At 39.1% G+C, this 144179-nt stretch overlaps 2 protein-coding genes and 1 long non-coding RNA gene across 3 annotated transcripts; 1 reads left to right on the forward strand and 2 right to left on the reverse strand.

Annotated features, from left to right (window-relative positions):
• Positions 1 to 27412: 27412 nt before the first annotated feature.
• On the reverse strand, positions 27413 to 81203 carry SLC35D2 (solute carrier family 35 member D2). Its single transcript, XM_082657280.1, has 12 exons — positions 81042 to 81203; positions 64531 to 64564; positions 62552 to 62638; positions 55875 to 55942; positions 49694 to 49765; positions 48664 to 48732; positions 44198 to 44300; positions 42757 to 42849; positions 37379 to 37446; positions 29797 to 29875; positions 28732 to 28814; positions 27413 to 28000 (listed from the first exon to the last, which is right to left on the reverse strand). The coding sequence occupies exons 1-12, from the start codon at positions 81191 to 81193 to the stop codon at positions 27898 to 27900; spliced, it is 1011 nt and encodes a 336-aa protein (XP_082513406.1). The 5' UTR covers positions 81194 to 81203; the 3' UTR covers positions 27413 to 27897.
• Positions 81204 to 83497: 2294 nt separating this feature from the next.
• Positions 83498 to 111749, reverse strand: ZNF367 (zinc finger protein 367; the record flags this gene model as incomplete). Its single annotated transcript, XM_082656843.1, has 5 exons — positions 83498 to 85998; positions 88522 to 88660; positions 89994 to 90113; positions 92690 to 92840; positions 111339 to 111749. 5 exons carry the CDS (start codon positions 111747 to 111749, stop codon positions 85776 to 85778), a joined length of 1044 nt encoding a protein of 347 aa, XP_082512969.1. The 3' UTR covers positions 83498 to 85775.
• A 719-nt stretch (positions 111750 to 112468) lies between these two features.
• Positions 112469 to 117122, forward strand: LOC309824566. The gene is made up of 3 exons (XR_014296940.1): positions 112469 to 112706; positions 115224 to 115345; positions 117006 to 117122. It is a non-coding gene; the product is annotated as an uncharacterized lncRNA (long non-coding RNA).
• Positions 117123 to 144179: the final 27057 nt, after the last annotated feature.

Consider the following 144179-nt stretch of genomic DNA (forward strand, 5'->3'; position numbering starts at 1 on the left):
GTCAGATAGTAAATATTTTACTTTGGGTTTAGTGGGACATACGGTCTCTGTTGCAAAACAGACCCTGGCCATTGTAGTACAAAAGCAGTCATAAGTACTTAAATGACAACTCTATGGATAGGATGAACCTCAAGGGCATTATGCTAAGTGAAGTAAGTCAGAGAAGAAAGATAAATACTATATGATCTCTCTTATATGTGGAGTCCTTTAACGATGTGTGTGTGTGTGTATATATGTGTGTGTATATATATATATATATATATATATGATATGTATATATAAATAAGCTCATAGTTAGAGAGCACAGATTTGTGTTTGCCAGAGGCAAGGGGTGGGGGTGGGAGAAATGGTGCACTTTTTGTGTTTGTCTTTTTGTTTTGGGTTTAAATAGATTGAATTTTTTAAAAGGGAGGGGGTTAGGGAGAAATATGTACAGGAGTATTGGGAACCATGGGTAATTAAGATGTTCCCATCTTCTCCAGTCTTCAGAGATTATTAATACCCAAATGACAATAGTCTACGTCTCTATTCTACTGCCATCAAAGAGTTCAGTATTTTATTAGGTTTTCCTCCTCATGTAATTTTAGGGAACCGTTAAGGAACCTGTTGCCCCAATCCTCCCATTCTAGCCAAGCAAATCTGGTCTCTGGCTCTGGGACAGTGCTTTGCTCTGCTGGTCACTCCTTGCCGTCTTTCTCCTTTTCCAGGCTGCTATCCTTCTTCTTCTTTCTAAGGGAAAATAAAAACATTTAGTTATAAGACAACTTAATCTAGATTTAGGGGGAAAAATCTAATATTGCAGGTCAATAATTCTGCTAGTTATACTCAATCTATATGCCCAAACAGAATAGGTAATGTCTCAGCCTAAAGCATTTTCATATACATGATGGGGAGGGGTAATGGTAGGTGTATTAGCATCACTAAAAGAGTCATCAAAGTGTTGCCTCCAAAATTAAAGGACAGCCTGCTCCCTAAAATACGGAAGTTCATTGCAATCCTCCAAATGATAGTTTTTCAACTTGGAAAAATTTAAGATCTTGTCTCCACCAGCTATAGAGGAGGCAATGTAAACTCTGTGGATCAAAGAGAATTTCTGTAACAAGTGATGTGATTCCTGGGTTTTGTTTGCATATACAGAAACAGTAATGATCAACTTAACCGAATATATACTGAAAGAACAACCTGAGAGATCTTTGGTAGGGAAACTGTGGAGTTCCCTGATGACTGAAACTTCCTAACTTGAAAGAGCTATGAAAAAGAGAAGAGACTATAGATAATTTCATATATATGTGGAATATATAATATTGGGAGATAGAATCTAAAAGGAAAGACCAAAGCACAGATAGTGTGACTGTCTTAGCCGGGGTTCTTTCTGATATGAGGACCTTGTGAAGACAGTTATTTTGGGAAGTAATTCCAATGAGCAGGAGTTGGGTTGGGACCAGGAGATTGAACAGGAAAAGACAGAAAGACATGAATATGTCATTGAGCTGGTCACTGCTGTGAGTGACTGAGGCTCCATCTGCTGGAAAAGCCTCTGAGAAAATGTAGAATGCACCTCAGATTCTTCTGCCTTAAGTAAAAAAGTACAGTAGTTTATCTATTGGCTCCCGGCTCCGTGATCAAGGTTGCCCTGTGGGGTATCACCTCCCTCAGTTCCAGGTTTGCCTGTATGTCAGGTGATGAGCGAGTTCCTGTGGGCTAAGAGGAGCCCCAGCTCCCTGAGAGATAGCAGCTACTGTCAAGTTCTGCCTGCATTCCTCTCTAAACCATGCCATTTTATTAAGCGTTTTACAAGGATTACCTGTCTTGTTTAATTATTACTCTTCCCATTGAGGGTTGGTTGGCAAAGCAGATATTGTAGATCAGCCTTCTCAGCACAACCACATCTGTCCCCAAAGGAGTGAGAGGCTGAGGTGTTTGATAGATACGAAAACAACAATTACCGTTTTCACTAAGGCCCGGAAAAGGCCAGGCCGATGCCCATCCTGCAGTCCTATGCCTCTGCTTTATTTTTCTTCTGAGCGTATTATTTATTGGCTTATCTTATTTGCTTGTGGTTGGGTCTCCTGCCACTACAATGTAAACTCCTTTGGATTGGGACTTTGTTTTGTTAGAGCAAAAGGAAGTAGTCAATAAATATTCACTCTTTAATGAAAAAGGAAAACGAACGTTTATCGGTGTGGAAGCAATGAAGTTAAGTTCCCGTTAAAGAAGTTTTGGTAAAGAGGTGATAGACACTGGTACAGGTAAGGGGCAAGTTGCAGGGTCTCAGGGAGCAGGGATAGATCTCAACTGGAAGCCTATAGCATATGGAGTTAATGAAGAGGAAATTTTTAAAAAACTGAAAAAGGCAAAGATGGGAAGGGGTTCCTTCACAATTGCCCCATTTATCAAATGTTTGTGTGTTTATTATCAAATGTTTGTGTGTTTATCTGTCCCAGCACTCAATAGAGGACAGAATGGTTGGACACAATATGGTAAGATGCAGAAGTGGGAGCAAAGGGGGTGGCAAACTGGAGAAATTCAGAGGAAGAAAGAGGCCTGAAGAAGGCTCTCTAAGATGTTCATAAGGGCCTGGCCTTCTCCCTAAAGCATCTGTGTAAGTGAGCCGTGGTATGTGTTAGGGGAAAGGATTACAGGAAGTTTCACACTAGAGAGACCTGAAGAGAATTTGACTTTGTCACCAAGTTTTCAGTAAAAGAGGACAAAACTAACTTTTCTACTGACGCAGGTCATCAAATGTCATCCAAAAATGGAGAGTGGCTTTCACAAAGGAAAAGCAGAGCTAATAATTATGTAAAAATTAGCTCCCTGAGAGTAGATTTCTTGAAAGTGGCAAGGTTTAGAAAACCTGAGAGAAAAGTAGAAACAAAACAACTTATCCTGGGCTTGGGGGCTGTGGATGGTGGAGCTGGGTGCTGTGTATTCAGCCAGTGTCAAACCAGAACTCTTTGTCCGGTGAATCAGTATTTCCTGTCAAAGCTGAACTTGTCAGACAGACCTTCAAAGAGTTCGAGGATCCCAAGAGTCCCAGGAAACATGTGCCCACTCTTCCTTCTTTGTTTCAAAGCCCCTCTTCCACTGTTGTCTGTGGCTACATTTTCTTGTCTGTGGGGCACGATGCAGCTTGGGAGGCTCAGGCAGCTGAAGGCTGGAATCAGAAGAGACATTCCTGACTCCACACACCCACTGTTCCTTCCCCTTCTTTAGATGTCAGAACTCTGGGGGACCAAATCCTGGGCTAGCGTTTCTGGCCCTGCCTAAAACCCTCTGTGTCGTTCAAACAAACAATAACCGTTGTTGTGTAAGTGACATAAGTCAAGCCAGAAACATGCAACCCAGAGAAGTATATTTTACGTTTTGATTTCTTCTTTCCTTGTGGCAAAAACTTGTTGTTCCCATCCCTGCCGGGGCAGATATAAAGTGCTCTTAGTGTGGAGTGGAGAGGGGCCATTCTGCTTTAGCCTGGTGCCTGTCCTGGATGCCCCCTGGTTACAAAGACACCTCCCCGTGGGAAAGCAGCGTGGGTCGGCCCAGGCTTGCACAAACGAGGTGCTCCAGCTCCCACGCTGGCTCCCAGATCAGCCAGAAGATTTTCAGCCAGGGCCAGATCTCCTTAGCACAGAGTGACTGGACTGCAGATTTGATAAGACCTCACTGCATCGCACAGTGCATAGAGCCCTGTGTCTGAGGTTGAGGTAAGGCTGAATTGAAGGAATACTTTTTGACTAGTAGAAATCACATGTACTATTGAACAGATTATGAAATTGGTATCATTTGTGACATCATCTTTTCCCAGGCTGGGAAAATTCGTTATTTTAAATTTCTCCCTTTCCTTTATGTTGTAGATAGAAGTGGTCACCAAATCCAACATTACAAACAACCCCTCTGAGTGATTCCTTTCCTTTTCATGCCCTGCCATCTCCAAACACTACCCATCGTCTGGGATGCAGCTGGGAGGGAGGTGAGCATGGGCTCTGGAGAAAGACATTCCAGATGTACATGTTGGCTTTGTCGTGTAACTTGGACAAACTAAACTTTCTGTCCCTCAAGTTATTATTATAAAATGGGATTGAAAATACTTCTTACTTTGCAGGGTTATTGTGAAGATTAAATGAAATAACATTTATAAAAATGTTAAGGGGAGACCTTCAAGATGGCAGAGGAGTAAGACGTGGAGCTTACCTTCCTCTTCACAAATACATCAAAAATATATCTACATGTGGAACAACTCCTACAAACACCTACTGAACACTGGCAGAAAACCTGAGGCTTCCCAAAAGGCAAGAAAATCCCCACGTACCTGGGTAGGGCAAAAGAAAAAAGAAAAAACAGAGACAAAAGAATAGGGACAGGACCTGCACCTCTGGGAGGGAGCTGTGAAGGAGGAAAAGTTTCCACACACTAGGAAGCCCCTTCACTGGTAGAGACAGGGGTGGGCTGGGGGGAAGCTTCGGAGCCGCGGAGGACAGCACAGCAACAGGGGTGCAGAGGGCAAAGCAGAGAGATTCCCACACAGAGGATCAGTGCCGACCAGCACTCACCATCCCAAGAGGCTTGTCTGCTCACCCGCAGGGGCGGGTGGGAGCTGGGAGCTGAGGCTCGGGCTTCAGAGATTAGATCCCAGGGAGAGGACTGGGGTTGGCTGAGTGAACACAGCCTGAAGGGGGCTAGTGCACCACAGCTAGCTGGGAGGGAGTCTGGGAAAAATTCTGGACCTGCCGGAGAGGCAAGAGACCATTGTCTTGGGGTGTACGAAGAGAGGGGATTCCTACTCCGTGTGCCCACAGATGGCAGAGCACCGCTTAAGCGAGCTCCAGAGACAGGCGCAAGCCGCGGCTACCATCTCGGACCACAGAGAAGGACATGGACCGCTAACACTGCTGTTGCTGCCACCAAGAATGCTGTGTGCAAGCGCAGGTCACTACCCACACCTCCCTGGGAAACTGTGCAGCCCGCCGCTGCCAGGATCCCATGATCCAGGGACAGCTTCCCCAGGAGAAGTTGCACCTCAGGCTGTTGCAATGTCACGCTGGCCTCTGCCGCCACAGGTTCCCGCCGCATTCCAATTGTGACTACCGTACCCCTCCCTCTCCCCGGCCTGAGTGAGCAAAAGAGCCATAATCAGCCATTGTTTTAACCCCGTCCTGTCTGGGTGGGGAAGAGATGCCTGGGGGTGGCCTACATGCAGAGGTGAGGCCCAAACCAAAGCGGGACCCTAGGAGCTGTGCGAACAAAGAAGAGAAAGGGAAAATTCTCTGTGCAGCCTCAGGGGCAGTGGGTTAAATCCTCGCAATCAGCTTGATAAACGTTGCATCTATGGAACACCTGAAGAGACAACAGATGTTCCCAAAATTGAGGCAGTGGACTTTGGGAGCAACTGCAGACTTGCGATTTGCTTTCTGCGCCTCATATGTTTTTGGTTTTATGTTTATCTTAGTTTAGTTTTTAGTGTTTGTTATCATTGGTGGATTTGTTTATTGGTATGGTTGCTATCTTCCCATTAAAAAAAACTTTTTAATTATTATTATTCCTTTTTTCTCTTTTTGTGAGTGTGTGTGTGTGAGTTTCTTAGTGTGATTTTGTCTGTTTAGGTTTGCTTTTACCATTTGTCCTAGGGTTCTGTCTGTTTGGGTTTCTTTTCTTTGTTTATTTTTTGTTATTGAGGTTTTGTTTGATTTTCTTTTTTTTTTTTTTTTTGAGGAACGCAGGCCTCTCACTGTTGTGGCCTCTCCCATTGGCTCCGGATGCGCAGGCTCAGTGGCCATGGCTCACGGGCCCAGCCGCTCCGCGGCATGTGGGATCTTCCCAGACTGGGGCACGAACCCATGTCCCCTGCATCAGCAGGGGGATTCTCAACCACTGTGCCACCAGGGAAGCCCTGATTTTCTTTTTATGAGCGTGTGTGTATTTTTCTTTGTGTGATTTTGTGTGTTTAGTTTTGCTTTTACTATTTGTTTTGGGCTTCTATCTGTTCCTCTTTTTTTCTTTCTTTTCTTCCTTTTCTTCTGAGCTGTGTGGCCGGCAAGGCCTTGGTGCTCCAGCCACATGTCGGGCCTGCGCCTCTGAGGTGGGAGAGCCGAGTCAAGGACATTGGACCACCAGAAACCTCAGAGCCCCACGTAATATCACTCGGCGAGAGCTCTCCCAGAGATCTCCGTCTCAACACTAACACCCAGCTCCACACAATGGCCAGCAAGCTCCTGTGCTGGATGCCCTATGCCAAACAACTAGCAAGACAGGAACACAACCCCACCCATTAGCAGAGAGGCTGCCTAAAGCCATACTAAGTTCACAGATACCCCAAAACACACCACCGGATGCAGCCCTGCCCACCAGAAAGACAAGATCCAGCCCCACCCACCAGACCACAGGCACCAGTCCCCTCCACCAGAAAGACTACACAAGCCACTGAACCAACTTCACCCACTGCGAGCAGACACCATAAATAACAGGAACTACAAAGATGCAGCCTGTGTAAAGGGGACCCCAAGCACAATAAGTTAAGCAAAATGAGAAGACAGAGAAATATGCAGCAGATAAAGGAGCAAGGTACAAACCCACCAGAGCAAACAAATGAAGAGGAAAGAGGCAGTCTACCTGAAAAAGATTTCAGAGTAATGATAGTAAAGATGATCCAAGTCTCAGAAACAGAATGGAGAAAATACAAGAAATTTTTAACAAGGACCTAGAAGACCTAAAGAGCAAACAAACAATGATGAACAACACCATAAATGAAATTAAAAACACAATAGAAGGAATCAATAGCAGAATAACTGAGGCAGAAGAACAGATAAGTGACCTGGAAGATAAAATAGTGTAAACAACTACCACAGAGCAGAATAAAGAAAAAAGAAAGAAAAGAATTGAGGACAGTCTCAGAGACCTCTGGGACAACATTAAATGCACCAACATTCGAATTATAGGGGTCCCAGAAGATGAAGAGAAAGAGAAAGGGTCTGAGAAAATATTTGAATAGATTATAGTCAAAAACTTCTCTAACATGGGAAAGGAAACAACCACCCGAGTCCAGGAAGGACAAAGAGTCCCATACAGGATAAATCCAAGCAGAAACATGCCAGGACACATATTACTCAAACTATCAAAAATTTTAAAAAAAGAAAAAATATTAAAAGCAACAAATAACATACAAGGGAATCCCCATAAAGTTAACAGCTGATCTTTCAGCAGAAACTCTGCAAGTCTCCTCTATTTACAATAGCCAGGATATGGAAGCAACCTAAGTGTTCATTGCAGATGAATGGATAAAGAAGATGTGACACATATATACAATGGAATATTACTCAGCCATAAAAAAGAACGAAATTGAGTTATTTGTAGTGAGGTGGATGGACCTAGTCTGTCACACAGAGTGAAGTAAGTCAGAAAGAGAAAAACATATACCATATGCTAACACATATATATGGAATCTAAAAAAAAAAAAGGTTCTGAAGAACCTAGGGGCAGGACAAATAAATAAAGACATAGAATTAGAGAATGGACATGAGGACATGGGGAGGGGGAATGATAAGCTGGGATGAAGTGAGAAAGTGGCATAGACTTATATATACTACCAAGTGTGAAATAGATAGCTAGTGGGAAGCAGTCGCATAGCACAGGGAGATCAGCTCGGTGCTTTGTGACCACCTAGAGGGATGGGATAGGGAGGGGAGGAGGGAGATGCAAGAGGGAGGAGATATGTGGATATATGTATATGTACAGCTGATTCGATTTGTTATAAAGCAGAAACTAACACACCATTGTAAAGCAATTATACTCCAATAAAGATGTTAACAACAACAACAAAAAAGAAATTCTGCAAGCCAAAAGGGAGTGGCAGGACATATTTAAAGTGATGAAAGGGAATAAACTACAACCAAGATTACTCTACCAAGCAAGGATCTCAGTCAGATTTCACGGAGAAATTAAAACCTTTACAGACAAGCAAAAGCTGAGAGAGTTCAGCACCACAAAACCAGCTTTACAACAAATGCTAAAGGACCTTCTCTATGCAGGAAAGACAAGAGAAAGAAAAGACCTACAAAAACAAACCCAAAGTAATTAAGAAAATGGTAATGGGAAAACACACATTGATAAGTGATAAATGTAAATGGATTAAATGCTCCAACCAAAAGATACAGACTGGCTGAATGGATACAAAAACAAGACCCATATATATGCTGTCTACAAGAGACCCACTTTAGACCTAGGGATACATACAGACTGAAAGTGAGGAGATGGAAAAAGATACTCCATGCAAATGGAAATCAAAAGAAACCTGGAGTAGCAATAGTCATATCAGACAAAATAGACTTGAAAATAAAGACTAAAACAAGAGACTAAGAAGGACAATACATAATGATCAAGGGATCAATCCAAGAAGAAAATATAACAATTGTAAATATTTATGCACCCAACATAGGAGCACCTCAATACATAAGGCAAAGGCTAACAGCCATAAACGGGGAAATTGACAGTAACACAATAATAGTAGGGTACTTGCACCAATGGACAGATCAACCAAAATGAAAATAAATAAGGAAACACAAGCTTTAAGTGACACATTAGACCAGATGGACTTAATTGATATTTATAGGACATTCCATCCAAAAACAACAGAATACACTTTCTTCTCAAGTGTACATGGAACATTCTCCAGGATAGATCATATCTTGGGTCACATATCAAGCCTCGGTAAATTTTAAAAAATTGAAATCGTATCAAGTATCTTATCCAACCACAATGCTAGGAGACCACATATCAATTACAGGAAAAAACCTGTACAAAACAGAAACACATGGAGGCTAAACAAAACGCTACTAAATAACCAAGAGATTACTGAGGAAATCAAAGAGAAAATCAAAAAATACCTAGAAAAAATGACAATGAAAACCCAACGACCCAAAACCTATGGGATGCAGCAAAAGCAGTTCTATGAAGGAAGGTTATAAAAATACAATCCTACCTCAAGAAACAAGAAAAATCTCAAATAATCAACCTAACTTACACCTAAAGCAATTAGAGAAAGAAGAACAAAACAAACCCAAAGATAGCAGAACAAATCATACAGGTCAGATGAGAAATAAATGAAAAAGAAGTGAAGGAAACAATAGCAAAGATCAATAAAACTAAAAGATGGTTCTTTGAGAAGATAAACAAAATTGATAAACCATTAGTCAGACTCATCAAGAAAAAAAGGGAAAAGACTCAAATCAACAGAATTAGAAATGAAAAAGGAGAAGTAACAACTGACAATGCAGAAATACAAAGGATCATGAGAGATTACTACAAGCAACTATATGGCAACAAAATAGACAACCTGGAAGAAATGGACAAATTCTTAGGAAAGTACAACCTTCCAAGACTGAAGCAGGAAGAAATAGAAAATATAAACAGACCAATCACAAGCATTGAAATTGAAACTGTGATTAAAAATCTTCCAACAACAAAAGCCCAGGACTGGATGGCTTCACAGGTGAATTCTATCAAACGTTTAGAGGAGAGCTAACACCTCTTCTTCTCAAACTCTTCCAAAATATAGCAGAGGGAGGAACACTCCCAAACTCATTCTATGAGGCCACCATCACCCAATACCAAAACCACACAAAGATGTCACAAAAAAAGAAAAGTACAGGCCAATATCACTGATGAACATAGATGTAAAAATCCTCAACAAAATACTAGCAAACAGAATCCAACAGGACATTAAAAGGATCATACACGACGATCAATTTGGGTTTATCCCAGGAATGCAAGGATTCTTCAATATATGCAAAACAATCAATGGGATACATCACCTTAACAAACTGAAGGATAAAAACCATATGATCATCTCAACAGATGCAGAAAAAGCTTTCAACAAACTTCAACACCCATTTATGATAAGAACTCTCCAGGAAATGTGCATAGAGGGAACTTACCTCAGCATAATAAAAGTCATATATGACAAACCCACAGCCAACATCATTCTCAATGGTGAAAAACCGAAAGCATTTCCTCTAAGACCAGGAACAAGAAAAGGTTACCCACTCTCACCACTATTATTCAACATAGTTTTGGCAGTTTTAGCCATGGCAATCAGAGAAGAAAAAGAAATAAAAGGAATCCAAATCAGAAAAGAAGAAGTACAGCTGTCCCTGTTTGCAGATGATATGATACTACACATAGAGAATCCTAAAGATGCTACCAGAAAACTACTAGAGCTAATCAATGAATTTGGTAAAGTAGCAGGATACAAAATTAATGTACAGAAATCTCTTGCATTCCTACACACTAACAGTAAAAAATCTGAAAGGGAAATTAAGGAAACACTCCCATTTACCATTGCAACAAAAAGAATAAAATACGTAGGAGTAAACCTACCTAAGGAGACAAAAGACCTGTATGCAGAAAACTATAAGACCCTGGTAAAAGAAATTAAAAAATGATACAAACAGATGGAGACATATACCATGTTCTTGGACTGGAAGAATCAACATTGACTATACTACCCAAAGCAATCTACAGATTCAATGCAATCCTTATAAAACTACCAATGGGATTTTTCACAGAACTAGAACAAAAAATTTCACAATTTGTATGGAAACACAAAAGACCCCAAATAGCCAACGCAATCTTGAGAAAGAAAAACGGAGCTGGAGGCATCAGGCTCCCTGAGTTCAGACTATACTACAAAGCTACAGTAATCAAGATGGTATGGTACTGGCACAAAAACAGAAATACAGATCAATGCAATAGGATAGAAATCCCAGAGATAAACCCACACACATATGGTCACCTTATTTTTGATAAAGGAGGCAAGAATATACAATGCAGAAAAGACAGCCTCTTCAATAAGTGGTGCTGGGAAAACTGGACAGCTACATGTAAAACAATGAAATTAGAACACTTCCTAACACCATACACAAAAATAAACTCAAAATGGTAAAAGACCTAAATGTAAGGCTATCAAACTCTTAGAGGAAAACAAAGGAAGAACACTCGATGACGTAATTCACAGTAAGATCCTTTTAGACCCACCTCCTAGAGAAATGGAAATAAAAACAAAAATAAACCAGTGGGATCTAATGAAACTTAAAAGCTTTTGCACAGCAAAGGAAACCATAAACAAGACGAAAAGACAACCTTCAGAATGGGAGAAAATATTTGCAAATGAAGCAACTGACAAAGGATTAATCTCCAAAATTTACAAGCAGCTCATGCAGCTCAATATCAAAAAACAAACAACCCAATCCAAAAATGGACAGAAGACCTAAATAGACATTTCTCCAAAGAAGATATACAGATTGTCAACAAACACATGAAAGGATGCTCAACATCACTAATCATTAGAGAGATGCAAATCAAAACTACAATGAGGTATCACCTCACACCGGTCAGAATGGCCATCATCAAAAAATCTACCAATAAATGTTGGATAGGGTATGGAGAAAAAGGAACCCTCCTGCACTGTTGGTGGGAATGTAAATTGATACAGTCACTATGGAGAACAGTATGGAGGTTCGTTAAAAAACTAAAAATAGAACTACCATATGACCCAGCAATCCCACTACTGGGCATATACCCTGAGAAAACCATAATTCAAAAAGAGACATATATCACAATGTTCATTGCAGCACTATTTACAATAGCCAGGACATGGAAGCAACCTAAGTGTCCATCAACAGATGAGTGGATGAAGAAGATGTGGCACATATATACAATGGCATATTACTCAGCCATAAAAAGAAACGAAACTGAGTTATTTGTAGTGAGGTGGATGGACCTAGAGTCTGTCCTACAGAGTGAAGTAAGTCAGAAAGAGAAAAACAAATACCATATGCTAACACATATATATGGAATCTAAAAAAAAAAAAAATGGTTCTGATGAACCTAGGGTCAGGACAGGAATAAAGACTCAGACGTACAGAATGGACTTGAGGATGGGGAGGGGGAAGGGTACGCTGGGATGAAGTGAGAGAGTAGCACTGACATATATACACTACCAAATGTAAAATAGCTAGCTAGTGGGAAGCAGCCACATAGCACAAGGAGATCATCTCTGTGCTTTGTGACCACCTAGAGGGGTGGGATGGGGGGGTAGGATAGGGAGGGTGGGAGGGAGGAGCAAGAGGGAGGGGATATGGGGATATATGTATATGTATAGCTGATTCACTTTGTTATACAGCAGCAACTAACACAACATTGTAAAGCAATTATACTCCAATAAAGGTGTTAAATAAATAAATATTAATTAATTAAAAAAATGCAGATGACTAAACAGCATGGTCCCAATTGTTCTTTTAGATGTGATGATTAGAAGAAAAATGTTTATAAGAATGTGCACCAAAATGTTAATAATGTTTTTATACTGAGGTGGTGGGATTTATGAGCTCGTTTTTTTTTAAACTTGCATCTTTGTGCTTTTCTATATTTTTAAAATTTCCACAATGAACATGTATTACTTTTGTAACTAAAAATCATTAATATGAATTAAAGTCCACCAAAACTTGAAGAACCGGTTAGATGATAGCACTTTTATTAAAACTTTCCCAATCTTCCCAGTGGCTGGATCAAGGCTCAGCTAGGAAAGATGCATTCCAAGCTCACTCACATGTTTGTTGCCAGATTAATTCCATCCCCGCCACACACACACACACACACACACACACACACACACACACACACACACACACACACACACACAGAGCTGTTCCTTGACATGTGGGCCTCTTAATAAAACAGCTCAGAAAATGGCAGCTTGCTTCATCAGATCAAGCAAATGAGAAGAGTCAGAGAGAGAAAGAGAGAAGCCACACTCTCTTGTAACCTAATCTTAGAAGGAACCACCCATTACTTTTGCTGTATTCTATACATGAGAAGCTAGCTCACATTCTAGGTGCAGCTCACATTCAAAGGGAGGAGATTATACAAGGAAGTGAATATAAGAGGCAGGCATTGTGATCCATTTCAGAAGTTACCCACCACATGTACATACTATATGATGCCATTTAGAGGCAAACCTAATCTTCAGTAAAATAAATCAGAACACTGGTTTCTTGGTAGAGGTCACACGGAACTTTTCCATGGTGATGAGGATGTTCTATATTTTGATATGTGTGTTCATGGGAGTACAACTTTATCAAAACTCATGTACAGTACACTTAAGGTCTGTGTAATTTATTGAATGTAAATTGTACCTCAGTTTAAACAAATTTTATCTTACATTTTTTTTTAAAGGGTGGATAACTTAGCCTTCCATATTACCAGAAATGGAAGTATGCAGTAGTTCACTTGTGTGCTTGATTTTAAACCAAAGTTTCCACCTTTACTCTTTTTTTTTCTTTTTTTTTCTGTGCTGGGCCAGATCTTAGTTCCCCAACTAGGAATGGAACCCGTGCCCCTTGCAGTGGAAGCACAGAGTCCTAACCACTGGACCGCCAGGGAATTCCCCTACCTTTACTTTTCAACATCAAAAAATGTATTCAACTCCACTTAATAGATTGAGAAATTACCTGTCAATATCTGTCTATGAATTCAGAAAAGACTTAAAATAAATTCGTATTTCACTATTCACAAGAGTACCTCAATGTATTTGAAAATTAAATTCTTCAATGTGGAGACCGTTATTTTTTCCAGTCTGTTAGCTGTTTTCTTCCCACTGAAGAAATGCAACTGAATGTGTTATGTTATTATAGCAATAAACATTAACTTCAATGTAAAGCTTTTAAATACTTTTTTTTATCTTTTAAAATTTTTTATTACACTTTTTGTATTTTAAAAACGACTGTATAAGCTGGAAAGCCACCATAAGTATACTTACATCAGCAAATTTTTTTAATGTTTGATTTTTTAAATTGAGGTATAATTGACATATAACATTATATTAGTTTCAGGTATACAACATAATGATTCAGTATTGGTACACATTGCAAAATAATCTACCACCATACATAAGTTACAAAATTTTCAAAAATTTTTTTCTTATGGTGAGATCTAGTCTCTTAGCAACTTTCAAATATGCAGTGCAGTATAATTAACTATAATCACCATGTTGTGCATTACATCTCCATAACTTATTTATTTTATAACTGGATGTTTTTATACCTTTTGACCCCATTTCACCCACCCCCACCCCACCACCTTGACAACCACCAACATGTTGGCTGTAAACACATTATTTTTAGAGTTCAATAAATGGTAACCAAAAATTTTCCTTACCATACATGTCTAGCAACTCTACATAGTATGGAGATAAAACAGTTCGAGAACTAGGCCTCTACAGTCAAGGCAGAGAAGTAACATAAATTAAGGAAGTAGGCCAGACACCTTAATTCTTAATTCTTTCAACACAGGCACAGAGTAGGTATAATTTCTATTTCCACAAACAAATAACAAACCTTGGCTCTTTTGATTCAGCTATCATTTTCCTCCTATCCTCTCAACTCTGTTTGAAGGAAACAACACTACAAGCACACTGGTGGAAGGCCAACATAGCCACACCACTGGCGACACAGAGAATGGTGGAGAACATGGCAAAATTAAAAGTGCCCCCTCGACCTCAGTGCCAGCTGAGTGTTGTCCTGTGGAAATTCTGGCCCAGCTGACAAGTTGTGATTTCTTTCAACTGATGCTAGAAATCCAGTTTCTAATGTGAAATTTCTCAATTTTTATAAAAAATTTTATTTAAATGACAGAGCAATATAAAGCAACAAACTCAGAAAACATTTTAACACTGCATAGACCTAAATAAAACATATCTCTAATCTCTAATTGCCCTTAGGACAATTTCCAGAGACATTAAACGGTTTTTATAGTTTTTTCTACTTTCTCTCATCTCACCAGAGAGTGGGCCCACAGAGCATCTCATGCTGCCGTCCCACCTTTCCATAGACTTAACATCACGCTTCAGGTAAGCAGAATTTGAAGAACAAGGTTGGGTACTGTGACACAATTGACGAGACACATCTCTGTTCTGATCTTTGAGTGAAGAGGATGTGGCAGTGAAGCCTAGGTATCCTGTCCCATTGTCTCTCCCTTCCCTTCCTTTTCCCTCCCGTTTCCTCCCCTTCCCCTTCTCTCTCCTCCCCTTCCTTTCCCTCTCCCTCTTTCTCCCTCTAGCTTCAGACAGTTGACCACACTGGCTGGAGGATGATACCTTCCCACCAGGTAGCAGATGTAAAAATTTCCCCGGGCTTATCTATACCCATCTAGGAGCAAGCCTCCACTGGTACTAAGGCCAAAAATGGAACAACTTAGGGCTTCCCTGGTGGCGCAGTGGTTGAGAGTCCGCCTGCCGATGCAGGGGACGTGGGTTCGTGCCCCGGTCCGGGAAGATCCCGCGTGCCGCGGAGCGGCTGGGCCCGTGAGCCATGGCCGCTGAGCCTGCGCGTCCGGAGCCTGTGCTCCGCGAGGGGAGAGGCCACAACAGTGAAAGGCCCGCGTACCGCAAAAAAAAAAAAAAAAGGAACAACTTCTTGAGGAAACATATTAATCTGGAATTTTTTCTTTCTAAGGCAGGGGTCCTTACTTTTTTCAGTGCCATGAACTACAACAGAAGTCTAGGGATGGCTACAGTCTCCTTCTCCAAATAATGTTTTTAAATACATGAAATAAAATACATAAAATTATAAAGAAAACCAGTTACCATAAAAAGTTACTGCACTATTTTCTAAATATGATGTACTAAAAATATTCTTCTTTATGAACATATTAAATAACAAGAACTAGTGGAGGCACTAATAACTACCAGAATACTGAGCAGCACATAAATGATTTTCTACAAAAACTATAAAGTGATATGAAAGTATTTCAATTTCAATTGATAACAAAGTCACAAGCGCAGCCAATATTACTGTGGTCTTGCCTACATTCAAATGAAAAGAAATGCTAAATTTTGGTTAGGGAAAATCAAGATGTATTCTTTCCCCATCCAAGTTCACCAGCCCACTAAATTCTGTGAACCCCAGGTATGAACCCTTGGTACTAAAAATATGGTCTGGGCCAAAAGTCTGGGGTAGTGCTTCTCCAATCACCTGGGTTAAAATGCAGATTCCTATTCAGTGTGTGCACCCCGATATTCTGCATTTGTAACAAGCCCCATGTAATGCGATGTTCTGGTCCAGGTCACAATGCAGAGAAAATGTTCTGAGGCTTATCATGGGAGACCTCAACCTGGAGTGGAGGTGAGAGTCAGAGGCACACAGATGGTATTCCCTGACCGTGGGAGTCCCCAGGAATGGCTTGGGGTTTCTGGTTTCATCCTAAAGAGGCATGCTTTGTTTTACCATGTGCTTCAGTATTTAATGACAGAAAGAGAACTTGGACATTCTGAGTGCTGGGTGCCCTCAGTTTCCCAAAGCTACCATGGAATAGCAGCTACTGGTCAGCTAAATCACTGACCCTTGGCAAGTCCCAGCACTCAAAATGTATGCACAGGTACACATATCCATTCACAGAAAACAGAAATTACTCACAAGTCATAAAAATGACTCACCAAGACTGAAAAGTTGACGCGATGATGCAAAAGGAAAAATGTCACTAAAGTCTCTGAAAGTATTGACATATGTACCTTTGCCATTTTCCTGAGAGCACAGAAAATATATATAAATTAAAATAATATGTAATATATAAATATACAATAATAATAATATATAACTCTTCTCTAAATTAGGTTTCATTCTTTAGGCAAACTTAGCTGTCACAAAACTCCAGTGCCCCTGTACTTGTACTTATATATCTAATATATAGAAAAATATTAAAACAGCAAGAAAAAGTCCAGGTTAACAAATGTCACTGTTTTTAGCAGTAAAATAGCCAGACGTAAGCAAAATATCAAGAATATTAAACTAATTTTCCTTGTTCCATGCAGAATAGTTGTTGGTTTTTTTTGCGGTACGCGGGCCTCTCACTGTTGTGGCCTCTCCCGTTGCGGAGCACAGGCTCCGGAAGCACAGGCTCAGCAGCCATGCCTCACGGGCCTAGCCGCTCCACGGCATGTGGGATCTTCCCGGACCGGGGCACGAACCCATGTCCCCTGCATCGGCAGGCGGACTCTCAACCACTGCGCCACCAGGGAAGCCCCAGAATAGTTTTTATGTTTTTTTTTTTTTAAGAAATCCAGAGACCTGGGGCACTGGGCTACATTTCTTCTTTAGCCTCCTTGGAACACATGGATCCCTTTTGCACCACCTCTCTGCATCCAGCATTCTCAGCTAACCTTAATTCAAAAGCCAGATTGGCACTACCATCAACCTCCCACCACGGGAATCTGGTTCTGTAGAGGAAGAGCAGAAACTGCAAGTTTCAACCCAGCTGCAAGGACTGCCGGGCTGTTCTTAGGGTGCCCTCTGCTGGCCACACATAGAAGCAGAAGTCTTTCCACACCGATAAAAAGAAAGGGTCATTTAAGGCCAAGTATTTGAAGTGACTGCAAAAGAAAAACATTTAAGTAAGAACCCCATTCCAAGGCATTCTGGCTATTAAAACAAAAGACTGACCATGTTAAGACTTTAGAAAAACACAAAAGCATCTTCCTTTAAGAATTCTAAAAATGAAAATTAGAAAAAATATTTTTGCAAGAAAGCAAATCCTGTTTTTGTTTGTTTAATATTTATTTATTTTGCTGTGCTGGGTCTTAGCTGCGGCACGTGGGATCTTCGCTGAGGCATGAGGTATCTTTAGTTGGGCATGCAGGTTCTAGTTCCCTGACCAGGGAATGAACCCAGGCTCCCTGCATTTGGAGTGTGACGTCTTAACCACTGGACCACCAGGGAAGTCCCTGTTTTTGTTTTGTCACTGAAAAAAATGAGTTGATGTTTAAATTTCTCAAGTCTTAGCACTTTTGGTCCCTGGGTTTCAGAAATGATGTTGATGATGCAAGAGAAGGTGGTTACACAGTTTGGGAGCCCCAAGGTAATACTCTAGAAGCCTTTTAAAAGTAAACTGAGGGCTTCCCTGGTGGCGCAGTGGTTGAGAGTCCGCCTGCCAATGCAGGGGACACAGGTTCGTGCCCCGGTCCGGGAAGATCCCACATGCTGTGGAGCGGATGGGCCTGTGAGCCATGGCCGCTGAGCCTGCGCGTTCGGAGCCTGTGCTCCGCAACGGGAGAGGCCACAACAGTGAGAGGCCCGCATACCGCAAAAAAAAAAAAAAAAAAGTAAACTGAAACAGGGGGCAGAGTCAAGATGGCAGAGTAGGAGGACATGGAGTTTTTATCTCCTCACAGGCAGCCTTCCAAGCAAGCACCTACTGGGCACTTGTGGGAGACTTCGGACACCTAAAGGGACGGGAGGAATCCCCATGCAACCAGGTAGGACGTGGAAGGGAAGGAGCAGGGGGAAGAAGGGTAGAGGCAGGATTGGACCAGTGCCCCTGATAGAGGGACTGCAGGAGAAGAGATATTCCCCTACTCAGAGGGGCCCACTCACAGTGAGGGGATCAGCAGGAATGGAGAGGGACCTTTGAGGGAATCATGGGATCATACGGGAAAGTGGCCAGGATCTCCCTTGCATGCTTAGGCCCCAGCAAGCCTGCTGGGGTCCCAGGCCTGGGTGTCCCCAAAGCCCACTCCGGCCACATGGGTCCTGGGCCTGAGGCCCCCTCAAAGCACCCTCTGGCAGCACAAGTCCCAGGCCTGAGCCCCACCCCCACCAAGGCCTCCTCTGGCTCTACAGGTCCAGGAGGGCCAAGCGCTGTCCCCCTTCCAAGGCTCCTCCTGCTGTGCTGGCCCCTGCGGGCATGCCTGTGGAGGCCTGCACCCCAGCTGGCCCGTGCAGGCACGTGTGCTCCAGGCCAGCTTCAGGAGCAGACGCTGGTGAAAGGAATGTGCACAGAGATGGGTTGATGTGCCGGGTCCTGAGGCCTAACTAGAGGTCTTTGAGGGCCTACTGGAGTGGTGGGGGTTGGCTGTGTGTCACCATGGGGGCAAGGACACAGAGCAGAGGCACCAGGGAATGTTTTTTTTCTTATTTTTTTTATTCTTATCTTTTAACTTTTTATTTTATTTTTTGCTGTTGTGGTTCTGTTTTGCCTTCTTGTTGTTATTTCATTTTCATTTCTATATTTTCTAATATATTTTTAATTTTTCTAACTTTATTTTTTATTCTTTGTTATCATTCTGCTCTTTTTTGTTTGTTGTTGTTGTCGGGTTTTTTTTGCTGTGCCATGCAGCTTGCAGGGTCTTGGCTCCCAGGCTGGGGGTTGGGCCTGAGCTCCTGTGGTGGGAGTACTGAGTCCAAGCCACTGGACTAACAGCGAACTTAAGGCCCCAGGGAATATTATTCAGTGTGAGGTCTCCCAGAAGTCCTCATCTCAGCACCAAGACCCAGCTCAACCCAACTGCCTCCAAACTCCAGTGCTGGACATCTCAGGCCAAACAACCAGCAAGACAGGAACACAGCCCCACTCATCAAAAAAAACTGAAACGACAAAAAAAATATGTTCTAGATGAAGAAGCAAGGTAAAAACCTATAAGACCAAATAAACGAAGAGGAAATAGGCAATCTACCTGAAAAAGAATTCAGAGTAATGATACTAAAGATGATCCAGAATCTCGGAAATAGAATGGAGGCACAGATCGAGAAGATACAAGAAATGTTTAACAAGAACCTAGAAAAACTAAAGAACAATCAGTGATGAACAACACAATAACTGAAATGAAAAACACAATAGAAGGAATCAATAGCAGAATAACTAAGGCAGAAGAACGAATAACTGAGCTGGAAGATAGAATGGTGGAAATAACTGCCAAGGAGCAGAATAAAGAAAAAAGAATGAAAAGAAATGAGGACAGTCTCAGAGAGCTCTGGGACAATACTGAATGTACCAACATTCGAATTATAGGGGTCCCAGAAAAAGAAGAGAAACAGAAAGGGTCTGAAAAATATTTGAAAAGATTATAGTTGAAAACTTCCCTAACATGGCAAAGGAAATAACCACCCGAGTCCAGGAAGCACAAAGAGTCCCATACACGTCAAACCAAAAGAGAAACACACTGAGACACATATTAACCAAACTAACAAAAATTAAACTCTAAACTCAAAGAAAAAATATTAAAAGCAGCAAGGGAAAAGCAAACATACAAGGGAATCCCCATAAGATAATGAGCTGACTTTTCAGCAGAAACTCTGCAGGCAAGAAGGGAGTGGCAGGATATATTTAGAGTGTTGAAAGGAAAAAACCTATAACCAAGATTACCCAGCAAGGATCTCATTCAGATTCGATGGAGAAATAAAAAGTTATACAGACAAGGAAAAGTTAAGAGAATTCAACACCACCAAACCAGCTTTACAACAAATGCTAAAAGAACTTCTCTAGGTGGAAACACAAGAGAAGGAAAAGATCTACAAGAACAAACACAAAACAATTAAGAAAATGGTAATGGGAAAACACACATTGATAATTACCTTAAATGTGAATGGATTAAACACTCCAACCAAAAGGCACAGACTGGCTGAATGGATACAAAAACAAGACCCACATATATGCTGTCTACAAGAGACCGACTTCAGACCTAGGGACACATACAGACTGAAAGTGAGGGGATGGAAAAAGATATTCCATGCAAATGGAAATCAAAAGAAAGGTGAAGTAGCAATACTCATATCAGATAAAATAGACTTTAAAATAAAGGCTGTTACAAGACACAAGGAAGGACACTACATAATGATCAAGGGATTGATCCAAGAAGATATAACAATTGTAAATATTTATGCAACCAACATAGGAGCACCTCAATACATAAGGCAAATGCTAACAGCCATAAAAGGGGAAATCGACAGTAACACAATAATAGTAGGGGACTTTAACAGCCCACTTTCACCAATGGACAGATTATTCAGACAGGAAATTAATAAGGAAACACAAGCTTTAAATGACACAACAGACCAGACAGACTTAATTGATACTTATAGGACATCCAAAAGCAGGAGAATATACTTTCTTCTAAAGCACACATGGAACATTCTCTAGGATAGATCACATCTTGGGTCAAAACTCAAGCCTTGGTAAATTTAAGAAAATTGAAATCATATCAAGCATCTTTTCCAACCACAACACTATAAGATTAGAAATCAATGACAGGTGTGGACTTCCCTGGTGGCGCAGTGGTTAAGAATCCACCTGCCAATGCAGGAGACACAGGTTCTATCCCTGGTCTGGGAAGATCCCACATGCCGCTGAGCAACTAAGCCCGTGTGCCACAACTACTGAGCCTGCGCTCTAGAGTCTGCGAACCACAACTACTGAGCCTGCAAGCCACAACTACTGAAGTTTGTGTGCCCTAGAGCCCATGCTCCACAACAAGAGAAGCTATCATGATGAGAAGCCCATGCACCACATCAAAGAGTAGCCCCCACTTGCCGCAACTAGAGAAGGCCCGCATGCAGCAGCGAAGATGCAACACACCAAAAATAAAAAATATATAACTAAAAAAAAAAGAAGAAAAAACCAAACACATGGAGGCTAAACAATACACTACTAAATAACCAAGAGATCACTGAAGAAATCAAAAAGGAAATCAAAAATTACCTAGAGAAAAATGACAATGAAAACACAATGACCCAAAACCTATGGCATGCAGCAAAAGCAGTTTTAAGAGGGAAGTTTATAGCAATACAAGCCTACCTCAAGAAACAAGAAAAATCTCAAATAAACAACCTAACCTTACACCCAAAGGAACTAGAGAAAGAAGAACATACAAAACCCAGAGTTAGTAGAAGGAAAGAAATCATAAAGATCAGAGCAGAAATAAATGTAATAGAAACAAAGAAAACAATAGCAAAGATCAATAAAACTAAAAGCTGGTTCTTTGAGAAGATAAAATCGATAAACCATTAGCCAGACTCATCAAGAAAAAGAGTGAGAGGACTCAAATCAATAAAATTAGAAATGAAAAAAGAGAAGTTACAACAGACACCACAGAAATACAAAGCATCCTAAGAGACTACTACAAGCAACTATATGCCACTAAAATGGACAACCTGGAAGAAATGGACAAATTCTTGGAAAGGTATAACCTTCCAAGACTGAACCAGGAAGAAACAGAAAATATGAACAGACCAATCACAAGTAATGAAATTGAAACTGTGATGAAAAATCTTCCAACAAACAAAAGTCCAGGACCAGATGGCTTCACAGGCAAATTCTATCAAACATTTAGAGAAAAGCTAACACCCATTCTTCTCAAACGCTTCCAAAAAAGTGCAGAGGAAGGAACACTCCCAACCTCATTCTACATGGCCACCATCACCCTGATAGCAAAACCAGACAAAGATATCACAAAAAAGAGAAAATTACAGACCAATATCACTGATGAACATATACACAAAAATGCTAGCAAACAGAATCCAACAACACATTAAAAAGATCATAAACCATGATCAACTGGGATTCATCCCTGGGATGCAAGGATTCTTCAATACACACGAATCAATCAGTGTGATACACCATATTAACAGATTGAAGAGTAAAAACCATGTGATCCTCTCAATAGATGCAGAAAAAGCTTTTGACAAAATTCAACACCATTTATGATAAAAACTCTCCAGAAAGTAGGCATAGAGGGAACCTACCTCAACATAATAAAGGCCATATATGACAAACCCACAGCAAACATCATTCTCAATGGTGAAAACCTGAAAGCATTTCCACTAAGATCAGGAACAAGACAAGGATGTCCACTCTCACCAATATTATTCAACATAGTTTTGGAAGTTTTAGCCACAGCAATCAGAGAAGAAAAAGAAATAAAAGGAATCCAAATCGGAAAAGAAGCAAAACTGTCACTGTTTGCAGATGACATGATACTATACATAGAAAATCCTAAAGATGCTACCAGAAAACTACTAGAGCTAATCAATGAATTTGGTAAAGTTGCAGGATACAAAATTAATGCACAGAAATCTCTTGCATTCCTATACACTAACAACAAAAGATCGGAAAGAGAAATTAAGGACACAATTCCATTTACCATTGCAACAAAAAGAATAAAATACCTAGGAATAAAGCTACCTAAGGAAGCAAAAGGCCTGTACTCAGAAAACTACAAAATACTGATGAAAGAAATCAAAGATGACACAAACGGAGAGATATATCACATCCTTGGATTGGAAGTATCAATATTGTGAAAATGAGTACCCTACCCAAAGCAATCTACAGATTCAATGCAATCCCTATCAAATTACCAATGGCATTTTTCACAGAATTAGAACAAAAAATTTTACGATTTGTATGGAAACACAAAAGACCCCAAATAGTCAAAGCTACCTTGAGAAAGAAAAACAGAGCTGGAGGAATATCAGGCTCTCTCACTTCAGACTATACTACAAAGCTACAGTGATCAAAATCCCTACAGTGGTAGCGACTTCCCTGGTGGCACAGTGGTTGAGAATCTTCCTGCCAATGCAGGGGACATGGGATATCCCTGGTCCGGGAAGATCCCACATGCCAGAGAGCAACTAAGTCCGTGCACCACAACTACTGAGCCCGAGTGGTCACAACTACTGAAGCCCGTGTGCCTAGAGCCCATGCTCCACAACAAGAGAAGCCACTGCAATGAGAAGCCCGTGCACCACAACAAAGAGTAACCCCCACTTGCTGCAACTAGAGAAAGCCCACGTGCAGCAACAAAGACCCAATTCAGCCAAAAATAAATAAATAAATCAATTAAAAAAGAAAAGAAAGACAGTATGGTACTGGCATAAGAAGTATAGATCAATGGAACAGGGTAGAAAGTCCAGAGATAAACCCACGTACCTATGGTCACCTAATCTATGACAAAGGAGGCAAGAAAATACAATGGAGAAAAGAGAGTCTCTTCAATAAGGGGTGCTGGGAAAACTGGATAGCTACATGTAAAAGAATGAAATTAGAACACTACCTAACACCATACACAAAAATAAACTCAAAATGGATTAAAGACCTAAATGTAAGACCGGACACTATATAAAACTCTTAGAGGAAAACATAGGAAGAACACTCAATGACATAAATCACAGCAAGATCTTTTTTGACCCACCTCCTAGAATAATGAAAATAAAAATAAACAAATGGGACCTAATGAAACTGAAAAGCTTTTGTACAGCAAAGGAAACCATAAACAAGAGGAAAAGACAATACTCAGAATGGGAGAAAATATTTGCAAACGAAGCAACTGACAAGGGATTAATCTCCAGAATATACAAACAGCTCATGCAGCTCAATATCAAAAAACAAACAACCCAATCAAAAAATGGGCAGAAGACCTAAACGGACATTTCACCAAAGAAGACACACAGTTGGCCAAGAGGCACATGAAAAGATGCTCAACATCACTAATTATTAGAGAGATGCAAATCAAAACTACAATGAGGTATCTCCTCATACCAGTCAGAGTGGCCATCATCAAAAAATCTACAAACAATAAATGCTGGAGAGGGTGTGGAGAAAAGGGAACCCTCTTGCAGTGTTGGTGGGAATGTAAATTGATATAGCCAGTATGAAGAACAGTATGGAGGTTCCTTAAAAAACTAAAAATAGAACTACCATATGACCCAGCAATCCCCTTACCGTGCATATACCCTAAGAAAACCATAATTCAAGAAAACACATGCACCCCGATGTTCACTGAAGCACTATTTACAACCGCCAGGACTTGGAAGCAACTGAAATATCCATCAACAAATGAATGGATAAAGAAGATGTGGTACATATATACAATGGAATATTACCCAGCCATAAAAAGGAATGGAATTGGGTCATTTGTAGAGATGTGTATGGACCTAGAGACTGTCATACAGAGTGAAGTAAGTCAGAAAGAAAAAACAAATATTGTATATTAAGGCATATATGTGGAATCTAGAAACATGGTACAGATGAATGTATCAGCAAAGCAGAAATAGAGACACAGACGTAGAGAACAAACGTATAGACACCAAGAGGGGAAAGGAGGAGTGGGATGAATTGGGAGATTGGGACTGACATATATACACTACTATGTATAAAGTAGATAACTAATGAGAACCTGCTGTATAGTACAGGGAAATCTACTCGGTGCTCTGTGGTGACCTAACAGGAAGGAAATCCAAAAAAGAGGGGATATATGTATACATATAGCTGATTTACTTTGCTGTACAACAGAAACTAACACAACATTGTAAAGCAATTATACCCCAATTTAAAAATAAACTGAAAAAATAAAGAACTCCTACAACTCAACGAAAGAACAAACAACCCTATTCAAAAATGGGCAAAGAGTTTGAATAGACATTTCTCCAAAGAATATGTACAAATGGCCAACAAGCACATGAGAAGATGCTCAACATCACTAACCATCAGTGAAATGTAAATCAAAACTACAATGAGCGGGCTTCCCTGGTGGTGCAGTGGTTGAGAGTCCGCCTGCCGATGCAGGGGACACGGGTTCGTGCCCTGGTCCGGGAGGATCCCACATGCCGCAGAGCGGCTGGGCCAGTGAGCCGTGGCCGCTGAGCCTGCGTGTCCGGAGCCTGTGCTCCGCAACGGGAGAGGCCACAACAGTGAGAGGCCCACGTACTGCAAAAAAAAAGAAAAAAAAAAAAACTACAGTGAGATATCACTTCACACCCATTAGCACACCTACTACTACTACTACCAAAAAAAAAAAAAAAAAAGGAAACAAGTGGTGAGGATGTGGAGAAACTGGAATCCCCATGCACTGTTGGTGGGAATATAAAATGGTGCAGCTGTGGTCCATGTGTTACCGTGAAAAACAAACGATGGGGTTTGGAGAGCTTCCAGTTCATGAACACACTGATGTGCTGGGAGCGGGGCACACCTGGAGGAGTCATGGAAGCTCCAAACCATTTCCCACGTACCTTGTCCTATGCATTTCTTTCCTTTGGCTGTTCCTGAGTTGTATGCTTCATAATAAACTGGCAATAGAGAGTAGAGCACTTCCCTGAGTTCTGTGAGCCATTCTAGCAAATTATTAAACCCGAGGAAGGGGGTGTGGAGACCCCAGATTGATGGTTAGTTGGTCAGAAGCACCAGTCACAACCTGGGACTTGGGTTTGGCATCTGAAGTAGGGGGCAGTCTTGGGGAACTAAGCCCTTAACCTGTGGGGTCTGTGCTAACTCTGGGTACTTAGAGTCTGCATTTAATTGTAGGACCCCTAGTTGGTGTCCAAAGAGTTGGAGAATTGCTTAATGTGAGGGAAAGATCCCACACATTTGGCATCAGAAGTGCTCTGTGTATAGAGGAAACAAGTTTCCTTTTACCATCTGAAAGAACTGAAAGCAGGGTCTCAAAGACATATTTGTGCACCCATGTTCATAACAGGATTATACACAAACAGCCAAGAGGTAGAAGCAATCCAAGTGTCCACTGACAGACGAATGGATAAACAAAATGCGGTATATCCATATGATGGAATATTATTTAGTCTTAAAAAGGAAAGAAATTTGGACACATGCTGCAACATGGATGAAACTTGATGATATTATCCTAAGCGAAATAAGCCAGCTACCGAAAGATAAATATTGTGGGATTCTACTTTTATGAGGTACCTACAGTAGTCACATTCATAGAGAAAGAAAGTAGAATGGTGGTTGCCAGGAGCTGGGGAAAGGGAGGAATGGGGAATTATTGTTTAATGGGTATAGAGTTTCAGTTTTGCAACATGAAAAAGTTCTGGAGATTGGCTACACAACAGTGTGCATATACTTAACACTACTGAAGTGTACACTTAGAAACGGTTAAGATGGTAAATTTTACGTTATGTGTATTTACAATTAAAATTTTTTTAATTTTAAAGTAAACTGAAACATGTCAACAGAATCATTCCTTCATTTGCTGCCCTGTCCATCTGGCTCAGCTTCTATAAACTTAGAACGTCAGAGCTGGCAGGGATTTGGAGACATAGTTCCATTTTAAAGATTAAAAAATGGAGGCGACAGTGGCAAGGTGACCTGTGAAGGTCTTGGTATGTTAGCAGTGAAGACAAGACTAGAAAGAAGAGCTCCTGACTGGCCCCCTCCAGACTGGGGCCCTACCCTGCACCACGACCCCGATGGGGACAGTCCATTTCTTGATGGAGATCATAATAGCTCTCATCCAAACCGGGGTTCCTTCCCACACACCACTGGTCTGGGGGGTCAGGCAAGCCCAGGAAAAAAATGTACCTTGGTTAAAGTCCATATATGATCTGAATTTCAAAGCCCCTGAACAAACCTGGAAGGAGAAGAGGAGAGAAATACGACCAACTTAAATGCTGACAGGGCACACTGAGTATTGTTTTTTCCATTGAGTTATTTTGTAATTTTTCCCAACATGAGCCTTGAAAGGAATATTACCCTTCAAGGCAGGCTGAATAAATGACCTACTGTTTTCCTGCCTGTCTACAATAATATCACAGTATGAGGTATGCATATAAATTATTTTTTATTTTACTTTGATGATTGGGAAAAGATACCAACATATAAGATCAAATCAAAGCTAGCAAATAACTCTACTGGCAGTTAAGTGGCTGATTTTATTAAAATAAAGACATGTCTGTTTAAACCAAAAAAATGTTGCCGCTGGCACTCTGCTTTGGCTGGGACCTTTGAAATTAAGGCCAAGGTGCTGATAAGCACCCTCACAGCATCGGCCTCCTTTGAAGCACTCGCAGTACCTGGAACAGCACACAGATGTGCGGTCCACGCAAGTGCCTTGGAAACAATCCCTTTCACCAGTGGTTTATTTTGAGAAGATTCACTTTCAGCTGGTAAGGCTTTGCCCGGATACATTTCTCAGGGCTGATGATGGCTCCTCGTGCAGCACATGATGTAGATTCTCTTTGCATCTTGCAGACATTCCTGTTGTGCCTTAACCAGGGGTGAGCGCCACAACCAAAACAGCTGGGAATATTCCCTCATTCCCCCCAGTCTGCAAGCCAGTCTGCAATTCTGCCCCAGGTTCTAGCCCTTCAAATCTTGAGGGATGTTTTCTTCGTCCACAGGTTGCTTAGGTTTTAACTGGCTGTTTAAAGTTAAAAAGGAATATCTCAAGCCCCCTGCCATGCTGAAAGGAGAATAAAAAAGAGTGAAAATAAATTCCATAGATGGTACAACCAACAGTTACTGACATCTTTACAAATACAGTCAACTTAATTTTTTTTGATAACTTGGCTGTTTCTTTTTCTTTATTTTATTGAAGTATAGGTGATTTACAATGCAGTCAGCTTAATTTGAAGGGAATTATTGAGCCCCCTGTTTTACTTCCTCAAATTTGTGTATTGATCGATGAGAATTAACCCTCTTATTTACAAATCTGTGGGGGCAGAAAAAGAGCAGATCAAGTCTAATAGAGAAACTTGGAGAAAAAATAAGCCCTTGGTTATTACTTGAATAAACTATACAGTATTATCCTAAAATAGTGTCCCACCTCTGAGGCCCCAAAATGCCTTTCAAAAGTATCTTAGTCACTCCTCCCAATATCCTTAGCACATGGTGCTTCAATGGAACACAGATTTAGTGAGGCCCATTCACAAAAGGAAGACACACAACTTAAGGGCTTTTCTGAGAGGAGGAAACAGAAAACTAGATCTCAACCCTTTGAATTTTCATTACATGGCCCCATGGTCCACATGAAAGAGTATGTCATAAAAAGAGATGAACTGAATGATTTAAGTAAATTTTATCCTAGAAATTGTAAAGTCAAAACACCTCCTGCTCTTTCACTTATAACAGATTAATCAGGCTTTTAAAAATTCATACTTTACTAAAATGAGTTCATTTAAAAATCCCACTTACCAAATATTTAACCCTACAAAGTTTAATACAGAGAAAATGTAGTCTCCACCTACTAACATTCCAATGTAGGCAACGGATACGTTCTGCAGAAAAAGAGAGGATTAATGATTTTAAAAGTAAAGGCTTTAGGGGGAAAACTCATACATATAGTGAAACCTGAAACTAAATATTTTAGTTACTTTTCAAAGAGACTCGCATATAGCAGGGGTTCATGGAATATTGAATAAGTGGATAAAAACCATTACATATGGCTTTATAAAGAAAATGAAATAAACTACAGCACCATAATCACAGAAACTGCATTATCCATACCCTCTTCCAGTTAATACATAGGAAGAAGATGTAAGAGTTGGGTTGTAATCAGCTTTCCAGATTTCATCTCTTTACCATCATTGGGTAGTGAATTTTAATCATATTAGTCCTAAACTTGAACAAACTAAGACATCTGATAAATTACAAGCAGTACTCTGTCCAGTGTATTCTCAGAGGCCCTTGGGCAGCCAACACAGAAGTCTACTGTTGAAGCACTCACTCACGGTAGGAGTTCACGTGAACAGAAACACAAAGCAACTGCAGAACAGAATTTAGAACACCTCCACCCTCCTGTTCATTAGTGTGTGTTCAAATGCATGTACACACACGCAGCATACACACCAGTCCCAGAGTTAATCACCTTATAACTGAGCATAGATCTAGGCCGAAAACAGTTCTTCACAAGAATTCCCTTTCTTAGTCAGCAAGGTTCTCCCAGAAAACCAAACTGTAGATCACAAGGTATCTTAGCACAGAAATTTGGGTTTTTTTTCAGCTATTTCACTTGGTTTTCCCAGACCATCCCTTCCCACCATTCCCAATTTAAGTCATAATTTGTCTCTTCCTTTTAACTGAGCAAGTCTTCCCTCTTTTTGTGGATTAGGAGATTAGAAGACGTAAGGAGGGATTACCCAGGCACAGCTGAAAATATCACAAGCCTTCATTCTTACTACAGCACGGATAATAACAACAATAAAATCAAACAGTCAATTCCCCAATTTGGTTGTGCATTTCAAGGCTTCAACCACTTACCTTGATGGCTCCAACCACCGCCGTCGTCAGGGCCGAATTGTAATAGCTGCACAAAAGTGTGGAGTACATCAACAGAAACCTGGGGCAACGAAGAAAACACTTGAGTGTGCCTTACTGGTCTGGGTAATAAACAGATTAAGAAGAGCCAGTAAGTGACCCACACAGGCATTTTAAACAAATGAAAAAGAAAAACACACCATAAAGATTAAAAAATACCTACATCTTAAAACATCTCAATAATTCGATATTTTCAGGAAAATGGTCCAGTCGTGCATTAGCCAAACTGTCTACCTTAGGTGTCCTTTTCATTTTGTCTGTGCATTTTCCATCAGTGTTTCCACAAAAAGGGGATAAGGACAATGAGATTCTTTTAATGATCTGAAATCTTTCGTTTAACAGATGTTACAACAGTGGGTTTCAGTCCTCTCTCTGCATCAGAATCACCTGGTGCACTTTTAACACCATGATGCCCGGCAGAGGGTCTCCAACTGGTTTGAGGTGGGGACCCAGCCATATGCCATATCAAAGCTCTATGGATGACTCTAATGTGCAGCCAGTTCTGAGAACCACTGGTGTTAGCAGGGAAAACCAGCTGAATGATTGCTAGCTTTGGACAAAGAAGATTTAAATAATGGATTCCACATGCCAGTGGTACTCCTGTACCTTATTACTAAAGTTAATCTGACAGGCATTCAACACTGACCAGTATATGGGCACTTGTCAACAAAATGACTACAGAATCATGACCAAACACCCGATAAGAAAATATACATATACACAGGAATGTAGAATTCAATCAGAGATAAAGAAATATATTCATTTCACTCAAGTAGTAACGAAAATTAGCTGTAACCTAGGTGGGGTGCAAAATTTCATCCACTGGAATCGGGTGATTAAATGTTGAAAGAGGTTACAATAAAAACTGGTTGAGAATGAGACTGGAAAGATACTGAGAGAGCGTAAGATGTATTGGATTTTAAAGCTAAACACCAGTTAGAAGGCATGAGCTTGGGAATTGTACTCTAAGAAAGGGCTCAGCCCCTAAGCATTAGGGAGACTCCCCCTGGGGCAATTTAGCACCCAGTCGCAGGTCCAGGACCAAACTTCTGATTGTTAATAACAGAATCTAGATCACAAACAGTAACCGTTTTTGTCCTGAGTTATGTTCATTACCCGGGATGATAGAGAAAAAATATTAGAGATAACATACATCAAGCTGAGGAATAAACTCAATTACAAACAAATTCTGTAATCTTCAAAATAATGTCTGTCTTTGTTATTAAGGTAATTACAATAATTTGGCAAGTTAGAGAATCCAACATCTTGGTCTTTGTGGCTTGTATTTAAAATGTGCAATTGATATTAAATTTGCAATTTTCACTTGAATGGGATAAGAAAATCTAAGTCTGTACACAGTATTCAAATGTTTAAAAGAAGCTAATTTACCACATTGCCAAGTTTGGTTTATTAGATTTCAAAGGGTTGCTAGGCTTGTAAAGCAATCTGGCCCATCAGCTTCTCTAGGGCCTTATTAAGGCTTGGAATTGCTGGAAAAATCAGGTAAATTACATTTGTAAATCACATTTTAAATGTTTAATTTTTTTAAATTCACTAAGTTGTAAACAAGACTGATTTACAGTAAATTATTTAGGAGATTTCAATCAGTTAAACTTGGGTTAACAAACCATTAATCAAATAATGAAAGTAAATATTCTTATGTTAGTATAAAAATTACTAGCTTTATAAATAGAGCAAGAATATTTATAAATTGGCTTAAGAAAATCTAAGTTTTTTTAAAATTTTTACAATTTTAATAAATTCAACATTAATTCAGAGTCCCAGGGAACTATAAATAATCCAACTTATGCATAAAATGAAAAGATTAAAAAACTCAACCTGGTGTTACTTGGTGCCTGCTCTGCTGGGCCTGGGTAGTAAGAGTATATAAACCCACAGCATCTGCCCTGAAGGAGCTAAGAGTCTAATAAAATAACAGAGATCACAACTCCCAGGAGGGGCCCAACCCAATTTCCAGAACACAGAAAAGCTTCCTGCAGGCTTCCTAAACTGGAGCGCAGCCTTAAACTTAAAGACAGTCATGAATATCCTTTATGTCCTATTTTTGCTTAAAATTTCCTACTCCAGGGTTTCCAATCATGCAATGTTTTCTTCATTCCACATTTTAGCGAAACCACCTTGGCCAATATCCATCTAGCATGAGTGTGGGCCACTAGGACACTCACCCACCAGCTGGGCTGAGCGAGGGGAGGAGTCCCTGTCTCCAGCCTCCTGGGGGAGTTTGAATTAGCGGCAGTCCTCCTAAGTGACAGATGGCATCTGACACAGGAACAGCCACTTTCTGCAGACAGAAAGGCTGCACTTCTTAGTATACCACCTGGGTGTCCCCAGAGAGGGTAACTATAAAATGACGAGGATCAAAGGAGTGTATTAAAACTTTTTCTAAGAAAAATTATTTATTTCTATACACAAATATGCACCTACACTGTCCTTTGGCTAAGACCAAGGTTCTGAATTAAAAGACCCTCCATTAACTCAATGCAAAGGAAACCACTTTTAACACCAAAAATGTCAACCTCCACATGACAGTTTTGATTTTAGCATCTGTGAATTAATAAAATGTAAAGATATTTAAAAGCACTGCTGAATTCTCAGTACATTTCTGCCATTACGTACTTATAAAATCGTACTTATCATCTGTGTACATTTGAAAACTAATGGCACATACAAAAGATACACATTTATTCAGACAACAGATACCAGCTGGTGTTTTGGCTTGTAGGGCCCCAAGGGATGGAGGTACCCATGTGAAAACCCCTGAACCAGAACCCTTGCTCAAAGGTTTCTTCCTGTTTCTGAACAATAACACAAAAAATAACTGATTAACCCAAAGTTGGACGGCACACTCGTGGGAGTCACAGGCAGAACTCAAATGGCCTTGTTTACAACTTGTTGCTGGTTACCATTCCATGTACACGCATACATAGAAGTCCAACACAAATGTTCAAATAATAAAATGTTACTTTTACACTCCTTCCACCAACCACAATTGTACCCAAGCACATGACTCTCTTATTTCAGATTTCAAAGAATTTCAAGTAATCTCATCTTGCCCATCTCTGGTAAGAACTCTCTCCTACCCCAGACCTCAGTGGTGTGCCAGGGAAGCCAAAGTCATGGGATAAATATGATCTATTTTCCTGGAGCATCGATTTTACGCTACAATGTGGTTTGTTGGGAAATGATGGAAATATCTACACTCTTTGAAGGTTCTGTCACTCCTGTGTCCAAGCAATCAGCAGAATCCTATTTTGTCTTGGACCCTACATCTTGGCAGGATCAGTGAAGGTTCAAAGAATAGAACATTTTTTATGCTGTGAGTAGGGAAAATTGATACATTTGTGTTTCTATTAAGGAATATATTACTGCTTCAGTGAGATCAAAGAGGCTGCTACTAGGGCAGAAACAGATTAGGATAATTGCCTCCAGGGCTTAGGGGCTGGTGCCAGATGCTGGTGTGAATGAACCAGAACCTGTCACTTCTCGGCAAGATTAAAAAGAACAGCAGAGCTAGCTTTTTAAAATCTAGTTTGTCAACTTAAATTTCAGTCTTATTTTACCTCTACCTGCATTAAATTATCGTGGCTCCCACAATCCAGTCTACCTGCCTGATGCAATTTCACTTCATCATATGCTTTATTTACAAACTCTTGATTACAAATAGCATTTCTTAAAGCTGAATCATTCACCATGACTCAGAAGAAAAGTCTGCTCTTTTCACCATTCCACTGGCTTCTTAACATACAGTTCTAAAGTGTTATAATTTTTAAATTATATTTTCAACTCCGGATAGAGGGTTGGTGGTCAGAGAAAGCAAGTTTGAAATGCAAACTTGAAAGCAGTGAAAATAAGAAAGAAGCTGAGAGAGAGTTCTCTGGAGTCAAGGGTTAGAGCACGCACATGTTAGTCCTGAGGCTCCCTGAGCGTGAACCGAAGAGAAGGGACAGCCAGTTCCAGTTGTTCTGAAAAGCAAGGATATGCTCAGAAGCTTACAATGGTTTCTATTACTGCAAAGAAGCAAGTGACCTAATCATCGTGTCCTCTGAGTGAGAAACTGTAAGAAAGCAGGATTCTGAAAAATTCACCATGCCAAAATGGAAGTTTCCTTCTAGAGCTGTTTCAGAATTAAAACATGGTGGTTGAAGATGAAGCAGACATAACAGAAGAAAAACTATTGAAGTCATGGGCCATAGGCAGAACCAAATCTGTCTGGGGTGAAAAAGGACAGCCAAACTGAACAGGCTGGGCTCAGAAATAGAAATATTCACAACAAAAACAATAGTTAACACTTACTGAACATTTTCTATATGTCCACACTAAGGGCTCTTTACTCATTCAATCCACATAACCTTATAAATTAGCTACATTACATCACTGTTCCCATTTTAAAGATAAGGAAATTGAGGCTCAGAGAGGGTAAATAACTTGTCCAAGGACCCAGAGCTAAAAAGTGGCAAAGCCAGGATTCAAATCTAGGCCATCTGATTCCAGAGTACAGGCACCTGTTAGAATGATGCCATGATTTTAGTGTCCTCAAAAGACCCACTTAAAAAACTGAGACCTACCTAGGTTTTACCCTTAAAGTTGTAGAATCTGAAATATTAATGTTTTCATCATTTACTGATTTATTTTTAATTACTATGCCTTTATGACATTTTTACATGCAAAATGACTACTGATAAAATACTAACAACTTTATCAAGAGAGTATTTGTTTTCTAGGAAGCACATTATTAATTGGAAAAAAAGGCATGTAGTTGTAGATCAATAGGGTCAAGATTCTGACAAAGAAGCCCCAGAAGTGCCAGCTCAGGCACTGCCCACCCCACCACTCACTGCAGACAGCTGACGTCAAAGGGTTTACTTCTTGGGACTTCCCTGGTGGCACAGTAGTTAAGAATCCACCTGCCAATACAGGGGGCACAGGTTCGAGCCCTGGTCCAGGAAGATCCCACATGCCGCGGAGCAACTAAGCCCATGCGCCACAATTACTGAGACTGCGTGCCACAACTACTGAGGCCCACGTGCTCTAGGGCCCGCATGCTGCAACTACTGAAACCCACGTGCCTAGAGCCCGTGCTCTGCAACAAGAGAAGCTACCACAATGAGAAGCCCACGCATCACAATGAAGGGTAGCTCCCACTCACCACAACTAGAGAAAGCCCGCACATAGCAAAGAAGACCCAATGCAGCCAAAAATAAAATTTTAAAAAATAATAAAAAAAAAAAAGGTTTACTTCTTGATTTCCTTCATGGAATGGGTAAATAGTAAAGTGCAAGTGAAAAAAACAGACAAAACAAAACAAAAATATTATCAAGTTTATAATGACATGAGATAAAACTAAAACTTGGCTCTGCTGTTCACAGGTGAACATGGGCTTAGGCAAGGAAACATGCTGGTCTGAGTTTGTGTGATATGGGTTGACTTTTTTTTAATTGTAATGGGGGGAAAAGGATGATTTCACCAAGGGTAACTCACAAACACAGCTTAGTAGATTTTTTTCAAAGTTACATGTTCTCAGTCAACAACTGGGAAAACTACAAATATCTTACTACACTTAGGCCTCCAACAATGGCTGCCTAAGTACTGACAGCACTTAGTACTCACCCACTGCCAAACAACCAATGCCTGAAAGAACACATTATTTGAGAGACTACTGGTTTTGAAAGAGGCACAAGAGATTGCCTAATATCCCTCCTTTGGAAAAGAGAGAAACTGGGTACAGAGTGATAAGGGCATTTGAGCCAGGCAGGCATCAGAGCAGCGGACAATAGGTACAGGATCAGGGTGCTTCAGGGCAGAGGCCATTGCAAAACAGCACTGTCTGTAAACTGAGCCCTGGGCCAAACCCCAAGTGAGAAGGGACACTAGCCCACTGAGGCCAGACCCTCAAAAAGGCCAGAGTGGTCCAGGTCAGGGGCACACCTGGCTACCAACTAGACTGAAAACAATTTGTCCCTGCAGGGAAGTTTCTCAAATTCCTATTTTCGGTCCACAGGACTGATTAAGATTAAATAATATGCTCACAGGTCACCAAATACACAAGAAAGCAAACCATAATGATACTCACAAACTACATATTTAGTCAACCAACGACATATTCAGATTCTCAAGAAATGCAGATATTGGAATCATCAGATGCAGAATACAGAATAGCTATGTGTGTAATATCTAAAGAAATAAAAGGTACAGTCTCAAAGATGACCCACAAAAGAATGTTAAGAATGAACAGACAAGTTTGAAAACAAACTGTGGAACTTTTACAAATAAAGTAAAAATTGTTAAAATCAAAAACTCCAGCAGGGAGGGGCAAGATAGGGGTAGGGGATTAAGAGGTACAAAGTACTATGTATAAAATAAGTAAGGTACAAGGATATACAGTACAACACAGGGCATATAATCAATATTTTATAATAACTCTAAATGGAATATAACCTTTAAAAACTGTGAATCACTATGTGGTATACCTGAAACACATAATACTGTACATCAGCTATACCTCAATAAAAAATAAATTTAAAAAAAATCTCCAAGAAACAGGTTAAACATTAAATCAGACACAGCTAAAGAGAGAATTACTGAACTTGAGGATATACATAAAAATACTTTTACTGATGTGATTACGTTACTGCAACTAAGATCAAGTTTAAGAATTGAAGAGTGTTGATCAAAGACTCATGAATTGTCTTAGTTCATTTACACACAATGAAAATTACAGTACTAGTAATGTAAAAAAATAAGGGGGAATTCATCTTTCTTCACAGGAAAAATCTTTTGACAAGTAATTCCAAGACAGTCATTCAAAGACTCTTTCTTATGGGATAAGACACAGGTGCTTGTGTATACATGGAGCCCAGTCCAGGAAGGATACTCCAAACAGCAGTTGCTTCTGGAGAGGAAAACTGCAGTGTCACAAGGCAGGGAAGAAGGGAAGGTGGCTTATGTTCCCTATGCATCCTTTTGCAGCTTTTGTATTATTTACTAGTTGTATGTATTATCTATTTATGAAAAGGACTTTACAAGTTTGGGGAACATATAAAAAGACAAACTGCATGGCCACTCAACAGGAAGCTATACCTAAGGGAAATTTTAAGAACAAAAGCCTAAAATTATTGGGCAATATAATGGCCTGGGCATCTCTCCTCAGAAAACACCCTGAATATAACAGGTACAACACTACAGAAAATGGTTATTTCCAAATATTTATGTGAGGTGAGAACCTTGGGAACCTTGGGACATTGTGACAAAGACAAAAAACACATTTGAATTTGATAGGGCTGCTGATTTTATTTCAAACTAACTTTCAGAAATCAATATGCAACATCATATTTTGGAGGTCACATTTAGCATGGGTCCCAATCCACTCCTCTGCTGCAGTGCTACTTTTCAGTAGAAGTTGGAGAAGCAAAAAGGGATTTTGACAGAGCAGACGGAATGTATATTTTGATTTGACTTGTTAAGAGATACCACAGACCAAAGCTTCTTCTTATCTATGGCTTCTTACCCCAAAAAACAGGAAAGAAGAAACTGTATGATAAATAGAACATTCTTCCATTGGTTGAATTCAGTAGCCTATTATCAAAAAGAAAGAAAACTAATGGTTAGATTAATAATACTGGTTTTACCAGTGTGTACACTCTAGTACAAATTCCAGTTTCGCAAACAGAAAATACAGTTTCAAAAATCCTGGGTAATACTAGCTGTGTGGCATTGGGCTAATTATTTTTCCTCCCTGAACCTCAGGCTCATTTTACAAATGGGGATTATTTTTTTAAAAACTTCCTCAGAAGGTCAATGTGAGGATTTAATGAAATTGTTTAGAAACTTACAGGTGGCAAGAGCAAAATGACAGCTATTATTGCTATGGCTATCGTTAAATCTTTACTAATTTGTAGTCATAAGATCAGCGTTGTGTTTTTAATAAATAATATTAAAAGAAAGCTTATTATAAATTTAATAATTCTGGCAAGACTAAGAAAACTTAAAGTTCATAAACTGTTTTCAAGAATTTGCACAAGAGGAAAAAAAAATGGGAATTCCCTGGCGGTCCAGTGGTTAGGACACAGAGCTTTCACTGCCAGGGCCCAGTTCCATCCCTGGTTGGGGAACTAAGAGCAGCCAAAAAAAAAAAAAAAAAAAAAAAGAATTTGCAAATGCTTAGGAAGTATCATGAACAAATAAACTATTGTGTGCTATTTACAAAGCAATCAAGTAATTGGGGTAGAGGAGCTGGTAGACAGAGAAGTTTAAGACAGCTTCTGCTCTTAAGTGAGAAAATAAAAACCCTTTTCAGGTAACAATAAAAAGGAGTATTTTATTCATGATTTGTCCCTTGCCTGCATCCAAAAATGACTTTACGGTGACTCAAGACTATATGTAAGTACATGCTGAATAACATGATTAAATATAAATTCTATTCACTTTCTATTAAGCAATACTTTGTTAGCCAAGTTTTAGTAACTTTGTAGATTTAAAACTATTTAAATCTTTCTTAAGTTTATAGTTCAAATTTTTAAACCAATTAAAATGGAATTCTCTTCTCTGATTACACTTTACTGTCACTGTTTCATTAGTAACACTCTGACCACATCTTATGAAAAAATACACATTAAATGTTGATAACTGCCAAACATGGTTGATGGGTACATGGGATTTGTTATACTATTCTCTTTCCTTCTGAACAGGTTTGAAAGTTTTCATAATAAAACTTTCTTTTTAACACTTACTTGTGAAATAAAAAAATATAATAAATATAAATCTGTCTTACTGGCAAGCCCCAAGCTGATCAAAGGGTCATAAAACATCCAGGACAGTTTATACCAAGAGAGTCAAAGATCAAAACCAAACAGAAACTTATGGAAAACATTCTGTGTCTGAAAAATTAAATAAGATTGTGAATAAGAGAAAAGCATATGCCCCAAACTTCAAACCAAAGGTAGGAAAACACTTATTTACTCAAAGAACTGGGAATATTTATGAAAACAGTATACAAAAACTATATATTCTTGATACCACATAAACCATTGAGAGCTATGTAGTAATTTTCATAAAAATACTTGGATTCATTGCCAGCCTAAATTTTGATAGATTTTAGTTTTATTTTGTTTCTTTAATAATCATGAGGCTCTGCTGGTGGCATTTTAAAAAGTCATGTGGCATGACATTTATTTGAAAACATAGAAAATAAAGATGAGTAACAATATTAAGTACTTCCTCCTTTAGACTCACTATTGCTATGAAGATATGTTGGAGTGTGAATCTTTTTCATTTTTCATTAATGTGTTTTTTAATCAGAAAAAAGTCCTATTATTTACCCCTATTCATCAACTGCAACACACTAAATGTACCTTGAACTTATTGCAATGATTCAAATAACTAAAGAAAGTTCACCCACTATTTTCCAGGGGCCTAATTTGTTAACAAGAGGAGCTGGCATTACTGACTTTGTCAATCACAGATAGAATCAAGGTGCTATTACCAGATCTGCTGACTGTGTTAAGTCGATGACTGTGTAAGTCCAAGGTCCAAGAGTGAACCCCCAGTACAGTGAGTCACACACACGAGTCTTAACACAATCTCTGACCCCCTACAGTCAACCGGGAATAATGACTCATCAAAGTACTCCTTCCATTAACAAGAGAAGTTAACCTTTCACTCGAATTCCTCAATTAACTTTCAATACAATCAAACCAAACTTGGCAAATAAAATGCAATTTTATATTGCAGACTAACACACCTAATTATGTAAGTTCACTACTTTTTTGTATTTGGTTCACAGTCTAAAATGGATTCAGCCATGGTTAAAAGTGACCAACTGGAAGAAATTCATAGTGATTCAATGAACACAGAGCAAAACAACATTAGTAGTGAAAAATCTTACTATTTTTTCCTACAGAGTTTTAAAAATTACTGATTACAGTGTTATCTCTTTTGGCATCTCTTATCATATAATAATTTTAAATTAGAGCCAAATTTTTAACTTTATGGTTTTCGTATCTTTGTCATCTTATAGAAAGCCTTCTCTTACAGTCTCTTACAGAAAATAAATATATTTTTCTGATTATAATTTTTCTTATAAACTTTTAAATTAAATCCATATATTTAGCTCTGATCCATCTGAAATTTCAGTGAATAGTTATCATTGCTGGGGCTCTCAGGTAACTATAGTAACTTCTGTTTGAAATCTTAAGAGACTGATCAAATGGAAGAGGCTAGATGGGTAAATACTGAGATATTCCAGCATCGAAAGGCAGAATAGGAGCATAATATTCTCCTAGAACACCAAGATTGAATAAGTTAAGGTAAATGTTAGGCCTCTTATACTTTCTAAGCTATAAGTGATAGGTTATAGTTTTTATCATATGTGAAGGAAAGAAACACTTTTCATATACTGATACAAATTAAAAAATTGAGGGGCTTCCCTGGTGGTGCAGTGGTTGGGAATCTGCCTGACAATGCAGGGGACACAGGTTCGAGCCCTGGTCCGGGAAGATCCCACATGCCACAGAGCAACTAAGCCCGTGCACCACAACTACTGAGCCTGTGCTCTGGAGCCTGTGAGCCACAACTACTGAAGCCTCTGTGCCACAGCTACTGAAGCCCATGAGCCAAGAGCCAGTGCTCCGCAACAAGAGAAGCCACCGCAATGAGAAGCCTGCACACTGCAAGGAAGAATAGCCCCCGCTCACCGCAACTAGAGAAAGCCTGTGCGCAGCAACAAAGACCCAATGCAGCCAAAAATAAATAAATAAAATTTTTTTTTTAAATTGAGATTACAGCAGATGATGTGTTTCTAGAGCCAGACAGCCTCCTGGATCTATCACTTACTGTCTTTGGAAAGTTTTTTAAACACTGTGCCCTAGATTCCTTGTCTATAAAATGAGGATAATAATAGTACCTTCTCCTCAAGCTACTGTGGGAATGCAATGAGACAGTTCATGTAGAATACTTCAAACAACGTCTGATAGAATAATTCCTCAATAATTATTAGCTATTTTTACTATTACTTGAGAAAGTATAATAATTCTGCATGGTAATCATTACAAGCAGGTGGCAACTTCTGAAAGCACCATGCTATAAGTTTGTAAGTCAACGATTTAAATGTGGAAATACATATTCCTATTGAAATGCTGTTATAAATTATTAACATAATACATGTAGTCTATTTTCAAAAGGTACCTAAAATTCAGTTTCTGGTCACTACGCCATTTATAACATTGTTCCCATAGGGAAATGTGCTTTTAGTTTCAATCAGGTGTTCTAAGAGTTCCTAGAAGTTTCTAGATTTCTATTTCTAGAAATAAATATATATCTGAAAGGCTATAAAGTACCAGAATCTCAGAACAGATAAACTCCAGAGACTCAAAAGAAAAACTCATTTTTATGATAATGAAAAGAGACAAGCCGGTAGGACGTTGAGGACTCATAATTTCACCTTGTTTATGTAATACTGCTGACACTAAATTGGTTTAATTGATGGTAGCTGAAAAATAAATAATGTGCTTTTAGATATTCTGCCCTGTTCATCATTGCTAGAGGTATACGGGGTGCTTGCTTTAACTTCCAATATTCTGAACTAACAGTGAGGCCCAGGTTCACACACTGAGACCCCTTTAATCAAAACTGGGGTTTCTTGGTAGTTTTCAATATAAACATATGGAAATGGATGTTTACCCCTGGGGACATTGCTGCTAAGCCGTCAACCTTTCTCTTGTTCTGAGAAAGGAACTGTACAAGGGAGAAAGTATAGTTCTGAGAAAGAACAACAAGCCCTGACATTCACCCCAGGAGTCCCCGGAATCTGAAAGCTTTTAAAGTCATTCAAACCCTAAAAGGTGACAAATGGGATTGACGCTCAACCCGTGTGCACCACACAACCATGCTGACTGTTAAATACAGAAATGCTGTCAACGTCTGCCGCTGGGGTGGGGGCGACGGTGGGGGACTGTGAACCCCACCCCCGGCCCAGCAACAACAACAGGGTTAATGAAGGTTAATGCCCAGCCCATGGTGTGGAGGGGGACGTCTGTGGGAGAGGCCAGAGGCCACACTAGACCAGGATTTTGCCCAGCATACCTCGTTTCTCACATGAACTTAAAGTGGTTTGTCTGGTAACTTTCTGAGCCCGCACATTTCAAGGTAGCCATGCGGATGTTATGGGGTGAATATTCACTCTTCCTAAGAGATAACCCACCTCCCAACTGGGCCTCCCATCCTTCTACTAACTTATCATTTTATTTGTCTCTGACAGGTGTACAGCAGATAAGGTGAACAGGGCAAATACCAAAAGAACAAAACCTTCTCAAAATTCAAATGTAGATCCTGGAATATTTAGAGGCAAATGCCATGATGTCTGGGATTTACTTTAAAATATTCCGGGGGCGGGGGGAAAGTGAGAGCAGATGAGGATAGATGAAATAAGAAGGGTGAAATGCCAAAAAGTGTTGAAGTTGTGTGATAGGTACATGAGAGTTCATTCAATTATTCTATTTTGTGTGTATTTTTCCAAATGTCCATAACAAGGGTAATAAATAAGTAAATCCATTTTTTAAAACTATCAAAATCCCCTTCAAAGTTAACTAGCTTTCTCAGGATCCCCATGCCAACAAAGGGGAAAGGGAGACTCAAACTCAGATTTTTGTTGTTGTTTTGCAAAAAGCTTCAAGACCAGAGTTTTTTTGACTACTTCCTGCTACTCCCCACAGTTCTAAAGATAAATGCCGAGAAAAGGAAAGTGTCAAAGGTATTACTGGGCGTACCAAACATCTTGCTTTCGGAAATCCTAGTTACCTTTATACACTTTTTATTTCAGTAAGTACCACAGGTTAAATATTAAAATTTTAAACACTGCTAAGTAAGAATGAATGACTGTCATCAGCTCACCTGTCGAAGGTCTCCGGTAGAGACACTAATGATAAGAGTTGGGATAATCATGAAGCAGGCATTGTAGAAAAGCACTCCATATTTCCCTAACTCCTGCAAAAACCAAGAAAACTCCACTCAATTTCAGAAATATGGAGCATCAGACTTCCTGGAGCCATTTATTTTATTTATTTTATTTTCCCCTGAAGCTAATTATACAACCACGTACTTACGCAGAGTTAGAACATGCATTCTGACCAGCTCTGTATTGGAATATTTTCAGCAAATTTCTGATGTAAAATGCTTCATTTCAAGTGTACCGTGATTTCCAAAAAAAAAATTTGCTTTATCCAAAAAATGACAGATAAAGTGGATGGAGATGGATGGACTCCGAGGTTCCATCCATCTCTGACATTCTAATTGTTCTTTTTTTAAAAGCATGCTATTCAAAATGGGAAATGTGGAACAAAGTAAACAGCATTAACAATATTAATATAAATAGAACTCCTTCAAAACATCTGCTCTTTCCATTAAGGAACAGCAGGGTTAAAACACCAGGTATCTTGTTTTCCAAGCTTGCATAAATTTAATTTTCATTAGAGGCTACATCCGCCACTTTCCATACAGGGTGACACACTGTGATTCTCAAAAGACAGCAAAACCAGTTTTGTAAAACTGCCACCATTAGAAACCAAATGGTAGTGCAGAAAAATACAGCGCAGATAAAAAACAGCTCATAGGAATAAGCCTGTCCATCAGAGGGAACACCCTCACTCAACACAAAGAACTTGGAACAAAGAAACATGTGCCTGGCCCATCCTCCAGAGCTTCCTGCACAGCCTGGGGAGGGGGGCGGGCGTGGTGAGGGCTGGGAGCTCTGACCTGAGGGCAGCCACAAGGAAGGGAAGCTCATACGCCCACCCGCCCCTCGTGACAGGACCTTATAAATTATCCATTCCAATCATCTCATTCCACAGATGAGGAAACTGAGGTTTGGAGAAGTGAAGGTTCCAGGTCACAATAACCAGTCAGCAGCAAAACTTGAATCTGTAACCCACATCTCCAGACTCTCAAACTACAGCTGCTTTCAGAATACTCCTGACTTCACATTGGTCACTGATGATGATGGTAAAAAAACTTCTTCTAATTTTAATTTGCCTTTCAAAATAATCCCCTTTCTATATAGTATTCTGACTTTGCATCTAAAATAGTGCCCATTTTTCCCTTCCTACCTAATTTTCACCCAAACTTTGCAAGACAAGGAGTAACAAGAACCTATGCAGACAAGATAATTAAAAAGAAATTAGATCATAATTTACATGATCATGTTACATGTTATGATCATGTTGTAGATCATAACATGTAAATTAAATTACATGTCATCTTTACAAGTTCATTTTTTCATGTAATTTCAGTGGCCAGATGACAAAGCCTAAAAGCTAAAGGAGTGAAGATCTGGTACCTTTGGGTCCATTTTCTGTTTGGTATAAACACCATTCGCTGCTGTGAAGATATCATTCAGGAATACAAAAATATAGCCTTCCAAGTTAAAAGCAAGGTCAGAACTGGGAGGGAGAACACAGAGGAGTATGATTATTCAGAAACTCACAACTTGGCCTCAGACACTCTCTGTTTCATCTTTCCTAATCAAATCCATTTGTGATGCTAGTAACTACCTTTTCTCTGGCATATTTTCCCCCTGTATGGTGATGAATGGTTAATTCTTCTGCCCTGTCCCCAGACAAAAACAAAACCAGGCCTTCAGGAGGCTTAAACTTAATCACAACCGCTTAAAACCAGAGGGACATTAACCATCTTCCTTTGACTGCAAAGCCATTCTTTTGCTAACTGGTAAAGAGGAATGATTTGTTCAACCCACCTGTGGCTTATTGTAGTAAATAGGGCCTTCCCCAGAGTACAGCCCTCTGGGGACAGCTGAGCAGTGACATGGTAAAGGGGTCAAATGAGGAACTGACACCTCCATCTGGTCCCCACTCACGTCATCCACTAGCACCCCCACTAGCCTGTCCATCAAAAAGGCAAGGCAGGGATCCATTCCTTCTCTGCAACTCCTCTAAGGCCCCTTTCTTCCCATTCTTTGAAGCATCTTCTCTTCAATTTCCATTTTAAATAAATAACACTAGTATAAAAATGTTTGGGGGGAATATGGCAAAGGGAGGAGAGAGTGAACAACAGCTAAGCCCAGATGTGATGCATTCACCTGCACTTGATCTTGCAAACAGTACCACACCCATGTCCAAATTCATAAGTATATATTGTCAAGAAGGTTTCCTTTACCCTCTTTGGGTCAGTGTCTGGGGGCCTGTGAATTTAACTGACAACAGACAGAATAACGGGGGAAAAAAATACAAATTGTTTTAAATATTTTACATGCACAGGAGTTCACAGAAAAGAAATGAAACTCAAAGAAGTGGTCAGACTCTGGGGCTTAGATACCATTTTAACAAAAAAGAGGGTTTGGGTGTTAAGGAACAAATAAATTGTGGGAAAGGGACTAGGAAATACATAGGGGAAACTAATGGAAGATAAGGGTTATTTTAATAAGGTTTGTTTATGCAGATTCATCTAGATGCTTACTCTCTGTCTCTGGTGATAAGAATTGCTTTCCTATTTCAAGTACAGGACCAAGGGACACCTTCACAAAGGCAAATTTATGGTCTACTTTTAGGCAGAAAAGGGAGGGCAGAGAACTCTTCCCACATCTATTGATTCTCAATTGCCTTCAACTCAAAATAATGTTTATGCCAAAGTGGCATATATTGGAGTGGCATATCCTTATCCCCTTCAGTATCAAAATAAGATTATTTCTAACCAAAGAGAAGGAAATAGGTAAAAATTGCATCAAAATCTGAATGCAAATTAAACCAGATTTTGCTTGAGGCTTCCACTGCCATTATTTACCTACAAATATATTTGTGAGAATATAAATTAATTTTAGATCATCATAAATCATAATTCTCTGGCTCAATCACAATAGAATCTCTGAAAATAAGGGTTTTCCAGATCTTTCCTACCCACATTCCGCTCAGTGTTAAGAAGTGTCTGCCATTCCCTAAGATGGCAAAGAGATGAATGAGCAAAAAAGTGAGGTACCTTTCCATCCAGAGGAATGGAAAGGAAGTGTTACTCACTTCCTCAGGGAGCCTAAGGGGAATTCTTGGAGTTTTCAGGTCTCCTACTTGAGGGGGCCAGGAATTCCCAACATCATTTGTTTAGGCCAGTAGTGAAAGCACAGACGTTTGATAAGAATTTACTTGTGTTATAAATGGGAGCAGATTCATGGTCAACCTGTGCAATTGTCATTTAGGGCTGTTCGCAGACGTTATATTTCAACTTTTCCTGGCCATGTGACTTGCTTTGGCAAATACAATGTAAGAAGAAGTAACACGTCACTTCCGGGGGAAAGCTTGGAGAGCCAGCAGACAATTCCTCACATGCCTTCTTCCCTTCTGGATGAGCAAGGAAACCCCCTTTAAGGCAGAGGTTCCATCCCCCTGGGTCCCTAAGTAGCTACAATGGGCAGAGCACTCCCACAGCATTCACTGATGTTAGTATGCATCTGGAGTGTGAGCAGAATATACCTGGTACGTTAAACAACCACGATGTAGGGGCTATTTGTTACAGCTGCCTAAACTGGCTCATCTGTTACCTGCCTTTGATGAGTTAATTTGAGTGAGAGCAGAGAAGGGTGCGGTGACAGCTGGGCTGCAGCTAAGAACTGTGCTTGTTACCCACAGGGATATTTTCCATTCTGTGGGTGCTGAGGAAGGGGAAAGCCGAGAATTACTATTCCAAGCTGGCTCTTGGGTAAAAGTCAGATGTTTTGGGAAACACTACTTACCCTTTCAGCTCACTAGAGTATCACCTATGAGCTGAATTCCTACTAACTGCTTCTGGAGATGTGCTTTCATACACACAGGGTCTGACGTGCCACACCTCATCAAAGACTTACATTTTTATAAACCAATTTTTGTACAAGTCTTCAACTGGTTCTAAGTTAGTGGTTTTCAAACTGAGCTCCAAGAAACCTAGAAGAGAGAGGTGTCCCTGGGGAGACCTCAGCCCTGTGGGAGGAAGGCACTTTTAACAGAGTACCTCCCTTTTTTAGCTACTTCACGCATACGTTTTGTTTGAACAAAAGTCTTCATGATCAAAACAGGCTCTAAGTGTAGCTGCTTAATGTCTGTACCAGCACCATATCAGGCATGAAACACAGCACTGAAACCAAACAGGCCAGCTTTAAGGGGGATGAGCTCAGCCACAGCTAGAATTGGAGAAGAGGAAGTTACAGATAAAAAAGGCAAATAATAAACCCTGGTCTAGGCAAGGGACTAAACACATTTATAACAATAATAAACACCATTATTATTGCTAATATCTGTCACCAGCTGGCATGCTATATCTTTAATCAATTTCTTTTGCTTATTATCTGTTTCCACCAACCTGAATGAAAGCTCCATGAAGGCAAGGATTGTTCTCGGTCTTGTTAACTGCTGGACTCCTCAGCACATAGAATGATGCCTGGCATATAGTAAATGCTTCAGCATGTTTTTGTTGAACTTGACCACGAACTAGTGTAAATCCTGGTTTACTATTATCTCATTTAATTCTCATAGTGATGCTATTAGGTGGATGATATTCTAATCTGCACTTCACGGTCAAAATAACTGGGGCACAGAGAGGTTAAATAGCTTGTCCTTGGTTATAGAGCCAGTAAGTGAGGAGACCAGAATAGGGTTCCAGACATCCTGGCTCTGTAGCCCACACCTTATTTAATTTGCAATTAATGATCCAGAACTCTTGTTTCTAAATGAGTTAATGAAACTAGTTTAACTGAAATTCCTCCAACTTTTTCTTTCTTCCTTTCATTCACATAGGTTTTTCTTTTCTATTACAGTCGTCCCTCCATATCCACGGGGGACTAGTTCCAGTACCCCACACCCCCACGCCCTCTACATGCAGGTACCCAAATCTACGGATGCTCAAGTCCCTTATATAAAATGGTGTGCAGCGTCTGCATATAACCTACATACATCCTCCCATATACTTTGAATCATCTCTAGATTACTTATAACACCTAATACAATGTAAATGCTATGTAAGTAGTTGCCAGTGCACAGCAAATCCAAGTTTTGCTTTGGAGAATCTTCTGGTATTTAAAAAATATATATTTTCGATCCATGGTTGGTTGAATCCACAGATGCAGAAGGCTTGGACACACAGGGCCAACTGTATCCTTTATACTTTATAAATGAGGAAACTGAGGCACAGAGAGGCTAAGAAATAGCTGACAGAAGTTAAGTTTCAAACCAAGGAAGGTAACTGCACACATGCTTTAACCACTATGCTATAAAAGGAGTCCGAGCGCCTGCTTTCAAATGCAAACTTGGAGTCCTTATTCCTGGTCAGGTATATTAATGAATAAGATAGTAGTCATGCACTGGTATTGGCTCATGTCCCAAACATTTAATGAGCGTATTCCATCCTTGGAAATATTGACCAATAAGGCATCACAGGATGATAAAACAAATCAGCTTACAAGGGCTTTATAAATCTGTTATTCTTCTTAGTCAAATGCCTAAGAACTTTTCAAAATTCTTTGTAAAATTTTTATATTGAAGACAAACATTCAGTAATAAAAGTATACAGTTTACTCCTTTTATGAAGAAAAGCTGTATTAATACCTTGTAATGCTCACTCTATATATTTCTCAGAAATGTTCTGGCCAACTTGGAACCCAGTTTGACTTTCACAGGAACACATGGGGATTCCACTAACATCAACAGATTTGTCTCTTGGCTGCTCAATTCAACTGCAGCCAGATGGAAAATGAAAAATGAGGAGGGGGCCAGGCCTATTGTCAAAGACACAAAGGAGTTATTGAGCAGAAATAGTCCAAAGTCTTACCCAGCTGCTATGAAAGCACCAAGAATGATGGCAAAGACACTGACAATGATGTTCAAGGAATACTGTTTCCTGTAATAAATAAATAGTGGATGGATAGATAGGCAGGCAGACAGATGGATAGATGGATAGATAGATAAGGAAAGGAGGAGGAGAGGAAAAAATATAGATTATATTTTTAAATAAACTGCAAATAGACATTGTTAACAGTTTTATAGCTAAAATCTAACGGACAGTGCTTTATGTAAAAAGAGTACTAAAGGTACCTTAAATGGATTAGGAAATCAGACCAAATTTACTTTATTTCTTAAGTAGTTGTCTTAATCTAATTACAAATGTATTTCTCTGTTCTCACTAGAAAGACGCTGGGACAAAATGCAGAAGAGCTCCTGCTGGTGGGTCTAGTTGGTATGTACTTTTATCAAGCATCCAAAGATTAAGATAAAATTCAATAGTAAAACTTAAAACATTGGGCCATCATCCAAATTTCATCATTAAATTGTCTCCACAGCAAAATCAAGAATCACCTTTTTAGATGTCAGCCTGAGTATCTTTATGAGAAATTTTTAAACCAACATTATAAAAATTAATTTATTCTGATGTTACACCATAATTACTGCATCAGAATGAATCTCCCTGATTTTCTGCTACTCCTATTCTATACTATATACGTGGACAACTTTTCCTCTACATTCCAAAATCAGTGTATATTCCATCTGGCTCAGGAAACAGATTTACATCTGTTTTGGGGTTGTTGGGTTTTTTTTTTTTATAATTTTTGACCACACACACATTTTATTTATCTAATGTAAAATTATAATTGTTTTTAAAAAACACTCATTACATTCTTAGGGAATCATGGAAATAGGAGACTGCTTTTAAGTGAACAAACCATTTGCCCTTAAGTTATTGCTACTAGCACTTCAAATCAACTATTTGAAAAGATGACTAGATGTTGAGAATTTGCTAGGTAAAAATAATGTGGGGGTGTGGGGAGAGGACACCAGAGGAAAAGAAGAAAAACAAAAATCACCCGAGTATGATGGTTTCCAGGAGTAAAGTAAGTGGAATGGTAAATTTCCTGAGCACGGTGAACATCGGCAAGCTGTCAGGAAAAGATTCAAGTATAATATCATCAGACACCAGGTACTTTTTTAATGCCTTACATTTTTAATTAAGCCCATTAATTTTCCAAATTAAATATAAGGAATTAACCTTAATTATCACACATGCTACTAATAAGTCATATTAAATAATAAAAAGAAATGGAGATTCAATAATTTCATGCCACTTTTACTTACTAGCAATTCAAAACATCATACTATCCAACTACTACAAAGTTTGTGCTAAAAGATTATATGCAGTGTGAACCAATATAGCCTTTGACAAATCAAGTTGGGACTATGTATGGACAGTCATTAAACGGTCCTAACCTAGGACCTAATTACTTCTTGCTGGGAAACTTACCCTAAGATAATAACCCAAAGGAAAGAAAAAAAATCGTGTGCACAAACATGTTCATTGCAGTAATGTCTTTGGGGAAAACATCAGAAACCACCTGAATATCAGACAAGGCAATGATTAAATAAATTATGATAAATCCACTTGAGGGAACATTATACATTAATTCTATAATATAAAACTTTACCACTCTTCGAAAACGAATGTTAAATAAATCAAGGAGGTGACAAAACTATGTACAGTCTACAACTGTAATAAAATACATTCCGTATATGGAAAAAGACTGAAAGTGAGTATTTAAAATAGTATGTTAGAGGATAAAATTATGGGTAATTTTTCCCTAAAACTTTATGTAATGAGACCACATTCACTGCCTTTCAAAAATACTTATGAACCTTTCACCCACTCTCAAAACCCAGAGATTCCAGGACACAGTTCAATGCACAGCCACAGACTGCCAGGGCTGGAAAAACCCACCTCCATCTGCTTCCAATGTGACCCTGAGAAGATGGTGACCAAAGAAAGGAAAGCCAGAACCACAGCGTCTGGGGGGTGGGATGGGCAGCTCCTCCTGACCAGACCTGAGGAGGGGTTTCACACTACAACCAGAGAGCAGTGCAGAAAGAATTTTCAGGAACTTCACTTAAAAATGTCTTATGAGACTGGTCTGAACTGCCTTTTTCAAAGCAAGACAAAAAAAAAAAAAAGTCTTATTATTTTCCATTAAATTCAAAAAGTATTTTTAGATGATGCCTTTTAAAAGCAGATAAGGGGAATTCCCTGGCAGTACAGTGGTTAGGACTCTGCGCTCTCAGTGCCGAGGGCCTGAGTTCAATCCCTGGTCGGGGAACTAAGATCCCATAAGCCATGCAGCATAGCCAAGAAGAAAAAAATAATAAAAAAATAAAAGCAGACAAGGATACTTAATGGTAAAAAGCTGAATGTTCCTCCCCCTAAGATCAGGAATAAGACCACTCTCACCACTACATCTATTCCGCATGGTAGTTTAGGTTCTAGATGGGACAATTAGGCCAAAAAAAAAAAAAGTATACAGTTTGGAAAAAAGAAAAGAAAGTTGTCTCTATTTTCAGATGATATATACAGAGAAAATCCTAGAAATCCATTAAAAAATATTATTAGAACAAATGAAGTAAGTGTGCAGGAAACAAAATGAATATACAAAAATCAACTGTACTTCCATACACTAGCAATGAGCAATCCAAAAAGGAAATTAACAATTCCATTTATGATAGCATCAAAAAGAACAAAATCCTTAGGAATAACGTAACAAAACCAGTGTAAGAATTGTAATACACTACAAACTACAAAATATTGTTAAAAGGTGAAAGAAGATTAAACGGAAAGATACTCCATGTTATGGATCAGAGGTTTAATGTTGTTAAAATGGAAATACTTCCCAAATAAATCTATAGATTCAACACAGTCCTATCAAAATTTCAGCTGGCTTTTTTTCCCCCAGAAATTGACAAACTAATTCTATAATCAATGTGGAAATGCAAGAAAACCAGAAAGCCAAAACAATCTTGAAAAAGAAGAACAAAGTTGGTGGACCCAATTTCAAAACTCACTACAAAGCTACAATTATCAGTATTATCTAGTACTAGTTTAAAGATAAACATTTAATCAAAGCAATAAGATTGAGAATCAAGAAATAAATCTTTCCAATTACGGTCAATTAATTTTCAACAAGGGTGCCAAGACAATACAATGGGGAAAGAACAGTCTTTTCAATAAGTAATGCTGAAACAACTCAACATTCACATGCAAAAGCATGATTTTGGACCCCTACCTCACACTATATAGAAAAAATTATGTAAAAATATATCAAAGACCTAAATGTAGGAGCCAAAACTATAAAACTCTTAGATGAAAGAATAGGATTATATCTTCATGACCCTGGGTCAGGCAAAATTCTCTTAGACACAATACCAAAAGCACAAGCAACAATAACAAATATAAATATATCAGACTTCCCCAAAATGTAAAACTTTTATAAATAGATAAACAACATGTGATAGATATATACAATAGAATACTATACAGTCTTACTAAGGAATGAAATTCTGATACATGCTACAACATGGATGAAACAAAAACATTATGCTAACTGAAATAAACTGGACATAAAAGGACAAATATTGTATGATTCCATTTGTATGAAATATCTAGAATAGGCAAATTCATAGACATAGCAAGCAAAATAGAGCTTACCGGGGCCAGAGGGATGGGGGAATGGGGCATTCGGTTTAATGGGTACAGAATTTCTGTTTGGGATGATGAAAAATTTCTGGAAATAGATAGTGGTGATGGTCGCTCAAGATGGTGAATATACTTAATGACACTTAACTGTCCACTTAAAAATAGTTAAAATGGTGAGTTTTATGTTATGTATATTTTACCTTAATTATTAATTGAATTTTTAAAAACTTAGAACTTTTGTGCTTCAACGTACACCATCAAGAGAGTAAAAAGACAATCCACAGAATAGGAGAAAATTTTGCAATCATATATATAATAAAGGACCTGTATCTAGAATACCTGAAGACTTAAAACTCAATAATTAAAAGATAAATAACCCTGTTAAAAAATGCGCAAAGGACTTGAATAGACATTACTCCAAAGAAGTTATATAAATGACCGATAAGCACATAAAAAGATGGTCAATATCATTAATCATCAGGGAAATGCAAATCAGAACCACAATAAGATACGACATCACAACCACTACGATAGCTATAATCAAAAAGATAGACAATAACAAATTTGGCAAGAATGTACAGAAATTGTAACCCTCGTACACTGCTGGTGGGAAAGGAAAATGGCACAGCCACTTTGGAAAACAGCTTGGCAGTTCCTCAAAATGTTAAACACAGAATGGCCATACCCCCAGCAATCCTACTCCTAGGTATAGACCTAATCAATAGCAATTCTGTTCTTCCACTTCATCAGGCCAAAAACCATGAAGGCATCCTGGTCTTTTTCTCATACCCTACATGTTATTCATCAGGATACTGTGTTAGCCCTTTCTTCTAAATATATCCAGCACCCAGACTATGGCCTCAACCTCACACTAAAAATAACCAGGGGATCCTTGGAGAAATGGCAGGAAAAGTCCAAATAAATCTGGGACATCATGTACCAGGAAGCAAGGAAGTAATCAAAGACTACTGGGGCTCTAGAACATAGGAGTCAACTCAAAGAGGCTCCCACTGACCTGAGATGATATAATTTGAACATCAAAAGAAGTATTTATATAATGAATTAAAACATTAAGTAAATGAAACAAATAGAATAATGGAACAGAATAGAGAGCCCAGAAATATACCCACACAAATACAGTCAACTAATCTTTGACGAAGGAGCAAATACAATTCAATGGAGATAGACTAGCCTTTTCAACAAATGGTGCTCAAACAACTGGACATCTACACGTAAAAAAACCTGAATCTAGACACAGGCCTTATACCTTTCACAAAAATTAAGTTCAAAATGGATTATATACCTAAATGTAAAACATAAACTTCTGGAAGATAATGTAGGAGAAAATCTAGATGGCCTTGGGTTTGGCAATGAGTTTTTAGATACAACACCAAAAGCACAATCTGTGAAAGAAAAAAATGATGGTGGAACTTCATTAAAATTAAAACTTCTGCTCTGAAAGACAGTGTTAAGAGAATGCAAAGACAAGCCATAGACTGAGAGAAAATATTTGCAAAATGCATATCTCATGAGGGACTTGTTTCAAATAAATGAAAATGCATGAGTTAATAATGATGGTAAAAAACAAAACAAACAATAAACAACAACTCACTATTGAAGGTGACAGGACACTAATTTATTACTCTGAACATTTATAAATAAAGCTTTATCCTGCCTTTCCTGCATGATATGGTGAATGAAAGTTTGTATTTATTGAGGGAGTTTAGACAATTAATGTAGAAGGGGTGATATAGTTAGAAAATCATCATTTTTCAATTTGAAATGAAATAATGGATCTAGACAATGATCATCAAGAGGCTAAAACCATTAGGGGAAAAATTGATGGGAAACATTCTAATAAAGGGACAAGACTGACCCCTTAAAATCATTAAAAGTGGAACTGATCCATTAAATATCATTAAAGGTGGGATAAAACATTATGTATCCCATGAGGTGATGCAGTAGAAGGAACCCAACATCACCAATAAACTGATGTTGCCTGAAAAATTGAATCTGAATCTGATTAAGCCTCTAGGACCAACTACCAGTTTATGGAAAATAGGGGAGAGAGAGAAACATACTACATGACACCACGTATAAGCAATCTTCCTTCCTTCCTCCTCAGTCTCACTTGCTGAAAGCCTTCATCTTACCTCTTCTGCTATGCATGTAGAGAAGTGTTGAAGAACACTTGTAATAAAGATGTTTGTAAGATCACTAAAACAAGAAGGCCTCATCTGCGAGGCAGAGACCCCCAGTGCGGCTGGACAGCTATGGGGGTAACTGAAGGCATCCCCACGCTGCAGGTGGGCTCAGAGACAGGGCAAGAGGATATGTAGCAACACAGCAATAGCACCTACCACAGGGAGTTTTAATACAAATTTAAGACAATTAAGGAAAATTGACTGTCCTAATCCCAGAAGGAAACAACAAAACAACTAAAATATGTAACTAAAAACAGTATTGGACATTTTGTTTTTCACAACAACCACAATCTGTGCTTTCCAAACAAGAGTGAAAGACAACAGGCCTAATTTCACATTTCTCAGTTTTATATGTACTTTCTCCTTCTGGTCTACCTCCTACCTGCCACTTTTTTTCTCTCCCTATACAAACAGGTTTCCTTCCATTTCTGTCACCCTTTGGTCAGACTTTATTTTCCCATTATTCACATCTTTTTCATAAGGTTTGTCACCCTAATGTGTGTTCATTAGTCTACATATTTCACACCACGTTTTCCAATTTATAGGATGACTTGGTCTTTGTACACTTCTATTTTCATTTTTGCAGTGACTTTTAACAGAGTAGTCAAAGGACCATAAAATAAATGCAAATGCAGATTTCAGAAGTATATATCACATACGTGAAAATAACGTCTGTCATTTATTTTTCCTTGTACCAAGGCTGACCTACACCAAATCTGACAGAATATTCCTGCTTTTTTTTTTTTTTTTTAAAGAAAGATTTTTTTGACGTGGACTATTTTTCATTTTTTATTTTTTTCAGTACGCGGGCCTCTCACTGTTGTGGCCTCTCCCGTTGCGGAGCACAGGCTCCGGGACGCGCAGGCTCAGCAGCCATGGCTCACGGGCCCAGCCGCTCCGCGGCATGTGGGATCTTCCCGGACCGGGGCACGAACCCGTGTCCCCTGCATCAGCAGGCGGACTCTCAACCACTGCGCCACCAGGGAAGCCCTATTCCTGCTTTTATAAAACTGTGATGAAACCAAAAGTTACACAGAACCATATTCGTATAAATGAATCTTCCTGAATAAATCAAACCTTCTCTATCTTGATTTCTATAGATTCACATTCTATCTTCAGACTTGAACATAAAGAAAAATATATCAGCTTTTTAACATTTCTAAAGCATTATCAAATTAAATTCAAAACTCTACCTTATTTTCTTAAATTATGGAATATTATTGTCTTCTATATGTAGCCCAAGCAATATCTTGAAAAATCAAAGCTGGTCTTTGTGACACTAAAAGCAAATGAGTGAAGACTCCCATCAACCATTATCCTGCACTCTACCTTAATTTACTTGTGCTTGATAATCCACTTATGTGGTTTCCAATGTAGAGGAGAGGCAGAGGAAACAGCTTCAATAAAAAAAGAAAGAATATTTGGTTAGTACTCCAATAACATTTTCTTTCATATATAAAAATGGTGACATTCACTCCGCATCAGTAAGCAAATCATTCTGAGTTCCTTTCCTTGCAATGACTATATTTTCCAGAATCCAGAACACATCATGACTTTCTCCATGTGATCAAAAAATAGTTAGGTAGGAAGTGATATCCATAATCATGGTGGTGGTGTGGAGGCTGGATAGAAATGGAAATCTTGACCTTGCCCACATTAGTAGACTATTTCCCTAAAAGAAAGCTCTGAACAAGCACCTCTCTTAGGTGGAGACCCCTAGCCAGGTTGGTGAGTTGAGGATGGGTGTTTATCGCTTATAAACTATATAAATATAGTTTATGAATGAGATTCAGAAGGCCATTGAAAAAGTGTGCAAACTTCTGTTATCTATGCATATATGCACTTTTCTGGACAAAGGCAAAGGTCTATATCCCATTGATGTGTCACACAGTTGGTGACACTTTCAAAAAGTTGTGTATACTGGCCACATTACTTTGGAGTTACTTTGTTTGCTTTAAAGGCCTAGAATAATTAAATATCTACCAAGGTTAAACAATGTAGCTTGTACTTGAATTAGGTTTACCGAGCTCTGAGCTCCTGAATTATTTTCTGATTGTTAAGAGAAATATTATTCAGAACACACTGAAAAAGAGACAAAATGTAACACCTAGTCTTCCATAAACAAACAAAAAAAACCCTTCATAAGCTCATATGATAACTTTTAAGAACTTTTTAACTAATATAATACTCCATAGCTATCAAGATGAGTCCAACATTTCTTTTTCCACTAAAAAGACACTAAGCGTGCAACTCAGATATCTTTTGAAAGTTTTTTTTTTTTTTTTTTTTTTTTGCGGTACGCGGGCCTCTCACTGTTGTGGCCTCTCCCGTTGCAGAACACAGGCTCCGGACGCGCAGGCTCAGCAGCCATGGCTCACAGGCCCAGCCGCTCCGCGGCATGTGGGATCTTCCTGGACCAGGGCACGAACCCGTGTCCCCTGCATCGGCAGGCGCACTCTCAACCACTGCGCCACCAGGGAAGCCCCTTTTGAAAGATTTTTAAATACTACGTGTCATCTGCAAAAAAGTTACAGAATTTCTTTATTAGGAAATTTGCTCAAGAAACATAAGCAAGATAATAGATCCAGGACCTTCCCTTTTATTCATCAACATTGTAAATGAAAAATGTTTGGGCCTGCCATAGCAGTAAACAAAGGATGTTGCAGCCTGATGGCTTGATAGCCACTACAGCCCCCCTGAAAGTGAGCTCTGAGGGAACTCAGGATGGAGACAAATGGGCTGCCCACTGCCAAGCCCTCAGTCACTGCAGTCACCCCCATGGTGCACCCTGAGGAGACTCAGGATGGAAAGGAAGAGGATACTGGTCCCAGATAGCTAAGGTCACATCAAAGGAATAATTTCAATGAGCCCAGACTCTTGCATCTTCCCATACATAGAAAAGCACTAAATTCATTAGCTTGAGATACTATCTGGCTTTCTTTAACTAACAGTAATCTTTTGAAGTTCCAACTACCAGGTCTTTTTTGCAAAAACTCCTGTATATGCTGGCCCTTCCCTCACCTCTTTAGAGCAGTCCCTCCGAGCCACCTGAGCTATCTGAGAGACTGTCTCCTGGGCTTAAGTCCTTGTTTTGTTCTCAAAATAAAACATAATTCTCAACTTTTACGTTGCACATTTTTTTTCAGTCAACAACATTCTGGTTAACAGTGTACAACTGACTCAACAATCACACAGCTGGTGATATTACAACTTTAGAGGTTCTTAGGTGTTGAAGAGAATCAGTTGCCCCTATTTCCATATACAATTCAAAATAAAGACAGTACTGACTTCTAGTTTCTGGTAACCACGGGCTAAATTATTTGTGCTAATTCCCCTGCTGATTAATCAATGCATTAATTAATCAACTTTATAATTTGATAAGTTAGATATGCCTGTTTTGAATTCCAGGGGAACACTAAAAGAACTGAAACAGAGGAGTTCCATGGTGCACAATTAAACACTATAATTCACCAGTAAGATTTAACTAATTTAAAATTTTAGGCACCTATGGGAATTCCCTGGCGGTCCAGTGGTTAGGGCTCTGCAATTCCACTGCAAGGGGCACGGGTTCTATCTCTGGTCGAGAAACTAAGATCCCGAATGCCGCGAGGTGCAATCAAAAAAAAAAAAATTAGGCACCTAATCATACAGCCTCAAAATACATAAAACAGAACAAAAAACCTGGCAGAAATACCAAGAGAAATAGACAAATCCATAATCAGACATAATGGCTATAGCAATATCTCTCTTCTCACATACTCTTAAAATGTGACTGACACTCCCTTCCATCCAGAGGTAGTGTCTATGTCCCTACAGCAAAAGGCAACTGGAACACAGAAAAAAGGCATCTCAAAAAAACCTACAGCAAACAATACACTTAATGACGAAATAGTAAAAGTTTCCCCTTTAAGATCAGACAAAAATGCCATTTCCATTTCTATCAACATTGCACTGTAGGTCCTGTGCTATATGGTATGGCAACTAAAAGAAGTGAAAGTTAGAATGTTGCAGATACAAAGACAATATACAAAAGAAAGATAAAAATATGTACCTGAGAAGTGGAATATGTCCTGCCATATCAGTAAACAAAGGATGTCACAGTCACCAGCCACTGCAGCCACCACCTTTGCAGCCACAGCCTATGGTGAGCTGGTGAGCCCTGAGGAAACTCAGGTTATGAAAACACAAGATACTGGTCCCAGATAGCTGAGATGCATCTCAAAGGAATGATTTCAGTGAGCCCAGACTCTTGCATCTTCCCATATATAGAAAAGCTCTAAATTCCTTAAGTTGACATATCTGGTTTTCTTTAATTAACAATAATCTTTTGATGTTCAGACCACCTGCCCTTTGTTGCAAAACTCCTATATGTCCTGGCTCCTCACCTCACCTCCTCAGAGCACTTCTCTCACAGTTACTTGAGATGCTGCCTCCCAGGCTTGAAGTACTAAAAGTTCCCGCCGTATAAAACATAACTCTCAACTTTCACATTGTGAATAATTTTTTAGTGGATATACTTCTAACTTTCCAAATAATCTGGGGGTGTTTTGGCCGTGCCATGCAGCATGCAGGATCTTAGTTCCCTGACCAGGGATCAAACCTGTGCCCCCTGCAATGGAAGCGTGGAGTTCTAACCACTGGACCGCCAGGGAACTCCCCTGTTTTTAAACGATACATGCAATAGCAAAAAAAAAAAAAAGATGTACCTCAGAACAAATCTAACAAAAACTGTTAGAACTCTATAGAGAAAATTATAAAACTTTACTGAGGGCAGTTAAAGAAGGGGTATGCACACCATGTACATGCATTGAAAGATTCAATACTTTAAAGATGTCAACTCATTCCAAATTGCTTTAGAGCTTCAATGCAATTCCAGTCAAAATCCCAAAAGGTTATTTTTCATGAATCTTGAAACCTGCTTCTAATATTCACATAAAAATGTGAAGAACCAAGAACTTAGGAGGAAAGACTTGCTCTACCAGATAGCAAGACTTTGCATAAAGCAATAGTAATTACGACTGTGAGGTAATGGTGCAGAAACACAAATAGACAAATGAAAAAGCATGGAGAGCTTAGAAATATATGTGAACAATAGTGCCAAGATATAAGTGGCACAATATTAAGGATAAATTTTTCAGTTGAGTCTGCGACAAATGAAAAAATAAATGAAATTGTACCATTACCTCACACCATCCACAAAAATCAACTCCAAGCAGATTAAAAACCTAACTCTGAAAAACAATATATCTTTTATCTAGAAAAATATCTTCATAACCTCAGAGTAGGGAAGAATTTCCTAAATAAGAAAAATAGTGATTAATTATTAAGGAAAAGACTGATAAATTTTAACTATTTTAAAATTAAGATTCCTTTTCATGATAAGGAATACATGATAAAGGAATACAAGATAAATACAATAATAAAGAAAATAAAAAGATATGAAACAGAGCGGGGAAATATATTTGTAATGCTGTATATAACTAACAAGAGGACTATCATTAATATATTTTTTAAAACTCCTACACAAATCAGTAAGAAAAAGACATCAACCCAACAGAAAAATGGGCAAAAGTCTTGAACAAGTATTTCACAAAAGAGGATATCCAAATGGGCACTAAAAAATGAAAAGGCACTCAACCTCATTAATAAACAGGGAAATGCAAATAAAAGCCAAGAAGATGTCATTATGCACCCACCAGATCAGCACAATTTAAGATGACTGGCATACCAAGGATTGGCAAGAATGAGGAGCAATAGGGACCTTCATGCACTTTCGTCAGGAGTAGGAACTGGTACAACCACTTGGGGGAAGAGTTTGCCATTATCTACTCAAGTTGACAATATGCTCACCCTAGGAGTCAGCAGTTTCACTTCTTGATAAGCTTCCCAAAAAACTCACGCACATGTGCTGTTTCGGACTGAATTGTATCTGCTCGAAATTCACATTTTGAACCCCTAGCCCCCAGGTGACTGCATGCGAAGATAGGGCCTTTAAGGAGGTAATTAAGGTTAAATGAGGTAATAAATGTGGGGTCCTAATACAATAGGACTTGTGTCCTGATAAGAAGAGGAAGGGACACCAGGAGTGCATAGGCACAGAGTAAAGGCCACATGAGGTCACAGTGAGAAGACAGCTGTCTATATGCCAAGGAGAGAACTCTCATCAGAAACCAACCCTGTTGGCACCTTGATCTTGGACTTCCAGCCTCCGGAAGTGTGAGAAAATAAACTTCTGTTAAGCCACCTAGTCTGTGGTATTTTGTTATGGGAGCCTTAGGTGACTAATACTTGTGCACCAAGATCCAGCTATCAGTATGTTCAGAACAGTACTTTTTATTTTTCTAGGGCCCAAACTAGAAACAACCCCAACTACCATAAACAGTAAAACAGATAAATAAATTGTAATATATTTATACAATGAAAATAAAAGAATACGGCTACAACAATGTGGATGAATCTTACCAACATCTTACCAACATAATATTAAGTGAAAGAAGCAAGATACAAAAGAATATATAGAGTTTAATTCTCTTTATATAACATCCAAAAATAGGCACACCTAAACGACAGAATTCAAGGATACATACAAATTTAGAAAACTTACAAAGAAAGCAAGAAAATTATTAATACAAAAGTCAGAATAGTGGGTAAAGAAGGATTTTGTGATCCCATCTCATGACGTAGGTAATGATTACAAGGGTAATTATTCATTCAACTACACAGTCATGTATGATGCCTTTTTTCCTATGTCTAGATCATATTTCACAATTGTTCAAAGTATTTAAAAATTATATCATAAGCTAAGTGTAAGCAAGCCCAACAATACTCTGATTTTTCTTTTGATGACTGGGTTAATATCTTTCCTATACTTCAATATTTTGTTTTTCTCTTTTTGTGGATGTCCCTGATTATTGATGCAGTAAGCGTGTGCTTAGTCGACCTGATGAATAATCCAGAGCTAGATGCCAGTGTTTTTCCAGGCCTGCGAGACATGGCAGTGAACAAACCATGTGAGGTCCTCACTCTCTAGGAACTGCAGTCTGATTTAACCTCCCTAAATCAAAAAATGTCACCATGATCGATTTAATACCACCTGTCGTATGGGATTGCTCTAGGAATGAAATGTCTGGCCTCATGCATGTCACCCAGCAACTGTACAATAAAAGTCAGCTCCGGGTTTCCCTGGTGGCGCAGTGGTTGAGAGTCCGCCTGCCGATGCAGGGGACACGGGTTCGTGCCCCGGTCCGGGAAGATCCCACATGCCGCGGGGCGGCTGGGCCCGTGAGCCATGGCCGCTGAGCTTGTGCGTCCGGAGCCTGTGCTCCGCAACGGGAGCGGCCACAACAGTGAGAGAGGCCCGCGTACCGCAAAAAAAAAAAAAAAAAGTTAGTTCCATTCCACATTCCCAGGAAGGAATGGCAGTTCTCATGTTTCTCGTTCCACCGTGGAAAAAAACCTACGTATATCAAAATGTGTTTATTCGTCATTCTACTCACAACTGTTATCAATCCAAGCTAAAAAGAAAATTTAAAACAGGGATCAACAAATTGGGAGGGCCCAAGAGATAAATCTAACCCATCTTTTATTCATGCAAATAGTTTTATTAGAACACAACTACACCGATTCATGTATATATGTATCATCTACAGCTGCTTTCATGGTACAGAGCTGAAGAGCTGCAGCAGAGATGGTCTGGCCCACAAAGCCGAATTAATTGCTATCTGGTCGTTTACCAGATAAGCTTGCCAATTCCTATTAGAAAGCTTTGTCATTTCAGAAGACACATAGTATTTATTTAATATCCATTGCTAAGCACATACTTTTACTATTATTATGTTACATTAGTGGACCACTGAATGATATGAAAACTTTATTAAGAATTTTCTATCCATTGCCAGCAGGAAGCACATGTGTATAGAAACGGACCTGTACTCTTAAGATCACTTTGTAATTCTATAGCATTTCTACATCTTCCATCATAGCTTTATGTACTTTCCATCACATACCTTAATAGGAATTTTCTTGTCAAAATCAGGGAAGTGAATTACTTTATTTAGCTTGGACACATATAGTATCATTATGGTAACTGCCATCTAAAGAAAAGGGAAGAGAAAAACTTCAGCAAAATATCTGGAAAGACTATTTGAGGTACAAACACATCATCAAAAGAAAAGAGATTCACCAAAAATATATATATATCTGAAAAGTCCATTTTCTAGGTTCCAAAAAACCTATTATTCCTTGAAATATTAAAATTGTTTTTCTTGCCACCGTATAGATTGCACCAGAACTATAGGCAAAAAGTATAACATCAAATATAACGTATATGCGCTATCTCAAGGGGCTCAAGGAACGACAACAGTGGGAAAAAGGAACTGTGTCCCCAAAACTGACCAGAGTGACCACAGTCGGTGAGGCTGCTTGTTGATCCTAGACCATCCTTCCTATGTACTGAGCATATGGTCACCTTACCCCAGAAAGTAAGTGTGGAGATGAAAGGAAGGGGGAAGGGAGGCAAACTCCACACATAAACATATTTTGTAAAGTATAATATTTCTATAACACAAAAGTCAAATTAAGAGGAAAACCAACTTTAAAAGGGATTTATTTTTCTCTCCAATCTAGCCGGTGTTGCAAAAACATCTCATTCAAATGTTATTAATCTGGATTACACCAGGTATATCAGAAATACTCCAGATTATTATTATAAAATAAAAAGTTTTAATATCATCTTTCTACACACATTTTAGAACTTACTTTTCTCCACATTAGGATGCAAAAATTTAAGGTCTCCTTCAAAATGATTATCATCCTAAACCTTGAGCCCGAGTGTACAAACTTAATACTTATAATAGATTTATATAACACAAGCCCACCCTGAATTATAATTGTAGTTTGTATATATGACTTACTTTATAATTCTTACAGAAATATACCAACACTTGTTTAAAATATTCTGCAATTCAGACTTTTAAAATTTGGTCTGCTGGCTTCTTCCCCCACAAATTGCAAATCATAAACGTTTTTACCTTAATTGAGTACAATCCAGTGAATTTATTTGCCTTGGGCATTACAAAGGGCACATTACCACATATTATTGATCTTTTAAAGTACTTTTTAACATATTTTCACACTGCACCATAAAGATATCAATTTTTTGACCTTAAGGAAAGATATTGTTCCCTCATGATTTTTGTCTCCCTAAAATGATGTGCAAAGAGTACCTTATTAGCAAAACATTTAACTAGAATAATGTTTAATCATATAAATTCCAGATTCACAATTTAAAATTTAGTTAACAGATACAATTTTTATAATTTTAAGTTTTTCTCCTTATAGACTAAAGGAAAACGAAAACAAAAAAACTTTGGTGCCTGTGTTACCACGTGCCTACTAGAAATCATCAGCATATGACCAAAAAAGTAAAAAAGCCACAAATTAACGGAAAATTGTTTGAAAGTTTATCCAAGTTTATCCTTACACTTGAGAACAAACATCACAAACTTCAGGAAGGAAAGTGCAAACATGTTTTGTTTGGCCTGTAGAGAGTTTTATGAAAATATGAATCTGTTGCCACCATTTACAAATTAGGGGGTTTGATGTAAAAATTAGATTTCTCTGATCCCTAGTGGGCCTCACCTCATCTCCCTAACCTTTTTCTTCTCAGGCACAGTGGCTTAAACTGTGCACACTCATCTGTTACCCAGCAGACCTTGGAGGCTTTCAGTCTGCTGCCCCCTTGCTTTAGAGTAATTAAATTCTATTAAGGAAGTTAAAATTAGTTGCTTTTTCCTACAAATACAACTGCTCCTAAATTGTAAAATGAAATAAGATGTGTGTCACTACTTCATGTTGTTTCACCAAAAGTACCATGGTCCTCTGCCAGCTGAACAAATTCGTAAATCACAGTCTTAAACAAAAGCACTTAAAATTTCATGATGTGTACTGACAACTAATTAAGAGGGTAATTTTTTTTTTCACTTACCTGTCCAATTCCAAGAACAATTGGTGATGGGAAACTACAAAAAATATAGAGTAACAAATAATATTAGCAACTGATAAAAAAAGTTGAAGACAATATACAACACATAATGATAGGAGTTATTAAAAAGTCTTAGACTTTTTTTTCAGTCTTAGTGAAATTGTCAAATTTGTTCATTTCTTTTCCATTTTTTAAACTGATCATTGCTAAACTTGGCAAACTTCTATTGCCCCTTGAGGCAGACTGTCATATTAACAAACAACACAATTGTATATGTAGAAAGCTAAAGTAATCTGGGGATAAATTACTAGAAATAATAAATAACTTTAGCAAGGTTACTGGATACAAGATGAACACACGAAAAAAATCATTTCTATGTCTATATATCATAAAAACACAAAGAACATAAAATTTTAAAGGTATTCATTTACAATAGCACCCAAAAAACATCAAATAACACTAACTGGGTATTTTATGGTAATAAGGAATTATTTTTACTTTTTTTAGGCATGAAATAATATTGGGGTGGTAGGTTTTTTTTTAACAAAAAAGTCCCTCTTACCTTTCAGAAATTCATATTGAAATGCATATGACAATACATTTTTAATTTGCTTCAAAATAATCTTGGGGGAGAGGTTGGGATTGAGAGGAGGAGTGATATAAATTTAACAAGGTTGTTGAAACTGGATGATGGCTACATGGAGATCCATTATACGGTTTTCCTTTCTTCAAAATAATATACCCAGGTACAAATCTAATAAAAGATTTCCAAGAAATACCTCTACATAGAAAACTATAAATCAATATTTAAAAAATTAAAGAAGCCCTAAATAAATTTCATGGATTAGAATCAATATTGCCGTGAACCATTATCCACACACTGACCTATAAAATCAAATCTCTCTGTAAAAACACGAGCAGGTATTTTGTGGAAACTGACAAACTGATCCTAAGACTGAATGCAAAGGCAAAAAGCAAACATGATCCAAGATAATCCTGAAGAAAAACAAAGTTGGAGGAATGACTCTACTGGATGCCAGGATTCTTTTATTTATTTATTTTTGGCTGCACCACACTGCATGCAGGGATCCTAGTTTCCCAACCAGGGACTGAACCTGTGCCCCGCAGTGGAAGCACGGAGCCCTAACCACTGGACAACCAGTGGAGTCCCCAGGATTCATTTTAAAGTTACAATAAATGAGAGAGTGTAGTATTTGCACAATGATAGTCTAACAGGACAAAGCAAGAGAACACAGATGGGGACAGATACATAGCTTTATGGAAACCTGATTCATGACAAAGATGACCATGCAAGCAGTAGGGAAATGGCCCTAGGTAACTGGAATCAGAATCTTAACCCCTACCTCATACCATACTTAACAAGGCAGCACATCACTTCACCGGGCTCACTCATTTTCCAGCCCTTCACTGGCTCCCAGTCATTCTCTCAGGCCACTAAAAAAGGGGGAATATCACCTAAAAAACCACCACCACCACCACCAACAGCAACACCTCAGCCCTCAATCTGTATGTCAAAGGGAAACATACCTATTTCAGATAGGGTAAGAAAAGAATAAAGAACCAACCTACCTTATCAGAGAAAACTGAATGACTGTCTGGACAGCACCACTGTGAGAATAAAATGAACTCTAATGGATGCCAGATGTGCCACCCAGACACCCTCTTCTGGACTGAAGCACTCATTCTCCAGTCACTCAAGAGCAACCTCAGCTGAAGAAAGCTGCCTTGCCAATAGCACCCCCACTCCCTGAGAGCAGCCTGTATTCCAAGCCTGTGTGTCTGTGCAGGGATATAAAAGCCAGGGGCTTTCACCCCAATTCAAGACAACTCTGTAGAGCCCTTCCAGCTCCAGAGGGCCTGGGATCAGGCTTTGTTGTGATAAAGCACAGCCCAGCTTCTCCCTCTACCTAATCCTGCTTCCCTCACTCCCCAACAGGGGTGGGTCCCAAGAGCTCCACCCAGTATACTTCCCCTGTACCTGAGAGTCTCCTTGCCCAGTAATACAACCTGCAACATGAAGCAAAATAATAAAACCACAACATAAACAAACAACAACAACAAAAGGCTTACAGAAGGAAGACAAAGAGATCAGCCTAGAAGAGAATATAACACAGAGAGAGAAGGCACCCTTTGTAATTGCTTCCAGCTACGGAACACCTTAATAAGAAGATATCAATAAAACAAGAGCTCAAAATTGAGATAACAAAGCAATCAAGTGAGATGAAAAGGGGACCTACAGATCTAAGGAAAGCAACTGAGGATCAAAACAACATAACTGGGGGCTTCCCTGGTGGCGCTGTGGTTGAGAATCTGCCTGCCAATGCAGGGACACGGGTTCGAGCCCTGGTCTGGGAGGATCCCACATGCCACAGAGCAACTAGGCCCGTGAGCCACAACTACTGAGCCTGCGCGTCTGCAGCCTGTGCTCTGCAACAACAGAGGCCGCGATAGTGAGAGGCCCGTGCACTGCAATGAAGAGTGGCCCCCGCTTGCCACAACTAGAGAAAGCCCTCGCACAGAAACGAAGACCCAACACAGCAAAAATAAATTAATTAACAAACTCCTACCCTCAACATCTTCTTTAAAAAAAAACCAACATAACTGGGGGAGGACCTTCAAGATGGTGGAGGAATAAGACGTGGAGATCACCTTCCTCCCCACAAATACATCAAAAATACATCTACATGTGGAACAACTCATACAGAACACCTACTGAATGCTGGCAGAAGACCTCAGACTTCCCAAAAGGCAAGAAAATCCCCACACACCTGGGTAGGGCAAAAGAAAAAAGAAAAAACAGAGACAAAAGAATAGGGACAGGACCTGCACCAGTGGGAGGGAGCTGTGAAGGAGGAAAAGTTTCCACACACTAGGAAGGACCTTCACTGGTGGGGACGGGGGGTGGGGGTGGGGGGAAGCTTCGCAGCCAGGGAGGAGAGCGCAGCAACAGGGATGCAGAGGGCAAAGCGGAGAGATTCCTGCACAGAGGATCAGGGCCGACCAGCACTCACCAGCCTGAGAGGCTTGTCTGCTCACTTGCAGGGGCGGGTGGGGGCTGAGAGCTGAGGCTCAGGATTCGGGGCTTAGATCGCAGGTAGAGGACCGGGGTTGGCGGCGTGAACACAGCCTGAAGGGGGCTAGTGTGCCACGGCTAGCCAGGAGGGAGTCCGGGAAAAAGGCTGGACTTGCCTAAGAGGCAAGAGACCATTGTTTCCGGGTACGGGATTAGAGGGGATTCCCTGCCTGTCTGCCCACAGAGGGCAGAGCACCGCCTAAACAAGCTCCAGGGAAAGGCGCAAGCCACAGCTATCAGCGTGGACACCTGACACGGACATGAAACGCCAACGCTGCTACTGCAGCCACCAAGAAGCCTGTGTGCAAGCACAGGTCACTATCCACACCTCCCCTCCGGGAGCCTGTGCAGCCCACCACTGCCAGAGTAGTTACAATGTCACGCTGTTACAATGTCAAGCCGGCCTCTGCCGCTTCAGGCTCACCCCACGTTCCGTACCCCACCCTCCCCACAACCTGAGTGAGCCAGAGCCCCCTAATCAGCCGCTCCTTTAACCCCCTCCTGTCTGAGGGAAGAAAAGACGCCCTCAGATGACCTCTACGCAGAGGCGGGGCCAAATCCAAAGCTGAACCCCAGGAGCTGTGCAAACAAAGAAGGGAAAGGGAAATCTCTCCCAGCAGCCTCAGGAGCAGCAGATTAAATCTCCACAATCAACTTGATGTACCCTGCATCTCTGGAATACCTGAATAGACAACGAATCATCCCAAAATTGAGGTGGTGGACTTTAGGAGCAACTGTACACTTGGGGTTTGCTGTATGTGAATGACTAATTTCCGATTTTTATGATTATCTTAATTTAGTTTTTAATGCTTGTTATAATTGGTGGATTTGTTTATTGGTTTGGTTGCTCTCTTTCTTTTTTTATTACCTTCTTAATTTTCATAATTTTTTATTTTAATAACTTTATTAATTTATTTTTTTCTTGATTGCTTGCTTTTTTTCCTCCCTTTTCTTCTGAGCCATGTGGCTGACACTTGGTACTCCAGCCAGGTCTCAGGACTGAGCCTCTGAGGTGGGAGAGCCAAGTTCAGGACATTGACCCACCAGAGATCTCCTGGCCCCACATGATATCAATGGGCAAGAGCTCTCCCAGAGATCTCCATCTCAACGCAAAGACCCAGTTCCACTCAACGACTAGCAAGCTCCAGTGCTGGACACCCCATGCCAAACAACTAGCAAGACATGAACACAACCCTACCCATTAGCAGAGAGGCTGCCTAAAATCATACTAAGTTCACAGATACCCCAAAACACACCACCGGACGTGGTCCTGCCCACCAGAAAGACAAGATCCAGCCTCATCCACCAGAACACAGGCACCAGTCGCCTTCACAAGGAAGCCTCAAGGAGCCACTGAACCAACCTTACCCACTGGGGGCAGACACCAAAAACTACAGGAACTACGAAACTGCAGCCTGCAAAAAGGAGACACCAAATGCAGTAAGTTAAGCAAAATGAGAAGACAGAGAAATAGGCAGCAGATGAAGGACCGAAGTAAAAATCCACCAGACCAAACAAAGGAAGAGGAAATAGGCAGTGTACCTGAAAAAGAATTCAGAGTAATGACAGTAAATACGATCCAAAATCTTGGAAATAGAACGGAGAAAATACAAGAAACGTTTCACAAGGACCTAGAAGAAGTAAAGAGCAAACAAACAATAATGAACAACACAATAAATGAAATTAAAAACACTCTAAAAGGAATCAATAGTACAATAAGTGAGGCAGAAGAATGGATAAGTGACCTGGAAGATAAAACAATGGAAATAACTACCACAGAGCAGAATAAAGAAAAAAGAATTTAAAGAATTGAGAACAGTCTCAGAGACCTCGGAGACAACATTAAACACACCAACATTCAAATTATAGGGGCCCCAGAAGAAGAAGAGAAAAAGAAAGGGACTGAGAAAATATTTTGAAGAGATTATAGTTGAAAACTTCCCTAATATGGGAAAGGAAAGAGTCAGTCAAGTCCAGGAAGTTCAGAGAGTCCCATACAGGATAAATCCAAGGAGAAACATGCCAAGACACATATTAATCAAACCATCAAAAATTAAATACAAAGAAAAATGTTAAAAGCAGCAAGGGAAAAGCAAAAAATAACATACAAGGGAATCCCCATAAGGTTAACAGCTGATCGTTCAGCAGAAACTCTGCAAGCCAGAAGGGAGTGGCAGGACATATTTAAAGTGATGAAAGGGAAAAACCAACAACCAAGATTACTCTACCCAGCAAGGATCTCATTCAGATTCAATGGAGAAATTAAAACCTTTACAGACAAGCAAAAGCTAAGAGAATCAATCACCACCAAACCAGCTTTACAACAAATGCTAAAGGAACTTCTCTAGGCAGGAAACACAAGAGAAGGAAAAGACCTACAAAAACAAACCCAAAACAATTAAGAAAATGGTAATAGGAATATATATACTGATAATTACCTTAAATGTAAATGGATTAAATGCTCCAACCAAAAGACATAGACCAGCTGAATGGATACAAAAACAAGATCCGTATATATGCTGTCTACAAGAGACCCACTTCAGACCTAGGGACACATACAGACTGAAAGTGAGGGGATGGAAAAAGATATTCCATGAAAATGGAAATCAAAAGAAAGGTGAAGTAGCAATACTCATATCAGATAAAATAGACTTTAAAATAAAGACTGTTACAAGACACAAGGAAGGACACTACGTAATGATCAAGGGATCATTCCAAGAAGAAGATATGAGAATTATAAATATATATGCACCCAACATAGGAGCACCTCAATACATAAGGCAAACGCTAACAGCCATAAAAGGGGAAATCGACAGTAACATACTAATAGTAGGGGACTTTAACACCCCACTTTCACCAATGGACAGATCATCCAAAATGAAAATAAAAACGGAAACACAAGCTTTAAATGACACATTAGACCAGATGGACTTAATTGATACTTATAGGACATTCCATCCAAAAACAACAGAATACACTTTCTTCTCAAGAGCACATGGAACATTCTCCAGGATAGATCATATCTTGGCTCACAAATCAAGCCTTGGTAAATTTAGGAAAACTGAAATCGTATCTAGTATCTTTTCTGACCACAATGCTGTGAGACTACATATTAATTACAGGAAAAAATCTGTAAAATATACAAACACATGGAAGCTAACAATACACTACTAAATAACCAGGAGATCACTGAAGAAATCAAGAGGAAATCAAAAAATACCTAGAAACAAGTGACAATGAAAACACGGTGACACAAAACCTATGGGATGCCGCAAAAGCAGTTCTAAGAGGGGAGTTTATAGCAATACAATCCTACCTCAAGAGACAAGAAACATCTCAAATAAACAACCTAATTTTAAACCTAAAGCAATTAGAGGAAGAAGAACAAAAAAACCCCAAAGTTAGCAAAAGGAAAGAAAACATAAAGATCAGATCAGAAATGAATGAAAAAGAAATGAAGGAAACAATAGCAAAGATCAATGAAACTACAAGCTGGTTCTTTGAGAAGATAAAGAAAATTGATAAACCATTAGCCAGATTCATCAAGAAAAACAGGGAGAAGACTCAATAGAATTAGAAATGAAAAAGGAGAAGTAACAACTGACACTGCAGAAATACAAAGGATCATGAGAGATTAGTACAAGAAACTATATGCCAATAAAATTGAAAACCTGGAAGAAATGGACAAATTCTTAGAAAAGCACAACCTTCTGAGACTGAATCAGGAAGAAATAGTAAATATGAACAGACCAATCACAAGTAATGAAATTGAAACTGTGATTAAAAATCTTCCAACAAACAAAAGCCCAGGACCAGAAGGCTTCACAGGCAAATTCTATCAAACATTTAGAGAAGAGCTAACATCTATCCTTCTCAAACTCTTTCAAAATATAGCAGAGGGCGGAACACTCCCAAACTCATTCTACAAGACCACCATCACCCTGATACCAAAAACAGACAAAGATGTCACAAAGAAAGGAAACTACAGGCCAATATCACTGATGAGATAGATGCAAAAATCCTCAACAAAATACTAGCAAACAGAATCCAACAGCACATTAAAAGGATGATCAAGTGGGGTTTATCCCAGGAATGCAAGGATTCTTCAATATACACAAATCAATCAATGTGATACACACCATAGTAACAAACTGAAGGTAAAAACCATATGATAATCTGAATAGATGCAGAAAAGGCTTTTGGCAAAATTCAACACTCATTTATGATAAAAACCATCCAGAAAGTAGGCACAGAGGGAACTTACCTCAACATAATAAAGGCCATATATGACAAACCCACAGCCAACATTGTTCTCAATGGTGAAAAAGTGAAACCATTTTCTCTAAGATCAGGAACAAGACACGACTTCCCACTCTCACCACTATTATTCAACATAGTTTTGGAAGTTTCAGCCACAGCAATCAGAGAAGAAAAAGAAATAAAAGGAATCCAAATCAGAAAAGATGAAGCAAAGCTGTCACTGTTTGCAGATGACATTATATTATATGTAGAGAATCCTAAAGATGCTACCAGAAAACTACCTGAGCTAATCAATGAGCTTGACAAAGTAGCAGGATACAAAATTAATGCACAGAAATCTCTTGCCTTCCTATACACTGATGATGAAAACATCTGAAAGAGAAATTAAGGAAACACTTCCATTCACCATTGCAACAAAGAGAATAAAATACCTAGGAATAAACCTACCTAGGGAGACAAAGGCCTGTATGCAGAAAACTATAAGACACTGATAAAAGAAATTAAAAGTGATACAAACAGATGGAGAGATATACCATGTTCTTGGATTGGAAGAATCAACATTGTGAAAGTGACTATACTCCCCAAAGCAAATCTATAGATTCAATGCAATCCCTGTCAAACTACCACTGGCATTTTGCACAGAACTAGAACAAAAAATTTCACAATTTGTATGGAAACACAAAAGACCCCAAATAACCTAAGCAATCTTGAGAAAGAAAAACAGAGATGGAGGAATCAGGCGCCTGAACCTCAGACTATACTACAAAGCTACAGTAATCAAGACAGTATGGTACTGGCACAAAAACAGAAATGTAGATCAGTCGAACAGGATAGAAAGCCCAGAGATAAACCCATGCACATATGGTCACCTTATCTTTGATAAAGGAGGCAAGAATATACAATGGAGAAAAGGCAGCCTCTTCAATAAGTGGTGCTGGGAAAACTGGACAGCTACTTGTAAAAGAATGAAATTAGAACACTCCCTAACACCGTACACAAGAATAAACTCAAAATGGATTAAAGACCTAAATGTAAGGCCAGACACTATAAAACACTTAGAGAAAAACATAGGCAGAACACTCTATGACATAAACCACAGCAAGATCCTTTTTTACCCACCTCCTAGAGTAATGGAAATAAAAACAAAAATAAACAAATGGGACCTAATGAAACTTAAAAGCTCTTGCACAGCAATGAAACCATAAACAATACAAAAAGACAACCCTCAGAATGGGAGAAAATATTTGCAAATGAAGCAACTGACAAAGGATTACTCTCCAAAATATACAAGAAGCTCATGCAGCTCAATATCAAAAAAAAAACCCAATCTATAAATGGGCAGAAGACCTAAGTAGACATTTCTCCAAAGAAGATATACAGATTGCCAACAAACACACGAAAGGATGCTCAACATCACTAATCATTGGAGAAATGCAAATCAAAACCACAATGAGATATCATCTCACACCGGTCAGAATGGCCATCGTCAAAAAATCTACAAATAAATGCTGGAGTGGGTGTGGAGGAAAGGGAGCCCTCTTGCACTGTTGGTAGGAATGTAAATTCATACAGCCACTATGGAGAACAGTATAGAGGTTCCTTAAAAAACTAAAAATAGAACTACCATACAACCCAGCAATCCCACTACTGGGCCTGTACCCTGAGAATTCCATAATTCAAAAAGAGTCAAGTACCACAATGTTCACTGCAGCAGTATTTACTATAGCCAGGACATAGAAGCAACCTAAGTGTCCATCAACAGATGAATGGATAAAGAAGATGTGGCTCATATATACAATGGAATATTACTCAGCCATAAAAAGAAACGAAATTGAGTTATTTATAGTGAGGTGGACGGACCTAGAGCCTGTCATACAGAGTGAAGTAAGTCAGAAAGAGAAAAACAAATACTGTATGCTAACACATATATATGGAATCTAAAAAAAAAGGTTCTGAAGCACCTAGAGGCAGGACAGGAATAAAGACGCAGATGTAGAGAATGGACTTGAGGACACGGGGAGGGGGAAGGTTAAGCTAGGAAGAAGTGAGAGCGTGGCATGGACATATATACACTATGAAATGTAAAATAGATAGCTAGTGGGAAGCAGCCGTATAGCACAGGGAGATCAGCTCAGTGCTTTGTGAACACCTAGATGGGTGGGATAGGGAGTGTGGGAGGGAGACGCAAGAGGGTGGGGATATGGGGATATATGTATACATATAGCTGATTCACTTTTTTATACAGCAGAAACTAACAAAACATTGTAAGGCAATTATACTCCAATAAAGATGTAAGAAAAAACACACATAACTGCCACATGAACCATTTAGAAACAACACAGAACTAAGTGGCCACTGCTTTAAACTGAATTACCAAGATGAGGTAATCACAGTGAATGAGTAGGGAAAAGACAAACTCTCAAACATAAACAGATATAGAAGATAGATACCAGCAGAGAGGGCTAATTGCTGTGCTGTTCTCTCAGTAAAGAGAGAAAATGATTAAACTATAAAAGGCAAATTTGTTTCCTTGACATGGGGAGAATAAGTAAACTCTCCAGATCTAAGAGCACACTTGTTGTAGAAAAAGCTGTTAAGAATATTCAACACGATTAATACAGCAGCCATGAACTCTCCATAAAAATACTACCATACATCAGAATCAACCAATTAGGAATCAAATCAAAATAATGAACTCTGGAATGGAGACACTGTGATAAAAGGGTGCTGACTACTGTATCCATTTAATATGGAACAGATTCAAACAACTGTGGGATTATAATTACACAATAGGATGCTACACTGTAAAAGAAGACACGGAGGGGCGGAAACATGGGAAGAAGTATGCAAACGTCATCATTCATAGCAGAGAAGCCATATATACCATCAGAAATTGAAAAATATATATATTTGAACGTCAACAATTCTTTTTGTTGAACTCTAATTTCTCTTTTCTCCATTCAGTTCAGTTAAACTACATTTCATACGTGCATGCAACTTGCAGTCCTCACCTTAAGTAAGCCTTCAAACACAGCCAGCATGACTAATGGTAGCACAGTCCCTCATATGATGCAAGCTGAAGTTTACAGGGTCGGCTATAACGTGGTCTTGCCAAAAACTGTTTAATCTGAATGTAATCAAGCCTTTAGATCTAACTTTCAGTTTAAAAAACAGAGAGTAAGTTAAGTGAGACTTCAGAAAATAAATTAGACAACCCATAATATGGGACACTTTACAACACACCTGGCCCAGGCTTTTCAAATTCAGTTTCAGGGGAAAGAGGTGGAACGGGGGACTTTTCTAGATGAAAATAAACTAAAAAGACATAACTGTGTGCGTTGCATGAATTTTGATTGGATCTTAATTCAAATGTTTAAAACAACCATAAAAACATCTTGGGGAGGGCTTCCCTGGTGGCGCAGTGGTTGAGAGTCCGCCTGCCGATGCAGGGGACACGGGTTCGTGCCCCGGTCCGGGAAGATTCCACATGCCGCGGAGCGGCTGGGCCCGTGAGCCATGGCCGCTGAGCCTGCGCGTCCGGAGCCTGTGCTCCGCAACGGGAGAGGCCACAACAGTGAGAGGCCCGCATACCGCAAAAAAAAAAATAATAATAATAATAATCTTGGGGAATAATTGGAATGATTATAGATTTGGTATTAGATTATTTTAGGAAATTACTGTTAAATTTGTTAAGAACAAAAAGGATACTACGTAGGAGAATATCCATATTTCAGGAGAGGCATGTTGAAATATCTGAGTGTAGTGTCATGATGTATGCAGCTTATATTCAATCATTCAGGGGAAAACGCAAATATAGCAAAATGTTAATTACTGAACCTCAGTGGTATGTGTATGGGTGTTCATTGTACTTTGCTTTCCACTTTTCTGTGTGCTTGAAACTTTTCATAATAAAAAGTGGTGGAGGGACTTAGGTGATCCTCAAAAAATTAAATAAATAAAAGCCCCCCGCACTCCATTTCCCACTCCTTTTTGGATTAAAGAAAACAATTTATAAAGAAATGAGTAAATAAGCAGCATCTATAATATATACTTTATATAAAAAGTAATTCAGTCTATTAATCTTTCTCCAATCCATCCATCTATCTAAAAAGATGTCTGAAGTTATCGCCTAATGTCAATTTAGTAATTTTTTAAATTTTACCCTAATATTTTTCTTTTGTTTGAATTCTTTATCATGATCACACAGAATGACTTTTCTTTAAAAAAATATTGATTCTAGGTAGTGGGACTATGCAATATTATTACTGTCTTCTTCGTACATTTCTGTATTTAAATAACTCCCAATTTTAACTGAATTATTTTAGGAGTGAATGCAAGGAAGTAAAGACAGTGTGTGTGCACAACTCTTTGAAGAGTCGGACTCTGAAAGGAACAGAGAAATGAGCACCCATGTGGATGGGTGGGTTAATAACCCAAGGGAGGGTTATTTTTGCTTGAGAAACCTAAACATGTTTTAAGCCGGTAGAGAGAGCTTGCTGACGCAGAATAGAGGAGGATAATGAAAGGAGCCGGCAGAAGGGGACATCCAGAAGTGGGGAGCTGGACCTTCCACAGGAACAAGAGGCTCCCTCCATCACAGCAGAAAGGGGACATCGTCTGACGGTTTCAATTTCCTCAATGAAGTGTCAGAGGAGAGTGGAGGATGGGGGTGTGGGAGGTTTCAGGGTAAAAGAGAAAGTGGGCAGGAGTCCTTTCTGTGACAAGGAAAGCAATCCCCCAGAAGAAACTAGCAGGTGGTACTAGAGCCGGTTGAAGCTTGTGATCATCAATTCAACATCAACCCAGCCAGCCCGGAAGTGTTTTTTCTCCCAGGACAGTCGGAGCTGCTCAATGCTGAAGGAAGGATGCAGAAGGTAGGCTGTGCAGGACAAGTACCAGCCAAGACGGGAGCTGGAAAGGAGCCTTGTGGCTTCCAGCGCAGGGGCCCTCCTGCTGGACCAGGAGGGAAGGGATGCCTGAAGGGTGATGTGGCAGAAATGAGCTGGGTTGCAGCGCAGAGTGTGGACATCCTGCACAGGGACTGGAGTGGCTGGCAGGGTCACACTGAGCACATGGCCCTAGGAGTGACCACGGGATGTGGGACAAGGCGGGCTGTGATGGTTCAGCGTGCGTATCCCAAAGTCCTGAAGGCTTATGCGAGTCTGGGTGGAGAGGAATACCAGGACTCCACTAAATGAGCCACAGAAGCTCAGGAGCCATTACAGAGAGGACAGAAAGTGAGTGCTGAGTTTGGACTCTCCACAGAGCAGGGGCAGTGGGAAGCTACGAGGACTCAACTCCACCTCCTGGCCACACCTGGGGTGTGAACAGGATCCAGCTCCTTTCCAGGGGTCAAATGGAACAGCATCTTCAGGAGAGAGCCGGTTTTCATCAGAGTAAGAGAAAATTAGGGTTGTTTTTGTTCTTTAATATAGACTTCCAGCACCCACCACTGGAGAATCGGATTCAATATCTTTAAAAAAAAACAAAAAACTCTCCAAATGATTCACATTACCAAGCAAGTTTGGAAACCACTGTGTGAAATGATCCTAAAGCCTTCGATTGCATAAAAGTAGACACACAGCAAATATGGAGCAAATACTTGTTGAACTGAATACAGCTAAGTTTATATTTTTTATTAAGCATCATTAGTAAATCTTCACATGTCATAGAGAACAGTATTAAAATAGCAACAAGGGCTTCCCTGGTGGCGCAGTGGTTGAGAGTCCGCCTGCCGATGTAGGGGACACGGGTTCGTGCCCCGGTCCGGGAAGATCCCACATGCCGCGGAGCAGCTAGGCCTGTGAACCATGGCCGCTGAGCCTGCGCGTCCGGAGCCTGTGCTCCGCAACGGGAGAGGCCACAACAGTGAGAGGCCTGCGTGCCACACACACAAAAAAAAAAGCAACAAAAATAACAACTCCAGACTGCCTGCACAACCCTCATGAATGTGATTCCGAAGAACCACTAGTGTCACCAAGTGGCCACAGATTCGTGCTTCTCCGTCTCACCCCAACAGGGTCTGACAGTCCAAGTCCTTCAAAGGCTCTCTCTGTCCAGCCAGGTAAATTTAGCATCTCAACGACCTAAAACTAACAAATAACTAAGACCACCCATCAGTCTTGTACCCCAACCAGACACAATCTACTCAAACTGTAAGAGAAAAAAACATCCCCTGAGCTACATTCCCGTAATCCTGCAGATTAGGTGACTACAGAAAGGTCCTTCCTTCTATCCTACAACACAACATTCTGTCCTCAAACAGCTAATGTTTGGATCAGATTTCCATGGTTTATTGTTATAACCAAATCACCCCAACCCTCTTCCCCTCAAAAACGTGCTCCTAAACTATTTTGAAATGAGAGAATAAACAATGTTTTTTGAACAGGGCCCTCCAACTGTATATTACATTACGGAAATGTGAAATATCTGCTTATAAGGTTATAAGGGGCTTTGGCTTGCTGAGATAAAAACTCAACTTCCTCCTTCAATCATGGAACTCAAAATTTTAAAGATGAAAAGGCTAGAGCATGAGATGTCTCATATAAATTCTTTCTGGTCGGACACTATCCTTCATCTTCCCAGCACTTAACCAGTGTTCACTGGTCCTGCTTCCAACAAGAAGACATATGTTTTTGGAGGCACTGACTGCCGTGGTCAGCGAGCACACTACTTAGTCAAGAGCAGAAAGCAGAGACTTATCTTCAGACTTCAACTGACGTAACTGTCAACACTCCCCCAAAGCCTATAATAGCATTCTCTTGTTTTTTACGGTAGGTGTTTAAGTTTTCTTTTTCTTTCATTTGCTTGCATTGTATATGAAATGATCCATGTTTATGTATCTATTCATTCTAATTTCTTTGAGGGAGGGTTTCTGTTCCCCACGGACACCAGCAAGCATGCTGCAACACACGAATAGACCTTGAAGAATATCAGTAGCCCTAGGAACACCAGAAACTAACCCAAATCCATCCCTTCCCTCCATATCCACTGCTACCCTCCACCCCAGTCCAAGCCACCACTTAAAATTATCTAGAATATTACAATCCATTCCTGGCTCCAATACCATCAGTTTTTCGCCCACCCAAGAGCCAAAGAAATCTTGTTAATCATACAAATGATGCCATGTCACTACCCATGCTAAAACCTTCCAAGGGACTCCCAATTGCATTTAGACTAAAATGAAAACTATTTATCATGGTCTCTCTACCTCCACCCTGGTCTCCCAATATCTGCTCTCAACACAGCAGCTAGAGGGAGTTAGATCATGTTACTCCTTTGCTTGACACCTTCCAGAAGCTCCCTCAGAGCTTCCGCAGTGGCCACAAAGGCCCTACACAATCTAGAAATCCATTACCCTGGGACCCTATCTAGTACCATTCCCACCTAAACTCCTTCCTCTTCCATGCTGGAATGTTCTTCCCCCATCTCCCTCACATTATTCATCCCTTGGCTCAACTGTCACCTCCTTAATGAGACTTCACTGATCATGCTGAGACTGAAAACTCTTCCCCATGCCCATAGTCCCTAATTCCCTTTCCTTATTTTTTTCTCCTGACCACACAGCTGCATCTGACTTAATATAAATTCTACCAGTTTATTTACTGATCCACTAGAAGGCTCTGGGTACGCTCCAGCAATATGGATGGATGCTTCACGACATATGGAATTTTGATCTGCTTTGTTCACTTCTGTATCGCAAATGCCTAGAACAGTGCCTGGCATATAACAGGTGCTTAGTGAATATTACTGAATGAATGAAGGAACTGATGCTGCCTTCCCTGCCTACCTCCACGTTGTCTTTCCTACCTTCTACCACTTGCTCATTCTAGCCAGAATGACATTCTCTCTGTTCCTCCAGCAGGCGAAGCTCATGCCCCCTTCAGCACATTTTCTTCTGTGTGTAATGCTCTAGCCCCAACCATTCCACCCCAGGCACTCTCGTGGCATACCTGAAATCACCTTGCTTATTCATGAGCCCACCTGTTTATTTTCTGTCTCTACCGCTGATATGGAATCTCCACAGCAGGAGCTTTGCGTTTTTCACAGCTGCTTCCCTGGTGCCAGTGATGGGCTTGGCACATAGTAGGTGCTTGGTAAATATCTGTTAGAGGTGGAACCAGCCAAGCTCATGTAGGTCTCAGCTTTTGCAAGTATAAAATAAAAAGAAGATACTCTTGACAGTCTCTTTGGGCTGAAGATACTCTAAGGTCTCTTTGGGCTCTTTATAAAATTCTGATTTTACATTTTTGCAGCACAGTATAGTTTACAAGGAGCCCTCACTTCTGACAGCTCGCACAGAGATCTGGGAGGTAATTCAGAGTTGTAATTATCCAGCTTTTGCATCTGAAAAAACGACTCTGAGGCTGGCCTAAGAGGCACAGCTATTAAATGGTGGAGCTGGGTCTAAATTCACAGCTCTTTCAATGCCAATACAACGAAAGGAGAATTAAATAGGATTTTCTAGTCTTTACAAATAGGTTCAAGGAACTACAAATTTGCTGGTTTACTGCACATTCATCCAAAAAAGTATAGAATATGAATTTTTAATTGTTTTCCCCATTTTTCCATGAACATGCTGATAATCTGAGAATGAATGGTCAAACAATGCGAATAAACTTATCCACTCAGGACTTTTCTGATGGTTGAACATCTTGATTTGTATAAAGAACAGTCACATTTGAAGAACACATTCAGATCACTTGCTCCAGCTCACCGGCACTTGTGAAAGCACTGGGATGTAGCTCTACAAGCACAGTTGCGAGGAATGTCCTACAGCAGTAAGTGGCGGTGAGGTGTGCCCGCACCCACTGAGAGTAGAATGACTTTGCTAGGTTGTGGTTTGGTTTTCAGAACACTGAAGGTCCCGACCCTGTGAAAACGTGGTCCACGTGCCGAGCACACAGCCGCCCACATTGGCACGGGAGTCAGCAGTGAGGCTCCCCGCTCGCTGTTCCCGCCCGCCCGTTGACCAGGGCGCGGCCAAGGTGCACCGAGGGCAGGGGCAGCCCCGCCGCTCTCCCCCACCCGGGGACCTCGGAGGTCGGGGCAGCTCCCGCCGGACGGCGCGGCGCCGTAACGGGAAGGTCCCGGGACAGGTCGCCGCGGAGCAGCCGGGGGCCCCCGCGGACTCCGCCCGGACCTCTGGCGCCCGCCTCACCGGTAGGTGGTCAGCAGCGCCTTGTTAACCAGCACGAGGAGGAAGGAGCAGGTCCCGTAGAAGAGTGCAGACAGTAGCTTGGCCACCCGGGAGGGCAGCCGCGCGGAGGCGTGGTCCGTACCCGCACCCTCGGCCTGGCGGCCTGCCGTCATGTCCCGCAGCTGCCAGTATCGGCCGCACTCCGGCCTGCGCTGCCCCAGTTCCGTCCCCGCCCCCGCCCCCGGCCGGCGCTGGAGAGGGCGCGGCCGAAACAGGAAGGGCCACGGCGGGAACCCTGCAAGCCCGAGAGCCCTGCCGGGCGCCCCACGCTGCCGGCGCGGGAGGAGCGGGTTCGGCTGCAGTTCGCCCTCAAAAGCACCACTCTCTGTGTCTAAAAGGAGAACAGAGACGGGTTTGGGAGAGTTTAAAGACCCTACCTTCCTCCAAACTGCTGCCTTGGTGAGAAGCGTTAAGACTTAGGGTTTGTTTTGCTTTCTTTTTTTCCAATATTTTTAACTGACAATTTACATACAATGAAATGCAGATTTTACGAGTCCACAGTCGATGTTTTGACAAATGCATACACCCGTGTAACCACCCAAGTCAAAACATAGAACATTTCCATCACCCCAAAAAGTGCCCTTTGTGTCCCACTGGTCGACCCCCCCCCCATTTCATTCTGATTTCTACTACCCTAGGTTAGATTTGCCTTTTCAGAAAATTCGTATAAATGAGCATGTACTCTTTCAAGGCTCTTTTCGCTTTTATTATTTTTGTGACTCACCCATGTTCGAGTCTTTTCATTGTTGAGTAGTACCACAATTTGTCTATCCATTCACTAGGTAGGTGGTGGGCATGTTTGGTTGTTTCCAGTTTAGGGCTATTACCAAAAAAATGCTTCCATGAACATTCGTGTACAAGTTTTTTTGTGTGAACGTATATTTTCATTTATCTTCGGGAAATACCTAGGAGTGGAATGGCTAGGGGTATAGTGGGTGCAAAGTCTCCAGGCTTTTCTTGCCTCTGGGTGCTTTAAGGCAGGTTCTCCCCCTACCCATTTCTTTTCTACATGGGTGCATCTAAACATCAGGTTATTGTTCATGTTAACCGAAGGAGGGCCTCCCAGAACTGCCTACTCTGACCAGTCTACCTGGTCTAGCATTTTTTCAATTAAATGTCCCATGTTTTCATTCTAAATAATTAATTTTAAACATCTGAAATTTCAACTTTTTAGAAAAGCTAAAGATTTCAAGTTAAATAGATATTTGAGCCTAACTATATCGATGCCATGCAATGGTTTTCTTTTGGAGTCACTGAACAACCAAAAACATTTTCAGTACTGATAAGAACTAAAGCAGAACTTCTGACAAATAACTAGCACTAAAAGAGCCAGAAAGGAAGTCTACATTACCCAAAACAGGAAAGGAACAAACACACATAAGACTGTTTAAAATAGAAAATAAATTCATATTCAAGTTGAACCCAAAAATCTGAATTTGGAAGTCATTTTGGTTAATTGCCTCAAAAAGATCAACTATGTTTCCAGTGAGCTCCACATAAGTTTTGGCTGCAAAACAGTCCTGCTTCCCCCCCACCACACCACACCCCACCCCACAAACACATGCTGCACAGCATGCAGGATCTTAGATCCCAGACCAGGGATCAACCAGAGCCCCCTGCATCGGAAGCTCGGAGTCTTAACCACTGGACCACCAGGGAAGTCTAAGACTATTTTAAAGTCACTTTTAAAGACAGCCTTAACCATATTTGCATTTAATTCGCTTCTATATACATACTTCCAGGAACTTAAGTCACTGTCAAAATCTCATCCTTACTTTGTTTAAACCACAACTCACACTCAAGAGTTGCTTGTGAAATTCTTTTGCACAAAGCCTGGACAGGCTGAACCTTGCCATTGCAAGTAAACAACTAAAGATCTACCAAAAATAACTAATAAAAAAATTAAATTTGCTTGACTCAGAAAAGTAATCAGGCCCTGAGTGGATTCTATGGGTTTGACCCCAGATTCAACACATCCTGGATACAAGTGAAATGAAATCCCAGTTGCTGATTACCCTAATATAAAGCCTGGGATAGAGCTGGCAATAGTTTAATACTTTTTTACACCAGTATTTTTAACACTGTAATAATGAAAACAGATGAGGACGTTAAATGAATATCTATATTCTAAAAGGCCATAATTTTAATGTAAGAAAAAGGAATTCACATGATGGTTCTAACTATGCTAAAATGATGCCTCGAATGAGACTGGAATGAAATATAAAATGCACCAAAATAATAATGATGGGAGAATGTATGGCTATAGTTGACATTTCTTTCCATCTTTAGATTTTTATATTATGGCTATTATATTTTTAAAAAGAAAAACAAATTGTAAAGGGTTTAAGAATGAACATGTACTTTAAACTGTAAATTAAAATAAGTTTTTATTCAAAGCATTTTTTAAAATTACAGCATGTTTATTCTTATGCTGTTAACTCTGCCAAACTACAACTTAGCCATATGAAGCATAAAACACTTCAAAAATCTGAATGTAAACCACATTTTTAAAACAAAAAGCAGTGTTAACACACCTCAAATTTTAGATGCCAATGTATTTTGTCCAAGTATACAGCTTATATCAAAAAAAGAACATTTTAAATATTTCTATAGTAAATAGTTGTAATAATTTCTTAAAACTTCCAATTATACAAATGAAAAGTTTGTGAATATAACTATTATAGTTGGCAAAAGCTGACAGGATAAACAAACAAAAACTCTTACTTTTGAAGGCCTTGAATTTTATTATCTGTGAACTGGCAAGTATTTGTATTTTTTAAATTCATACTGCACTTCCTTCTTTAGGTAAGTTCATCAAATTTTAAATTTCCCAAGACTGACGACACTTTTTATAATTCATTAAGTCATATTTGAGGGAAAAATTCTAGAGAAAAATGTTGAAACCTAAACCAAGAAAATTCAGATACTATAGTCTCTCTTACTTGCTCATAAGTGCTCCAAGTTAAAATTCTATATACCAGATAACAAACAAAATTCTTAAACCATTACAAATATAAATTCTCTTATTACAAAAAAAAAATCCCTCAAGATTTGTAATTTACTGTACAGAGGAATTACATTTTTAAAGTATGTCCTCATCATACACATTATTTGTTACTATCATCTTTCATACTTTTGCTCCATTTCAAGACATTTACATACCTCCCCTTCCCCGTGGCTACATATTTTAAACTATCTGTGTACTGCAACACATTGGGATTTTGAGATAAAGAAGCCTACATTTTAGATAATGTTTAAACTACATCTGTAGGCTACTACTTCAATACAAAAAAGAAACAAAAGGCGCTGAAGAGCCCATATTTCACTCTCTTATTCTGAAGCTTACTCCAATTAAGCAATCTATGAAATTACCATGCTATGATGTTATTTAGTTTCTGCTTAAAACAAGTTAAAATGATGGAGGCTTATGCCTACATAAAGGAGGTGAACTACTCAGCTCTTGATTTTTTCTATTCATGCTTCAGTACATAAAGTGGTGTTTAAAAACTTCATCTATTTTGGAAAAAATGATTTAAAACCACCACACAAGTTAACACACTTGCAGTTAAAACTATTCCAGAAGCCTACTTATTTGAGTTGCTAATATTTTCTGCAGTGTTTAACTGATAGCTAAATTTAGTGAACACAAAATAGCTTGGCATGTTATTCTGAAGTAAAGCAAGAAGGTGGCTTTATGCACTGAAAATATAAATAGGAGGCTTCCATTTGCTAATAATTCTAAACAAGCAGTACATTTAAATTTAGTGTTTGCTAACAAAGGATCTAAAACAGTTCATTACAAAACAACCCTGTAGATGTCCCTTTTATTAAAAAAATCCAACTTCCAAATCTCATGACAGGGCCCATAATATTTTTTAAAAATACCAATTACCGAGTTACCTAGACTTTGCAAGATTAATCATTCAATTTCAGCAAATGAGAAACATGAAATGTGCAAAAGTTCCCAAGATAACAAGCTAAGGGTGACAAGTGCTTTCAAACCTAAATATCACAGTGAGTTGTAAAGCCTCAGAAAGATAGAATAAGACTGATTTTACTCCAATTTTGAAAATTCTGAACTACTGTTCATCTTACCAAGATCTTCAAATACCTATTTTCTTCCAAAGTCGGTAAGTTAGAAAGTCTTCCGAAATAGTCAGTTTTCCATTTCTCTAGTCTTATTAGGCACACTATTTTGCAATTTAAAAATATATATCTTACACACATCTTATACTTTCTTGCTTGTTTCAGTGTTTACAGTATTGTTAAACATACTAATATACATTGTTAAAAATGATCTTATAAATAATCTATTTAAACCTTCTTTGGCTACATGTACCATTCTTTTTCTTTTTTTCATACAAGTGTCTTATTCAGAAAGTGCTTCCTGTGAGAACTGCTTCCAATGAATGCATTAAACTTGCAAAATCTAGCTTCCCACAATATGTAGTTTTCTACCCTGTACTAGAAGTCCCATATTTACAAAATATTTTAAACTTTACAAGAAATCCAATACCATATAAAAAAAGTGCAATTCTCTCTCACCCCATATTCTGGGGCAATGACATTCTTCATAAATTTCTACAGAATAGCAGCCTATGATAAGCAAATAAGGTGCTTAGCTTATGCCCAAGGGTCTACTTTTTAAGTATGCTGGGCAGTACTTTTGTACAGTGGAAAGAGTCAGTGTTCTGGCTACTGGCGGAGCGGCGCTCCCGTCAAGTTTGCGAGCTCGATGAGAGCGAGGGCTCCGTGCAGGCGCTCCCGCTGCTCCTGCAGACGCCGCTGGGCACCGCTCTTCTCATCGTCCTCCTCATCAGACTGAAGGTACTCCAGAGGGTCCTGCTGCTCCTGGTCTGCCTTCTGAACCAGCTTTCCTTTCAAGGTGGGAGTGCGCTGCTCTCGTGTTTCCCAGTACCTATACGAAATGCATCTGTATTACTTATACAGTATATATAACATTCTCAAATGTTCACTTTCCTTTAAAGAAAATAAAAAGGGGGGTCTTTCCTACAGTATTATTTTGTGTTTCAGTTTATAAAGTTATAAAGTGATTTCGAATACATTACATGTTTTTCCATAACAGAGGAAAAAATTCAAGTTCAAGAAGTTGAAGGACATGCTCAGAATAACAAAATCAACAAGTGGCAGTTCTGGGTCTTATACTCAACTCTCTAGTCACGTGTTTTTGTCATTAAACTATAGCTGCCTTAAAGATCATATGTGAAATGGACTAGAATAAAATATAGAAACAGTAGAATAAGCATTAGAAACCCATTTATTCTATCCACAGAGGGATGATGGCTTCTGACAGAGTTAACTATGAGAAAGTTTAAACCCACAAAATAGGACAAATGGATTAATATGTGTAACACCTAGAGCTTACTCAAGAATTTAAGAGCACCATCATTTTCTATTACGTAGCCAACTGATAATTCACAAGAAAAAATACAAATGTTCCATCTTTTTTGATAACCAAAGAAAGGCATATTTAAATGACAGTACCATTACCTACAAAAATGTCCATTCAAAGACTTGTATATTCATGTTCATAGCAGCTTTATTTGTAAGAGCCAAAAACAACATAAAGGCCCATCAAGAGGTGAATTAATAAATAAGTGGAGGTGCATCCATATAACAGATTACTGCACAGCAATGAAAAGGAATGAAATGATACACTCAACAACATGATGACTCTCAAAATAATTATGCTGACTGAAAGAAGCCAGACGAACAAGTACATACTATATGACTCCATCTGTATAAAACTCTAGAAAATGTGAACTAACTATAGTGACAGAAAGCAGACCAGTCAGTGTCCTTTGGGGTGGAGGAGGGCAGGGAGATGCAGGGACAGTGGATTACAAAGAGACATGAGGAAGCCTGTGAAAGTGCTGGGTAAGTTCACTATCTTGATTTTGGTGATGGTTTCACAGGTGTCTACATATGTCAAAACGCATCAGATTATACACTTTAAATATGTACAATTTATTGTGTGCCAATTATACCTCAATAAAGCTGTTTTTAAAATTACATACAAAAAAAATACAATGACCAGATTTCAGGAAATCCAGACTACTCAAACTAGAAAAGTTTTGGAAATATTCAGAAGAATAAAAAGAGAAATGCAAACAGTTCAGTATCACTTGACGGACAACTAAAAAAGGAAAATAGCAAAATAGCAAAATACCTTAGCAAGGTCAGCAAGGACTGTGTAACGAAGGGCTTTGAATGCTATAATAAAGGGCTTAGACTTAATATTGAGCATCATATTAGCATTTTAGAAAGACTCCTCTGGCAGCGGCATGGAGAATGGATTGAGAAGACTGAAGTGGCTGAATCTGATAATTGTTAAGGAAGTAGAATCCATAGGTTGGTCACTGAGTAGATGGGAGAAAAAGAAGATAAACACAAGGATGACTAATAAGTTTCTGGCTTGGGCAAAATTAGATATAATGGGGCAGTGGGGGCCAGGCAGGAGGAAGAGGGAGGAAGGAAGTGATGCAGTACTCGGGACAAACATATTCCCTGCCCTTGTGGAGCTTACGATCCAGCAGGGAAGATAGCCACTGAACAAGTAAATGTGTGAAGGAGGTTTTGAGAGGGAAAATACAATGTGTTATAAAAGCATCTATTAAGTGGATTTAACCTTGTTTGTTTGGGGGGTTAGTGGGCAGGTTAGGGAAGAACTTCCTGAAGTGGTGTTTAACCTGAGTAAGGAATGAAGGATGAGCAGAGTGGCTAAATGAAGAGGGAAGTGAGCACAAAGGCCTGGAAACAACAGCAATAGTGCTGTTGAGAGACAAGGAGCCCGGGTGACTGGAGACAGCTGTGTTGCTAGAGGGAGGCAGAGCCACAGCAACACAATTAGGGATTCTAGACTTTATCCTCAGTACAGAGGAAGCCAGTGAAGCTAGGGAGCGGCACAGTCAGCTGCTGCCGGTGTGTATGTGATAGATGACTCCTTAAATCAAAATATCCCTAGAGAAATGTTTTTATACTGGTCCCCTTGTTGCCATTAAAAAAAATTAAACTGGGTGCTTTTTGGAATTTTACTTTAGAATAACATCTAGTCTCTATCCCTCTAATGATCAACACGTAGCTAAAACCAATATAAAGAAAATGAAGAGGGACTGCATTAATGACCAATGAAATACAATACATAAAAAACATTCTTTTCAAATGGGGTAAACTCTTGCTTTTAAAATAAATTGTGGTCTGAGCACTCAGACTAATTAATATCATATAGTAGTTTTCTATCACACAGATCCAAATAAAACTCCTAACAATTCTGTGGTTTCAGGAAACAAAGTGCCATTTCAAGTTATTTTATAAAATATGTAGAAAAGCAACTTATTTAAACTGAAAGAACTGTCAAAGTCCCCAACTTCAACCCACACACTGGGCAGTGTTCTGCAGTAGACTCCAGAGAGAGCCTTACTTTGCCAACCACTCAGCGGCAGCCTGGTTGTCCACAGCCTGGGGCTTACTGAGAGCATCTGTGGGCTCCTCTCGCTTCAGCCTGGCATAAGGGTGCTTCGGACAGTGGCGGTTTGCATGGGTGAATCTGCTTAGGCAGCCTTCAAAACACAGAAGGAAACAGTTATCAGAATCTGGACATCCAGCAGACATGGAAAATGTTCAGTTTCTCTGGTATCCGAGAAAAGTAAATTAAGATGATGAAATTTATCATTCTATAACTTGAGGAGAAAAAAAAATAACCCTCAGCTGCTATTATCAATGCCACTGAGAGGAATGTGAAGACGGTTCTTTCACCTTGGTCATCGCAATGTAAATGCATTCAACCCCACTGGAAAGTGATTTATTAGCACAAGTCATAAAAATGTTCAAAATCTCTGACCCAGGAATTTCATTCTTGGACTCTATCATAAAAAAACATCCCAAAGGTAAACAAAAGTTTAAGTAGGAAAACATGCCCCTCATGTTTGTTGATAACAAGCAAATTTTAAAAACAAATTAAATATTTAGTAACTAACATTAAGGCAATCATTGTTCATATGCTAACGCATATATATGGAATTGAAAAAAAAATGGTACTGATGAACCTAGTGGCAGGGCAGGAATAAAGATGTAGACATAGAGAATGGACTTGAGGACACGGGATGGGAGGGGAAAGCTGGGACGAAGTGAGAGTAGCATCGACATATGTACACTACCGAATGCAAAATAGTTAGCTAGTGGGAAGCAGCAGCATAGCACAGGGAGATCAGCTCGGTGCTTTGTGATGACCTAGAGGGGTGGGATAGGGAGGGTGGGAGGGAGGCTCAAGAGGGAGGGGATATGGGGCCATATGTTTACATATGGCTGATTCACTTTGGTGTACAACAGAAACTAACACAGTATTGTGAAGCAATTATACTCCAATAAAGATCTATTAAAAAAAAAGAAAAAAAGAAAACCATGGAGCAACAGAAGAAAACTGTACTGAATTTCAAATATAACTGTGTAAAAATGTACATAAGAAAAACAGCTTAAGAAACTATGAAATTACCAACAGTAGCAGTGTTGAGCTGGTAAAATCCACCCCACCCCTGCTCCTCCTGGACTGAAAATTTCGACAATAATGTGCTTCTTTCAGTTTAACAGTTAAAAAGTTTAAAACCAAAGTAAAAGCCTACTCTACAGGCTGTATTTACTTGGTATAGATTTTTCTACAGCATACAACTAGATATAGCATTTTTAATTGCCCTTTAAGATTTTCACCTAAAAAGAATACTTTATTTAAAAATCAGTCATTTCCTGGAAATTGAGCATGGATCACAATTAACAAGGAAGAAAACTTATGAGGTTTGATTTAAATCTTTATCAAAAATCTCGCTTCCCAAAAATTCAAGCAAAAGATATTTTAACTCCCAACTAGCTATTCCATAAACTTAACTCCTAACACCATACCATTTTCTGAACAAACAAAAGGTTTTTCTCCGGTGTGAAGACGCTGATGGGTTTTGAGCTGTCCACTTTGAACAAAGGCTTTTCCACAGTCTGGATAGTCACACAGATAGGGTCTCTCACCTAAGTAGACAGATGTTATATATTATTTCTGAGACAATAAGGTGAGAAGGGGAAGGGGCACGGAGAGAGAATCAACCTTTATATAAGTTACAACTGTAAACAACAATAAAACATGTCACAGCCTCTGCAGAGCTGCAAGTGGAAGTGCTAAGGGCACACTTGGATGATATGAAGCATCTATCCACTTGGAAGCACAATATTTTCTTTAGGCGTTGAGCTTTTAGGTACCCAGGTTCAAATCCTTAAAGTTATCATCTTCAACTTATTCCATATTTTCGCCCCACAATCCAAATCGCTAGCTCTTGCTGATTCTTGAACATGTCTGCCGCTCCTGCCTTCCCACTGCCACCTACCCTGGTCAGACTGGTAGCCCCTCCCACCTAGAATGAACCCTGGCAGGCCTCTAGTCTCTGACCTGCACAGCACTTCCAGAACAGCTGCCAGGCAACTACCCTCTAAAATTACCCCAAACCCTACTATACTCCTTGAACAACTGAAGATTATCTGCTGACTTTTAAATGGTCCTCTAATACCTGCACTATAGCTACTACGTTAGGGAGCAGGGTTTATCTTTACTTCCCTCTTGGAGATTCATTCCAGCCACGAGGCAGTTCCCCATCTTTTACTCTTTGAAATCCCTATCTTTTCTGCCCATTCAAATCTTCCCAATCCTGTAGTCTCAGTAAAACTCCTCCCTACCCCCCAACACCCACCTCCAAATATTAAGCTACATATCCCTTCACTAACTTAGTGTCCTATGTTGTTTATGTATCATGGTACTCTCCTTATACAAAGATACGTAACACCTTGTACTCCATTTCATTTCCTATATACAACACAGTGCTAGGCTAAAGAAAGCGCTCAAAAAGGTTGTTTTTCAATCATAATTAAACTTATTATTTCTTGAATAAACATTCTTTGGTCAACAATTATATACTGGTTCTTCCTATATGACTCAAAGAACAGTAATGAGTCTTCCCTAAATTTCTCATTATTTAGAAATGTACTAGACGAATGTGACAGTTGGACACAAGTTAATAAACATAGGATAAAGTAAGACAAAAGCTTTTTACAAAGCATATACTATTAGAGCTTAACTATAGCATGGAGATCTTCAGCTCTGTTCCCTGGCATACAGTGTAGTAAGCCTGGAAGTACTGGGTGACACACAATGGGTTAGTGGTAGGTCGGGACTGGGACTCAGGCACCTTTTTATGATGCCGCATGGTCTTGAATCTCAGCAACTGATTTCACACTGGCAAAATGTACTCTACAGCTGTGTACCAGTTATTTGGGGTTATTTCAGACTAAGTAGATTGAAAAAATACAAAAATTCTCAAAATCAGATATTCATTCAATAATAGTTTTCCTGAATGATACCTAAAGTCAAAACATCTTGGCCACCTTAGTTTATAATGATTCAAAATTAAAATTTTACCCTTTTTCAGGGATTTAGCTAAGAAAACTGTATTCTAGCATACCACTAAAATATATCTTTTCAAAAACGGAAAGAAAAAAGAAACAGGTGATGACCATAAACATAGTGGAACAAACAGGGGACTAAGGGTTAAAAGCCCAAGTTCTAGACCCATACTGACCAACAGAAATAGAATGAGAATCACTTATGGTAGCCACACTAACAAAGTAAAAAGAAACAGGTGAAATTAATTGATAATATACTTCATTTAACCCCATATATCTAAAATTCTATCATTTCAATTTGTAATCATTATCAAAAATTTTTAAAGATATCATTTACTCTCTTTTTTTCATACTAAGTGTATTTTAAACATCCTGTTCATCTCAATTTAGACTAGCCACATTTCACGTGCTCAACAGCCACATGTGCTACTATACTGGCCAGTGTAGTTCTAGACTTAAGGGTATGAGAAGTTGTAAGTCAGTGGTAATTGGGTGTTTTTGTGCCTCAGTTTCCTCATCTGTAAATTATTTGATATCATTATTAGAACCATATGGCTCCTTCTGGGTGGGACCAACTTTCTCTATGGAAAGAACAAGGCCCTCTTTATATTATCTTGTTGCTCTTTATATGGTATTTTTATGGTATTTTAAATGCAAGTATAACTTCTCTACACAAATAAAGATACATGATAGTCTTGGGATAGCTACCTATAATACGCTTAATTCCGAAAAATTATACTTCACCTTAGATTTAATAGTTAGGTCAAATACGCTGAGGATTCTAGAAATTCTATTAAAAACTTGACTATAACTGATTTAGGATTTGGCCTACAAATCAGTTTTAACAATTATACAGACAACTTAAGGGCATATCAGGTAAAATTCGGGTACATAGAAGGATAGAACCAAATTTAGTAATAACATTCCTGTGACAACTACATTAATTACCATGATAACTTTAGAAATCACATGGTATCAATGTTCAGAAAACTATCCCTCCCCACCAAAAGAGAAGCTGACTATACAGTGCCTGTTTTTAAAACTTTACAATAAGGAAATGGAAGGTAACTAAAAATTAATTTATAGGCCCAAACATCAAATCAGCTTTCAGTTAAGTATCACTTTTGGCATTCTCTAAAATTTGCTCAACTTACCTGTATGAGTCCTTTTGTGAGCCTGGAGTGACTTCTCCCGTGGAAACACCCTATTACAGATGTTACAACGTATTCTGCTGGACGAATGCTCTCCTTCATTTATTAAATCCCGTACAGTATCTGCTCTGGGTCTACCACGTCGGATTCCATCCTGTTAACAACGTGCATAAACATTAATATAATTTCTTGGACTCCACTCATTAAAACAAAATATCATAATACAGGCATGCCTTACTTTACTACGCTTCATTTTTTTTCAATTTTTCAATTTTATTTTTTTATACAGCAGGTCCTTATTAGTCATCAGTTTTATACACATCAGTGTATACATGTTAATCCCAATCACCCAATTCATCACACCACAACCACCACCCCCCACCACTGCTTTCCCCCATTGGTGTCCATACATTTGTTCTCTACATCTGTGTCTCAACTTCTGCACTGCAAACCGGTTCATCTGTACCATTTTTCTAGGTTCCACATATATGCATTAATATACGATATTTGTTTTTCTCTTTCTGACTTACTTCACTCTGTATGACAGTCTCTAGATCCATCCACATCTCTACAAATGACCCAATTTCGTTCCTTTTTATGGCTGAGTAATATTCCATTGTATATATGTACCACAACTTCTTTATCCATTCGTCTCTCAATGGGCATTAAGGTTGCTTCCATGACCTGGCTATTGTAAACAGTGCTGCAATGAACATTGGCGTGCATGTGTCTTTTTGAATTATGTTTTTATCTGGGTATATGCCCAGTAGTGGGATTGCTGGATCATATGGTAATTCTATTTTTAGTTTTTTAAGGAACCTCCATACTGTTCTCCATAGTGGCTGTATCAATTTACATTCCCACCAACAGTGCAGGAGGGTTCCCTTTTCTCCACACCCTCGCCAGCATTTGTTGTTTGTAGATTTTCTGATGATGCCCATTCTAACTGGTGTGAGGTGATACCTCATTGTAGTTTTGATTTGCATTTCTCTAATAATTAGTGATGTTGTGCAGCTTTTCATGTGCTTCATGGTCATCTGTATGTCTTCTGTGGAGAAAGGTTTATTTAGGTCTTCTGCCCATTTTTGGATTGGGTTGTTTGTTAATATTGAGTTGCATGAGCTGTTTATATATTTTGGAGAGTAATCCTTTGTCCATTGATTCGTTTGCAAATATTTTCTCCCATTCTGAGGGTTGTCTTTTCGTCTTTTTTATGGTTTCCTTTGCTGTGCAAAAGCTTTGAAGTTTCATTAGGTCCTATTTGTTTATTTATTTATTTCCATTACTCTAGGAGGTGGATCAAAAAAGATCTTGCTGTGGTTTAAGTCAAAGAGTGTTCTTCTTGGGGTTTCCCTGGTGGCGCAGTGGTTGAGAGTCCACCTGCCGATGCAGGGGACACGGGTTCGTGCCCCGGTCCGGGAGGGTCCCGCGTGCTGCAGAGCAGCTGGGCCCGTGGGTCGTGGCTGCTGGGTCTGCGTGTCTGGAGCCTGTGCTCTGCGGCGGGAGAGGCCACAGCAGTGAAAGGCCCGCGCACTGCAAAAAAAAAAAAAAAGAGTGTTCTTCCTATGTTTTCCCCTAAGAGTTTTATAGTGTCCGGTCTTACATTTCGGTCTCAAATCCATTTTGAGTTTATTTTTGTGTATGGTGTTAGGCAGTGTTCTAATTTCATCTTTTTAAATATAGCTGTCCAGTTTTCCCAGCACCACTTATTGAAGAGACTGTCTTCTCCATTGTATATCCTTGCTTCCTTTGTCATAGATTAGTTGACCATAGACGTGTGGGTTTATCTCTGGGCTTTCTATCTTGTTCCATTGATCTGTTTCTCTTTTTGTGCCAGTACCATATTGTCTTGATTACTGTAGCTTTGTAGTATAGTCTGAAGTCAGGGAGTCTGATTCCTCCAGCTCCATTTTTTTCCCTCAAGACTGCTTTGGCTATTCAGGGTCTTTTCTGTCTCCATACAAATTTTAAGATTTTTTGTTCTACTTCCATAAAAAATGCCATTGGTAATTTGATAGGGATTGCATTGAATCTGTACCTTCCTTTGGGTAGTATAGTCATTTTCACAATATTGATTCTTCCAATCCAAGAACATGATCTATCTCTCCATTAATCCAAATTTCTTTCATCAGTGTCTTACAGTTTTCTGCATAGAGATCTTCTGTCTCCCTAGGTAGGTTTATTCCTAGGTACTTTATGCTTTTTATTGCAATGGTAAATGGGAGTGTTTCCTTAATTTCTCTTTCAGATTTTTCCTCATTAGTGTATAGGAATGCAAGAGATTTCTGTGCATTAATTTTGTATCCTGCAACTTTACCAAATTCATTGATTAGCTCTAGTAGTTTTCTGGTAGCATCTTTAGGATTCTCTATGTATAGTTTCATGTCATCTGCAAACAGTGACAGTTTTACTTCTTTTCCAGTTTGTATTCCTTTTATTTCTTTTTCTTCTCTGACTGCCATGGCTAGGACTTCTGAAACTATGTTGAATAATAGTGGTGAGAGTGGACATCCTTGTCTTGTTCCTGATCTCAGAGGAAATGCTTTCAGTTTTTCACCACTTAGAATGATGTTTGCTGTGGGTTTGTCATATATGGCCTTTATTATGTTGAGGTAGGTTCACTCTATGCCCACTTTGTGGAGAGTTTTTATCATAAATGGGGGTCGAATTTTGTCAAAAGCTTTTTCTGCATCTATTGAGATGATCATATGATTTTTCTTCTTCAATTTGTTAATATGGTGTATCACATTGATTGATTTACTTATATTGAAGAATCCTTGCATCCCTGGGATAAATCCCACTTGATCATGGTGTATGATCCTTTTAATGTATTGTTGGATTCTGTTTGCTAGTATTTTGTTGAGGACTTTTGCATCTATGTTCATCAGTGATATTTGTCTGCAATTTTCTTTTTTTGTAGTATCTTTGTCTGGTTTTGGTATCAGGGTGATGGTGGCCTCATAGAATGAGTATGGGAGTGTTCCTTCCTCTGCAATTTTTTGGAAGAGTTTGAGAAGGATGGGTATTAGCTCTTCTCTAAATGTTTGATACAATTCACCTGTGAAGCCATCTGGTCCTGGACTTTTGTTTGTTGGAAGAGTTTTCATCACATTTCAATTTCATTACTTGTGATTGGTATGTTCATATTTTCTATTTCTTCCAGGTTCAGTCTTGGAAGGTTATACCTTTCTAAGAATTTGTCCATTTCTTCCAGGGTGTCCATTTTATTGGCATAGAGTGGTTTGTAGTAGTCTCTTAGGATGCTTTGTATTTCTGCAGTGTCTGTTGTAACTTCTCCTTTTTCACTGACTTGAGTCCTCTCACTCTTTTTCTTGATGAGTCTGGCTAATGGTTTATCAATTTTGTTTATCTTCTCAAAGTACCAGCTTTTAGTTTTACTGATCTTTGCTATTGTTTTCTTCGTTTCTATTTCATTTATTTCTGCTCTGATCTTTATGATTTCTTTCCTTCTGCTAACATTGGGTTTTGTATGTTCTTCTTCCTCTAGTTCCTTTAGGTGCAAGGTTAGATTGTTTATTTGAGATTTTTCTTGTTTCTTGAGGTAGGCTTCTATAGCTATAAACTTTCCTCTTAGAACTGCTTTTGCTGCATCCCATAGGTTTTGGATCATCATGTTTTCATTGTCATTTGTCTCTAGGTATTTTTTGATTTCTTCTTTGATTTCTTCAGTGAACTCTTGGTTTTTAGTAACATATTGTTTAGCCTCCATGTGTTTGTGTTTTTTACATTTTTTCCCCTGTAATTGATTTCTAATCTCATAGCACTGTCGTCAGAAAAGATGCTTGATGTGATTTCATTTTTCTTAAATTTACTGTGGCTTGATTTGTGACCCAAGATGTGATCTATCCTGTAGAATGTTCCATGTGCACTTGAGAAGAAAGTGTAATCTGCTGGTTTTGGATGGAATTTCCTATAAATATCAATTAAATCTGTTGGGTCTATTGTGTCATTTAAAGCTCGTGTTTTCTTATTAATTTTCTGTCTGGATGATCTGTCCATTGGTGTAAGTGAGGTGTTAAAGTCCCCCACTATTATTGTGTTACTGTCGACTTCCTCTTTTAGAGCTGTTAGCAGTTGCCTTATGTATTGAGGTGCTCCTATGTTGGGTGCATATATATTTATAATTGTTATATCTTCTTCTTGGATTGATCCCTTGATCATTAAGTAGTGTCCTTCCTTGTCTCTTGTAACATTCTTTATTTTAAAGTCTATTTTATCTGATATGAGTATTGCTACTCCAGCTTTCTTTTGATTTCCCTTCACATGGAATATCTTTTTCCATCCCCTCACTTTCAGTCTGTATGTGCCCCTAGGGCTGAAGTGGGTCTCTTGTAGACAGCATATATATGGGTCTTGTTTTTGTATCCATTCAGCGAGCCTGTGTCTTTTGGTTGGAGCACTTAATCCATTCACGTTTAAGGTAATTATCGATATGTATGCTCCTATGACCATTTTCTTAATTGTTTTGGGTTTGTTTTTGTAGGTCCTTTTCTTCTCTTGTGCTTCCCACTTAGAGAATTTCCTTTAGCATTTGTTGTAGAGCTGGTTTGGTGGTGCTGAACTCTCTTAGATTTTGCTTGTCTGTAATGCTTTTGATTTCTCCATCGAATCTGAAGGAGATCCTTGCCAGGTAGAGGAATCTTGGTTGTAGGTTCTTCTCTGTCATCACTTTAAGTATAGCATGCCACTCCCTCTGGCTTGTAGAGTTTCTGCTGAGAAATCAGCTGTTAACCTTATGGGAGTTCCCTTGTATGTTATTTGTCATTTTCCCCTTGCTGCTTTCAATAATTTTTGTCTTTAATTTTTGACACTTTGATTACTATGTGTCTCAGCATGTTTCCCCTTGAGTTTATCCTGTATTCGACTCTCTGTGCTTCCTGGACTTGGGTGGCTATTTCCTTTCCCACGTTAGGGAAGTTTTCGACTATAATCTCTTCAAATATTTTCTTGGGTCCTTTATCTCTCTCTTCTCCTTCTGGGCCCCTATAATGCGAATGTTGTTGCGTTTAATGTTGTCCCAGAGGTCTCTTAGGCTTTCTTCATTTCTTTTCATTCTTTTTTGTTTATTCTGTTCTGCAGCAGTGGATTCCACCATTCTGTCTTCCAGGTCACTTATCCTTTCTTCTGCCTCAGTTATTCTGCTATTGATTCCTTCTAGTGTAGCTTTCATTTCAGTTATTGTATTGTTCATCTCTGTTTGTTTGTTCTTTAGTTCTTCTCGGTCTTTGTTAAACATTTCTTGCATCTTCTCAATCTTTGCCTCCATTCTTTTTCCGAGGTCCCATATCATCTTCACTATCATTATTCTGAATTCTTTTCCTGGAAGGTTGCCTATCTCCCCTTCATTTAGTTGTTTTTCTGGGGTTTCATCTTGTTCCTTCATCTGGTACATAGCCCTCTGCCTTTTCATCTTGTCTATCTTTCTGTGAATGTGGTTTTTGTTTCACAGGCTGCAGGATTGTAGTTCTTCTTGCTTCTGCTGTCTGCCCTCTGGTGGATGAGGCTAACTAAGAGGCTTGTGCAAGTTCCCTGATGGGAGGGACTGGTGTTGGGTAGAGCTGACTGTTGCCCAGATAATCAAGTTCTTACTTCTTTCTGCTAGCATTGGAGGGTCTCCTGCAGAGGCGGTGGGTGGCTGTAGCTCACCGTGGGGACAAGGACACTGGCAGCAGAAGTTTTGGGAAGTACTCCTTGGCATGAGCCCTCCCAGAGTCTCTATTACGCTTCACTTTATTGCATTTTGCAGATACTGCGTTTTTTACAAATTGAAGGTTTGTGGCAACCCTGTGTTGTCAGATGGTGATTAGCATTTTTTAGAAATATTTTTTAAAAGTGTTTTTTTTGTTTGTTTTTTTTTTTTGCGGTACGCGGGCCTCTCACTGTTGTGGCCTCTCCCGTTGCGAAGCACAGGCTCCGGACGCACAGGCTCAGCGGCCATGGCTCACGGGCCCAGCCGCTCCGCGACATGTGGGATCTTCCTGGACAGGGGCACAAACCCTTGTCCCCTGCATCGGCAGGCGGACTCTCAACCACTGCGCCACCAGGGAAGCCCTAAAAGTGTTTTTTAATTGAGGTAATTTTTAGACATAATGCTATTGCACACTTAAGAGACTACAGTATAGTGTAAACATAACTTTTTATTCATTGGGAAACAAAAGCTTGTGTGACTAGCAGTCTGGGACTGAACCCACAATATCTCAAAGGTATAACTGTAAATAATTTTTTGAAACCTTTCTTGAGTGACATCAGTGAAATGGCAGAGTAGGTAGTTCCAAGGGCCCACCCCTCCACAGATCACTAAAAAGTCAAGCAAAAACTGTTCAGAATCAGCTTTGTCACAACTCCAGAAAATGATGAGAAACTTACAGCAACTCAGAGAACAATGAATCAAGAAACAAGCAATGTAAAACAGTAGGAAAGCATTGCAGCAATTTTTACAGCCCTTGCCCCACCCCTTCACTCAGTGGTCTTTGAAGATTACTGCCTTCATTCTTAGTGTAGGAATCTAGTCCCTGGTTCAAGAAAGAACAGAGAAGACTTTACTCTGAAAGAATTTTGTTTGTCTGTTTTGCCCAGCCTGGGGGCTACCTGAAGGTCTGAAACAAGATGCTTGTCTTTGTTTTGCTAACTTAGAACTCTCTCTGGGCAGAAGAGTGGCTACACAGAGGGCATCTCTCAAAAACCTTGTAAGGTCAATAACAACTTGCTGCCCCCTGGGGGAAAAGATTTCAACGAAGGCACACAAACACACCAAAAGCCTAGGAGGAAAAGCTGGGGAGAGAATTTCCTCAGGAAATTAGGGCACTGGAAAGTGCCCACATATCCCAAAGACAGGAATTTAGGAAGCCACACACTTGCCTGCCCAGCGCAGGAAGCATACTCAGAAAAAACCTGAAAAGAACATAAGTTTTCACCTCTGGCTGATCCTTAGGCTCAGCACAAACAAGAAATGAAGGCTAAGACAGACTTGTAAACAGTCTGGCTAAGTACAGAAGGAGAGCTACAGCACAGACCATTCTGAAAAGTTAGAAGGGGTTTTTTCCCCCCTTTCTTTTCTTTTCTGTTTTTGTTTTTTGGGTTTTTTTTTTTTGGGCATTCAAGATCTCTCTCAAAATATGAGATGACTAAAGCTAAAGAAACAGACTTTAAAGAACAAACACAATAAAGAATAGAATTTACAAAAATAGTTTAGAAAAGTCACCAAACAACTACAAACCACAGCACACAACTAAAACAAACTCTGAGGAGAGAGGAGAATCTGATTTCCAGAGTTACTACTTTATAATATTCAAAATACCCAGTTTTCAACAAAATATTACAAAGCATGCAAAGAAACAAAAATATTAACTCCCATACATAGGAGTCAATTTCTCCTATGAGGAAGCAGACATTGGACTTACTAGACAAAGATGTTAAACTGTCTTAAATATGCTGAAAGAGGTAATGGAAACCATGGACAAAGAACAAAAGAAAACCAGGAGAACACTGTTTCAACAAACTGAGAATGTCAAAAAAGAAACAAAATATTATTATTATTATTTTTGTGGTACGCGGGCCTCTCACTGTTGTGGCCTCTCCCATTGCAGAGCACAGGCTCCGGACGTGCAGACTCAGCGGCCATGGCTCACGGGCCCAGCCACTCAGCGGCATGTGGGATCTTCCCAGACCAGGGCACGAACCCATGTCCCCTGCATCGGCAGGCGGACTCTCAACCACTGCACCACCAGGGAAGCCCACAAATTATTTTTAAAAATAGAAATTCTGAAACTAAAAAATACAGTAACCAAAATGAAAAAAATTCACTACAGAGTCTTAATGGCAGATTTGAACGGTCAGGAGGAAAGAAACAGCAAATTTAAAGATAGGTCAACTGAAATTATCCAGTCTGAGGAACAGAAAGAGAAAAGAATGAACAGGGCCTATGATACCAGTAGGACATCAAGTGTCTTATGGGTCCATTTGGGCTGCTAAAACTAAATACTACAGACTGGGTAACTTATAAACAACCAAAGTTTATTTCTCACAGTTCTGGCAGTTGTAAAGTCCAAGATGAAGATGCTGGCATGGTCAGGTTAGGGACTACTTCCTGGATCATACCCAGTGCCTTCTTGCTGTGTCCTCACATGGCAAAAGGGGCAAGAGAGCTCTCCAGGGCCTCTTTCATAAAGGCACTAATTCTATTCATGAGGGCTCCACCTCCATGACCTAAGCACCTCCCAAAGACCCCCACCTCCTAACACCATCATCTTCGGGGGTCAGGATCTCAACACACGATTTCTGGGGGACACCACAGCATCAAGCATACCCCCCCACACACAATCGGAGATCCAGAAGGCAAGAGAGACTAGGGCAGAAAGAATATTTGAAGAAATAATGGCATAAACACAAAGAGAGATATACATGGAGATATAATCAAACTATCAAAAGACAGAGACTCTTGAGAGCAGCAAGAAAGACGCAGTTTATCACACATACCAGTCCTCAATAGGATTAACAGCTGATTTCTCAGGAGAAACTACGCAAATCAGTGGGATGACATGTTTAAAGTGCTGAAAGGAAAAAAAAAATCAAACAATAATCTTATATTCAACAAAACTATCACTCAAAAATGAAGAAATTAAGCATTCCCAGACAAACAAAAGCTAAGAGAGTTCATTGCTAGACCTGCCCTACAATAAATCTAAAGGGAGTTAGTTCTTCAGGCAGAAATGAAAAGACACTAGACAATAACTCAAAGCCATACAAAGAAATAAACAACACCAGGTAACTACATAAGTCAGAAGTATTGCACTTTGGGCTTATAACTCTTCTTTTCTTTCCTATATAAAAGATAAATGCCAAATGTATTAAAAAATAATAAATCTTTGTTAATGGGAACACAATATAAGATGTAATTATGACAACAACAACAAAAAGGGAGAGGGACAGAAATATATGGGAGCAGAACTTTTGTATACTATTGGTGCTAAGGTGATATTAATTCAAAAAGAAAAAACAGAAAAGGAAACAAGAAAGAAAAGAAAATAGTTCATTACGAAAAAATCAAACCCAAAAGAAGGTGGTAATCGAAGAATTGATAAACAAAATAGGTATAACACTATAGAAAACAAATAAAATGGGAGAAGTTCTTCCTTGTAAGTAATCACTTTAAATGTAAATAGATTAAATTCTGCAAACAAAAGGCAGAGATTGGCAGAATGGATTTTTTTTTAAATGAACCAACTATATGGTATCTACAAGAAACTCACTTTAGGGCCAAAAACATAAATAGGTTTAAAAGTGAAAGGATGGGGCTTCCCTGGTGGCACAGTGGTTGAGAGTCTGCCTGCTGATGCAGGGGACACGGGTTCGTGCCCCGGTCTGGGAGGATCTCACATGCCGCGGAGCGGCTGGGACCGTGAGCCATGGCCGCTGAGCCTGCGCGTCCGGAGCCTGTGCTCCGCAACGGAAGAGGCCACAACAGTGAGAGGCCTGCGTACGGCAAAAAAAAAAAAAGTGAAAGGATGGAAAAAGAGATAACAATTATAAACACATGCACACCTAACAACAGAGCTCCCAATATGTATGAAGCAAAAATTGGCAGAATTGAAAATAAAAAGACATAGTTCAAAAATAGCTGGAGACTTTCGCTTTCAATTAATGGATAGGACAACTAGACAGGTCAACAAAGATATAGAAGACTTGAACAACACTATAAACCAACCACACCTAACAGAATATGAAGAACATTCCACACAAAAACAGCAAAATATCCATTTTTTTCAAGCGCACATGGAACATTTCCCAAGATAGACCATATGTTGGGCCCAAAGCAAGAATCAATAAATTTTAAAAGACTGAAATCATCCAAAGCATCTTCTTTGACATACTTGGAATGAAACTATAAATCAATAACAGAAAAAATACTGGAAAATTCACAAATATGTGGAAATTAAACAACACTCTTAAACAGCCAATGGGTCAAAGAAGAAATCACACAGGAAATTAGAAAATACTTTGACATGAATGAAAATAAAAGCACAACATATCAAAACTTATGGGATACATTTCTAGGACTGGAAGGCTTAATATAAGATACCACTGCTACCCAAAGTGATATACAGACTTAGTGCAATCCCTATTAAAATCCCAAAGGCCTTTTTTGCAGAAATGGAAAAAGCAATCCTCTACTCATGGAATTGCAAGAGGCTCCAAGTAGACAAAACAATATTTTAAAAGAACAAAGTAGTACTCACACCTCCCTATTACAAAATTTACTGCAAAGCAATGGCAATTAAGACAGTGTAGTACTGGCATAAGGAAAGACATAGGCCAATGAAACAAAATGAGAATCAAGGCATTAACCCTTATCCTATGGCCAATTGATTTTCAACAAGGGTGCCAAGAACATGCAATGAGGAAAGAATAGCTCTTCAACAATATCGTTCAATCTGAGAACAATATTGTTCTCAGAACAATAGTTCTGAGAAAACTGGATTTCTACATGCAAAAGAATGAAGTTGTACCTCACACAATATATAAAAAATTAACTCAAAATGCATCATACACCAAAATGTCAGAGCTGAAACTTTAAAACTCTTAAAAGAAAACAGGGATAAATATTCATGACCTTGGATTTGACAATGGATTCTTAGATGTGGCACCAAAAGCCTAAGCAACAAAAGAATAGATAAACTGGACTTAAAATTAAAAACATTTGTGTCACAGGACATTATCAAGAAAGTGAAAAGACAACCTACAGAATGGGATACAATACTTGCAAATCATATGTCTGATAAGGTTTTAGTATCCAGAATACATAAAGAACCTTTACAACACAACAACGAAAACTCAAATAAAATATGGGTAAAGGACTTGAATAGACATATCTCCAAAGTAGTTATATGTATGGGCAGCAAGCCCATGAAAAGATGCTCAACATCATTAGTCATTAGGGAAATGCAAATCAAAACTACAATTGAGGTCAATTATATCTCAGTAAAGCCTGAAGGGAAAAAGATTAAACACACACACACACACACACACACACACACACACACACACACACACACACACAGTGAGATACGACTTCACACCAACTTAGTTATACTCAAAAAAAAAAAAACAGGAAAAAAGTAGAAATAAGGTGTTTTTTTGGTCAAGAATGTGCAGAAACTAGAAACTTCATACATTGCTGGTAGAAATGTAAAGTTTTAGCCACTATGGAAAAGTTTGACGGTGTGATACAATGTCATATACATATGTACATATACATATACAATGGACTGTTATTCAGCCATAGAAACGATACATGCTACAAGGTGGATGAACCTCAAAAACAGTATACTAAGTAACAGAAGTCAGACACAAAAGGCCACATATTTTATGATTCCATGTAATAAAATGTCCAAAATAGGTAAAACCACAGACAGAAAACAGATTGGTGTTTTCCAGAGACTGCCTATAGAGGGGAAAAGGGAGTGACTACTTAATGAATACAGGACTTTCTTTTGGGGCGATGAAAATGTTTTGGAACTTGATATAGGTGGTGTTTTCACAATATTGTGAATTACTAACTATCAGTGAATTATACTTCAAAATGGTTAATTTTATGCTATGTGAATTTCTGCTCAATTTTTTGAAACACTAACGAGCTCTGAACGTACTATGGACTTTAGTTAATAATGTACCAATTTGGTTCGTTAATTGTAACAAATATATCATATTAATGCAAGACATCAGCAATAGGGGAAACTGGATATGTAGTTGATGGGAACTCCCTGTACTGTCTTAACATTTCTATGTATGTAAAACTAATCTAAAATAAGCATTTCCTTGAAGAAAGAAACTTTCTTTCCAGGTAAGTTAAATTTTTACACATATAAGTTAAATGAAAAAAAAGAAAAGAAAAACATAAAAAACACCTACATCCAAACTGAAGATGTTTTTACTGCTGTCAATATAAAAACCTAAAGCCTTCCCAAAGCTTAAAAACATCAGCCTGAAACCTTGATAATAAGCCACAGCAAAATTCCCTTCAATCAATTTTCACCTTGAAAGAAAAGCTCAATCTCAACATGGATGAGTTATCTTATAAGTCATGTCTAAAAAATTCTTAGATATTAAAACCTATTTCTGCAACAGCCAAGAGGTGGAAGCAACCTAAATGTCCCCTGACAGATGAATGGATAAAGTAAATGGGATATATACAATGAAAAATTATTCAGCCTTAAAAAAGAAGGCAATTCTGCCATATGCTACAACATGGATGAATATTAAGGGCATTATCCTAAGTAAAATAAGGCAGTCACAAAAAGACAAATACTACATGATTCCACTTATATGCGGTATCTAAAATGGTCAAACTTAGAAACAGAAAGCAGAATAGTGGTTGCCAGGGGCCATAGAGAGGGAGAAAGGGGGAGCTCGAGATGGGTACAGTTTTGGTTTCGTAAGATGAAAAAGTTCTGGAGTTCTATTACAACAATGTTCATATAGTTAATACTTTAAAATGGTTAAGATGGTAAATTTTACGTTATGTGTTTTCTGCCACAAAAGTATAAAAAGAAAAAAAATGTGAGGGTACTCCCCAGTGGTCCAGTGGTAAAGAATCCGCCTTCCAATGCAGAGCACGCAGGTTCGATCCCTGGTCAGGGAACTAAGATCCCACATGCTGGGGGGCAACTAAGCTGGAGACACAACTATTGAGCTCGCATGCCTCAACTAGAGAGCCTGCGTGCCTCAAACTACAGAGTCCACATGACCTGGAGCCTGCACGCCACAACTAGAGAGAGAAAAACCTGCAAGCCACAACTAGAGAGAAGCCCGAGCACCTAAACGAAGAGACCACGTGCCTTAATGAAAAAAGATCCCACATACCTCAACAAAGATCCCATGTGCCACAACTAAGACCCGATGCAGCCATAATAATAATAATAATAATAATAATAATGGAAAAGAATGTGAGAAAGCACTGTGGCAGATTATAATATTGTTAAAATATTCACTGTTCCTTCCGCACTGTGGGCCCCAATGAGGCCAACTTGGCCATATAACTTTGCTTTGACCAATGAAATGTGAATAGAAATCACATGTGTGACTTCTGAGCAAAAGCTCTAAAAGCCATCACAAGGTTCTACCATCTCTCTTTCCTCTCTGCCTTGAGACTCGCATGTCCCAGGTAGGGGATGTTCCTCCTGGGTCCCAGAATGAACAGGATGAAGAGCACACCTGCTGTTAACCCTCACAGGATACATAACACGAGCTTTGTTTAGGTTGACATTGAGATTTTGAGGTTCATTCGGCAGCATGGTTTAGCCTAAGCTACCTGACTCAGGCACATTGTTAATAAATATTTGTTAATGGGATAAAGATCTCATCAATTCTCCACAATAATTGTATAAATTGTTGCTGGTTATGATCATATCATGAATAACTGTTTTAAATAGTTTTAAAAATGAAAAACAAACACAGCATCTATGATCCATAAAAACAGCAGATGATTTGTTTTGTTAAGAAAGAAATGGAACGTGAAATAAGGTTAATTAAAAACCTTAGTAATACAACTCCTCTGCCATGAAAGGATAATTTCCCTAATTTTTTTAAATACATTTAATGTATAGTATTGCAAAGTATAGGGTCAGTGATTCTCAACAAATCTTTGTTATTTATTTATATTTATTTTTGGCTGCGTTGGGTCTTTGTTTCTGTGCGAGGGCTTTCTCTAGTTGTGGCAAGCGGGGGCCACTCTTCATCGCGATGCGCGGGCCTCTCACTATTGCGGCCTTTCTTGTTGCGGAGCACAGGCTCCAGAAACGCAGGCTCAGTAGCTGTGGCTCACGGGCCTAGTTGCTCTGCGGCATGTGGGATCCTCCCAGACCAGGGCTCGAACCCGTGTCCCCTGCATTAGCAGGCAGACTCTCATCCACTGCGCCACCAGGGAAGTCCCCTAATTTTTTTTTTTTTTTTTTTGCTGTACGCGGGCCTCTCACTGCTGCGACCTCTCCCGCCTCGGGGCACAGGCTCTGGACGCGCAGGCCCAGCCGCTCCGCGGCACGTGGGATCCTCCCAGACCGGGGCATGAACCCGTGTCCCCCACATCGGCAGGTGGACTCTCAACCACTGCGCCACCAGGGAAGCCCCCCCCTAATATTTTTTGAATACATAAAAACATATTGTTGACTCCATTACAATTTGAAATAACTGATTTAGTATCAAATACTATTTAGTATCAAAATTTTAAGATTATCCATTACTATTTTCTCTGTTTCTGGTTAAAAAAAAAATTATCAAGCATGTTTAATAGTGGGGGAAGATTTTTTTTTTTAAGTTAACTATTTGGCTGCCTCCCAGTAACTGTAAGATCTTGTTTCATCTAGAAACAAGAAAATGCAAATCATACTTGCATTTTCCAAGTGAGAAATAAAGAGCTGAAAAATGCAACATAATACAACATCCCAGCCATATACAGGTAAGACTTCACTAAGTGCATTCTTTCAACTAAGAAAATTAAACAAGGCAAGTAATCATCTAATACCCTAAATAAATGAATAAATAGCATCTTTTAACCATATATACAAAAATGAGCAGTGTCACTTAAAGAGGACCTTTTTCATTTTAGCCTTAGCAATAAGAAAACCATGTATCTATGTACATTTTGACAATAATAGAGTTAACTCATCAGCAACTAAGTGTACCTGTAGCTTAAGAGAGAAATCTTGTCAAGACTGCTTGATGATTTGCAAAAAAAAAAAAAAAAAAAAAAGTAAAGTTAAAAAAGAAACTCTTAGACATCCTATTGCTATTATATGGCAACTGCTGCAAAATAAGCTACTAGAAAGAAGAAAAATGAGTAAATCGCCAAAATGTTTGCATACTTCAGCAGGTTTAATTTTTAAAACAATCTCAGTACCTCCAGAAGATAGTGATTTTGAAAGTGTTTTCTAAAATATTTCATGGTAAATGTTTTGTTTTCAATGTCAATAACTTTAAAGTTATTTAATAAAATTGGAGTTATTTCTCAAGCCACTTAGAATAATGTACACATTTACCTAAGCTTTAGAAAAAGTTATGTTCAAACTTTATATTCATGTGATTACTAAAAAAACTAAAAGTCCTCAACACATTTTTATACAAAGTAAAATTCAAATAAATTATACAGCTACAACATGGAAGGAAAAGAAAAACAGTTCTCAGAGGGAGGCGTGTGTACCTTCTCACTTTCATGAGAAAATGTAAATAGATCTTATTTTCCTTTTCGAATTCAGATTTAGATCCGAATTTCCTATGGCTTGCATATCTGCTTCCTAACTCTATCCCCCACCTTGACCTATCTGGACCACTTTCTAAGTCTTAATTTGCATCTATCTATTGTACTGTGTGTATTCTCATGATGCATCTCAATCGAGATATAGGCAGTTATGAATAGTGTGTATTATTTCATAAGTCTACTTGCATCTTCTTTTTTTTTTTTTTGGCCATGCTGCCTGGCGGAATGTTAGTTGCCTGACCAGGGATCAAACCTATGCCCCCTACAGTGGAAGCGCAGAGTCCTAACCACTGGACCACCACCAGGGAATTCCCTACTTGCATCTTCTTAATACTAAAAATAAATAAATAAACCCCTAAAGTCAATACACACATGATAAACACAGAAGCAGTATCAGGTACAGATTAAGAGTAAGGGCTCTAAAAAGTTCCAATCAGTTCTGCCACTTATATAATGTTAACTTAATCTTGGGGACTTCTCTAATTCATCCTTTTTCATCAGGTAAACAAGGTAAATTAATTAAAAGAATTCAATACAATCAACACAGAGTCTGGTGGTTTGCTCTGCAAGGCAATAAATAACAAATGGTGGCTACTATGTTCACGTTAACACGTTAACATGACGTTATGTTTAAACATGGTGGTTATCAAAAACTACTGTGTACTAATCAGCTGTTTGTAAGGCTATGTGCATTCTAGATGTTTAAAGTGATTGGTGATAGAAAGGGGAAACAGGATAGGCAGCTGGCAGGTCCTGAAGGGTAAGTGGTATCTGAGGGTGTGCAGAGAAGCCAAACTACACAGGTCCCAAAGTGGAGAAGTAACCTCATGAATGCAGTCTGAGTAAAGGGCACAAAATATGGAGGCTTGGAATATCATTTGGCAGATGAAAATTAGACCTTCTCCCTTCCTTCCCAGAATTCTACAACCTGGGAAGAGACAGTGCTAATATATAACTATATCCCAATTGTGCTAAACAATCTTGTGATGAGGGGCCAAAATAAGTTGGTATTAGATGGATGTTCTCCTCACAGGCGGGGAGGCAGTGTTGGGCAGAAACAAACAAGAAAGCAAGCAAAAGCTGACACCAGGTGTGTAGGACTCAGATGTTAACACCTCCCATGGGAAAGGTGGCATCAAAAGACAGTAAATGAACACAAAAGTTGTTCTCAAACCCAAAGCTGTTATTGCCTCTAACCCACATACTGAGCGAAGGGGGTAGAAGTTGGTGCCATGTTATTGGCACCAACTATATTACAAACTTGTCTTCCCAAAAAGTGAGCAGACTCAGCCAGCATGATTCACCTATGAGTATATGGAGATAAAAGAACTATGAGTACTTTAGAGAAGCAAAACAAAGTAAAGGAGGCTGGAATTCCCAACCTTTAGTCTAGAATGTACTGATCACAAATCAAACTAGGTAACTTCCTTAAATGAAAGTATATTCCAGACGGCATAAAATATGGAGGCTTGAGGCTCCCCCTCAAGTTGCAAAAACTAAATGAATGAATTTTTGGAGCTGTATTTGGATTGCTTCATTGATAAAAGGACACGTTAAAATCAATTTGTCTACTAATTTATGAACTAATTTATGAAACAGTTATGGTATGAAAGATGGTGAGGAGGAAAAAAAGTGAAATATATAACAGCCTTTTCACTTTTAAATGTTTTTCATAACTTGTGTTATGTTTTACTTCTGAAAAGAGAAAGACAAAGTGGAAATAAAATTCAAACCTATGCATTATTAAGAATGTTTTCTAAAAGGTTTATATGAAGATAAAACTGTTTTAGCCCCCCCCAAAAAAAGTATAGATTTCACTTATCTATTATAACATTAATCTTCTTGGATAATCCAAAATTAGATTCAGTTATAATTAAGAATAAAATAACAGATGCAAAATCTTCTATAAGTAATTTGTGCATATATGTCTTTATGTTGCTCAACCATATAACCTACTACATATATATTTTTTTAAGTACTAAACATGTAAATATGTTAACACGGGAAAATATCTAGGATACCCAGCCATCTTACTAAGGGCTACCTAGAGACAGCACACAGTGATTGTTCACTCCACAAACTCAGCACTAATATAAATATTTCTACTGTTTCTTCTTTCAAATTTTTACTGAAGTGCAGCTTCAAGAGTTGAAGTGTGTCAAGGCATATAGCTGTATAAATTTATAGTTCTTTAATAACAATGCCATTAGTAACAAAATGTATCAATTTCCTAAGGCTCAACACAGTGTTTCAACATCTTTGCTACTGCGTGTAAAATGATGATAAAACCTGTTTCAATTTTTATAATATTTGCCAATATAGACGTACTTATCAACAAGGTGATTTACTTGTTTTATCTTTAGCAAACTGCTTAGCTTATATAGCCACTTAACAAATAGAATCTGAATATTAACCTTATATTAGCACCATTCATTACACAAATACTTAACTGAGCACATTTATTCAGCATTTACAGAGTATAAGGTATTAAAGTCAAATAAGTCTACCAGAGAGAAATTGTCCCGGCGCTCCTGGAGCTTACAGTCTATAGAGGTAAGTATATGTCAGCAGGGAGGCACCTCCAACACATGCTTCAGGACTAGGAGCCACAAAAACTCAACTACAGTACCAGCGTTCCCGCTACCTAGCTGTGTACCTTGGGGAGCTCCCTTCACCAATCCCTCTAAGCGTCAATTGCCTGATCCGTAAATTGTAGGTTTGAAACCTTTCCAGCTCTAATACAGTCTGAGACTCCAAGCAATTCTAGGTTGGTGACAACAGCGTCCCATTCCACTCTGAGCTCTCAGAACCTAGCAAAGTAGTACGCTGGATGCGTGAAAGACAGCGAGGGCTCAACTCCCGGTGGGGAAGATTCCCCTAAGTCCCTTCTTGTTCTTAGGCTATCTCTACAGGGCATCTTTAGCAGGGGCGGGGTATCTGCGGTGAGGCAGAAACTGCGCAACCCCTCCCCCCGCACCCAGAGGAACAGTTCAAGGACTGCGGTCCTTCCCGCCCTCTCCCGCCAGAAAAGACTCAGCGGTGGGCCGAACGACTGGCAGAGCGGGTTGACCGTCCCCCTCCGTGACAACAAGGCCACACTCCCGCCTACTACACCTGCTGGCCTGTGGCCTCCGGTCTGCTGTGCTGCCCCACCCCCCGGGCGGTGTCACGTGACTAAAACCTAGCCCCGCCCCCGGGGCAGTTTTTTGGCGCGCGGCAGTGACGTCAGCGTCCTGTCACCCGCCAACGCCACCGCCCCTGCCAGAGCGACCTCGCGTTTTAAACTCGGCCCCGCCCCGCCCGCCGTGTCTGCGGGCGCTGCCGGCTCCCGGGCCGCGCCGTTAACGGGCCGCGACTGCCCCAAGCCCCGCCCGCGCCGCTTACCTTGAGGTGGCCGCTGTCCGGGCTGCTCGCTTCCTCCTCGTCCTCACCTCCTGAGGCGGCGGCGGCCGAAGCGGTGGGCGGGGGCGCGCCCCGGCCCCGCAGCCCTGGGTGCTCTGCGGCGGCGGCGGGCAAGGCAGCTGAGGCGGCGCCCCCGGCGGCTCCGGGGCTGAGCGTCACGTTGTGCGCGTTCTCACCCCAGCGCCACGGGTACACCATGAAGTCACTGAAGCCGGGGCTGGTGGGAATAAGCGGTGGCGGCGGCTCCGGCTCCCCTCCGCCGCTGCATGTGGGCTTGATCGGGGTCGTCCTGATGACCGACACCAGCACCCGCTTCGGGGAGTCCTGGCAGAAGATGACGGGCGGCGGCTGCGGCGGGTTGTCAGCCATCGGCGCCTCCACACCCCGGATCATTGCCCGGCCCCGATCCGCAGCTCCGGCGGCCGTGGGCCGCACTCCCTGAGCCCGGGTCTGGCCCTTTGCTCCGCTCGCCCGCGCTGCTCGGAGTCGCCGGCTCTCAGTCTCGCTGGCTCATGGCAGGCGGACGTTTCCTGGAACCCTCCTGCGCGGCGGCCAGCGAAGAAGCAGAGCCGCTCGGCCTGCACCAGGCTGCCAGGGCCGGACCCCAACCCTGGGTCAAGCCCGCCCTCCACTCTTTGTGCTCCCCAACGCAGGCTGCAGCGGCGGGAAGCAGCGGGCGCCTTGCCTTGCGATGACAGGAAAGCAGGACGCGCAGCGCCGAGCCCCCGAAAATAACAACCTGCCGCCGGGGTCCCTGCTCCAGTTTTTCCCGCGTTACATTTCGCGCCTGGGCGGAACCAATCACCGCCAGTCCCCTGCCCGCTGGCCGCAGCGGCGAGTGACAGCACATGCGAGCCAATAGCTGTGCCTGGATTTCTTTCTAGCTAGAGCAGGGCGGAGCCGGACCTGCGCGCGGGTCCTTTCTGCCACGCTATTGGCCGCGGCTCTTGTATTTTTTTTCTGCCTGAAGAGCCAACAGCGTTCGAAACTCCGGGGGAGCGCGCGACGTCTGCACTCGCCCAGACACACCCTCCAGTAGCCCCGCCCCTGCCGTCCTTCCGCGCGGTTAGTCAGGGTTGGAGGCGCGCTGTGGGCGACAGGCAGGGGCGGGCGGTAAGAGAGTTGCTGATTGGAAAGTTATCAGAGAGGGGGCGGGCCAGGGGTGGTAGTTGGCCGGCGGGGTCGCTCGTCTGGCGGCCCCTCCCGCCTGTGGCTGTTGGGCTGTAGTTCCCGCGCGGCTGGGAATTTAAAGGGCTGGGGCCCGGGCTGCCCGCCCCCGTCCGTGGCTCCCGCCACCAGCTCTAGGGGGACCGAGGCCTTCTTACTGCAGTTTCTAGTAGACACCAAAAGGTGCGTCGTTTCTTAATGGTTCCCATCTGCCCAGCTGTTGGACTCGCTGTGAGTTGACCCTCTCCGCACCCCCCCTACTCGCCCCAAGGCTGAGGTGGGCATCAGTCCCAGCCTTCGCCTCCCCGGGCCTCGGTTTCCCATTTGTGTAAAGTGGGGTAGTTAAGGAAGTCGTCTCTGAGGTCGCCGTGTGCTGCTCGCGGCTCGGAGGGGACACGAACACAGGCGTGTGTCCATTCTTACACCCAGGACGGATGCCCCAAAGACGCCAGAGGACTCCCCGCCCTTCCGCCGTGGTTCCTCACCCGTCCGGGGCCGGCCCTTCATCCCCCGTCTGGAAGGGCGTTGAGCTGTGGGTGCCCCGGAGGCTTCGGGTCATTCCCAGCTCTGCCCGCCCCCGCCTCAAGGACCCCACCCCGCACCAGAGGGATCCTGAACGACCGGAGTCTAAGTCTAACAGTCACCCACCGAGGGCCAGTGTGGGCTCGGAAGGGGATGGGGGCAAAATGGGATGTCCAGCCTCGTATTCACTAGAATGTGAAAGAAGTGACTGTGTTTTGTTTTGTTCTTTGGTTTATTGCCAGGGCCGAGCCTGACTCATAGTAGACTTTCAATAAATATTTGTTGAATAAATGAGTGAATATTTGGTAGTTTAAGATTAGGATTGGTAATTAGAACAGACCTGCATAATAGCTGAGTATTCTTTCTCCCCAACACACACACACACACACATACACACACACCTATGCCACAAGTGTTTAAAAACAAGTTTAACTTATATGAACAACTTCTAAGATACATTTTTAAGTGATTAAAAAAAATGGGGACTTCCCTGGTGGTCCAGTGGTTAAGACTCCTCACTCCCAATGTAGGGCCGCCTGGGTTTGATCCCTGGTCAGGGAACTAGACCCCCCGTGCCTCAACTAAGACCCGGCGCAGACAAATATTTTTTTTTTTTAATGGACTAGTATGATTTTATTCACCTTTTTAAAAAGGTGGAAAATAAACATACATTTTTGCTTTTATATATGCAAAATACTAGCAAGATACACAAGAAACTGATACATAAGTTGACCCCAAGGAGGGGAATTATATGGCTGGGAAACAGAAATTGAAAGATTTCAAAAGATACAACATATAACTCTTTGTATCTTTTGTACATTGAAACAAGTGAAAATATCTTTGCAATAAATAAACAATAGTATGTAGCTACCATCTCCTGGAGGCCTAGTATAATAATAGCATATATCTACTGATATACAATAATATGGTTGGTAGCTTCACTTACATTCTACTGCTCTCAATTCTGTGAGGTAGTTATTACTGTTCCCACTTTATAGATGAGGAAATTTCAGGCTTGTCCAAGGTCACCTAACTCGATAAAAATCTTTTGTAAGGATGGCTCTGAAAACTGCCTATGGAGTATACCCCTTAGAGTCTGCTGAACAAAAGGAGGAAGTGGCTGAAAAATGGGCACCCCACATTTCTGAGACCTCTTTCTCATGTTCTAGAACTTTCAGGTTTTAGAGGTTAAAACCAATTTGATATTTTAATAAATAGCTGATGTGGAAAGTTGAAAGTTCGTCTCTCATTTTACTTAATTAAACTCATTTTGTTTTTACAATTTTATGCCAAATGACTGCACCACATACTTGTGAGTCCATTAGAAGGAAACTATAATCCATCTATTTTGTACTTGAAAAACACTGAAAAGAAAAAAGTGATATATCCATCTTGGACTCTCAAATTATGGGTTGAGTAAGATCCAACAGATTAAGCACCAATAGTTACTGTTTAACATGCCCCAGAGTTCAAGATGAGTCATTCAGAACCAAGACACTGACTTTCTGCTTCTAAAAATTACTCTTCATCAACAGTAAGCTGGCAACTCCACTTGTTCTCTGCCACAAGAGAATGAAAGACATGCCAGGAATGTATGAAGTGGGCAGAGGGTGATTCTAGGAGCAGAGCTGAGGTCATGCAAGATCTGCTTGTTTGGTTCCATTTGCATGCAACTAGGAAGCTGTCTGAAGTGTGTGGATCATATTTCTGATGTCTTTGTTCTGCCCTAGGCAGAGTCAACATCCCAGAATACTAAAACCCATCTAAGGATACTTACTATATTATTACAGTAGTCTTCCCAGTTGTTAAAAATGTAGGCCTGTTCTGATAAAGATATATACCTCAAACCCTCTTTTTAAAATATATTTTAAAGTTTCAAGATACAATCTGAGTAAAAAAGCAAGATTTTTTTCACTTTGAAAACAATATCAACAAGAGCATTTGAAGCTGCTTGATTGCTACAAAATCTTCTGGTTAATGTGGGAGACTGAGCATAACATAAATCCTTTTAAGTGATTTGTCTTCAGAGCTAAAAGTGCAGATAAAACAGCTTTGCAAATAAATGTAGATGAAATGGGATAAAAATGCCTGATCACTTCTTTTGAGATGATTAACAGGAAGATATTTTACCATAAAAATTATCCAAAATAATTTTCTCCATGTTCTGTTTGGCAGCAGACTCAAAGCTGAGTTCCAAAAAGCCCTCTTACGATGAAAGAAATCTAGGAGGAAATGGTTCCCCATAGTATTTCAGTGGGAGTTTTAAGCTCTATCAACAGGAAAATATCTACATAGACCAGGTATGTTTTTCATTCAAAAGAGCTTTCCCCAAAATATTTTCCAAAAACTTTGTGCAATGAGAGTTTCATCAAGTTAAGAGTATAAGGAAACATTTTTAACATTGATTTGCCTATCTACCATCACAAATGCCCAAATATCTCATTATGATGTTATTGCTAATTTTCTTAGAAATAGCTCTTTTGCTTTCAAATACGCAATCTAACTTCGGTTGCAAGTAAGAGTAAGCCTGTCAGGCCAGTTTAGAAAACGAAGACAGAATTATTAAAAGGAAACAGGGGTGTCAAATGGACTTCAAAGTCAGGATTAGAACCTGAAACTGGTCTTCAGAACCTTCTGGGGACACATGGTTTCTGGCCTCAGTTCCTCTATCTGTAGGTGTGCTTCATTCTTTCCTCTCTGAAGACACGTTTCTTTGCTTTTCCGAGTAAATGGCTAAATATACACAACGATACACCAGCCTCTGAGTTGTTTATGCTGTATTCAAGCCACCAGAAGAAACAGATTGGCCTTTGCAAAGCTCAACTTCAAATTATTAAGAGGTAGAATTTGATTGTCCAGCTTGGATCAGGTAGTGCAATCAGCAGGCACAATCCAGTAGTAAAGAGGTGGGCTGGGATCTTTATGATCTGAAGAACAGTTCTCAGAGAAGAGGGAGATGGCTTGTAGATAGTACTAGAAATGCAAAAAGTACATCTTTTCCAAAGAGATGTGTGTTTTCCATTTAACAGTAAATCATGAACGTGTATTATGTCATAAGTATTCTTTCTCAGTGATCTAAGTGACATTGTATTTAGTTGCATGGGAGCACCATAGCTTCTTGAACTATCCTCTACTTTTCAAATTGTTTTCTTAGTTTTCTGTTTTTAAAATCAATACTTTAATGACCATGCATATAGTTAAATCTTTGCCTGCATTCATGATAATTTTCTCAGGTAATATTTTTCTAAGTAGAATTGATAGGTCCAAAAGTTTGCAAAACTTTTAAGTCTTTTGATATGTATTAGAAAATTATTTGATCTTATATATCCCATTTGATGGGCCCTGAATTCAATGTACTTATGTCCTGTCTCTTTTTCATCTTCACCAGTAGCTTTCAAATTGCAGAGCATATCACAGAGGTTAAATTAATATTTGTTAATTGACTGACTAACTTCATAAGTGTATATGTGTGATGTGGTTGGGAAACACCACATTGAAGTATATGAAATTTGTTTAACACACATATAGTGATGACAATTGGTGATTATTTAGACTGACTATAAGTTGGAATTTGATTCTCAGAAAAAGGACAAGACTCTAAAAATACAATATTTTTAGTTTTTGCATTTACCCAGTTCATGTGGTTAATCAGGGAATAAAGTACCCAATGTGCCACACTGAATCATTATTACCCTGAAACGTAGCAGGAAGCTATATGTTCCTCCCTTCTGTATTCAGAAAGGAGGACCTTATGGCACTAGCTGACTGCGTATGGTCCCCTTCTTTCTTCATAATAAAATCCCTATATTTTTGATGCATCATTGTACCTAGCTAAAATTCTACATCTACCATCCTCCCTTGAAACTAGATGTGTTCATTGTCAATTAGTTATTAAGCAGTGTTACTAGGTGGTATCTCAGGAAGCTTCTTTAGTCTTTTCACCCTTCTTCTCTCTTCCAGCCCGAATTGTGAATGTGATGTCTAGAGATTTAGCAGCCAATTTGAAAAACTGAAGCTTAGTGTTAAGAATGGTAAAGCAGAAAAACAGAAGGAATCTGAGTCCTTGATGACTTGATGCAACAGCCATACCTGCTAAGACGGCCCAGTTCTGGATATCCTTTATGTGACAGAGAAATAAACTTTGGTCTTAAGTCATTCTTATTTCTGGAATCTGTCACTAATGGCCCAAAGCCATTCCTAACTGGTAGAGTACCTATATCCAAGCTGGATTTCAACAGAATGGCTCTAATGATAGAGTGGTCCGGTGTGTCACACAACTAGATATCCACCAAAGACATGAGCTTCCTTTTCACAGTGTAGAGTTTTCCTGTAAAAGGACAGTACAGGTAGAGACTACTGTTTTGTCACTCCTTACACCTGGGTGTCACCCTGTGACTTATTCTCAGCAATGTAATATGAGCAAAATTGAGGTGTTATTTGCAGACCAGGAATGTTAAGAGGAAGATGTGCTATCTCCCGTCCGTCAGCTGGATGCAGAGAATCCAACCAAAGACTTTGAGTCCTTAGGAGATAGCAGAGCCACAATCTGAAAGGAAGAGGTGTCCCTCTATCACCACAAAGAGAGAAGCTACCAGCCATTAAGAGCATCATGGAACATTTGTTACAGCAGCCAGAATTACCTTAATTAATACAGAAATTAGTATCAGAAGTAAGATGTTGATGTTACAGAAATCTAACAATATGTAAAGCTGGGTTAATTATCAGGTGGAAGTAGCAAAGAAACTGATATCAAAGGCTGAAGAGAGAATGACCCATGTCATGCAGCCACAGGACATTTGACAAAACTGTCTAACTGGTAGGTAGGAAGGAAGACCAGAGGTCTACTGAGTAGCTTTAGAGGAAGTAGTTCGTAAGAGTTGGTATGATAGCATATGCTGATGTTTACTTTCGGCTTTTAGCAAGTTATTACCAGCAAGAGGTGGAATTCAGGGGAAAAAACTGCCCAGCCTGAGAGCAGAAATGGAATGCAATACAGAAAAACAAACACTGGGCCTCTAGGTGTTGCAAAAGCTGTTTGCAGGCTCCAAACAGTAAGAGATAAGACCCAAAGAGGTTTAGGTACCAAAACTTATGGCTAAGGCAACAATCAGACCAAGAGTGCAGGATTCTCACCTATTGTTTCATAGGGCTTCAATGTAGTTAAGAGAGCAATAGGGGGCAAAGAAGCAGAGAAACAGATTAGGCCTCAGAATTCTGCCTAGGTTGTGGTTAGAGTCACACTGAACAGCCTGGATGCAAATAGATCAGAAGCCTACCAAGTGTCACGAAGAATTCTTGACCACAGGGGTCACAGGGAACCAAAGGGAGTTTCTTCCAGAGGCATAACCAGAATCCACTCAATGAAACCCCACCCCCACCCCATTTCAATGCCTGCCCTTCAGGATTTTGTCATTTCTGTGGACTAAGGACTGCTGTGTGTCTCCATTTCTTTCTTGTCCGAATGGGTGTTTTATCCTGTCCCTGCTCCACCATTATATTGTAGGGCAGAGAGCTTTGTGGTTTATAGGTGGGAAACCATGAGGAGGCACTTTGTACTTTGCAAAGAGGACTGTGTATTACCTGGATGTAGTAAACTGGATGATCTTTGGAGGAACTGAGTATGTTCTATGTATGAGAAGAAGGGTGCTCTTGGAAATTTGGTGGTTAGAGGCCTGGGGGAGATGCATAGCTGTCCGCTGTTAAAAAGAAAATCATGGGCCCAAAATGGGCTCCCTTATGCTAAGCCATGCCATCAAACCAGGGCTTAATACCTAACCTAACTGGAGCTTCAACATCCCCCAGGAGTTTTCTGCTCAGCACCTATGAGGTGATCTGTCATATGGGCCCTCTTCATCCTACAAAGGAAGATGAGGTGTCCACCACACAGACCCCTTCTGTCCCCATGGGGAGGTTACCTAAACCTGCAATAATCTTCAGTTTATGACTTCCCTGTGTTGCCTTTAAAGAACTTTCTCTTTCTATAGCCCTTTGGAGCTTCTTTCTACCTGCTAGATGGAATGCTGCCTTATTCATGAATCATCCAATAAAGCTAAATAGATCTTTAAAATGTACTCGGTTGATATTTTGTTACTTAATACCACTAAAAGTTCATTTTCTACAAAGATTCTTTTTTAGTCCAAGGAATACATTTCCTAGCCCCCTGTTATCTAGGTGGGGGTCGTGTGACAAGTTATATCATCAATTAATGTGATCAGAAGTAATGTGCTTCACTTTTAGGCCAAGGAGATTACAAAGCAGTTGACAGATCCCCTGCCTCACCTCCCCATCTCCCACTGTGATGCTGAGGATACAGCAGATGAAGCCTAGGCCTCGGGGACCAACAGCGTCAGCATCACCTGGGAACTTGATAGAAATGCAAGTGATTGGACCCCATCCCCCCACCTTACCCCACCCCACCCCCAAACTACAGAATCAGAAATTGTGAGGATGAGACCCAGCCACCTATGGTTTAGCAAGCCCTCCAAGTGATTCTGATGACGCTCAGATATGAGGGCCATTGTCTTAACAGATAATGGAGCTCAGTCTCTAAGGGGCCTGAGTCCTTCTCTCCCCAGGGAAGAAAACCATCCATAAAGCAGGTATGCTTCTTTTGGACTTTACCTGAGTGAAAAATAGTTCTTTCATGTTTGAGCCATCAAACATTTGGGAATCTACCAGTTTCAACAGCTAAAGTCACCTTAATTCACTTGAAGTGTTTGGAAAGGGGCTGAGAACCAAAACCGTACACCCCACTCACCCCGGACACTGAGAACTGAAACTACTTCACTCCCACTTACCTCATCCTCTACATTAACATCTACGTCAACATGTCTTCATTCCTCTGTCTACATTACTTTTCTGGGAGTTTCTTTCCCAGGCAAAGATTGACAGTTCATCACAGGAATTTCCTAAAAGAAACCCTTCAAAGTAAGACATCCACAGGCATTTTGTGCCCTAAGATTCTTTGAATCCCTAGCCTCAAAAACCATTCCTTGTTGTTTCTACCAATCCTGAACAGTTTTATCTGATCTTTACCCAATTCTAATCAAATCCCTACACTGAAAGACCTTTCTTAAGACAAACTTCAAATTCTCAATAAGTTCTCTCCTGAGCTTCCCCCCTTTCAGAAACTGCCAAAACTCTGAGGAGATGTGGTTCTTCCTTACCAATGTAAGCAATAAACTCAGCTCTGTCTTATCAGTAGATTGTGTTCGTGATAATTGTGAGACATCACTAGACAGGGCTGACAAAATACTACTATATCCATGAGTTAGTAAATAGGGCAAGTAGAAATCACATAGATTGAGAGCATATAATAATTTATGTGCTTATAAATAGAAGAATGAAATCACGACATCCTATCCTCCCTGGACAGAGTATGACCTTGGCCAAGAATTTAATATGAACTTATAAGTACAGCCTTAGCGAGGTCTAATATAGCTAAGGGAGCTACCTGTAAAAGGTACAGTTTTTACCTATTGGGCTAACAATAGGATTGCTTTGTTTTCCTAGAAGGCCTGAGAGGTCATAATGTGAAAACAGAGATCAAAGAAGGAGCAATGAAGGGAAGAACCAATATGTCTCATATTATAATGTCCAGCAAATAATGTACAGGACAGATTCCATTTATCAAGAAGTGGCTTATAAATTATGAGTAAGCAGGAAAATACTTCTCTTTCTCCTCATGGGTTCATTGCACTACTTCTGGAAATTAAAATTTGTCCTTGGGAGATGGCATGATGAACATGATTATGTATTGTGTGTTTTATTCAGTAGTTAGCCTAGGCAGTCCAGAGAAAAAAAGATATGTTGAACTCCCACTGGAAAGAGATCTAGAGAACCAGATTTTAAGTTACCCACAGCTATTCTAAACTGCTTCTTGAAACAGAGCACCAAAGTCTGCCCTCACTTCCATGCCCAACTGTTCTGTGGGACCTGGAGAGTCACCACCAACTCTTCTTCTCCAGGCCCTCTTCCCTGGGGTGTTATTCTAATCTAGGTTGAATAACTCATACTTAAGGGCTTAAGCTGCTAAGAAAAGAAACATGGATTCAGAATAAGAGCGATTCTTACGTGTAGGGACTAGAGTTTCTTGAAAAGTAGCAGGGGAGTGGAACACCTGTATTACCAGGTTTAGAAGGAGGCAGTTCCATAAGAAAAGCATGGCCTTGATGACAGGGAAGCAAGAGATTAGGGTAGGAATGAGGAGTCCTTCTGGAGGCTTTAACTTCTTGAGAACTTTATACCTAGGTCTTCAGGAAAGTGATATTCAGTGTATACTTTTGAGTTTTTCCTCTCCTGCACAACAATTCCAAGCATTCTAAAAAGCCTGATGCATCCTTAGAGGCACATGTTGTAGTCCAATGAACAATAAAGAACAAGTTAGAAAGGGAAGTCTGGCTGGCTCCTCACTCAGTCTCCCTAGACTTGTGTAGAGAAGAACAGCATCCCATTCAAGAGTCTAGGAGTTCCAAATGGTGACTGGCAGGGCAAAAGACAGAGCTGATAGGGGCAGGGAGGGACAGCTAATGGGGGAAACTCAGAAGGACTTAAGATCCCCACCTAAAATTATATACTTGTATACTTTATTTGCATGTATAACTTTGAATGTTTAGTTGAAAAAACATGTTGGTGAACAAATTACGTATTTTGTTTAAGATCAAATAAAAAGTTATTGTTTTTCCAACTTGAAAATTGGATGTTATTCACAGATGAAGACATTGTGAGTGCTCCACAAAGACCATAAATATTTTGTTGTATAAAATAAAATTGTCCTTTTTACAAATCTATAGAGACAGGAAATAGATTCGTGGTTGCCTTGGGCTAGAGGCGGAAAAAGGCTTGACTGCAGTTGGGCAGAGGACTCTTCTGGGGGTAGAAGAAAAGCTCCAATTTGGATTGTAGTGATGAATGTACAATTTTGTAAACTAATTAAACTGAATTGTGCACTTAACAGGAGAATTCTGTGGTATGTGAATTATATGTCAATAAAACTGTTTTTGAACAAAATCCCAAATTGCCCTTTTCAATTAGAAGTAATATTTATTTAAAACCCTCATATCATCAACGAAACTCATGTGAACATGCATCCTAAGACTGTCTAGCCTTCAACCAGATAAGAAATTAAGAAAAAATTAATTCCAGAGCATGCCATTTGAAGTGACAAATTGATGACTTAACTGAAACTATAATACACATCAACTTTTAAATAAATAAATAAATAAAATTACACCCACTTTTGCAATTGGTTATGACATATCTACTAATACAGAAAATTATCCTCAACTGTATATGTATAATATGTTGTTAAAGCTCCTCTAGAGTTAACTGTTATTATCATTATGATTTTTTTCATGCCTTGGAAAATGGCTAAAGCTGAGGATATTTTTGAAGCTATCTCAACATTTTTCAAAGCAAGTGATCTGAATTGGTTCTTGTTTATATTGCCTACCCCAGCTCCCCTGCTAAAGCTGACTGAACCATGAGCAGAATTTGGAATTGGGTCTGAGAGAGCCAGCCAGTCTATGGGCAGCTAGACCGTCAGCAGGTATGTTGAGGAGCTGTGGGGCAGCAATCAGCCGCATGAATGGAGAAGTGAAGAAAAATCTGAGATGAAATCTGACCCACAGAGCCCACAGAGGAGAGATGTAGAAAGGGTACAATGAACTTCCCGACCTCTCAATGACCCTTCAACTCCCAGAGGCACAGCTGCGTTTCTGCCCAGGGTTTCCAGAAGACACCAGGTTTTCTATTTTCTGTTACTTGCAACCAAAAAGCCTTAACTGAAACAGAAATGTAATTATATGCATAGGGATATAACTGGGAGGATAGTCACCAAAATGGCAACACTGGTTCTATCTGAGCAGTGAGATTGATGGTAACGTTTTCTTCTTGTGTTTGTATAAATTATCTATAGTTACAAATTACTATTTTGTAATAAGATTACATTTTTATTGTAAAAAAAATACACATAACATAAATTTTACTGTTTTAATCATTTGACGGTGAACAATTCAGTGGCATTTAGTAAATCCACAATATTGTACAGTCATCACCACTATCTAGTTCCAGAACATTGTCATCATTCCAAAAGGAAATCTTGTACTCATGAAGCAGTTATTCTCCATTCCCCTTTCTCTCCCTAGACCCTCGAAACCACTCATCTGCTTTCTTTCTATGAACTTGCCCGTTCTAAAAGGTTATATTTACTTTTCTAAGACTGACATGCACAAAACAATAGCTGACCCCCTGAAGTCTTGTGGCTCCCTTGCTAACCTACACCCAAAGGCCTCTGACATTCAAAAGAACCTCTTTGGAAATGTCTGATCTCTTATAACATTAAATTTATCTTAGGAATTAAATATCAAAATTCTCTAATTAGAAGGCATAAAGTGAATGAATGTTACAAATAAGTTAGTTTAACTACGGGTATTTTCAAATGTGCACATGCCAAAGTAAGAAAAATTATTTCCTAAAAAGAACATCCCTGGCTCTTTTTGAATGATCTTTGTCTGTAAGGCCAGTACTTGTGTGGCTTTCATGGAGTAGAAGTTTGATGTTTAATAGGACTTATGCTATTGTCTTTTTTCTGTATCTGGGATATAAAACTATATGACAACACTGTTACTATTATTTAGTGGTTCTAAGAATTTTCTTCACGTTTAGTAGATTGATTGAAAGGGATATATATGCAATATGTAAGCTTCGAGGGGAAAAATAGAATTATTTCACAAAATTCACAATAATAAGAGGCAAAAGAGAAAACCATCTGCTTAAAGAGACCTTTACAATAAAAATTAAACCAAAGAATTCCATAAAGAGGCATGTCAATGATCAAGACATTAAAAGACACTAATTCTTTTACTTGGAAAGAGAATTTATAGATATCAATAGACACCACCATTAATTTAACTTTGAAATATGGTCTTCATGCTAGAAACTCTAAAAACTCTTATTAGCTATGTAAAGATGCAGTAGAAAATCACTGATTTTAAAAAAGAGTCAGTATGGGAATTCCCTGGTGGTCCAGTGGTTAGGACTCCGTGCTTTCAACTGCTGAGGGCGTCGGTTCCATCCCTGGTCAGAGAACTAAGATCTCACAAGCTTAAGGTTTCAGCCAAAAAAAAAAAAAAAAAAGTCAGTAGCTATGCACTTCAATTTATAATGACAAATCCGAAAATGCTGATTTATTTAAAGCAATCCAGCCATACTCAAAAAACATTTAAAAATGGATCTAGTGTCTACCTCATGACTGTATGAGGAATAAATGATACAAGGTGTGTGAAATTTGGTACTCAATGAATAGCTTTTAAAAATGAAATTAACCCTCTTTTCAACTCACTTCCTTACAATCTACACAACACTGAATATAGTACTCTTCAATGAACACATGTGAGTTAATTATATAAAGCATGTCAGAAAATTATGAAATAATATACAGTGTGTCATATAAGTGAGATTCTTTATGATGTCAATACATTCTGCAATTCAGAATGATTCTGCTTGCAAACTATTATATATAGAATGGATAAACAACAGGTCCTAATGTATAGCACAGAGAACTATATTCAATATTTTGTGATAAACCATAATAGGAACAAATATTAAAAAGAATATATAAATATGTATGTATAACTGAATCACTTTGCTGTTCAGCAGAAATTAACACAATAGCCCAGATACACTTCAATTTAAAAAAAGGAATGATTCTCCTGTGTAAAAAAATGCTGATTGTCTTTCTAAAATGTATTTCCTTTCATTTGTTTTTTGTTGTTGTTGTTTTGTTTTTTCTTGTTTTTTTAGTTTTTATTGTGGTAAAATATACATAACATGAAATATACCATTTTAATCATTTTTAAGTGTATAGTTCAGGGGCATTAAGTACATTCACAATTTTGTGCAACCATCAGCACTATTTGCATCATCCCAGACAGAAGCTCTGAACTCCATTCCTCCCTCCCTCAGGCCGTTAACCCTTATTCTACTCTGTCTCTATGAGTTTTCCTATTCTAGGTACCTCACATAAGTGGAATCAACCTTTCATTTGCTTTTACCCTGAGAAAAGAAAAATAACCAGTGTCTTCACCTTTGACTCCTCTTTCCTCAAAACCCAATGGATTTACAAATCCTGCAGATCCTATCTCCAGCATGTCTTCTGAATTTATCCCCTCCTTTTCATCCCTGCTGCCATTTCCCTATTTGTTTCTCCTCACACCCTTATAAAACCCTCCTCCCAAGTCTCTCTCCCTCAAGTCTCTCTCTACTTCTGTGCTTTCTCACTTCCTGGAAGTGAGCTTCCAAGTTATCTTTTCTTACCCCAGCTGAGTATGAAGCTAAGAGCTAAGGTTGTATATCTTTGTGTTCTCAGCATTTGGTATTGTGGCCAGCACATACAGTTGTCCCCCTTATTGAAACCATGCCCCATAGGGTTAACAGAAACCGGTGACTAACATAAATCCTTGAGCTTGTCTTACAGAACAGCAGATAAGGGAACAGCTTGTTTTTTAAAAAAAAACCAAAAAACCCCCCACTTGTAACCTGCCTTCACTGAGCAAGCTTGCTTTAATTATTATTATTTTTTTTAATTGCATGCCCTCTAAGCTTCACATAGCCTAGAAATTTGGAGTCAGCACTTGTCCAGTTCAAGCCAGCTAAGACTGGTTGGGACCACTGACCCTAAAACTGCACAGGTGTCCAGTGAGTGACCTTTTAATGTCAGAGAAATTAAAAATAGATCTACCATATGATCCAGGGATTTCATCTCTGTGTACATACCCAAAAGAAATGAAAACAAGATTTTGATGAAATATATGCACTGTCATATTTATTACCACATTATTTACAATAACCAAGATATACAAACAACACAAATGTCCATCCATAGATGAATAGATTAAAAGGATATGGTATATTTACACAATGGAATATTATTCAGCCACGAGAAAGGAGGATATCCATCTATTTGCAACAACATGGATGGACCTTGAGCACATTATGCTAACTGAGATAAGTCAGAAAGACAAGTACTGTATGATATCACTTATGTATGGAGCCTAAAATAATTAAACCTATAAAAAACAGAGAGTAAAGTGGTGGTTACCAAGGGATGGGAGGGGGGAATGATAAGAGTGATGATGTTTAAGAGTACAAATATGTAATGTGCAGTAAATAATCCATAGATCTCTAATGCACAGTATAATGAATATAGACAATAATATTGTACTATAATTATGTAATATGATATATATCACTACATTGACAATCATATTACAATACATACATGTATCAAAGAAACATGCTGTACACCTCAAACTTACACAATATTACAAGTTGAATTCATTCAATGAAAGTCCAGTTTTGAAGAAAAATTAAGAAACATGCAAAGAAACAAGAAAATATGGCCCATTAATGGGGGAAAAATAGAAACTGTTCCTGAAGGTGCCCAAATATTGGACTTACTAGACAAAGATTTTAAATAATCTATTTAAAATATGTTCAAAGACCTAAGGATACCCTGTCTGAGGACCTAAAGGAAAGTATGAGAAGGATGTCTCACCAAGTAGAGAAAGAGGAATTATAAGAAGGAACCAAATAGAAATTCTGGAGCTGAAAAGTAAAATAACAAATTAAAAATCCACAAGAGTGGTTCAACACTAGAAATGAGCTGGCAGAAGAAAGAATCAGTGAACTTGAAGATAGGTCAATTGAGATTATCCAGTCTAAGAAACAGAAAGAAAAAAGAACAAAAATATTAAACAGAGCCCAAGACAATTATGGGACACCATGGGACACCCAATCATACCAACATATGCATGGTAGAGTACCAGAAATAAATAAAGATAAAACTGGACAGAAAGAATATTTGAGGAAGTAATGGCCAATTTTACTAAAAAACATTAATCTACACATGCAAGAAACTCAATGAACTCCAGTTAAGTTTAATAGATCCCCTTCCAGACATCTCACAATTTAATTGTCAAAGGCCAAAGACAAAGAATCTTGAAAGTATCAAGAGAGAAACAAATCATCATGTGCAAGAGATACTCAATAACATTAAAGACTGATTTCTCATTAGAAACCATGGAAATCAGAAGGCAGTGGGATGACATATTCAAAGTAGTGAGATAAAAAATTGTCAACAAAGCATTCTATGTCTGACATAATGATCTTTCAAAACTTAAGAAGAGGGCTTCCCTGGTGGCACAGTGGTTGAGAGTCTGCCTGCTGATGCAGGGGACAAGAGTTCGTGCCCCGGTCCGGGAAGATCCCACATGCCGCGGAGCGGCTGGGCCCGTGAGCCATGGCCACTGAGCCTGCGCGTCCGGAGCCTGTGCTCCGCAACAGGAGAGGCCACAACAGTGAGAGGCCCGCGTACCACAAAAAAAAAAAAAAAAAAAAAAAACTTAAGAAGAAATTAAGACATCCTCAAATAAACAAAAATTGAGAGAGCTCGTCACTAGCAGACCTACACTACAAGAAGTACTCAAGAGAGTAGAATGGGGCTTCCCTCGTGGCGCTGTGGTTGAGAGTCCGCCTGCCAATGCGGGGGACAGGGGTTCGTGCCCCGGTCTGGGAAGATCCCACATGCCACAGAGCGGCTGGGCCCGTGAGCCATGGCCACTGAGCCTGCGCAATGGGAGAGGCCGCAGCAGTGAGAGGCCCGCGTACCACACACACAAAAAAAAGAAAGAGTAGAATGTATTATCTTGCAACTGCTTTTTTCCTGCCTGATTTAAAAGTCAGCTTTACAAAGCAATAATTATAAATCTATGTTGATGGACACATAATATACAAAGATATAATTTTTGACAACAATATCCTAAAGGGGGAGGGACAGAGTTGTACAGGAGCATATTTTTCCTATAGTTTTGAAATTAAGGAAGTATCAGTTAAAACTAGATTTTTCTAAATTAAGATGTTAATGCTAATCCCCAGAGCAACCAATTAAAAAAACTCAAAATATATAGTAAAAGAAATGACAAGGGAATCGAGTTGATATACTAGAAACTGTTTAACACAAAAAGCAGTAATTGAGGATTTGAGGAACAGAGAAGATATAAGACATATACAAAAAAAATCAAAATGGCAGATGAAAATTTTACCTTATCAAATAATTACATTAAATCTAAATGAATTAATTTTTCCAATTAAAATGTAGAGGTCTGCAGAATACATTTTAAAATGCTATTCAACTATATGCTGTCTAAAATTGACTCCTTTAAGATTCCTCAACATAATACTATCAAGCTAAATGTAGCAACATATAAAAAGGATTATACACAAATATCAAGTGGAACTTAATCCAGGAATGCAAGGAAAGAAAAGAAAATCACATGATCAGATTTTTGATAGACACAGAAATGGCATTTGACCAAATCCAGCACCCATTCATGGTTAAACGACAACAACAATCAAATAAACAAAAAAACCTTGACAAACTAGGAATGGAAGGGAACTTTCTCAACCTGATAAAGGTCATCTATGAAAAACCCACAGCTAACATCATACTTAATGATGAAATACTGAAAGTGTTCCCCCTAAGTCCAGGAATAAGACATGAACATTCACTCTTCCCATTTCTATTAAACATTATACTAGAGGTTCTAGCCAGAGCAATTATACAAGAAAAAGAAGATTGGAAAGGAAGAAGTATAACTACCTCCATTTCAGATGACATAATCTTATATATAGAAAACACTAAATAATCCACACACAAAAAACACCAAAACTGTTAACATTAATTAAAAAGTTCAGCAGTGTTGCAGGATAAAAGTTAAATATGCAAAAATAAGTTGCTTTTCTATACTCTAGCAATGAACAAAGTATGAAATTAAGAAAATAATTCCATTTGCAATAGCATCAAAAGGATTAAAACAATTAAATTTAATCAAGGAAGTCCAAAACTTGTACATTGAAAACTATAAACCTTTTTTGCAACAGCATTATTGTTCACATATTATAAAATTCATCCATTTAAAATGTGCAATTCCATGATTTTTACTATAATTACAGAGTTATGTATTACCACAATCAATTTTAGAACATTTTAATAACCTCAAAAAATAAACACCATCCCCTTTACTTATCAACCCAACCTCTATCCTATCTCCACTCCCCAATTCTAAGCAACCACTAATCTACTTTCTGCTTCTATGGATTTACCTATACTGAATATTTCATATAAATGGAATCATATAATATGTGATTTTTTGTGACTGACTTCTTTCATTTAGTATAATCTTTCAAGGTTTATTCATGTACAGTCAGCCCTCTGTATACACAGGTTCCACATCTGCAGATTCAACCAACTGCGGATTGAAGATATCTGAAAACAATTCCCTAAAGTTCCAAAGAGCAAAACTTGAATTTGCCACCCACCAGAAATACTTACATAGCATTTACATAGTATTAAGTATTATAAGTAATCTATAGATGATTTAAAGTGTACAGGAGGATGTGCACAGGTTATGTGCAAATGTTTGTGTAAAGGACTTGAGCGTTGTGGATTTTTTTATTCATAGGGTGGGTCCTGAAGCCAATATCCCTCAGATACCTAGGGATGACTGTATAGCATGTATCAGTACTTCATTCCTTTTTATGGATGACTAGTAACCCATTTTATGTACATACCACATTTTGTTTATCCATCAGTTGACAGACATTTAGGTTGTTTCTACTTTTTGGCTATTATGAATAATGCCTCTATGAACATTCATGTGTAAGACTGCGTGGACATATGTATTCATTTCTCTTGGGTATATACCTAGGAGTTAAATTGCTGGGTCATATGGTAATTTTGTGTTTAAGTTTTTGAGGAACTGATAGGCTGTTTCCCAAAGAGGCTGCACCATTTTACATTCTCAACAAAAATGTGTGAGGGTTCCAATTTCTCCACACCTCGCTAACACTTGTTATTATCTACATTTTTTACTATAGTCATCCTAGTGGATATGAAGTGATAGCTCATTGTTGCTATCAGTGATAGCTTCCAATTCCCTGTTGACTAACAATATTTAGTCTATCTTCCCATGCTATATCCCCTTTGGAGAAATGTCTATTCAGACACTTTAACATTTTAAAATAGTTACTTATCTTCTATTATTAGTTGTAAGAGTTCTTAGTATATTCTATATATATGTCCATCAATAGATATATAATTTGTAAATATTTTCTCCCATGCTGTGGGTTGTCTTTAACTTTCTTGATAGTGTCTATTGAAGAACAAAAGTTTTCAATTTTGAAGTCTAATTTATCTATTTATTTTTGTTGTTGTTGTTTGTGCTTTTGGTGTTACATCTAAGAATCCACTGGCAAATTCAAAGTCATGAAGATTTACCTCTATGTTTTCCTTTTTAACTAGGGTAAAATGTACATAACATAAAATTTACCATATTAATCATTTTTAAGTGTACAGTTCAGTAGTATTAAGTACATTCACATTGTTGTACAACCAATCTGTAGAACTATTTTCATCTTGCAAAACTGAAACCCTATACACATTAAACAACAACTCCTAATTCTCCCCCCTTCTCAGCCTCTGGCAACCACCATTCTACCAGCTGAGTCCATGAACTTGACTATTCTAGGTACTTCATTTAACGGGAATTGTACAATATTTGCCTTTTTATGACTGGCTTATTTCACATAGCATACCCCCAAGGTTCACTCATGTTGTAGCATGTATTAGAATTTCCTAACTTTTTTTCTTTTTGGCCCTGCCACATGGCATGTGGGATCTTAGTTCCCTGACCAAGGACCAAACCGCACCCCCTGCATTGGAAGCACGAAGTCCTAACCACGGGACCGCCAGGGAAGTTCCTAGAATTTCCTAAATTTTTAAGGATGAATATTCTATTGTGTGTATACAGATATATACATACGTATGTATTTATATCACGTGTTTATTTATTTATCCACCAATGTACACTTAGGTTGCTTCCACATTTTGGCTATTGTGAATAGTGTTGCTATGAATGTGGATGTACAAATATCTCTTGAAGTTCTTGCTTTCAATTCTTTTGAGTATATACCCTGAAGTGGAATTGCTGGATCATATAGTAATTCTTTTTTTTTAATTTTTAAGAAATCTCTATGCTGTTTTCCATAGTGGCAGCATTATTTTACATTCCAATCAATAGTGCCAAAGGGTTCCAATTTCTCCACATCCTCACCAATACACGTTATTTCCTGTATGGCTATCCTAATGGGTGTGAGGATGTATCTCATGGTGGTTTTAATTTGCATTTCCCTAATGGTTAGTGATGTTGGGTATCTTTCCATGTATTTGTTGACCATTTGCATATCTTCCCTGGAGAAACGTCTAAGTCCTTTCCCCCCTTTTTAATGGGTTTTTTTTGGTTTTGTTGTTGATGATGAGTAGTGAAGTTCTTCACATATTCTGAATATTAACCTCTTTCATATACATGATTTGCAAATATTCCCTCCCATTTCATAGGTTGCCTTTTCGATGTTGATTGTGTCCTTCAATGTACAGAAGTTTTAAATGTTGATGTAGTCCAATTTATCTATTTTTATTTTTGTATGGTTATAATCTCTAGGTCCATCCATGTTGCTGCAAATGGTATTATTTCATTCTTTTTTATGGCTGAGTAATATTCCATCGTATATATGTACCACATCTTCTTTATCCACTCTTCTTTCGATGGACATTTAGGTTGCTTCCATGTCTTGGCTATTATTGTAAATAGTGCTGCAATGAACATTGGGGTGCACGTATCTTTTCAAATTACAGCTTTCTCCAGATATATGCCCAGGAATGGGAGTGCTGGATCATATGGTAGCTCTATTTTTAGTTTTTTAAAGAACCTCCATACTGTTCTCCACAGTGGCTGTACCAATTTACATTCCAACCAACATTGTAGGAGGGTTCTCTCTTCCCATCTCTTAACAGCATATTTTGAAAAAGTTCATAATTTTATGTCCAACTTATCAATTTGTCATTTTATGAATTGTGCTTTTGGTGTTATAACCAAAACTTTTTTCCCTAACCCATGATCACAAAGATTTTCTTTGTTCATATCTAGAAATTTCATTGATATTCTCTATTGGCTTTCTCATATTTTAATGTCATTGATTTCTGCTTCAATCTTTATTATTTTCTTTCTTCTGCTTATGTTGGGTTTCATTTGCTTTTCTTGTTCTAGTTTCTTAAGGTGGAAGCTGTGCTCATGAAGGTTCAGTCCCCAAATTTAGAGTTGGAAAGCTTAGTTTTTGATACTTTACTAAGACCAATTCTACTACTAACAACATTATCTCTCTGTGTGTATACCAAGTAATTGCACCCCCTGCTCACATCCACTCTTTATGTTTTTCGTAAAAGAAGAGGGAAGACTTCAGAGAGATAAAAGTAATAAATCTCTTTGGAAGTCTATTTAATAACATACAAGGTCTTATTATTTGAGAGATTTTTTTTTTATCATTCATCAGTTGTTGCATATTTGGGTTGTTTCTACTTTTTAGCTATTGTGAATAGTGCTATGAAGATTCATATACAAGCTTTTGAGTGAACATGTGTTTTCAGTTCTCTTGGGTATATGCCTCAGAGTGGAATTGCTGGGTCATATGGTAACTTTATGGTTAAATTTTTGAGGAACTGCCAAACTGTTTTCCACAGTATGTGGAAATGTAGAATGGTGTAGTATGTTAACAGTATGTGAGCATTCCAATTTTTTCATATCCTCACCAATACTTTTTTCTTTTTTTAATTATAGCCCTCCTAGTAGGTGTGATGTAGCATCTAGTGATTTTAATTTGCATTTCCTTGATGGCTAATGACATTGAGCATCTCTTCCTGTGCTCATCTTCTTGGTATGCCATATTTCTTAGTAATGGTAGCTCTTTTCCTCGCAATACATTAGGTAATAAATACCTAGTGCTGAAACAACTTTTATACTGTGAATTAAACCCTGTATGATGTTTTTGCTGAGCTAGAAGTAAGAAAAGGCTGTATGATGAACACATTAGTTGGCAGACAGAAACAAAGATCCGTTACAAAGAGAATAATTATTATATTGAAGTCCCTTGCAGCTTCCTCCAAATAAATCATGTATTAGTTCAGCAAGAGCCTGCTGTGGGTTATGGAGAAAACACAGATAGGTCAGATTTACAGGGCCAGCACTAGACAGACCTGGGTAGAACTGGTGGTGAGCCCTGCAGAATCAGCTCTGCTGAGAAGAGCTCAGTATACTGCAGGAGTAAAAACAGAAAGTTGGGTGTCTTGAGCCCTCAGCAGCTACCTTTGGGAGGGAAGCTAGCTAGAAAACCAGCTTATAATGTGTGTGTATTTGTGTATGTGTGTTGTCCACTCATTCATTTATTTGTTCATACCTGGGTATGAACTCAGAAAACTTCTGTGTTTCTCCTTTACTCCCACACTACTATTACGCTCACAACATTTCTGACACCTGATGCGTGTGTGTATGTGGGGAGGGTGTTTCCTTCAGCAAGCAATTCTGCAACACCAGCTAGCTGCCCTACAGTTTAAGTCAATTTATCTCCAAGTAGTGTCAGATCCCACAAGTTAAGGGCTCCGTCCCAGAAGACTGTCCCCCCAACTCATTTCAGATGCCAATCCAAAGTCCAGGGTGCCACCTGTTCTTCTGACCAACTGGCTATAAATCAGAGGTTCCCACAACCCCCCCACCTTGGGTTCAGTTAATTAGCCAGAGTGGCTCACAGAACTCAGGGAAATAGTTCACTAACTGTTTACCAGTTTATTGTAAAAAGATATGATAAAAGATACAGACGAACGTCCAGATGAAGGGATATGTAGGGCAAGGTATGTGAAAAGGGGCACAGAGCTTCCATGCCCTCTCTCGGCCTGCCACTCTTCCAGTACTTCCACACATACACAAGCCTGGAAAACTCCTGAACCCCGTATTATTGGAATTTTAATGGAAGCTTCATCATGCACGCATAATCAATTACTAACTCCATTTCCAGCCCTCTGCACTCTTTGAAGAATGGGTGGGGGACTGAAAATTCCAAGCTTATAATCATAGTGTGGTCTTGCTGGTGACCAGCCCCCATCCAGGAGCCCACCAGAAGTCACTTCATTAGAACAAATGACACTGCTATTGCCCAGGAAATTCCAAGGGATTTGAGAAAGCTGTGTAGGTACAGACAAATACTGTTTTATTCCATTTATACAAGATCCGTAGAATAGTCAAATTCATAGAGTCAGAAAATACATTGGTAGATGCCAGGGGCAGGGGTGTGGGGGTGTGGGGAGGGGGAATGGGGAGTTAGTGTTTATGGGGACAGGGTTTCAGTTTAGGAAGGTGAAAAATTAGAGAGATGGATGATGGTGAGAGTTGCACAACAATGTGAATGTACTTAGTGCCACTGAACTGTATAGTTAAATATGGTTAAAATAGTATGTTTTATATTATGTGACTTTTACCACAATAAAAAAAATTTTTAAAAAAGAACCAGGGTCAAAGACCAAATATGAGAACAAATGGTTCTCCTAGTACCCCTATTTGCAAGGATTTTAGAGACTTTGTGTCAGGAACCAGGAGCAGAGACTAATATACATATTTTTTAAAATTTCACAATACCTTGCCAAAAAGAATTATCTCAGGTGGCAGACAGAAATCGATTGGTAAGGAGTTAAACTTCCCAAATAAAATACCATCAACAAGGATTTGTAACAATTTTTATAACTTCCGAATTCTTGGACTCAAGATTTTTGATACTTTTCTATGCAAACATTTCTTTCTCTTCACTAATTTTCTTCAACGGCAAGATGAAGTCAACCCAGGACTCCCTGTCCACCAACCCAGACCAACTGTAACATGCTGACACACAGGCGAAGTCTGAACCTCAAATACTCCTCATACTCATCCTGAATTCCGACTGCAATCTAGTTCAGGCATCCCTTTATCCTCAAACATCACCAGCTGGTCTACTGAGCTCGCCTACACCACCAAGCCTCTCCCTTCTGTGCCTTGTGTTCTTTGTACATTTCTATTCCATTTTCTCTTGGACTTTGCATCTTGGTTCTTTCTGTGCTCATTTCCACTTCCCCCTTCCCTCCATTCATTCACTTCTTCATTTCTGGTCTCACAACTCCCATGAGACTTGATCTTCCAAAGTCATCAGTAATGTCCCAGTAGCAAAATCCAATGGCTTCTTTTAAATTCAGTTCCCATACCCATACTCAGACATAACCTTCGTTGTCAGTTAAGTCGCATCATTCTAGGCCTTTATAAATGCACTTATAAACATGTACATATAAAGATGCATGGTATATTTTGTGGTTTTCTTAAAAACACAGAGATTAAACTGTTCCTTTTGCTCTGTGACTTGCATTTTCACTTCAAAAAATATGTCCTGGAGATCTTTCTATGTTGTACATTGATCTTTGCCTCAGCCTTCATATTCACTGCATAGTATTCCGTGGTATATAAAAGCATAGTTTATCCGACAATATTATTTCATATTATTCTTCTACCCTATGGACATTTCAATTGTTTAACTTTTGTCTAATATTTTAAACAATAATGCAATGAACATTTTTAGTTAGGCCACCCTATGCCCATGTGCAAAAATGTTGCTGGGTTGAAAAATTACTGGGTTGAAAACTGTAGAAAATTTTAACTGGTAAATGTAGGCAAATTGCTCTTCAAAATGCTATGACAATTTACATTCCTACCAGTAGTATAAAAGAATAACTCTTTTTTCACATTACCGGTAATACTGAACATTATCTTTTTTTATTGTTGCTAAGCTGTTGGGCAAAAATCATTTGTTATACATTTATTTATTTATTTATTTTAATTTTTACTGGAGTATAGTTGATTTACAATGTTCTGTTAGTTTCAGGTGTACAGTAAAGTGAATCAGTTATACATATACATATACCCACTCTTTTTTAGATTCTTTTCCCATATAAGTCATTACAGAGTATTGGGTAGTGTTCCCTGTGCTACACAGTAGGTCCTTATTAGTTATCTATTTTGTATATAATAGTGTGTATATGTCAATCCCAATCTCCCAGTTTATCCCTCCCCCCCACCTTTCCCCTTTGGTAACCATAAGTTTGTTTTCTACATCTGTGACTATTTCTGTTTAGTAAATAAGGTCATTTTTTCCATTCTTTTTTTTTTTTTTTTTTCAGTACGCAGGCCTCTCACTGTTGTGGCCTCTCCCGTTGCGGAGCACAGGCTCTGGATGCACAGGCCCAGCGGCCATAGCTCACGGGCCCAGCTGCTCTGCGGCATGTGGGATCCTCCTGGTCCGGGGCACGAACCCATGTCCCCTGCATCGGCAGGCGGACTCTCAACCACTGCACCACCAGGGAAGCCCTTTTCCATTCTTTTTGATTCCACATATAAGTGATATACGATACTTGTCTTTCTCTGTGTGACTTACTTCACTCAGTATGACAGTCTCTAGGTTCATCCATGTTGCTGCAAATGACATTATTTCATTCTTTTTTATGCTGAATAATATTCCATCGTATACATGTACCACATCTTCTTTATCAACTCCTCTGTTGATGGACATTTAGGTCACTTCTGTATCTTGGCTATTGTAAATAGTGCTGCAATGAACATTGGGGTGCATGTATCTTTCTGAATTACGGTTTTCTCCGGATATATGCTCAGGAGTGGAATTGCTGGATCATATGGTAGTTCTATTTTGAGTTTTTTAAGGAACCTCCATACTGTTCTTCATAATGGTTGTACCAATTTACATTCCCACCAACAGTGTAAGAGAGTTCCCTTTTCTCCACACCCTCTCCAGCATTTATTGTTTGTAGACTTTTTAATGATGGCCATTCTGACCAGTGTGAGGTGGTGCCTCACTGTAGTTTTGATTTGCATTTTTCTAATAATTAGTGATGTTGAGCATCTTTTCATGTGCTTTTTGGTCATCTTTGGAGAAAGATATCTTCTTTGGAGAAATGTCTATTTAGATCTTCTGCCCATTTCTTGATTGGGTTGCTTGTTTTTTTGATATTCAGCTCCATGAGCTGTTTGTGTATTTTGGAGATTAATCCCTTGTTGGTTGCTTCATTTGAAAATACTTTATCTTATTCTGTGGGTTGCCTTTTCATTTTGTTTATGATTTTCTTTGCTGTGCAAAAGCTTTAAGTTTAATTAGGTACCATATGTTTTTGTCTTTATTTTCATTACTCTAAGAGGTGTATTTAAAAAGATATTGCTGTGATTTATGTCAGAGAGTATTCTGGCTATGTTTTCCTCTAGGAGTTTTATAGTATCCGGCCTTATATTTAGGTCTTTAATCCATTTGAGTTTATTTTTGTGTATGGTGTTAGAGAATGTTCTACTTTCATACTTTTACATGTGGCTGTACAGTTTTTGCAGCACCACTTATTGAAGAGACTGTCTTTTCTCCATTGTATATTCTTGCCTCCTTTGTCATAGAATAGTTGACCGTAGGTGTGTGGGTTTATCTCTGGACCTTCTATCCAGTTCCATTGATCTATATTAGTGTTTTTGTGCCAGTACCAAACTCTTTTGATTAAAAAAATCATTTGTTATTTAAATTTACATTTCCTTGATTATGTTGCATTTGAGCACCCATTCATATGTTTGCTATTTGATATTTTTCTTCAGAAAATTTCCTGTTCATATCCTTGTTGTATTTTTCCACTGAGTTATCTTTTTTCAATGATTTGTAGAAATATTTGTGTACTCTACAAATTTATCTGTTGTCAGTTACACATATTGTAAATGTTTTCTTTCAATCTGTTACTTTCTTTACCTTGTTTACATTATCTTTTGATATTTAGATGCTTTCAGTTTTTTTAAATTGAATTATAGTTGATTTACAATGTTATGTTAGTTTCAGATGTACAGAAAAGTGACTTAGTTATATCTATATAATATATATATTATATATAATATTTTCATATTCTTTTTCACTATGGTCTATTACAGGATACTGGATATAGCTCCCTATGCTATAGAGTAGGACCTTGTTGTTTATCTATTTTATATATAGTAGTTTGTATCTGCTAATCCTAAACTCCTAATTTATCCCTCCCCCACACCCTTTCCCCTTTGGTAACCATAAGTTTGCTTTCTATATCTGTGAGTCTGTTTCTGTTTCCTGAATAAGTTCATCTGTGTCATATTTTAGATTCCACGTATAAGTGATATCATATGGTATTTGTCTTTCTCTTTCTGACTTACTTCACTTAGTATGATAATCTCTAGGTCCATCCACATTGCTGCAAATGGCATTATTTCATTCTTTTTAATGGTTGAGTAACATTCCATTGTATATATGTACCACATCCTCTTTATCCATTCATCTGTTGATGGACATTTAGGTCGCTTCCGTGTCTCAGCTATTGTAAATAGTGCTGCAGTGAACATTGGAGGTCCATGTATCTTTTCGAATTATGGTTTTCTCCGGATATATGCTCAGGAGTGAAATCGCTGGATCATATGTTAGTTCTATTTTTAGTTTTTTTAAGGAACCTCCATACTGTTCTCCATAATGGTTGTACTAATTTACATTTCCACCAACAGTGTAAGAGTGTTCCCTTTTCTCCACACCCTCTCCAGCATTTATTGTTCGTAGACTTTTTAATGATGGCCATTCTGACCAGTGTGAGGTGGTGCCTCACTGTAGTTTTGATTTGCATTTCTCTAATAATTAGTGATGTTGAGTATCTTTTCATATGCCTATTGGCCATATGTATGTCTTCTTTTAGAGAAATGTCTCTTTGGGTCTTCTGCACATTTTTTTCATTGGGTTGTTTGTTTCTTTTGTTATTGAGTTCTATGAGTTGTTTGTATATTTGGGAAATTAAGCTCTTGTTTGTTGCATCCTTTGCAAATATTTTCTCCCCATCCATATGTTGTCTTTTCGTTTTGTTTATGGTTTCCTTTGCTTGCAAAAGCTTGTAAGTTTGATGAGGTCCCATTTGTTTATTTTTGCTTTTATTTCTATTGTAAAAGCTATTGGTTTTTATATATTAATGTTATATTCTGCTGCTTCACTGAATTCTTTTAATATTTAAATTAATTTTATCATTGATTTTTTGAGGGGTTTTTCAGGTATACTATCATATCATCTGCAAATATAGATGTTTTTACTTCTTCTTTACCCATTCTGATGCCTCTAATTTATTTCTCTTGTCTAATTGTATTGGCTAATACCTCTAGTACAATGTTGAATAGTAATGGATAATGCACATACTTGTTTCCAATCCTAGAAGAATTGCCTATAATGTTTGCCCATTAGCTTCTTTGAAGGTAATACTATGATCCTTTTTCTTAGATTTATTAATGTTAGGTATGATACTAATTGATTTCTAAATATTTAACCAGATTTGCATTTCTGGAATATAACCCACTTTGTCATTGTGTATTATTTACTTAATGTGGTATTTACTTAATATTTTGTTTAGAATTTTGTATCAATATTCTTGAATTATATCGGCCAATAGTTTTCTTTCTTTGTACCCTATTTAGTTTAATATCAGTGTTATACTTTCCTCATAGAAAAAAATGAGTAAGATTTCTTTCCTTTTTAATACTTTAGATAAATGGTTTGGTAGAATTCCCCTGGGAAATTATCCATGTCTTGTGCTTTTCCCTGAGGTAGTTATTTAATAATTTTCTTTGTTTCTCCTGTGGAAATTGGTCTCTTTAAGCTTTCCAACTCTAATGAGCTCAATTTTGCTAATCTGAATTTCCCTAGGAAATTATCAATTTGCTCTAGGTTTTCAAATGTATTTGCATAGAAGTCTGCAAAGAAGTCCCATATGGTTTTTTAGAATTTCTCTTGGGACTTCCCTGGTGGTCCAGCAGTTAAGATTCTATGCTCCCCAATCTTGAGAAAGAAAAACAGAGCTGGAGGAAGCAGGCTCCCTTACTTCAGACTATACTACAAAGCTACAGTAATCAAGACAGTATGGTACTGGCACAAAAACAGAAATATAGATCAATGGAACAGGATAGAAAGCCCAGAGATAAACCCACGCACATATGGTCACCTTATCTTTGATAAAGGAGGCAAGAATATACAGTGGAGAAAAGACAGCCTCTTCAATAAATGGTGCTGGGAAAACTGGACAGCTACATGTAAAAGAATGAAATTAGAACACTGTCTAACACCATAAACAAAAATAAACTCAAGATGGATTACAGACCAAAATGTAAGGCCAGATACCATCTAATTCTTAGAGGAAAACATAGGCAGGACACTCTATGACATAAATCACAGCAAGATCCTTTTTGACCCACCTCCTAGAGAAATGGAAATAAAACCGAAAATAAACAAATGGGACCTAATGAAACTTCAAAGCTTTTGCACAGCAAAGGAAACCATAAACAAGACAAAAAGACAACCCTTAGAATGGGAGAAAATATTTGCAAATGAAGCAACTGACAAAGGAGTAATCTCCAAAACATACAAGCAACTCATGAAGCTCAATATCAAAAAAACAAACAACCCATCCCAAAAATGGACAGAAGACCTAAATAGACATTTCTTCAAAGAAGATATACAGACTGCCAACAAACACATGAAAGAATGTTCAACATTATTAATCATAAGAGAAATGCAAATTAAAACTACAACCAGATATCATCTCACACCAGTCAGAATGGCCATTATCAAAAAATCTACAAACAATAAATGCTGGAGAGGGTGTGGAGAAAAGGGAACCCTCTTGCACTGTTGGTGGGAATATAAATTGATACAGTCACTATGTAGAGCAGTATGGCGGTTCCTTAAAAAACTAAAAATAGAACTACCATACGACCCAGCAATCCCACTACTGGGCATATACCCTGAGAAAACCATAATTCAAAAAGAGTCATGTACCAAAATGTTCATTGCAGCTCTTTTTACAATAGCCAGGACATGGAAGCAACCTAAGTGTCCATCAACAGATGAATGGATAAAGAAGATGTGGCACATATATACAATGGAATATTACTCAGCCATAAAAGGGAACAAAACTGAGTTATTTGTAGTGAGGTGGATGGACCTAGAGACTGTCATACAGAGTAAAGTAAGTCAGAAAGAGAAAAACAAATACCATATGCTAACACATATATGTGGAATCTAAAAAAAGAAAAAAAGGAAAAAAAATGATCAGAAGAACCTAGGGGCAAGATGGGAATAAAGATGCAGACCTACTTGAGAATGGACTTGAGGATACGGGGAGGGGGAAGGGTAAGCTGGGACAAAGTGAGACAGTGGCATGGACATATATACACTACCAAACGTAAAATAGATAGCTAGTGGGAAGCAGCCGCATATCACAGTGAGATCAGCTCGGTGCTTTGTGACCACCTAGAGGGGTGGGATAGGGAGGGTGCGAGGGAGCGAGATGCAAGAGGGAAGAGATATGGGGACATGTGTATATGTATAACTGATTAACTTTGTTATAAAGCAGAAACTAACACACCATTGTAAAGCAATTATACTCCAATAAAGATGTTAAAAAAAAAAAAAAAGACTCCATGCTCCCAATGCAGGGGGCCCTGGTTCAATCTCTGGTCAAGGAACTAGATCTCACATTGCCACAACTAAAGATCCCATGTGCCACAACTAAGACCCAGCACAGCCAAATAAATAAATATATTTTTAAAAAATTTCTCTGGTTATTGTCCCTTGTTGATATTCAATTAAAATGTGTCTTAAGAGAAACCTAATATGATGGGTGAAGAAATGAAAGGAGACTTTCTTGGTTTTCTTGGTATGTTTTTATATTCCTTTTCTTTTTCAGTGGAAATATTCATGTATTCCTTATATAATTTTTTAAAAAGCAATATGGACAAAAGAATGAAGCCTAAAATGGACATAGACACACATGCATGCATGCACACAGAGGGGTGATCTCTAACTGGTAAATGTCTACTATGTGGAGTCTATGGCTCCATCATCCTCCTTGATAGAAATTAACATGTCAAGATACAATCTGAGTCAGCCAATTCCTTTAAAAATTATATTTGTATCCAAGGCACATTTTGGAAATGATTGCATTATTAGTTAGTTGAGCACATTTTCAATGTGCCTACAGCCCCTCATCCCTCCAACTCAATGGAAAGCCTCTCTGTGAACTTAGATGCAGATTTCTCCCATAATATAGGCAGAGTCTCCTGGTTATATCCAGTGCCAAAAGTTGATGACTGATTATTACTTTGACATAATGATAATACCTTACATTTTCATGATGCTTTTCTGACATTCAAAGCACTTCTACATATTTTCTTATTTGACCCTCAAATACCTCTCTTAGGTAGACTTGGCAGGGTGTCTTCATTTTACAGTCAAAGAAAAAGTCCCAAAGAGATTAAGTAGCTTTGCTAAGGCCATCTGGCTGACAAGGGTAGGGGGTAGGACTGGCACCAATTTCACTCCTCTTCTCTTTACGCTGCAGTGCTCATCACAGCCTGACTTCTCCTACGCTGTGTTTTAATGGTATGCCCCATCTCAGTGCTTGCTAAATGATGTCACAAACAGCAATGTTATGTAGGCAAAACAATTTAGCAATTGTGTTTTTAAATGCTCACTCAGACTTAAGAGGGTAATTATATAGTGACTTAGGAAACCCAGCCATTTTAAAAGACTTTCTACAATGGCAGCAATAATCTTTGATGTTAAGCAAAGGAATCAAGTACACTGTATTGCTTAGCATTTCTATTTAGCTGAAAGTACGTTTTTAGACATTCCACTCCAATTCATTCAACAAATATTTATTGAGTGTCAATCCCAGTTCTCAGCAATGAGGATACGCAGTGGAGAAAACAAAGTCTCTGTTCTCAGAGCTCACACTCTAGTGGAGGGAGAAGGACAACAAGCAAATGAATGTACTGTGGAAGATGATGTGGAGGAATATACAGTGGGAAATGGGGCTTAGAATGGGCTGGTCAGGGAAAGTGTCTCTGATATGAAGACGTCTGAGCAGGGATGTAAAAGAATTTATGGAGTGAGTCTTACTGGAGAAACAGCTCCAAACAGAAAGGCCCTAGAGCAGGAGAGGAAATTCTGTCATTCTTTTCTATTTCAATTTTTAATTGAAATATAGTTAATGTGCAATATTTCATAAGTTACAGGTGTGCAACATAGTGATTCACTATTTTTAGAGGTTATATTCCATTTATAGTTGTTACAAAATACTGGCTATATTCCTTGTGCTGTACAATACCTCCTTGTAGCTTATTTATTTTATACATAATTGTATCTCTTAATCCCCCCTACCCATATCTTGCCCCTCCTTCCTTTCCTCTCTCCACTGGTAACCACTAGTTTGTTCTCTATATCTGTGAGTCTATTTCTTTTTTGCTATATTCACTAATTTGTTTTATTTTTTAGATTCCACATGTAAATGATACTATACAGTATATGTATTTGCCTGTCTGACATTTCACTTAGCATGGACCCTCCAAGTCCATCCATGTTGTTGTGAATGGCAAAATTTTATCCCTTTTTATGACTGAGTAGTATTCCATTATGTATATGTATATACCACAGCTTCTTTATCCATTCTTCTGTTGATGGATACAGGCTGCTTCTATGTCTTGTCAGTTATAAACAATGCTGCATGAACATTGGGATGTATGTATCTTTTTGAATTAGTGTTTTCTTTTTTTTTCAGATATATATATAGCCAGGAGTGGAATTTGCTGGATTATGTGATACTTTTATTTTTAGTTTTTTGAGAAACTTCCATACTGTTTTCCATAGTGGCTACACTAGTTTACATTCCCACCAACAGTGTACAAGAGTTCCCTTTTCTCCACATCTTCACCAACATTTGTTATTTGTGTTCTTTTTGATGATAGCCATTCTGATGGGTGTAAGGTTCTCTGTCATTCTTAAACATGTAGAAGAGAGAACTAATTCTCTCCTCCCTAAATGATCCATAGAGGGCCTTCAGAGCTCAAATTTTTCCCCATGGTTGGAGAATTAGTACAAACAGTGTCTTGTATTTAAAATAAAAAATTAATAAATAGTAAAACCTAAGTCTCTGTTGCCTAAACAATGTCAAGTATTTTAAAAAAGAAAATACTGACCATTTTATTTATTCATCTATTTTTATCTTCATGTCTTCACCACATAGACACTGTCTTTAGTCTTCGTTTCCTAAAAAATTGCATTTTTACCTAAAGAGCTTAT

The sequence above is a fragment of the Grampus griseus genome (assembly GCF_964374135.1).
Source record: "Grampus griseus genome assembly, chromosome: 6".
NCBI lineage: Eukaryota > Metazoa > Chordata > Mammalia > Artiodactyla > Delphinidae > Grampus > Grampus griseus.

Coding starts and splice junctions, on each gene's coding strand:
- SLC35D2 (XM_082657280.1), bottom strand. CDS start 81,193: ATGACGGCAGGCCGCCAGGCCGAGGGTGCGGGTACGGACCACGCCTCC. Junction 42,850..44,197: donor AACAGAAAATGGACCCAAAG/GTACCAGATCTT, acceptor TGGTTTTTGCAG/GAGTTAGGGAAATATGGAGT. Junction 37,447..42,756: donor CTACCGGAGACCTTCGACAG/GTGAGCTGATGA, acceptor TTTTGATAATAG/GCTACTGAATTCAACCAATG.